The sequence below is a fragment of the Perca flavescens genome, chromosome 7 (genome assembly GCF_004354835.1).
Source record: "Perca flavescens isolate YP-PL-M2 chromosome 7, PFLA_1.0, whole genome shotgun sequence".
NCBI classification, from domain to species: domain Eukaryota; kingdom Metazoa; phylum Chordata; class Actinopteri; order Perciformes; family Percidae; genus Perca; species Perca flavescens.
In genome coordinates this window covers 18,608,272-18,735,912 of record NC_041337.1, presented here as the reverse complement: position 1 = coordinate 18,735,912, position 127,641 = coordinate 18,608,272, and the positions used below count along the sequence as shown (strand labels likewise).

General features: G+C 39.7%; 3 protein-coding genes and 1 long non-coding RNA gene across 9 annotated transcripts; 1 reads left to right on the top strand and 3 right to left on the bottom strand.

Moving 5' to 3' along the window:
* Nucleotides 1-6,056: 6,056 nt before the first annotated feature.
* znf740b (zinc finger protein 740b) lies at nucleotides 6,057-12,005 on the bottom strand. 4 transcript variants are annotated; one of them, XM_028582751.1, is made up of 8 exons: nucleotides 11,901-12,001; nucleotides 11,641-11,820; nucleotides 9,635-9,785; nucleotides 9,214-9,447; nucleotides 8,423-8,551; nucleotides 8,185-8,317; nucleotides 7,524-7,642; nucleotides 6,057-7,356 (listed from the first exon to the last, which is right to left on the bottom strand). In XM_028582751.1, exons 3-8 carry the CDS (start codon nucleotides 9,677-9,679, stop codon nucleotides 7,207-7,209), a joined length of 810 nt encoding a protein of 269 aa, XP_028438552.1. In that variant the 5' UTR covers nucleotides 9,680-9,785; nucleotides 11,641-11,820; nucleotides 11,901-12,001; the 3' UTR covers nucleotides 6,057-7,206. The 4 variants fall into 4 exon arrangements, with proteins under 4 accessions (XP_028438552.1, XP_028438550.1, XP_028438554.1 ...); XM_028582749.1 differs by lacking the exon at nucleotides 11,641-11,820 and having other exon boundaries at nucleotides 11,901-12,005; XM_028582753.1 differs by lacking the exon at nucleotides 9,635-9,785.
* A 1,045-nt stretch (nucleotides 12,006-13,050) lies between these two features.
* csad (cysteine sulfinic acid decarboxylase) lies at nucleotides 13,051-18,855 on the bottom strand. The gene is given in 15 exon segments (XM_028583043.1): nucleotides 13,051-13,422; nucleotides 13,595-13,684; nucleotides 13,774-13,825; nucleotides 14,256-14,455; nucleotides 14,544-14,625; nucleotides 14,775-14,839; nucleotides 14,947-15,063; nucleotides 15,257-15,311; nucleotides 15,648-15,727; nucleotides 15,847-16,069; nucleotides 17,067-17,146; nucleotides 17,148-17,158; nucleotides 17,241-17,367; nucleotides 17,448-17,629; nucleotides 18,297-18,855. Coding segments are annotated over 15 exon segments (1,563 nt in total). The 5' UTR covers nucleotides 18,322-18,855; the 3' UTR covers nucleotides 13,051-13,248.
* A 3,206-nt stretch (nucleotides 18,856-22,061) lies between these two features.
* zgc:174906 (uncharacterized) lies at nucleotides 22,062-24,138 on the bottom strand. Of its 2 annotated transcripts, none has more exons than XM_028583917.1 (4): nucleotides 24,007-24,138; nucleotides 22,916-23,243; nucleotides 22,742-22,816; nucleotides 22,062-22,654 (listed from the first exon to the last, which is right to left on the bottom strand). In XM_028583917.1, the coding sequence occupies exons 2-4, from the start codon at nucleotides 23,229-23,231 to the stop codon at nucleotides 22,374-22,376; spliced, it is 672 nt and encodes a 223-aa protein (XP_028439718.1). In that variant the 5' UTR covers nucleotides 23,232-23,243; nucleotides 24,007-24,138; the 3' UTR covers nucleotides 22,062-22,373. The 2 variants fall into 2 exon arrangements, with proteins under 2 accessions (XP_028439718.1, XP_028439719.1); XM_028583918.1 differs by having other exon boundaries at nucleotides 22,916-23,233.
* Nucleotides 24,139-37,215: 13,077 nt separating this feature from the next.
* Nucleotides 37,216-83,304, top strand: LOC114558097 (uncharacterized). Of its 2 annotated transcripts, none has more exons than XR_003692906.1 (3): nucleotides 37,216-37,621; nucleotides 38,000-38,081; nucleotides 82,885-83,304. It is a non-coding gene; the product is annotated as an uncharacterized LOC114558097 (long non-coding RNA). The 2 variants fall into 2 exon arrangements; XR_003692907.1 differs by having other exon boundaries at nucleotides 37,216-37,732.
* Nucleotides 83,305-127,641: the final 44,337 nt, after the last annotated feature.

Below are 127,641 nucleotides of genomic sequence, written 5' to 3'. Positions count from 1 at the left end.
TGCGGTATTGCACATTAGAAACTCAGATGTACACTCATTGGCCACTTTATTAGGTACACCTGGTACACTGCTCGTTTACGCAAATATCTAATCATCCAATCGTGGCAGCAACGCAATGCATTTAGGCATGTAGACATGGTCAAGAAGCATCAGAATGGAGAAGAAAAGTGATTTAAGTGACTTTAAACGTGGCATGGTTGTTGGTGCCAGACAGGCTGGTTTGAGTATTTTAGAAACTGCTGATCTACTGGGATTTTCACACCCAACCATCTCTAGGTTAACAGAGAATGGTCCAAAAAAGAGAAAAAATCCAGTGAGCGGCAGGAAACTAAGGCTACAATTGGCACTGGCTCTCCAACATTGGACAATGGAAGATTAGAAAAACGTCTGCTGCGACATTCAAAAGGTAGTCAGTATTTGGCATAAACAACATGAAAGTATGGATCCAACCTGCCTTGTATCAGCAGTCCAGGCAGTCCAGGCTGGTGGTGGTGTAATGGTGTGGGGAGTATTATCTTGGCACACTTTGGGCCCCTTAGTACCAATTGAGCATCGTTTCTACGCCACAGACTACCTGAGTATTGTTGCTGACCAAGTCCATCTCTCTATGACCACAGCGTACCTATCCTCTAATGGCTAATTGCAGTTCGATTACAGGTCATGTCACAAAGCTCAAATCATCTCAAACTGGTTTCTTGAACATGACAATGAGCTCACTGTACTCAACTGGCCTCCACAGTCACCAGATCTCAATCCAGTAGCAGAGTGATCTCATAAAGTGGCGTATGTATGACACGCCAATTCATATGCCATTTTGGCGTGTTATAAAGACGCATAATTGCTTTTGCGGATGGGTAAAGCACAGGACTTTCACCCAGGAGAGCCGGGATTGCGTCCCGCGTGTGGTGTTTCTCAATTTTCTTTTTTTTTAAGCCTTCCCCAATGTTTCTTTCCTAAACCCAACCGTTTCTTGTTTTCCTAAGCGTGTGACGTTGGTCACCGTCGTGTTTTTGTTACTAAAGCCTTTCCCAATGTTTTTTTCCTAATCCCAACCTTTTTTATTTTTATTTTTTACACGCGTGTGACATTCTCACAATAGCACGGCACGTTCTCGCAATAACATCATACACGTGTGTATGTTTACATCCACTGTATACAGCGTAGACATACACATGGACGCCATTTGGCTTTAGGAAAATGGCGTGTATGTTTAGGCAAAGTCATGATGCCATGTTGCCAGTAGAGCACCTTTGGGATGCCGTGGAACAGGAGATTCGTATCATGGATGTGCAGCCGACAAATCTGCAGAAACTGCTTGATGCTATCGCATCAATATGGACCAAAATCTCATTGGAATGTTTCCAGCACCTTTTTGAATCTATGCCACTAAGAATTAAGACAGTTCTGAAGGCAAAAGGGGGTCCATCCCAGTACTAGCAAAGTGTACCTAATATAGTGGCCGGTGAGTGTAAGTGCACACCCTGAAACCGAAGCAACTACATGGAATTCAGCCATCGTTCATATATTATTTACATCTGTACTTTTCCTACTGTGACACGTCAGAGGTGCCATTGGTCACAGGTTTAAAAGCTTTAAGCCTTTTTTTGAACCTCTGCTTTGCTCTTCCCTCTAACCAGTTTCTCTTCTTCTCTCCGAATGTGTGATTGAGCCAGATTGCAAAAAAATACTTTGAAGATTCAGGTTGCAAGTTCTGACTTGACTGGAGATTAATTTTCATGTATGAATATTCATGATTTAAATGTATCAAAACACACAAGTAGGCCAAACTTTCCTTTTCCCTTGTTACCAGTCACATGGCTGATGGCTTTCGCTTCTTCTCTGTGATACAGTTTGTAGTACTGGGAATGATTTGCAGAAGCTAATTAATCTTGTTGAGTTACACTAATTAGAAAAGTAGTGGCAGACATCTGAATATGGGACAGTTTGAAGCATGATATGACAGAACATTCCCCGTCAGAGACGGTTTTGTTAAGCAGGTGGCTGGCAGGCATCCAGTTGGTAATTTCCATACATTTACTAGATTGTGGTAACGCTAACAGTACTACTATGGCACTATGGACACTGTGTATACACCAACTTTGTATACACTTTGGAGGCCATTTTGGCCAACTCAGATTAGGGGGAAATGGCTGCTGCTAAAACGCCCTTCACTTAACCCAGCTTTCTTTAATTCTAGATTACTAAAGTTCTCATACTGGTGCAGGATGCCTTTTGGTTATAAGGCAGACCAGAATTCAGCTACATACATAATTTATTTCTGAATAATAGCCCCTAGTATAAGAGAATATTACAATATTTGGTAATCATTAATAAGTAATGCATTCACACTTTCACTGCTCATTGTTTGACGAGAACTTTAGATTTATGGAAAATTCTTTCATATAATATCAAATAGTTATTATTGAGCAAGTGCGATAAGTCAAATTGATGTTTTTACAGTTATGGTAACACACTTGGGTTAATATTAAAATGCATGCGTGAGTGCGCCAATAGATGTTCACAGTTAATTCATTTAATTTCAGATACAATTACATTTCTGTTTTACATTTCATTGAGAGAAAAACAGATGTTGTGTTCTCTTGTATTGTCAGGTCTTGATTGCCACTTACACTCGACCTGTTGTTTGAGGAGGTGTTCACTGAGGTGTCCAGGAAAATGGGAGTAACCCGGACAGAGGAATTGAAATTTTAATGATGAGCAGCACCACCACGCTGATGGCCATTGAGCACCTCAGACAGCTTAAATATCACTGCTAATTAACACAGAGAGGTGGGCTGTCACAGGCATGATGGATGTTCGGGGGTAGGGGGGGGGGGGGGGGCAGATTGCTGCTTTCAACCAACCAGTGATTCCTTTATTAATCAAAGCCTGAGATGAAAAGGCTCTCCCACACCTCGGGGAGAGGGAGATAGCAGGAGCCATTGTTGGGAGGGTTTCAATCATTCGCCGTGAGCCTGTGATATATTTGATCAGGGGGCATCCAAACATTTGTAGGAGACAGAACGTTTCTGCTGCTAAGCGCTTGTTTTTGTAAACCTTTGAACCATCCACATGTTTACAGAGCACAGTATGCACAGTCAACTGAGATTTACTGGTTCTTGGGAAAGTTTCTGTTTGGAGGACCTATTTTTTTTTTGTCCCCTCTGAGAGGAGAGGTGAGCATGTAGAGAGTTGGCTATCACTCTTAAACAGCTATCCTCCCTGATGGAGTGAGCCAGACTGAGCACAAGGCGGCACCCCTACACTTTACCTCTGGACTGACTCCATGAACAGTCTGTCTCGCAGAGATGATTTCAAACCTAGATGATTTCAGCACTTTGAGTATGAAGAGTGTTATCTCCCCCTCTCTGGTCTCCTCCCTATCTATCTCACTTAAGGAGGTCCATTGTTAAGTGCCAGGGGCCTGTGGGTGCTGTAAATCAGGCGGCAGTGGGAGGGGATGTCTCTCATGGGGGAAGGCGCACACTCCCAGCAGCCTTCAGGCTGATCTCATCCTGCCTATCTTAATGCTTTAATTAAGGAACTGGTCAATAGCAAAGAGGAAGGTGCTAAAGGGTATGATCTGCACTTCCTAATGTACGACTGATGTTATGTCTGTTTGACTACCCAGTTTGACAATTATACTTCTTACCATTAACATCTTTAACAAATCATATTTCTTAAAACAGGACCGACTGCTGTGTATATTTTTAGCAAGTTGTGCTAATGTGACTGTTTTGATCTAAACAACTTTTACCTGATTGTTACATTTCTTTGCCAGTTCCAAGTACTGGGATTCAATATCAGATCTGGGTCATCTATTTCCAACCAACTCCAGGCCATGATATCAGTGACTGGCTCATGAAAGAAGTGTATTGATTATCTTTAAGCCCCTGGAAACTACAGAGCACTTGGCTTTGCACAGTGCAAATACCATCATATATCCGTTTCCTTACTGTCTCAAGGAAGGTTGTGAACAGACAGTAGCTTAGGATACACCTCCCTCTTGTGGTGCAGACAAGGCTTTGTATGAAGTGTTAAAACTGTATTCCAATGTGTACTTATGCTTGTTGATTAATTGATGCTGATAAAAAGAAAGTATTCACTGACAATTTTCAGTAGTAATTAATTGTTCTGATTTTCTTATCAACCAAAAAATGTGAAGGCTTCTTAAATGTGAGGATTGTCATGTCATTGTAAATTGAATAGGTTTGGTTTTGCTGAACAATGGTCAGAAAAATAGTTACTCAGCTTTAAGAATCTGGTTCAAGGGCATTTGGCATTATTTCTGAAAATCTATTTATTTTGAGAAGTAGTTAGTAGATTAAAACAGGCTAATTTCACAGCCTTAGCTGAAACAGAATAGTAAATGCCTTCATCTCATACAGTATACAGTGATTAATTGGCTTGTAATCATTTCCCCAAATTGTGATGTTTTTGGTAGTCTCGTTGTAGATCGATGGTCTTCTGACTAAAACTTTGTATTCATGCCAAATGAATGTGAAGACAGGATTTGATTCCCCTTTGGGCCTTGACCTCACTGCAGGTGTGTTTTCTACAAACCTGCCTCACGAAACTCATTGTGTGCCATTCAATTGATTATTAAAACAACAGATAATGAACCTTTATAGAAAGTTCGTACCATCTGCTTTTATCTCATTCATGTCAATTCCTTTTTTTATCCAGAGCACTGAACACTGGCACTCATACGGTGATGGATGCCATCTGCTGACAAGGTTGGTGCATTACATGATTCTGAAATGTTTTGCAGTCTTTCTAGTCTGGAGGATTCAGTAAGTAATGTGCCATTTGAAGACAACTAATTCAATTTCTCATTTTATGTTGATTCAGTGGAAGTCCTCACATCCACTTTTGCTGTCTAGAAAACAAATAGAAAATCTGGATCCTTAAAAACATCACTTTAGAACCACTGTTGCAGAAGATTTTAAATACATGCATTTGTTTAAAAAGTGTAACAGCTTTATTGAGACAGTTGGGGCCCTAAAACTGTTTACTACAGTATGATTGACCGAGTCAAAATTAATTTCACTTTACCCCTGAAAAGACAAAAAAGGTGGGGCTCAGATTTAAAAAAAAAAAAAATATATGTATCTTTACCAAAAACAAAATGTATACAAGATCAAATACATGCAAAAGAGAAATAAAAAAAAATTAAAATATGCTGACTAATCATGGCTGCTATTCTAAAAAGGGCAAGAGTGGCAGCTTTTACTTTACTCCTAATAGCAAGTTGAAGGATGACTTTTTCTATTTTCAGCTGTAATAAGTAATGATCAGACTAAGGATTATAACTTTGTAAATACTTTGATTTTCTTTTGAAGTGTAGGTCCCATACATACTATTTTCTACCCCTAATACAATTTAAATATATATTAACTTCGTAAAAAGTAGACAAGTCGGTGATGGGCCCCAAACTCCTTTCACATAATCTAAATGTCTGACAGCAATAGAAGTACCTGTCTACAATACAATCCATTACAATTGAGCTAACATCTTCTGTCCAGTGTTTACAGTCTGATTTCATCATACAGAGGCCTTAACAGAATATAATGTAGGTTATCGTCGTACAAAAAAAAAAAACTATGTGGACCTTATATTCCCCTGTCCACTGCTCATCATCTTCATCGTAGATGCTCAAGGTTAAACTGGAGTTGAAATGACATGGCATTGTATTCAGATCACATTCAGTCAGGTCAAGATGGAGGCGAACTCTCAAAATCTGTGGATGAGTCTTTTCACCTGAGAACTGTTTGAATTCATCTGGGCACTGAATTAGACTAGTCTGTACCAAATTTCCCCTAGTACCTCAGGTGAATATAACTTCAGGTCTAGGACAAGTTTTAATCCAATTGTGTGCTAATGGACTCTCACAAACGTTAAGGTGTATCTCAGGATTTCAGAATACACGCTGACCCAGCCTCCCTTACCAAAATACTTCCGAAAGGATGGACATTTTTCAAAGTCAGAAAAATCTATCAATGCTGAGCAGGGAAAAAAGACTGACAGCAGTTTTCTAGGAACAGAGAGACAGCAGACACAATTCATTTATATTGAGGGGGTTATTACAGAAGCACCTATTAATGCAACAGACAGGTGGTTCCTACATCCAGTTATTATATTAACAAAAAAGCTCACTAACTTTGTTCAAGAGCATCAAAAAATCTTCCTACAAAACCTGTCAGCCTTCTACTGTATTTCAACAGTAACCTATAAACAGTCAGGACAAAACCCCTCTAAAACAAGGTACAACAGTGAATATGTGAGCCAACAGTCGCTACACAACTTAACTAATACCAAGATTAGTTGAAAAATGTTACATTTCAGGAGCATCTAGTTAACTTTTAGTGTTTTTCCACCCGTTTGTAGACATCGCTGTCACCAGTCATTCAGTTTTACAGCTGGACGAATAGCAGTAAAAAATTATTTTAGATCCATTTAGATTGTGTGTTTGAAAAAAGGTGAACTACCACATGAAGTGAAAATAGACTACCAGTTTGCAGTTTACTATGTAATAAGCCTCTTTCGTGTTTAGATTGGTGTTATCAAAAATGACATTAAAATTTAATTTCAGATTACGCACACAACATCTTGAGTGTTGGATAGGTGGCAGCACAGACCACAAGTCTGCTGTGACCTGTCACTCAGAAGCAATAGCTAGTACTTCGTTAGTTGCATAAGGAACGCAAAATGAGAAAAACCTGAACACTAAAAAGCTACACAGTTCTGTATGTGTGTCCTTTAGTGAACAGTCCATATGTAGTAGAGGGCAGCACTGGGGTTGATTGCAGATCAACAGGATACCTAAAAGGTGCTGCATGATACATTGACAGTCAATGCAGTCAAAAATACTGCAATCCCCTGGCAGCAATACCAAAAAAAAAAAAAAAACAACTGCAACCTGTCAGATAAAAAGAGACTTGCGTTTTCATTCAGTTATTGCCATAATAGCAAGACCTGTTGTCCAAAATTGTGAATTAGTCATTCCCATTTTGTCTGTATAGTGAATGGAACAGTAGATTAAAAAAACTACAAAAATCCACTATCAAGCTCTGTGAAAGAGCTGGCCAGAGCAAAGTAAAGTTTGGTTGTGTTTAAGCTAGGCTGTTTTTCTGGTTACAGTACTGTTGAGCTCCAACGCGAGACGTTTCTGAGCTGCTGTCTGTAGGGTCTCTGGAAAACAGTGGGTCAGACAGTCAGACGGTTGTTGGAAGGCTGTAGGGGGCTCCAGGAAGCTGGATGGGCAGATGTGTCCTGTGAGTACTGGTTCTCCTCCTTGCTCATCCCAACTGTACATAGCCGTCGGTGTCTCAGTAGCCTGTCTGTCCGTGAGAAGTTCTGGAGCGAAAGAAATACGTTTGTTTCAGTCAAAGTTAGAGGAACAATGCTACTGACACTGCTAAAACGGATGGATTTGTTGAATGCGGTAAGATCCTGAATAATATACAGAAACCTAGAAGTACATGTGAAGCATATATGCTATACTGAAACAACGGCTAACTAACCTGATGGCAGCGATCACACTGGTACGGCTTCTCTCCGCTGTGCACCCTCTTGTGTCTGTCCAGGTGGTAACGCTGAATGAACCGCATATCACACGCGTCACAAGCAAATGGCTTCTCTCCTGTGAACAACCAGAGGCCGGCCATTTAGCAGAATATATCAAGACTCATGGCACATTTCACTGGATGCAAGATACTTTTAAAATTAATTAGTAATTATAATCTCTTTTTTGATAGGCATGGCCAAAAGTGCACCACAATTATGTCACATGGACTAACACAGAACCAACATTCACAAATAGAAGAAGAGTAAGGACAGGTAGGAAGACATATAAGGCATTATAACAAATTAAAAACATGCATATACAATAAAAGGACAATTCTGGCAAAAAATGAATTTAGGGGTTAATAACAGAGGTGTACCCTCTTGTCCTTTAAACAATTGTAGCCACCCAATTTAGTTGTGAGGTTAGGTTGAGTCTTTGTTGTTGTGGTTTAATCCAAGCAGATGGATCTTCAGAAGGGTGGATGCTGACTGAGGTCCACAGGCTGAATAGTGGCCTCGCTACTCATTACATCACCCTGTTTCCCATAATCTAACCACTAAATGCAAAGGAGCGAAAACGGTCACACTGAAGTGAAGACGTGAGCTGCGAGTTCTCACCTGTATGTGTAAGTATGTGACGCTTGAGGTGGTAGCTACTCCGGAAAGCTCCATAGCAGTGGTCACAGATGAAGTTCTTCTGGACTTTCAAGGAACTGTCATCGTCGTCCAAATCCATTGGTGGAACTGAATGCTAACAACAATAACAAAAAATGAGATGAATGCGAACTGAACATTAAACAGCTGATATTTGCACTTTTGCATGTATACTTAAAAGTGTAGCTGTAACTATCCTTACCTCCACTTTAACTTTGCTGGATGACCCTGATTTTTTGTGCTTCTTCTTGGGTTGCATATTCTGGTTTGCCTGCATGTCCTTTCCATCCATCATTCTTGATGAGTGATAATCCCCGTCTTTTCGAATCAGCTTTTGGAGGAAGGAATGCTATTAGGTAAACTGACCTGAAGGCTAGCTTGCAATCAAGCAGCAAACACTTAGTCACATATACAGGGTAACACGTTAACCCCTTTTAGAATTCATATGCAGTATATAAACACTGAATAAATGTTTTTTATTACATGGCTTGGTTGAATACTTAAATCTGATTGGCCATTCTGCGGTCTGCTATTTCTGTATAACAGACTGTTGCCATGGACAAAGTCTGATCATTTTTAAATCAAAAGCATTTTTTTTTTTCAACCCGTGTGTTGACTTTGGGTCAAATTAACCCATTTTCAATTTTTGTTTTATATCAGAAAATATGTGACGTTGAAATAAGCGCTGAAAATGTGTAGAAGAAAAATGTAACAATTTAAAATGTTGGAAAAAGTAAAAATAAACAAGGTTTAAATCAATATTTGTGCTCATACCACTGATCACAAAGAGAGAGAGAGAGAGGGGGTGGTCCCACCACAGAATTAGAGCTACTCGTTTTCCACCTTAGTTTTAAGTTTAGTTAAGTCTATTTTCACTGCAATCAGTCTATTAACAACTTACACTTTCATCAGGAAAGCAAAGAAATAACAGAGTTAGAAATAACAGCTTTAACTTTCTGAGTGACCCTGCCCAGTTTTCTCTCACTATCTTACCAGGGGTGGACAGCTCCCGGCTGAAGGATGGCCCATGTGGCTGTTGTGGGGTTGTCCATGGTGAGCCTGGTGTCCATGGTGGTTGTGGCTGTGCTGTGAGTGGGTTTGGTGGCTCTCAGGACTAGCCCTGTGCCCTTGACCCAAGGGGGACATCATCCTCTTCTGGCCTGGGATGTTGTTGGCTTGCATCAGGGCCATGCTGGACAGCACCGCCTCGCAGCCCAGCAACCCAGCCTGGCAACACAAACAACATGTCAGAGCAGAAAGAGTGGGCCGCAGGACTCCTCACAGAGACAAGGAGGTCAGGGGAAGGAGAGAGAGATGAGTAATGGGAGTAACAGAGAAATGCACTGGCATCGGGATTTGGAATACAAACTAAAAACACAATGGTGAATCTGGAGATGAAGAGACTTCCACTGACCCATTTCATATGGTCTCGAACAGAGTTGTTGGAATGGTGTGTCATCGCCGTGGTTTGAATGCGTGTGTGTTTGGGGGGAACAGAGGGGGCTTCACTTAGGATGAGGGGTAACAGAAGAGACCACACCCACCCAAATCATCAGGGGCCAAGCCTGAAAGTAGAGGCATGACAACATATGGCTAACATTTTTACATGCTTGAATCAGGAGCTGGAAAACCAGACCAGACCAATCTAATAAGTTTCACAAATCGGAATATATGACCAGAAATTTAGATCCGGCATATGTGCACTTTATCAGGCAAGTATGCCCCAATGGTTTGGTGCAAGCCACATTTTCATGGGTGAGTAAAATGGTCAGATTGAGGGGAAAAAAATGACATCCAATGGGGAAAATTAAAAACAGTCAAAAAGAAAAAAATACATCTGTGTAGGTATGATACATTGATCAAACAAATGCTTCATACATGGAGCAATACTGATGTGTATATATAAAAGACAAGTATCTAAAAGACGAGCTGCTGTTTGAGAGCAGTAAAACGGTACCCATTGTGTAGGCATCTTAAAATAGAATACAGGTAACGATGGAATTTTTTCTAAACTGTAGCTGTAGTTTGACCTAATGTAACTGTGGACGCTTAAAACATAATTATGCAAATGTTAAATAAGTCTACATGCTTAAATAAGTCTACATCTAAGAAAGTTGTATTGGCTTTGTCATGTTTCTTAGCACAAACCAATTGATGAAACATTAAGGTAATGTGTAGTTCAGTAGCCAGTTAATCATTATACAGTAAACTGGATTTCAGGCAATTAAATCTGTCAATGAGGTTGCAGATGATATTAACCCAATGACCTGTGGTGAATTGTATTACAGGGCATTAAAGCATTGAATGTAAATGACTGAACACCACAAACTATTCCTTGGTATAGTGTAAAAATAATTAATAAATTGAATATACATTTGTAAGAAACATTTGTAAGGGACTTTTTGTCTTGTCATCCATGTTTGCACTATTGTGAAGAGAAAATGTAGTTCTATTACTGTGAGCTTTTATGTTGTACTTTGATTATTTTATAAACTGTTGAACATCCAGTGCACCCCGACTGATTTTAGGATTAAAATACTTCTGAAAATATCTGACTTCTTGAGCAGTTATTGCCTAATAAATTAGTGAGGGAGAAACATGAATTACTTATTTCATACATTAGTATGTGGTATAGAAATTTTAATTTTTAAACAATTTTAGTGTCAGTGCTTCAACAAAATTGTGTTACATTTAACAAACAGGAACAGCTGTTACATGTACATACTTTACAATTAATTTGGAAAATAGAACTAACTCTTGGTTAGAGTTTAGCATTTAGAATGCATCCCAAACTTTCCAAAATGTGTAATTTGTAAATTAGCCACTTAAACGATAGTAGAAAAAACAACTGCCTAACTAAGCTAAACTAAGTTTGGCCTTCGTGGAGAATTATTAAATTCTTGGCACTGGAAAGCAGATTATTTGATATAAACACATTAATTTCCTGGCAGCAAGGCAAATTAACATAAAACCACAATACAGATACCTCTTTGACTTACAGAGAATATACCATAAGTAGCATTATGATTATTGCAATTTTACAGTTACATTTTTTTTTTTTACATCAAATAGGCTATGAATACAAATATATAGCAGATATACCGACCATGCATGAAAGCTTTGATTGTAAACAAACACTGCTAGACATAATTTAACTCATTGTGAATCATTCTTATCTGTAAGCGTGTGGTTTTATGATCTTGCACACAGGCTAAGTCGCTAGCTAGCTCACTTGAGCTAGCTAGCGACTTATCCTAAAAAACGTTTCTGTAGGAAAATCGACTATGTGTAAACGGGACTAACGTTATATCTAGAGCACACTGCAAAGACAGTTTGTATTTATTAACGATATTTAGACTACAGGTTTAAAAGTGTGAAGCATGCTGAGAGTCTCTGCTGAATGAAACAGAAAAGGCTAACCTGCTAGCTAGCCAGTAGTTGGGGTTTTGGGGCAACTCTTGTATGACTGAACCCCCACCCCCCGCCAGACAACACAACAACAGCCAGCCAGCCAGCCAGGCAGGCAGGCAGGCAGGCAGGCAGGCAGGGCGTGTGGGCTCAGCGCCGACCGCTAAATTACACCTCCCTCACAGACTACAGCTGTTAGAAACAGACACGTAGCAGATTACAAAACGTTTAAAGAAAAACGAGTGAAATTCTCTGGAAAAATGACTGCTTACCTTTCGATTTTTAGAGTTTTGTAGGTTATTATTTCTTGTCGCACTTCCAATTTTTTCTCAGTTTACAAACACTGACAGGAAACGCCACCGGAAGTGCTCTCCGCAGCGAGTGGTGATTGGCCAGACGCCCTACCACGTGACTGAAGCGGAATGACCCACGTTTACGGCCATAGTTGTGAGGGAGACTTTATATACATGTTTATATACTTTATATTGAATGTATATATATATATATATATATATATATATATATATATATATATATATATATATATATATATATATATATATATATAAATACATTCAATGAGTGAGATAGAAGCGTAATCGGCAACTATTTTGATAATCTATTATACATTTAGTTCATGGACGATCTTTGAGGTTTTGGCATTTTCACTGTTTTCTGATGTTATCCAGATCAGAGGTTCTCACATCTTCTTACAATATGTACAAGATGGAGAATATACCAGGGATCCCAAATGTATGTCCCTTTGAATAATTTGACGTAACCTATATTTTTTTTTACATTTCTATAGTCTTTTTAAAAACACGAGAGAAATGTATTGGAAATACATTAAAATTATTTGCACGTTCTCAACACAGAATACCCATAAAACAATGCAATTGACATTAATTCAATTAGCTGCCTGCAACACTGTGCCTAAACAAAATATCAATGGCAAATCAAGAGAAAAGGGCTAATTTGAAGTGCATTTCTGAACATACACACACAGAGAAGTGTGAAGTGTTTTACTTTTAGTGCATACATAGTCTAAATATAACGTGGATTCTGATTACAGTATTTAAAATATACAATTTGTTAGATTAAAACATAATCCATGAACTATTTTAAATTTACAAATTTAAATAACCTTAAGCCTTCATTGTTGAACTGAAGCCTTTTGTAATAAAAAAATGTACAGTATGTGATGATCATTTAAATGAATGAAGAGTGCCACGGACCCCACTTTGAGAAAATCACGGTTTTGTAGAACAAAACAAGTCAAATATAAAAGAATACATCCCAACAAATGATAGGGTAGTAATTCTCCAATGTTGCAAAAAATGGTTTTAAAAAAAGTGTCTGACAGACTGATTTCACAAAGGTTGTTTAATTTATTGGAAATGTTTCAAAAGAATAAAGACCCTCTATTTGTTTATTTATTTATTCATGCATTCAGATTTTGTTCCATGGTTATAGAATCACAGCTGTCTAAACAAATCACATCTTTGAGTTGGTACAATCAAGTTGTTTGTTATCATTTCTGATGTTATAAATGAAGGCTTTGTACACAACCATTCATTTTAGATAGACAATATGTACATCCTATAAGTTGTTTTTCTGTGTTCACAAGTCCTTTCCTAGTCTTTCAATTTCGTCAAGAAAGAAGTCCATATCTTTCTGGGACAGCAGTGGAGAGAAAACAACCATGCGGAAAAAGTTGACCTTGTTTCCCAAAGGTTGGTAGCCCACCATCATGGTGCCTTCTTTTATCATGCGTTCCTTGATGACTGGAGCTACCTATTACCAAACACAAAAACACAAAGAGTTATCGGTTTGATTCAGATGTGTTGCACAGAAGTGGTAAATATTCAAAGACGATGGCCTCCATGTTTTTTGACAAAGCATTCACAGTACAAATAATTAAGAAGTTGGATCTAAGTCAGTCCACTGATGTAAAACAGAAACTTACTTTTGACAGTCTGTCCTGGTAATCTTTATTCTCTTCCTTCCCTCTTATACTGGGTGGTATAAACCAGAAGCATACATTCACAAACTCCGGCTGTACATGGAAACAAACACACAGGTACTCAAGATTTTGCAAGGATAAAACAACCCATTTTTCTCAGTATGCTTGGGATATTTACTTACCTCACGCAAAAGATGAAACCCTTCTCTTTTCTTCATCTGCTCCACCAGATACCTACCAGGAGAGATGTTATGTTTTCACTTTCTGTTGGCCTGGATAAGCTAAACAACTAAAACAACTGCCTCTCATGCTGTGGTATTTATTAAAAAGAAGATTTTAATAATAATAATAATGTTCCTGCTGTACTAGATAGGAATCAATGGTTAGCCAAGATGAGGAAAATAGGGGGAATTAGATGTCAAAAAGTAGCCTACAAGTATCCTTAAAAAATGTTCATTCTTCCTTGATGTTTACATTCAGGAAAAATCAACATCTAAATAGCCAACTCACTAATAAAAAGGGGTAAATTATTTTGACATGCAAAAACAGAAATAGATAAATAGCAGTGCTTTTCAATTAGGCCTCTTAAAGATTAGATCATTTTGAATGTACTTCTTGACTCAACCTATGCCAGGCTCATGTTGTGTTACAGCTGCATGCCTACCTTGCATGGATGAAAGCCTTGTCTACACGATTGGCCAAGCCACTGGAGCCAACAGCTTTCCACATCAACCATAACTTCACACAGTCAACCTTGCGGCTGCACTGTACTGACTTATCCCCAAGATCCAGATTCACATCATAGAATTTGTCTTGCTGGAAGAGGTATGTGGCGTTAGCACTGTGGCACTTCTTCAACAAGTTCTGAGGAAAAGCATAAATAATTGATTGTTAAAGATATTTCAAACATAAACCTTCAATATGTGTATCAGATAATGCTGTAGCCTCAAACCGTGGTATCCTGTAGCAGCAAGGCAGAACACTGCAGGCCAGCCGTCAGCATCTTGTGTGGATTCCAGGCTACTGAATTTGCTCTTGTCACAGACACAGAAAAAAAACACGCCATTAGCTATGTAATGTTTATATCTTTTATATGACCATATCTGTCCAACTGTGTAGCTCTACTCAAAATGTTGCCATCCTCATAATGAAAAATGTATTTTTCTGGCATGCATATTAATACCTGTCAACCCCTTTCATCAAATGTCTGTGTTGTTTGGAAAAGAGCACACTCCCTCCCCAGGCAGCCTGAAACACATGACAGATCAGACAAAACTCTGCATGTTCTTAAATTTGAACAAATACAATAGAAGCTTGTCAACACACATAGATTTGGCTTCTACAGGAGGACTCACGTCTACATGCATCCAGAGCTTGTGTTTCTCACAGACATCAGCTATGTGGTCCAGTGGGTCAAACGCACCCTGCACTGTGGTCCCTGCTGTGCAGCTGACAAGCAAAGGTACAGCACCCTGGTAGAGACAAACTAAAAGTGAACAAAGCTTTCTTGCACTTGTTGCTTTCTGCTTCGCAGGATATACAACAAGTTTTATGATTAGTTATACCTCGTGGATAATCATTGTTAAAACCAATACAAGTGACCCTAAAACCACAACATGCTATATTTGATATATCTGAGTGCTTACTACACGCCAGTGAATTTACCTGAGATTTTGCCAGCTTTATCTTTTCCTCCAGGTCCTCTGGAATCATGCGGCCTCTGAAGCACACAAGAGAGCATATAAAAAGGTATAATTTTGACTATATAGAACCCTGAGATTCATAATACGGCTGCAACTAACAATTATTTTCACGATAGATCTTTTGATAATTGTCTAGGAAAATGTGTGTGTGTGTATGTATTCTATCTGATCAACAGTCCAAAAGATGTTCATTTTACAATGATATAAAATAGAGGAAAGCTGTAAATCCTCACATTTGATGAGATGGAACCAGTTTTTGGCCTTTTTAACCTTTAAGCAATTCATTGATTATGAAAAGTGATGGGCTCATTTATTATCAATGGCTTTTGCTTTTATTATGAAAAATACATTACCCATCATCCACTTTCACCAAGATGATATTGTCTGTCCCAATGCCCAGAAAGGCAGCCCCTTTCTTCACAGAGTAATGGCTCTGGAAAAACAATCATATTTATGTAGAGACAAAACATACACTACAGTGTAATCTTCAATAAATACATTTGATACATCATCATCCCCTCAGACATGCAGTGTTTAATAGCCATTCCTGACCTCTAGCGATGTAAAGATGGTAAGTCGTGGGAGACCCCACAGCCCCTGGCTCTTGACCTCTGGGAAGAGTTGGTAGCGTGCAAGGTTTATGGCGTACATGTTAGAGATGGAACCTCCAGGACAGAAAAGACCATCCCCTTCGGTCCAGCCAACCAGCTGCCGCAGCCCTCTCAGAACCTCGAGCTCCATCAGCACAAACACTGGGGCCACTTCATAGGTGTAGCTGCAATTGACATACAAAATCTGTGATAAGATTGTATGTACAAAACATATGATCACCCAATATGAATATAACTCTATAACAGCAATATAACAATAATTAAAGCTCTCAGTGAGATCAACTGATACAGATTTTTCTGTTAAAGGTCCACTGTGTAGGAATTTCTCCCATCTAGCGTTGAGATCGTATATTGCAATCAACTCTCTCGCACCACGCAGTTCAAAGTACGTATTACATCTACGCTAGCCTTCACACTTCAAAAAGCCGGTCTCTTGCTCTTTTTAATATCCTTTTTCTTTTTCTGGGCGAAGAAGAAGACTCCGGTCCCTGAAATTTGGATTTTGACTATGTGTGGTCCTCCATGTTTCCTTCTTCAAACTTGCAGCACCTGTGAGTTTATCGTGTGACAGCAAAAACGTGAAAGGCGGAGCAGCATGTCCTGTATGTCCCTTGCTGGCTTATTAACGTATTTCAAGATGGCGCATGAATATGGAGCGTCTACCCCAGTTCATGCAAATGCAAATGTTAAATTTCAAGCCAATAGCAATACTTGGAATTGATGGTGGTGGTAAATATTCATGAAAAAGGACACGTTTGTGAACGGTTACACACTGGACCTTTAAGAACCTGCTGTTCTTTGATAAAATCTTCATAAACTAATAAGTATAACTGCATGTATATCAACTTTATTTTTTAAAAATACATTTACGCTCCTATTCTGCATTAGTCTATTGGGAAAATGTTTGTGCCAAAAAGGCATATGTCACTCTTTTTTTTTTAAATGTTGAATAAATATTTTAAAGTGTAGCAATATTGTTTTGGTAGATAGTGATGCTCAATCTGATAACAATAAAAGATAAATATTCAATCAATATTATCGCCCCTCTGGCTCCAAGCCCCTGTGTGCACATGACTAATAAAGACATTGGAGACTGATAGATCCATCCCCTATATAAGGTTGTGTATATATGCTTTAGATGAATATTATGTTGACTCTTACAGGTTTGTGTTGAGAGCCTCAGTGAGGAATCGGCCTGCCAGGGCATGATAGTCAACTCCTGCAAACAGCTGATTAAAAAAAACGTGGGTGACCTGAAAGAAACGAGATAAGTCTCATCATGAAAGAAAAAGGTTCAATCTATTAAAATGTCTCAACTGTCTTTGGCAGTCTTACTTGTCTTGATGCTGTACTTGGCAACATCTTTTACTCTCTGTAGGAGCTTGTGCTGTGGCTCTCCTGTCGCCCTCAGCTCCAGATCTAGCAGCAGAGCCAGCTGCTCCGGCTCTTTCCACTCACAAACCTGCAAGAAAAGCACATGGATAATGAGTTTTGCTGAGAACTCACTGTAATGTGACACCATTGCGACTTCAGGCTTGATACCTTTTGCTTGACATCCGTGCCCTTGCTGAGCACCTCCTCCACTATAATCTTGAAGGCTTCATTCAAGAAGAGTTGCCCCTCTGAGTTGTCAACACAAGGCTCACTCAGGTCATGGGGTTTAGCTGCTTCCTTCCCATTTGTAGCTGGTTCCAAGCCGTTTGTGACTGGTTCCAGCCCGTTTGCTGTTGTTCAGATTCATGTTTTATTGTCATAGAGGAAATTTGCTTTTACAGTCTATAATCAATCAAACACTCAAAACAAGTAAATGCCACCGCTGCGCTCTGAAACCCATTGTTTCCAATGGCTTGCGTGGCGCCACGAAGGCGTTTCGTCTGGTTTCAAACCTTTTTTGGTCGGAAGGCCTATTATTATTATTATTATTTCGCCCAGGATAATAGTCATTCCAATAGTCCTTGCCGCAGGGTTCAGCGCACATCTACAGCGCGTTGCGCCCAAACGTTGAGCCAGGTTTAACTTTGGGCAGGCTGCCGCTGTGTCGAGCAAAACCAAAACGCCGTCGTGGCGCGGCGCAGCCATTGGAAACAATGGGTTTCAGAGCGCAGCGGTGCCGTTAACACTCAGGGGGCAGACGTTTAACATTTAGAAACAAGTTATTAAAAAAAACAAGAACATCAGAACAACACAACACAAGTCTGTAACTGTGTAACTGTAAATGTGCTATTTAAAGCACTGCCTTAAATAGCCCGGCATTAATAGCCCGGCTCAATGTAACACACAGTAGGCCTACAGGCAGTAAAAGCTTACAGTTAGAGCATTTAAACGCAAACAACCACTTCCAAAAGGCAAGAGTTACAAACAACATATACATATATTGCACACTGTACTTACATGAGAATGGTAACATGTTTGCCATATCCACGGTTTTGAAAAGCCGGTGAATCTGGACCCCTCTTTAATTGGTTGCACTAACAAGGCAGACCGCGGAAAAATGGCTGCAGAGCAAAGTGAGAGTGGGGTACAGTTAAAGTGGGAGGGAGTGAACCTTTGCCCCAGTTAAGTTAATCAATGTCTTTTAGTTTGAAAACTCCGGGGTTGCGTTGTACTGGGGTTTTTCCATTTGCACTTCTGCCTACGTGATTGCAGCCTGCATGAGATGAGAGAAAATAATGGAAAAATCCATAGAGTGTCGGCAGAAGAACGGTTCCAAGTCACTCTTCTGGCAAAAAAAAGTTAAACGCCTTTAGTTGGATGGCTATTACATGTTGAAATTATAATTAGTAGGCCTACATGTTGAAATAGAGTTGCCAACCCACGCTTAGCGGTACAACAACCGCTGATTTTCTCACGAATTAAACAAGGTATTGTGCATTTCATTAAATGATTCTCAATGATCTCAACCTGTTTAGCCTACAACTTTATTTTCAAAAGTATCAGACTTATAGAATTTTACAGAGAAGAAAACTCTTAGAGGCAGCCAGCAACTGTGATGAGTTTATTCAGTGTAGTTGTGGCCAGGGCTGGGTTTGTCTGTTAATATGTTTTATAGCATATAGGCTGGTAAAAAAAATAGGTGGGCGGTTAGTAGCCCAGAGGTTAGAAGCCCAAAGGTTGACGGTTCAAAACCCTATATGGCACAAAAAATTGGCCAAATGAAAGCTGGCCTGGCAACCCAAATGCATTCAGGTTTTGGTAGGTATGGACATTTTGAGCATTAAATAGCCTACTTTATTTCCTGCATTCTGGTCAATTTTAAGCACCTATTGTATTTCTACCCTTTTCTGCATCAACTTATGATGGAAATGTCTTTATCTTCTTTAAAATATTTATTCTCCTGTAGATCAACTTTTCTCAGTTAATGTTATCTCTGCTGAGTCAACACACGTAGACATGATTTACTCTTCCCCACTTCTTTTGTATCAGTGTTTCCCGCAGATTAGAAATAAATCACTGACCCTGTCTTTATGCTTGAGCAGCACTGTTGAAGCCTGAAAATATTGTAAACAAATGAATAACATAACTAATTACAGTGGTCGGACTGTTCAGCTCTGTTTCAGACTGATACCTCCGCTTCAGGCTGGTCCTCTTCCTCAATACGTGCATTTTTCAGTGTAAGAGTAAAAAAAATGACATAACATTATTTATAATAAGTTTATTTGATTCACAACTACTGCTATAGTGTTTAGACCTTGACAACCCAGCTGCATTTTACCGCAAACTTCAATCGCTTGTTTGCTAATGAGTTGGGTCGGGACTATAGCCTTTATACTATCGGTAGCTATAGCTACAACCAAATTTGGTTGTAGCACTGCTTATCTATCCTCCTTTGCATGATGTCAAGAGTTGATATCTCAAAAGTCACATCAAGATGTAAGGTACATTTAATTTAAAAGACCAAAATATGTAGAGCAATAGCATGTCAGCATAACTGTTTTGTCTGTAATCATCTGTACACGAGAAATTAGTGTCTTTTTTCACCTGCGTAATATTGCAAAAAAATAAATCCTGTCTTTAAAAAGATGCAGAAAAACTAGCTCATGCATTTGTTACTTCGAGGCTAAACTATTCTTGTTCCTTATTATTATAAGGTTGCTCCAATAAATTCCTCAAAACTCTCCAGTTAATCTAGAATTCTGCGGCACGTGTACTGACAAGAAATTGATCATATATCTCCCGTATTAGCTTCTCTGCACTGGCTCCCTGTAAATACAGAATTTAATTTAAAATCCTTCTCTTTACCTACAAATCTATGAATGGTCAGGCAAGGTTAAAGAGCTCAAAAACTGTCACATCCAGTTCCTGCTCTTAGTTCATGTTTTGTTTGTTTCCCTGATTTCCTGTTTTATTTTGTTAACTTACTGTCTGTCTCTGTTTCAGGTCACTTGTCTTCCCGTCTTTGTCTACCTTCCTGCCTATGTGATTACCCTCCCTTCCTTAATGTGTGTCACCTGTGTGTAATCGTCTTCCCCTGTCCCAGTGCATATACATACTCACCTTGTGTCATTCATTAGCTGCCAGATTGTTGTAGTACCTTGTGTGTCTCACTCTCCAGCGTTATCCCTAGTGTTTCTTTCCCCATTTTGCAAACCTCTAGCTTGTATTTTTGACCACGTCTTTTGCCTACCGATTTTGTAACCTTCACCTGGATTGTAGCCTACTCTGTACAATAAAGCTCCATTACCTTTTACTCTCTGCTCTCAGTTGTGCTTTTGGGTCCACTGTTGTTCCGTGACAGAAAACTGTATTACTCCACTAGAACACTGCTCTCCCAGGATGCAGTTACTGGTGGTTCCTATCTCAAAAGAGGAATGAGAGCCAGAGCCTTCAGCTACCAAGCTCCTATCCTGTGAAACCAGCTCCCAGTTTTGGTTCAGGAAGCAGACCCATCACCACATTTAAGGCCACATCCTTTTGTGCCTGTCATCATCTACGGTAGTTTAAAGTCATGCACAGGGCCCTTATATCTAAATCCAAATTATCTTGATGCTATCCCGAGGTGAACCCCTGCTGTGACAAATGTAAAATAAGTGAAGCCTCCTTTATCCACATGCTCTGGACTTGCCCTAGTCTGGAAAAAATCTGTAGGGAGGTCTTTTTAAATGCTATCTAAAGTCCTTAACATTATTCTAAAGCCTAACCCTTTGGGGGCCCTCTTTTACACTAGGATGATGTGCGCCTGACTCCATCTAAATGTTGCACTCTGTCCTTTGCTTCTCTCCTGGCCAGGCGTGCGATACTGCTAAAATGGAAGGACGCTGCTCTGTCTACCCACAGTCACACAGTGGTTAAGGGACATTACGTCTTACAAATCTCAGTTTTTATATTATCCGTCATAGAAAAGTAGTATAAGTTGATCCTTGACCTTAGCCCAATATCTTAAGGGGCTTTACAATCTGTACGGCATACAACACCCTCTATCCTTAGATAGCTTATTGGAGTGAGGAGTTGCAGCGTACGCCTAGACCGGCGGGGCAGGGTGTATAGCTGCAGACACAGCACCCCTATCATATAATTAATAATATATTGAGAGTAGAGGGAAGCAGGCCAGTACAGCCCAATCCGGTTGGGGAGAGTTCTTGCCCGACCAGGCTCCACTCCTTAACATGCCTCTCTTAGTTATACTGTTATAATTCTAGACTGCCGGGGAAATTCCTTCCTTCCTATGACACAATGAGCTGCTCTCTCTTTTCATTGTTTTCTTTAGTGTGCATCCTTGTCCCAGAAATGCTTGTTACTAACCTAGCTCGGGGGAGTTTACTCCCTGGGGTCCATTTGTTTCTTTTTTTGCCCAGAATATTTCCGTGTCACCAAGATCTGGATCCTGCTACGCGCTGCGATGCCCTGCTGTGTCCGGCTGCGTCCTGCAGCATCCACCCACGCACTGCTGTGCCCTGCTATGACAACTACCGTTGTAGTCACTGTTCTATTATCTTTATTATGACTATTATTGCCACTGTTCATCTCCCACTCAACTGGCCCCGTCAGACACTGCCTACCAAGAGCCTGGGTCTGGCGAGGTTTCTTCCTAAAAGGGAGTTTTTCCTCGCCACTGTCGCAACAGCCACTGCTTGTTCTTGGGGGAATTACTGGAATTGTTGGGGCTTTGAAAATTTTAGAGTGTGGTCTAGACCTACTCTATCTGTAAAGTGTCTCGAGATAACTCGTTATGATTTGATACTATAAATAAAATTGAATTGAATTGAATAGATAGAATAGACCAACATAGTAAAATTAGAGTATGGACAATCTGGATGACAAAAATATAAATAGATTGTAAACATAGGCTATATAAAGAACCTTGAACAAAAGGCCTCAGTGGTACTAAATGGAACTGTGGGGTCATTCCATACTAAAGTCTTCAAGTATTGTTTTTTCCTGATATGGAATGACAGTCTATATGATGAGAAACACACTCATTCTGAGTAAAAACAGGGTTTCAGTCCCAGCAAGTACCAGAGAGTGACGGCCTCAGTCAGTCTCCAACAGAGAGTCGATGCTTTCAGGTGGCAGCGCCCAGTCTTCCTGACTGAGCAGCAAGTGCAGGTGAGCAGCAGTGGCTTTTTCCCTCTGGCAGGTGCTCCAGTAGCGCAGCATGGCAAACACTCGCTCTACATGGAGCGAATGGTCCTCTGCAATCTGTTCCAGCTTTACGGAGGGGATGTCCAGAGCCAGTCTGCCAATCTCCCTCCAAGATCTGCCAATGGTACGAGCCACGGTCATCAGCTGCTTCTCCTTCACTAAGCGAGAGCCTGTGCAATGATACAGAGGCAGGTACAGTAGGTGAAGGTCTCTACAATGTTTTAAAGGGAAAAAGCTTTGAGTGTAGTGTGACCCACCTTTGGTGTAGATCTTTTTGGATGGAATGGTCTCTTGCAAGTCAGGAGCTGTTTCTCTCTTTCTTGATGTTTCGCCTTTTCATTGTAAATAGAGAAAACGTTTATATTTCACATGGAAATCTAACAGTATTTCACAATGCGATTGCTGACCATACTTAAAAGACTTTGTCCTACCTGAAGACAGTGTGTTGACTGGCAGATCCTTAATGAAGCAAAGCCTTGGGAAGGTTTCCTGCAGGGCCTGGTCGTTCAGAAGTTCCAGCAGACCCCGTGCTGCTTCAGGACCTCTCTGGATGATGTGATCCAGCAGGTCTGTCACCTTCTCACTAGGAACACGGCAAGCTTTCACCTGCTGGTAGCCGTGAGCAGACAGCAAACAGCGAGAGTCTGCATGCTGCAGGACAAAATCGGCATCGGCACTGAGAATGTCTATCAGCTTGATCTTCTGGCTTCTGAGTAGCTGGATTACTGCTGCTGGTTCCACAGCCATGACTGAGTATCATTTAAATGAGAAATAAACTGATTAGGCATTCTTTTAATGGAAGCACACATGAAATCTGAAATAATTGCAAAAACAATTTTTGAATACATTGTGACAGTTCAACAAAACTCAGTTGTACTGCTGGAACATTCACTATTTGAGTTACACTTCCAAAGCCACTACAAGTCCTCTCCAGTGATTTGTTAATGACCAATAAGCAGCCAGTCTGTCAAAATATAACCTATATTAATATCTTGTTGCAAGTAGGCTAACTGTCTCTACTAGCACAATTACCGATTGTTTGTGAAAGTAGGTAGCTTTGGTCATGAAGAATTTCAAGTGTTATAAATACATAATTATCTATTTACGTTCAAGTAACGACTGATGTTGACTATCAATCTTCAGCAAATCAACAAGAGCTAAAATGGGCGTATTTATATATACAATATAATATTCTAAGGGGGAAAAACTTAATTCAAAATAATGTTTATATGTTAAAGAGCTCAAAATTTGTTTTATTTTAACACAATATTATTTACATTCTAAAACTACATTAAAACAATATGTACTGTATGTGTCAGCAGTCCAATGCTCAATATATGTATTATATGCATAGACAGTATATAAGAAGAATATAAGGTTACAATACAAGTCTGGACTTCCTGGTTTCCTGTCGGCTACCATTCAGCGTGCACAGCATCTGTTGTCGTTCAGCTCCAGATGCGCCTCACACTCTCTTAAGGCAAGTACGGCTTTTACTGTGTTACCCATAAGCCTCTCTTACCATTTATTGTAACAGCTGGAGTATTAGAAAAACACACGATCAAACAAAAACAGCTGTTTGCAGACAGACTGAAAACATTTTCTTCTGTTTACATGATCACATGCACCATGCTCCTTTTATTCCCGCTGCTTTATCTTCTTTGTCTATTTTCGACAGACTGCATCCTAATGCCATGCATTACATTGCAGTGGAAAAACTTCTTTCCAGCATTTCTTTTCTGTGTGCTTCCATCCAGTGGCTGGAGGATTTAACTGCAGTCATCTGCCAAGGCTGTGAGGATTTGGTGACACCTGGTGGAATTGATTACACATTGCACTAGTAGTGAGGGAAGCACTCAGGGGGCTTTTATTCAAGGTAAAACTGTAATAACACAATGTTTAAATAAAGATAAGACTTTATTGATTCACATGGCAGAACAGAGACAGGCTATGAGCTTAGAAAGCAGATAAAAAACTATTTGAATGAAACAAATAAGAAAAGAAAATAAGAGATTGAAGGAATTATGAGTGAGATTAAAAAAAGCTATCAAATAATATGTTGATATAAAAGTACAATAATAACAATATAGTAGCAATATAATATTGTTACATAGTGATATAAATATTATAATGCAATATAAAATGAAATTGTATTATAGATATGTTACTACTACTTGTACTACGCCTGAAAAAAAATATATATATAAATGAAGAAAAGAAGAGAATAATGCTATGTGTAATGCTGTTTTGCTGAAATGAACACATATCCAGGAGACAAACACTGACTGTTGTTGTTATTCATTTAAATTGTTAAACTGTAAACTAAATGGCTTCTTGTCTTCTGGGCCTCGAGAAGCTCAAACATTCATGTCAACACCGAGAAACGTGTTGTTGTTTAAACAGTGGAAGTGGAATGCTGTAGACATGGAAATAAGTATTTGATAGTTTTATTTGAGCAGAAAAGATTCACTGAATGAATACCAAACAGAAGATGTGTGTGTGTGTTTACAGGTACATGCACGGCCATGTGAATGATGTAGTTTAGTGAATCATTTCCTCCCCAGGCCTCTGACTGTTACCGAACAACAATTATCAGCCGCCACCGGTCACACGTCTGCTTAGCCTGTTTACTCAGTTTCTCTGGGAAATGACAAATCAATATCTTATTCCTGGACAGATATTTGCTTTGTGTGAGAGGAAAAGCCTCTCGAGCCCATTTCATCCACACACAGTATACACTCTGAATCACTGTTTGTATTAGCTGTCTGAATAAATCCAGTTTTCTCTCTGCATACAGTGGGAGGAAAGAGTGGAGAGAACCATCCTTTATTCTTATTGTTTATTCTTACCACCCAGGTGAGACTGCTGTATGAGACAATTCATCTACCGTAATGTACTTATGATGACTTTATTATGCTATAAATTTGCATTATGTTCAGACTTGATCTTGAGAAGATACATTGTGAAGACTTACACAGTGATCTACTGATCTAAGAAAATATGCACATGTTGACACACTGGTGAGCTTTCAACTCCAAATGCTGTATAATGTGCCTGTGAAATGTGCACTCAGTCATTTTGCATTAAATCACTGCAACACAAGTGGAGCATGTTCTGTATGGAATATGAAAATGAACCTACTCTGCCGCTGATCGAGCAGGATCCCACTCATACTCTTCTGCTTTTCAGGCCCCATCGCGTTCTCTATCAAGTGGTAAACTCCATTTGTATGTGCATGCTAGTGGTGGATGGTATAATAGCTTGGACACTCCACTGTGCTGATGGAGAATAATGTAGTTTCCTTATGAGTGGCTTTGACTCCATTCTACAGACCTCTGCACCTGGAAAATTGGGATTTTGTAGAAGTGTGTGTGTGTGTGTGTGTGTGTGTGTGTGTGTTTATTTATGCATGTATACAATTCAAGAGTAAGCCGGTGCAGCAGCTTATCTCCTCCACGCCTAACGATAAATTAAATTTACATGTAAAGTAACAGACGGGGGAAATCGCTCTTACCGACAGTCTTTAGCACTCTGAACCGCAACGGAGAAAATGAAGTTGGGTCTACATTTGCTTTCACAATACACAAGTATGGACTTTTGTGTGGATACAAAGAAACAATTGTGCACTAAAATGGAACTCCTTTACAAGAAAGAGGTGGTGAAATTCTTCATAAAATAGACTTTTCTCCTTTGAATAAGCATCCACTTTACAAATAGCTTCAGACACAACTCCTTTGTTATATTTCCGACATTTGCAAGGATTCTACATGAAAGCTCCTCCCTCAGAACTGGTATGGTTTTATATGATGAAAGAGGCTTCACCTTTTTGTATGAATAGACTCTCCCATGTAGAATTTTTTATTTGCTATAGCTGACTGTAGTTCAGCTGGCACACAGTGGCCTTAGAGAGGTGACCCCCCCACTCTCAGGGTGAATGGAGCAGCAGCGATGGGACAGCCATGCATTTGAGTGACTCTGACATGTCTGTTTGTTTAACATGCATTATATATGAAAGACCAGAGTGAAAGGATGAAAGAGCATGGGAGCAGGGCAGCAGAACAGAGACAGGGAGGAAGAGAGAGGGGCAAAGGGAAGCAGCTGTTTACAGTAGAGTGGAAACATACTGTAGGTGGAAAGCTTCAGTTTCTTGCAAAAAGAAGCTAAATTTAGTATTATGACAGAAGAATAAGAGCAAAGTAGTCCTACAGAAAAGTAGAAAAAGAGATTTCAGTAAGGCTCAACTCAGAGCGCCTTAATAATGCTATCTGAGATGATATTATCCTTACTTTTAGAGGAAAGAAAGTTGTAATATGGTATAAAGGCAGGATAACCATCCATTATCATTCAGCATGTCATATGCATTCTTTCAAATTAAGCATATATGAAGCTGTTATTCATTATGGGAAGGAGACAGTTTGCGGAGGACTTATAGGTTGAGCCCGTAATGTAATTGACTGGTCCATCAGCGCGGTAGAAGTGTACATAATTTAAGTGTGTGTGCTCCTCAGCACCCTTCCTTTAGAGAGGAAACTGAAAAATGGCAAATATAAAGGCATTTTCCTCCCTTTAAGTCTAATGAATGGAAAAGACAGTGAGTCTGACTGACACATTCTCAGACTGCATTAAAGCCACGGAGGAGCTGCTGGAGAAATTGGATGAATGCAGGAGAAAGTGTGTGTGTGTGTGTGTGTGTGTGTGTGTGTGTGTGTGTGTGTGTGTGTGTGTGTGTGTGTGTGTGTGTGTGTGTGTGTGTGTGTGTGTGTGTGTGTGTTTTTAAGCAGGAGACTGTGAGATCATCACAGTTGAAGTCACTGGACTTGGGGAGAGGAAATTGTCAGATGATGTCAGCACGTTATACCTGCTGTAATTCAATGAAGTCACCCGTCAGAGATGTGTCGAGACACTGTTTACAGGATTCAGCAACCATTCAAATCTGCATCATCACATCAAATGCAAAGGAACAAAGTGAGCTAAAGATGGGAGAGAGCAAATTGATGTGTGTTTACTGCAGTGTGAGTCGACCCCTAGAGGGAGCTGTTATCATTCTAAAGTATTATTTGAACCCCTCACTCCTTTTGGATAATTTCAGCCATAAAGCTCAGACCTGCCTCACCCCAAAAGCATCTCTGTTTTTAGACATGACACGACGCATGTAAATACATCCTGAGCTCCCGCAAGAAACCCAGAGGCAAAATGGACCCACACTGTGCTGGCTTTTAGGTCTGGTTAGGACTGTCCTAAATTATGTTCCCTCTGTGTGGGAACTGGAGTGACCCTAGACCTTCTGAGGTCTGAATCTAAAAGTGTAGTGCTTTCCAAGTACATCACACCTAACCTTTTGATCCAAGCGAGGGCCTCTGTTGTGACAACGACTGAACATTGACTCACATGTTCTATCTTCTAATGCATTTAGGGTCCTTGTGGATTTGCAGCAACATGAACAATAATGACAATGCCGGCCTGGTTTAAACTTACAAGGAAAAGCTGTCCAGAATGTCTTCCCACTGCTGTTGAGTTTCTAAAGAGATTTATTAAATAATTGTTACTCAAGTCAATGGGGACATCATCATTTTTACAGAATTCCCAGATAACAACCTATGTCTATATAATCCAGTCTTTCTCTGTGGTTTCCTAACAGGTTCACCACTCATTGCATCACAAACATGATCCTGTTAATCTGTATTGCATATTGTGAATGGTTGTTATGCATGCTTGATATTAGTCACAGTAAGGCAATATCAGCAGTTTCATCTGTCACAAGAAACATTTCCAAGTTGTTCCTTCTGGCGTTTAGTTAATCACTGTATTCGGCAGTCTTAGAAATGTCCATAGATTGGTAGTACGAGGTTTGCTGACACTCTTGAAGTGCAGATGCACTTGCAACTGATTTGTCATCATATTTTAAGAATTCACTGCCACCTGCCTGTGCCCCTATTCAAAGCTCAAGAGTAATGGAAATATGACAAAATACTCAAGTGTTTGAGGTTGTATTATCTATTTATGCTTGCTGGTTATTTAAAAGTGTGAACATAGATTAGTATTGTGGTATTGTGTGTGTGTGTGTGTGTGTGTGTGTGTGTGCGTGTGTGTACTTGTGGCTGAATTTACTTGCACGCTATTTAGCTTGCTTATGATTAATGATTTTCTGAGGTCGGATACAGAGAACAAAAGCAAACAAGGTTTAGTTTTTCCAGTTACGTACTGCATGCACTACACAAACAAAAGCACTCATCTACATCTACCTACTTATTTGAATTGGTAATATTTTTTGGGCTCCAATGAATAAGTTCACAGAAGTATTGGTTTTATTTGTAGACTTCATGTTCTCATAAAAACCTTTTGCAGGCAAATGGGGAAATACAGAGAATAGAAAGGAATTATTATTGAACCAACTGCTTGCATTGCCTTCAGCTATATTTTGTCTTGTTCCATCAAGTGAATATATCAGTAGTTTTCAAGGCTTATATTATCCTCAGTGTTCATCATCAACTGAAAGAATCCCTGGAACTTTATTGATCTGATCAATACAGGAAAACAGGGCTGTTTGTGACAAACTCAAACCCCAGGCAGTTACTTTCTTTTCTGTCATAAAAATTATATAACCAAGCAAATTGTCTCTCATTCTTTCCAGTCAGCTACCACCATAACCTGCACACAATCATTTCTGTTGCACTTACTACATGCTAATATCCCCATTAGTTCCGGAAAACAGCAAATTTGACTAGGTTAAAGAAGTCCACTTAACATATGCTGGGTGAGTTTTTCCCTTGTGCTTTTTAACAAATCCTGCTCTAGCAAAGCTAATTAAAGCACTAGGAAACAGGGGAGATGACTTTGAGTGATTTACATATGTGTGAGTGTGTATGCTGTAGTGTTTGTGTTGTGTGTACATCAAAAGCTTGGAGGTGGTGTTCCTGTCTCTCTGATTTTAAGTTTGTGACAGCCCTCACTCTCTCCTGCTGTGTTTTCACTGCATACTGGTGTGAATATGTGTATTTGTGCATATAATAATTGGTGGCAGTCCAGATATTGCAGTGATTCACATTTGAGTGTTGTGTCACACCCAACATCCCCAGCAGGAGGAAGTCTCCTAACTGATTCAATAGAAAAAAGCTTTGCTTGAAAACCTTGGGGGAAAAAAGAGACGGATTAAAGTTGGAAAAAATATATAATATATTTTTTATAATCAGATATTTTGGAGTATTTTATTCATCATTGTCTCCATATTTATTTTGAACGCCCTCACTTTATGGCATTATTGAATTTTGATGACAGATGCTGATGCAGATATTTTTAGACCAATTCGCTGATTGCTGGTATATTGTGACAAAATTCCATATCTGTAAATGTAAGTTTTATAAGTGTTTGTTCCAGAAATTGTTTCTCAGAATGGCTGAAAATCCTCTAAAATAACCAATGAATTTGCTTTAGTTGGGTTATACATTCTTTAAACCAGGTCCTAATCTTACCTTGGGTTGCTGGCACACCCTTGAATATATTTATATATGAATAATCAATTAATGAATAAGGAAACCAAATAAGGGAAAACAGAGTTGCACATTGATGTGTGATGTGTTGAAGATGCAAGCTCAGGGGCCAGGGCTGAAAATCAGTCCAGTGTGGTCCCCTAGTTTCTAATCAGTGCATGCGTATTTGTTCCAGAAACTCAGTAGTAAAGACAATGAATGAGTAACTAAGCAAATACATAAATGTAGAACATGTTCATGTATCACAGTGGTTCTGGCTGGTTAAATTTGAAAAAGTGAATAAAAAAGTGAAATTGTATTGGTCTTCTTTGTAGCAGTTACATTTTCCTTGGCATGTGAGTATGTGTTTACCTCTGCACCCACACATATTTACTGAAAAACTGTACCCTTGCCATTCCTATAGATCTCCATGCTATAACCAGACAATCACTTAGTGTCTGGCTGTGGCCTGCAACCCACAGATTGCACTATTCCTCCCTTGGCTACGGGAATGGAGTATTATGCAACGAATGGCCTACCTCAGGTCATTAAGATGCCCTCACTCAGCAAAACTGGCACATCTGCGTGTGCTGATCAGCCTTGCCCTGTGGTTGGTGGAGGGATGATAACTGCACGCTAATTAAAAAGCCATTCATTGGAGTGAAAGGCCAATTAAAGGCCTAATATTTGATAAGGCTCTCAGTTCACTCAGCAGCAAGCCCACCTGGGAAGTATTTATTAAATATTAATGGAGACCGTAATTAATATCCAGGGTGGATTAATGTGCAACCGAATATCATTCATATTCACAGAGAGGGGGAGGGAGAGAGAGGAAACAAGTACAAGTGAGAGACAGATATGTAACTCAGTATTTTGCTTTGGTAGGCTAAAGTGAACACAAGAGGCTGTTATACAGGATTGTCATCAATCCAGATTGTTGCTGCCGTGGAGCATGACAATTCCTTTTCCACAGACTGCAAAAAATTGTAGCAGAAATGTTCAGATTCCTTGTCCCAGTTCACATTTTCTAAATATAGCAGCCAGTTAGATCTTGGTTAGGGTGTTTGTGTCACTGTATATTCACAGTGATGAGCCACATATATAGTGCATTTGTGTTTGTATGTTTGTAAATGAGCTTTGTGTGTGTCTGTTGCTGTTTCTGTTTTGATATTACGTTCTATATTTTACTGAATACTAAGCGTACAGGAACTAGAATGCAATATGCACAATGTAATACATAGGAACATAATGTAAAGTAATGTAATGATTTGACTTTCACATCCAAGTGCAAGGGACCCTTTTAGCAACTAAGGAATTTTTTGTTTGTTTTCTTATTCAGATTTATCATGGAATGAAAATTAAATGTACATTTTCAAAACTGCTCTTCTCCTTCCACCTTGTTTTCTGTCACATTCATCAGAAAATGTCCTTTGACCAGGTTGTGCTAAGGGAACACAGAATGATAGGGCAGTTCAGATGTTTTAGGCCCCATCAGCTCCACACTTGGATTTCACTTAAATCACTGGTCATTTTGTATTATGGTGTGACTTGTAGATTGGTAAAGTCATGGCCAAAGACTCCTCACATGGCCAAAGACTCCTCACATATCTCTTCAACCTTTCCTATTGTGCACAAAATGTAAGGCAAGGCAAGGCATGTTTATCTTTATATCACATTTAATAAACAAAGTCCATTCAAAGTGTTTTATATAAAACATAAAAAGCATGAACATACAAAACCAATTAAACAGAAAATAAGACAATGTATACATAAATATATAGATACATTTAAAAAAAATTACAATAGATTTAAAATACTTAAGAAGTGCAGAATTACAAAACTATCTTTAAAAAATCTTTATATGACCTCGGCAAAAACAGTGGCAAAGTTTTAGGCCTCAGTTTAAAAGCAAAATGAAATTACACTTTAGGCCTCTATTTCACTTATTTTTTCCCTGACTGAACCGACATTGAACCAACTACAAAATACAAAATATCCATTCTATTAATATAAGTATTCGGAAACAGCCTGTGTTTAGCCCTCTTCTGTAAAGTCCCCGTCTGGTTTTGTGACTGTGTCAGTGTGTTCTATTAGAGTGACTGTCCTTGCTTCTGTCCGTCAGAAACTGCCCTCTATTTATAAGTTGTACTTTTTTTTAAACTGTGTCCTCCTGGTCACTGAACAGCACAAACCTTGGGAGAGACACTCCCTGTGTTCCTTCTCAACTGAGGACAGGCCAAGTTGAACTGTTGATAACGTACCTGGCAAAATGATTTCCCCCTGGAACCGGCCTCCTGCTCCACTTTTCTTTTTACAAATAGCTTTGTTAACTACTGCTGCTTTCAGCCGAGACCGTGATGATGGTTTTCTTTCATTTTATTTTTATTTTGATGAGCTGTTTTGGTTTACTTTTGACATTGTTTACAGCCCTTCCACAAGCCATTAGGAAATATGTAGTGTGTTTCATTACAGATGGCTGCTCTATTCGCCAAAACTAATAGATATGGTCACAGAGGAAGGATATGCCAATGCCACTAAATGTGCTAAAGCTAACAATATATTGGATTGGTGGCAGGATTAAGGTTACAGCTAAAGGTTGATGTTAAAGTTACAATCTAAAATGGTGAATAGGGATAAAATTGATAGTGTTTAGTGACTATTATCCACAGTAGACTGTGTCAGATGTTTACCAGTGGCAAAAAGGAGGAAAACAGATAATTCAGTGACCACACAAACACACCACACAAGTGATATTATCTTATCTGGTTGTTCATTTATTTCCTAGTGTGTGCGTGATCTTGACATGACTGACATATGGGCACACTTGTCTGTGTGTGATCATGATGGATGATGTTGGTAGTATACACTGTGTGGGGGGAGAACTGACAATAATACTATGAATAATACACATGCCTCCACCTGTGTTATTTAAATGCTCCATTAATAATAAAAAGACACTGATCATGAGCTCTACACCAGTGCATCTATATATTACTGTAGTTGCACACACTGGGCTTTTGGGGCATAGAATAGAGTGAGTGAATTTGTGTGTGTGTGTGTGTGTGTTTAAATGGATTGGTGTTTGTAGTTCCAGAAAGTCTGATTAAAGCTGACATTGTTTCATGTAACTAAATTAGAAGGCAATTAGCTGATTTATTGCCTTTTATCTGTCAATCCTTGAAATGTCATTCTGTTTACTGTAAGTCTGCAAACAACAGACTCAGAAGCAGCAAACCGGGCAGAGTGTTATATGCCTCAATTTGAGGAGAGTCTTAGTAAATAGTAATCGCTTCAATAATAGATGTGTGTGTTTTGCGCGTGTTTTGTGTGTGTGTGTGTGTGTGTGTGTGTGTGTGTGTGTGGCTTTATTGGTCAATAAAATGCTCAGGCCTGAGCTTGAATGTAAATGTATTTTTTCTGTGGTCACTTTGTCGTATGTGCATGAGTGTGTGTAGCAGTATTAAGGCCACCATATCCAGTAAATCAGTCGAACATAGCAGACAGAGAACTATGCTGAAACCTCACTGTAGAGCAGCTGCAGAGCTAAGAAGGATGGGTGGGGGTGGGGGCTATTAAAGGATATAAAGTAAGAAAAGGAGGGATGGCGAAAGGAAATCAGCAGGAAACTGTTGAACGGCGCTCAGATCAATACTAATAACCACACAGAGAAACTTCCTCTCATCCCTAATAACTCAAACAGAGGAGAGAGATGGAAGCACACATTGTGAAGAGAGAGGAACATCGAGGCTGTTAGAGGAGAGGTGGAAGAAAGGAAAAATGAATGTGAAGTTCAAATGTGTCTGTTTTGTGATCTCTGTTGGCCTCTTGCTTTCTCATTCTCTTTCTTTCTGTTTAATAAGAGGGCAGGGCGAACAGACGGCCATGTTTGAGGCACCACTTTATCACAGTGGAAACGCAGTGCCACCCATCTCCTCTTGCAGCCCTCACTGAGCTCACAGAGCAGATTAGAGAAATGTGTGTGTGTGTGTGTGGAGTGTTGGAGTGCCATACAATTTGTGGAGAATTAGATTTTTCTAAAAGCATCTCTCAATAAAAGGCTGCTGAATGCGTTTGCCCTAATGGCCTGCCATTTTATATTTCTTTAATGAAGTTACAGAAGAGGAGAAAATGGTCAACCCGCTGTGCTCCTCTACACACACACTTTCTAAGCTGAGGTGCAGACATTAACCTCAGCTAATTCTGTGTGCCAGAGAGAAACTGAAGCTGCATAATGCTTACCTCTTCATACTTCGGCACACAGGGAAATTCAGTTTTGGGTGTGTTTCTCTCTGTGTGTTTTTTGTGTGTCTGAACATATCTGTGCATGTGACTACGTTAGCTAAACTTACCAACACTGTATCAAAGCATAATAATGTGATCCCGGCATACTTTAGAGTGACAATTCCATTTCACCCAGGCTTTGGTGAAATTTCAACACCTTGCTCAAACTCAAACATACTCACGCTCTGTTGAGTTGAAACTTCCGTATGAGAGTGTGTCTGAGAGATAGAGGGGCAGAATAAAGTAAGGGTTTGTCTGATGTCAGATGAGAAAACAATGCACACATGCAGACATTTTAATGTTGCACATTGCCTGACAAGCGGAACAAGGAATCCAGTTTCTTCTTTTTGGTGCCAAATATGAGAACCAAAGGCAATAGATCTGTCCAAAGTACATGCCTTCCCCAGTATGTTGCGTGGTTGTTTGAAGAACCTCTTCAGATCATTTCCAACGAAGCAAGTGTGTTGGAAAGCGGACTTGTTGTGATTCCCAGATGGCAGACAGCTCATTGTCTGCTGCTACATACATAGAGCCAAATTTTAGGATAGAGCTTTCATAAGCTGGTCATTATGGTGAAACTCAAGAGCAGATGGCCCCCCTAAAGCCCTGCCTGGAATTCGCTACTACCACCACTATGACATATTGTCTGTAATATTTTTCATGCATTACTTTGCTCGGTAATGACCCTAGGGTTTGGAAAAGCAAAAGAGATGATATGAAGCTTCACTTAAAAAGCAATATGTTGCAATTAATTCAAGTAGTGTATGTGGTAGTGTTTATTATCCAGGCAATCTGCTAAAAAAGGCCCTTTGTACTTGTCAACTAAACCTGAATCTGAAAGAAAAGTTAAGTAAATATTTTGAGGTAATATGTGACAAAATTGGAAACAACTCTGGATTATATATATATATATATATATATATATATATATATATATATATATATATATATATATTTTTACAATTTGCAACTTTGAAACACTATAATTTGCAACAAAAAGAGATGTGCTCAAGCATAACATCCCAGGTGTACTTATAGGTATTGCTGTGCAACTAAACTGTTCCCCAATACAGAAACAGGAAAGCACCTGAACTATATGACTCAATATAGCTGTAATAAAGCTCACATCTGCCAGGTAAGTAATTTGATTAAACTGAATGGTGCATATGAGGATTTCCTATTGATTTAATGAACATTTCACTGACACATATTTAGTTGTCATCAGAGCAACCTTCTATAAGATATGTACTAATCAATAGTCTGCCCTTATTTAGATTTTCTCTAGCTATCTTCAGATAGTGCTATAACTTATCAAATAATAATGATACATATCACCATCAAGCCATCCTAATCACTTATTTAATCCTAAAACCTAGGCCATACCTCCATATTTTACAGCCCCTAATGTCTGGCCAACATGTTATTGATTTGGACAGTAGGTATTCACCAAAGTTCATCTCATTGGCGATAAAAGGTCACAAGAACATGCATGCTCGTGAAGAACCAATGAAGATAACGTGAGTAGAAATGACATGTTTCTGTCTGCATACATAAGTGTAGAGACTGTGTCAAAATAATTAAAATAGTGTGTTAGTTAATGTATATTTTGATGGGGTCAATGTTAAACCTGTCAATATCACAGTAAACGCAGCACTGCTACCCACATAACAAAATTGGTCACCAAAACTGGTCCACATATGGAAAATAGACACAAAAAGAGTCCCTCCGGCCCAGATGAGGCCCACACCCTGTAAAATGATTTTTTTGTTTATGTGACCCAATTCTGGCCTAGACACTGTAAAGTGACTTGTATTGTTTTATTTTGGCCCAGTTCTGGCCCAGACACTGTAAAGTGACAGTGTTTTATTTGGCCCAGTTCTGGCCCAGACACTGTAAAGTGACAGTGTTTTATTTGGCCCAGTTCTGGCCCAGACACTGTAAAGTGACAGTGTTTTATTTGGCCCAGACACTGTAAAGTGACAGTGTTATGTGGCCCAGTTCTGGCCCAGACACTGTAAGACAGATCTGGCTGAGATGTGGTCCAGAAACTACGACATGTTTGTTGCTGGTTCCAATGTTGACTCTGGAGGAAGAAATGACACACACACACACACACACACACACACACATCCATTAATGCCAAACCAAAACACTTTGAGTAAGCAAACTTTTCTGAATATTATATTAATATCTATCTATCGCCCTTAGTTGAAATATATATATATATATATATATATATATATATATATATATATATATATATATATATATATATATATATATAGGCTATGTAACAGAATTGGCTATGTAATTCAATGGGTCACAGAATGCTAGGCCTGATATAGCCCATTCATTCAACAAATGAATCAAAGCTGGCGTTGAATGATCTAACACTCAAAATAACTCCAAATCATTGGATTAGCTATAGTGCACTGGAGCAGTTATAATAATAAAACAAGATAATTAAATTTACACAATGAGATCGCACTCATCTAGCCTATTTGTGATAACATATCAGAATGTTTTCTGATAGCCTATCATCACAAACAATCTAATTGTTATAAAGATATTAAAATACAATTCTTCTTGACATTTACAACAGCTTCTAAATGTAATACAACACTGTAATGAACATTAAATTTAATTACTTGCCTTTTCTGCCATGTTCCTCCCGAAAATGAAATCTTCTGCAGACTGCAAATCTCCTAGAATTTAACCGCCGAAACTTTTTTTTTCAGGCGGCTGAGTTCCATAATTCTCGTTGTGGCCCGAAAGAGACAAAACGAACTCGGGCCGACGGTAAAAATACACAGCTACACCGAGTACGTAACTGACACTAGTACAACTGCTTCTAGCCGACACTGGTCCATTAATAAAACGCCGTATTTGAGCCAGCGCAAGTAAAACTGCTTTTTGCCAACACTGGCTCTTCATAAAAATCCGTATGTCAGCCAGAAGTGTTGTGTACACAGTCGGCACGACTCTGGCCCATTATCTTTACTCCGATGCCGACACTGAGCCGACAGTAGCGCTTTTCAGCCGGAATCGGCCCAAATGTGCTTGCTATCTGGGTAGCAGTCTAGCTACTTTTCTGTAGTCCTTGTTTGATGTTCAAAATATAAAGAGGATTAAACATATAACAAATTAACAAGACATGATAGAGTGGAAATTGGCTATCCAAAGAAGTAGCCTAACTTGGCTAAATATAGACGAAAAATAATTAAGAAGACACTTTTCCCCTCCAGTTTTAACTTGTCCACACTCCAGCACCGTAAGTGGTGGAAATGCACCTTAACGTGTGTTGCCATTAAATGGAGAAGAAGATCAAGAAGAAGAATGTGTCTCTGTTCGTGCCACGACGGCACCCGTTTGGTTGACAAAGTAGTGATGGTAATGTTGACACAGAAAACATTACACACAAGAAACACTTGAAAAGTTTTTTAACACCATATTGCCGAGGGAAAGGGAAAGTTTTGGAGACAAAGAGCTACCCCTCCCAGAGTAAGTCCGAATCAGAGGAAGGGGCGAGTGGGCGACCTTAAAATATTAGCTAGCTTGTTTGACTATGCTAACAACGTAAATATTTAAACTAACATACAACGTTAGCGTTACTGTTTCCCAGGGTGCTGAGGAAAGATAAATCCTGTTATCAATACTATTTTTCAGTTTCGACAACATTTAGCTAAAACATTGGATAAAGTTGAAGTTTGGACTTGTGAAGGATGGCTGCCACCTCTTGCCATAATTTTGGTATCTAATTAATTTAAGGTCAGATTGGTGAAGCTGAGGCCGAGATGTGGGACTTCTACAATACCATAACATAACGTGGATGAATACAACACTACAAACTGTAAGTTATTTTTTGTGATGTTTGTGTTGGCCGCCGTGCCGTTGCTGGACCTATGGCTGTGTTTGGTGTTGTCTCGCATTGCCACACCTATCTCCACAGCGCTGCATGTTTGGTGTGACCTGTGTATCTGTGGAAGTTGTATTTAATCTGCTGAGGAGTTCGTTGTAATGAGACCTTGGCCACAGTTACACGTTTACTGCTGTGTTCTCATTATTCAAAACTACAGGCCTTGTATTAATTTGCACGTCTGAGTTGGCCACCTTGTCATCCCTAAACGCTTGTGACTTTCTTTGTGTAACAGATTCATGTAATTTAACTCTGTTAAATACAATGGAGTTTATTGGTGTTTGGCTACTATGGAAGCAAATTCAAATGTGAACAGTATTTTATATTAGTTTTATTTTATTTACACATTAGACTTGCAAGGGTTTCACAGTTGTGAGTGTGACATTGTTATACTTTATTTGACCCTCACTCAGGGGCGCTACCCACTGTCAGAGGGGTATGCAGCAACAATTTTACCCCCCCACCCACCCTTCTTCTTGTCATTTATTGTGCATGCTTCCTTATATTTACCAGTTGTTATTTTACCTTTATAAAATTGATATATGTCATGCATGGGATTGGTACCATAGAGTTATTGCATTAGTTATGTTTTCCAGATTATTGTCATTTATTGTACATGCTACCCTATATTTTCCAGTTTCAGCTCAGCAACCTCAGTTTTGCATATTTTAAGCTAGCCGTAAACCCCCATTTGGCTGCTACATTCCCAGTGTTAGCAAATGCTAGCTAGTCCGTTAACATGAATATTTGCAAGCCTCCAAGCACAGACGTCACACTTTAAATCCTACCTGTTGCCTTTCACCATCCACTTATTTAACTGCTGCATCCCTTGAAATGTCATCTCCTTTTCCCTCTTACTTTTTCTATTTTCATGCTCACTACTCGTACCTGTTTGCTCGGCACTCACAGCGCCCACCTGCCCTCCACTCCCCGCTCCCCGCTCCCCGCTCCCTCTTCTATGTCAACATTCTATGATTGATGGAATCTTATGAGACACGGCGCCTACTCTAGCCTGTTAGTCCTCTAAAATGTTATATAATAACATTGAGGAAATGCAGAAATGATTTAGAAACACACAAACAGCAGCTACATATAGAAAATACCAAAAGAATAATATATATTTTTTGTAATTATTTTTTACCATCGCTTTGGTGCCCCCCATGGTGCTGTGCCCCTATGTGCTGCATATAACGCATACCCACTTTTTGCGCCACTGCCCTCACTTGGCGTCTTTTAGTCATTCTGTCACGAAATATGACTTTATACTTTCCCCCTTTACCTTAATAAATATGATGTGTACGCACGTTTTAGGCATATTATGTGTACTACTGTGGGTATTTGCTGGTCTTCAGAAAGTTGAATGCCATCACATCTTGATATTGCATGTGCACATAATACTTTTGTTATCATAAAAATGTATCATGAATAATTAAGGCTTCTCTTTTACTACAGTCTAATAGAAATACTTAGATTTATTTGTAGTACAATAAATAATGTAGCCTTAAGGTGAAGCTCTGCTCATCATTTCTATAGCCATATGATACAATATAAAAATCTCATGGAATTGGCCAAGAAGGAAAGTAATTTCATGTTTTTTTATTTAATGTTGCGTTTGTGCCATTACTTAATCTGAGGCTGTGCTTGTCGTTACCTGTTGAATGTGTGGTGCTGTGCAAACTGTAATTTCAGCTGCGGATGAGTCCGACCTTGGCAACAGTCACATGACTGCACAGTGTTGTCGTTGACAGAGAGTGGTATTCATAACAATAATTTGGTAGACTCTCAGTTTTGTATTTGCATGTTTGAGTTATTTTGGCTAATCTGTCATTAGTAGACCTAAATGCTTGGGATTTTCTCTCTGTGACAGATTTATAGAACTAATTAAAAACACATTGTTCACACAGGTGATTTGAGTAATATGGGAAGCAAAACCGGATGTATTGCCTAACATTTTGTGTTGTAATTTTTCTTAGTTAGTCTAAGTATTTCCATTTGGGGTTTGGTCATAGAAGACTTAGAAGACATAGAAGCAATTTCTTTTTCACTGTTTGGAGCTCTGTCATAGAAGCAATTTTTTTTTCACTGTTCTTTATTTGGCCTTGTTTTTTTTTTCATCCTGGTTTGACTTTCCTCAATTGATACATTTACGTGCACTATTGAGTGGGCTATGTGCTGGTCATTAGGAAATCCCATGATAATTAGTGCCTAATATAGTCCTTTTTCATGGTAGACGTTTGGACTTGTCACAGCAGAAAACGCACAGGTGTCACTAATGACATTAACGATGGCTCAGCTCCATTAATTGTCCCATCAAACCACAGCAGCAAAGCAGGGCCCTGAAACTAGCTCAACAAAATGGAATACAGTCGTTATGAATGTTTTTAATTATTACATGTGCTTTTCTTGCAAGGAATGATTTTGTTTGAATCAAGGTTTATAATAAATAACTTTGCTTCTGTTTTACTTTTAATGTGATTGCTAAAATCAATTTAATTTATATTTCAAATTATTTGTAGTACAAGAAATAATGTAAAAAGGCAACATGGATGAATTATTTTGTAATTCACTCATACAACATAATATTGTATATTTGATGGCCAGACCAAAGAGAAGATTTAGCTGAATGATTTAATAAGTGTGTGTGTGTGTGTGTGTGTGTGTGTGTGTGTGTGTGTGTGTGTGTGTGTGTGTGTGTGTGTGTGTGTGCCCGCGTGCATGCACTCTCACTCACATGTTTGAAGTGGGTGTGGACACGCGAACTAATGGTGACTTATTATCATCATAATTCAGCCAGGCAGGACAACTAATCACAGAGACCTCAGATAGACCAGCCACAGGGGTGATGGATGAAGTTTGTGTGTGTGTGTGTGTGTGTGTGTGTGTGTGTGTGTGTGTGTTTTCTGTGTGCGTTAGTGATAGATGGGTTGTGTGTGGGTCCTTTCACACTGAGATGTCTCCCAATCAGTCTTAATGATTACGCTCCATTGATGAGGTGCATTGATGAGAATGGGATTGTGGGTGTAGGGCGTGGCAACAAAACTCTCCGAAACAGGACCCAACCAATATTCTTTCTACTTCAGGATTTGAAGAAGGTAAATTTAAGACTAAACAACAAATCACTATGTGTCTGTTGCATGTGTGCTACTGATTAGTAGTTCTGTGTTTTTGTATGTGTTGGGTCTGCTGTCTGGCTTTAGCTCATGGAGGGCTGGGCTGAGACCGTTTATCACAAGTAACTCTATAGAGAGGAGTGTGTGGAAGTCCCTTCTGTCTATTCCTCCTCTGTCTGTGTCTCCATCCATCTCTCAGCCTCCTCCCTCGATGATTGCCACTCATCCGTCTCTGGCCCAGTCAGGGCTGTTTACACTCATTTAGCTCCAACAGAGGTGCAGCCAGGGCAGGCTTTGAGGTATTTATAGGCAGCAGGTGAATAAGAGAGTAAACAGGACTTAGAAATAATAAAATTAAATTGTTTGACATTATTTTGGATTTTTTTAGGGGAATGGCATATGACAGGCAAAAACAATTTTCATTCATTTATTTTGGAGTCATAAACCTTGGCAGTAGGGCTGCTCGATTATGGTAAACAATATAATCACGATCATTTTGGTCAATATTGAAATCACGATAATTTAACTCGATTACTCGTTGACTTCTGGAAAGATGTTGCGATTATTGAACTTAAAAAACAGTGGAAAAAGTTAAATCAACTGTAAAAAAAACACAACTGTGAAATTTGCCTATTTAAACTTTATTTTTTCATTCAGAACACAAGAGAAAATAAGAGTTTACTTGCAAAATGTAATGAGCTTAATAATTGTTTTTCTCGATTATTCTGTTTTTGTAATCATTGGGAGCTGAAATCTTTATCACGATTAAATTTCGATTAATTGCACAGCCCTACTTGGCAGTGACCAAGAGCTGCAGATAGGCAAAAATTAGACGATGGCTGCTGTTCTCTTAAGCTTGCAGTTATTGTAACCAATGTAAGCAATTAAATTACACTGCAGAGATGATTTAGCACATGTCTGATAGGAGTTATTCTTAATATGGATATTTCCCCACCCTTCCTCTTTCCCTCTCTCCATCTCTTAGCAAGCAGTGAGGGCCAGCGGAACAGAGGAAGAGACAAACTGAATTAGTGTTCTTTTCATCATCCGTGACCAGCGAGCCGTCTGATAACCCTAATCTCATTATGATCGCTAATTGTTAAGTTCTCCCTCCTCTCATCCTCTGTTCCTCACCATACACATTTAGAACTAAAGGCCCATCTCAGTGAGAGGAAGCTTCTCTCTCTCTTTCTGTGTGTGTCTAAGTATTTACTTCCTGCCTGCTAATGGCACCAACTTCAGGGAGAGGTCCAATATCCACTTTTAGCATAATCATTCTGAGAGATTTATCGTCTGCTGAATGCAGTCTGGCAAATCTTACAGCTTTCACATTTCAACCTCTTAGCGGTCTGTTTTCCCCAACCATCTCCATCCTGCCCCCCCGCCCGTCCCCACCTTCCTCTCTTTTCACCCATTCATGCACACTGTGTGCATGTTTGTATATATATTCCTATGTGTGTACCTGCATATGTAGCTATTTAGTAGCTATTTATTTATTGCTGTATAAATATATCTTTATTTTTTACTTTGGTTTATTTAATATCTTTGTCTCTTACTCTTTCTTAAACATGAGTAAAGCCACATTTCCTCCAGTTTTGTAATACTTTTGGATAAACAACGCATCTAGTGTCATTGGTTCATCTGGCTGAAGCCCTGAATATGGGAAAAAAGAGCATAGGCCATGTTTTGATTATTGGTTTCCTCTATGTTCCTGCTGTGAGTAATGACCACGCCTTTTAATGGAGGTCTTACCAGTGTCCTGCTATTAATTAAAGCTTGATTGGAAGAATAAATTAATCTAGCTGTGGTCTGCCCGATCAATAACCCATATGAGGGCTCCATTAAGCACCAAGGGCTGAGCGCTCTGCATGTGATATGTGTGTGTGTTGAAGGAGTTAGGGGAGTCAAATGGGCCACTTATATTGCAAGTGATTTTCACCTCCATTAATCATAACAACCTCATCAAATTATTGTGTGTGTGTGTGTGTGTGTGTGTGCGCGTGTCAGAGATGGGGAGTCGCACTTAAGTCGCACAAACAGCTGACTTCAGACTTGACTTGTGACTCGACCCAAAAGACTTCAGACTTGACTTGGACTCGAGCTTCGAGACTCGTCAACAACCTGTTTTCTAGGGGTGGTACGGTTCACAAAACCCACGGTTCGGTTCGTATCACAGTTTTAGGGTCACGGTTTTCGGTTCTGTACAGTTCTTGTTATTTTTTCTTTTAAAGGGGTGATAGAATGATTATATAGAGTATTTCACACTCTTCCTTATGGTCTCCTAATGGGGTATGTAACATTGGTTGGGCTGAAAATGGCCTGGTTGATATTTTATTGGCCCTTATGCATCCCTGTGTTTTGGCCCTATTTGTAACAAGAGCTTTTCTTCCAAATATGGTATGCTTGTGAATATTTAGATGAGCTGCGCGCTGATTGGTTGAGCGAATTGCCATACGCAGACATTAGAGATGCGCGCTGATTGGTTGAGCGAATCTCCAATACACACACATTAGAGAAGCGACAGAATCTCATATTCCAGACACTGCAATGTTTCATTACCAAATTCACTTCTGAGACTTTTTTATGTGAGAAATCAACTATATAAAGCTCAAATATGGGCCGTTTTACGAAAATTTATGGCTAATTGCAAATATGGTAAGACTGTGTGTCGGACTTCAGCGGCGGTGCTGCTGCCTCGCCGCCCGGCTTGCCTTCCTTCACAGACCCCGGCCTGCTGTGAGCTCCGTTACGGCTGGCAGACCTGACAGAGCTCCAGTACCTGTAACTCCCCTCTTCCTGCTAGCTAAATGGCCCGTTGTGTGAGAGTGAGAGCGCGGTCAGCGAGCTTGTTACACCAGAAATCTCTTTTATAAAGCTAACAACGGTGTCCGATTTCAAGTTAATGAATATTTGTGAGCTGTAAGGGTTTTGTTAGCTGCGACTGTCCCTTCAATCCTATGTGTACAGATTGTGGCTAGTTAGCTTCATTTTTGGTCGTAATTCGAGTATATTTACAGTTTGAATTTCATCACGCCACTTATACAACATCTAACTAAATGTTTTATAAAGCTAACAACGGTGTCCGATTTCAAGTTAATTAATATTTGTGAGCTGTAAGGGTTTCGTTAGCTGAGACTGTCCCTTCAATCCTATGTGTACAGATTGCGGCTAGTTAGCTTCATTTTTGGTCGTAATTCGAGTATATTTACAGTTTGAATTTCGTCACGCCACTTACACAACATCTAACTAAATGTCTTATAAAGCTAACAACGGTGTCCGATTTCAAGTTAATGAATATTTGTGAGCTGTAAGGGTTTCGTTAGCTGCGACTGTCCCTTCAATCCTATGTGTACAGATTGCGGCTAGTTAGCTTCATTTTTGGTCGTAATTCGAGTATATTTACAGTTTGAATTTCGTCACGCCACTTACACAACATCTTACTAAATGTCTTATAAAGCTAACAACGGTGTCCGATTTCAAGTTAATGAATATTTGTGAATTCCAGAGGAATTCTAAGAGGAGGCTAGCTATAGCTAGAGAGTGTGAGAGTGTGTGTGTGTGTGTGTGTGTGTGTGTTCATCCAACTCCAACTATGCATATGTTTTCCATGCAGCAGTATCTTGTAATTATTTATTTTGTGTTATTTTGTCTTGAATTGATTTTGGAGTTCTTTGTATAGACATTGAACAGAGGGTATTTCGCACACATAAGTCAGGGGAATCTGACATTTTTCACTTGAATCAGTGAAAACCTCTGCTATGAAACAAAGGCAAATGGCATTTGCACATAAAGTTCACGCAAATGAAATGCTAATCCAGAATCCAGAGTCAGTTTAATATGCAGGCCCAACTTTGGCATAATAATTTTGCTGAGCAGCTTCATAAAGTTGGCAAATATCATATTGACTAGTGCTGAATTCTCAAACACAGGTGAGAAGAGTTAGCCTATATTTAAAGCAATATCATTTGCAGGCTTTGATGTTCTGGCATCCTCTCAGATTGAAAACCTATCAGTAAATTCCTGTGAAGACTGTACGTTTTTGAAATATAATTAGGTGTCCCCATGTTTTAAAATTAATTAGACTTATGCAATGAGAGTGCATGGAATGGTTTATTGCAAGATTGGTGTATTAAAGCAAATGCATGTTTGCATTTTAATTAGGCATGTGTATTACATATTCATACATAATTAAATTGTCTATTGTCCTGTTTCGGCTTTGTCGCGCACCGTTGGAAAAAAAAGAGCCGTGCGCGATCTCGGCTCGGCTGGATATTGCATCATTTTGACGTCACGATGTCGCGCGCCACCTTGGATGCATGCGCAACCAGATGTTCATATAGTTCGAATATTCTGTGTTATTTTAGAGGGAATATTCTAACGTCATTTTTGAGCAATTTTGACAGCCCTAGTGCTTACCTAGCTACTGCGGGTGTGCGACTCCCAACAAAGATTGAACAGAAGTGAGATGCCTCACTCTGTAGCTAAAACAGAGAGCTCAACACACAGGGTGAAAAAAGGAGCTGCAGCAATGTGCAGTACAACAAAAATATAGCGTTTTCTGAAAATTAAACCACATAAACCTATTCTGGTACAACCTCTAAATACAATTATGAATATGAAAATGAGCATAATATGAGCACTTTAACATATAAAGGTCAATCAACAACGGTTCAGGCTCACTGACAAACATTACGGACAGATTTACTTTCCATTTCCATTTTGGTGTAGTGTAAGGAGGTAGGGATGGAATTCAATACTAACCTTATCTCAATTAGCATTGTTTTAGTTATTATGAAATGAACCTACTAGGGTTGTGAAATTAATCAAATTTTGGCTCGGCTAACAATCACAAAAACAACGTAATCAAGAAAAACGATTATTATAAATTATAAAGTTATAAATAAGTAAATTTATTTTGTCTTGTGTTCTGAATGACACATGCACTTTCACCCCTCCCAAAGGCTAAACTCACTCAGCCAATAGTCAGGTAGGTCCCGTTTGTGGTATCTGGTGGCATTTAAAAATCAGCGTGACTAAAGATGGCAGAGCGGGAGAAGCAGCATTTGGTGAGCAAGAAGAGGAGAGCAAATTCCGTTGTCTGGTAACAGTTCGTATTTGACGAATCTGACATGGGGCAGAAACACATCTGCAAGATTTGCTACACGGTGGTGTCTGCACCAATGAGTAATTGTGTTAAATAATCGTGATTTCAATATTGACCAAAATAATTGGGATTATGATTTTTTTTCCATAATTGAGCAGCCCTAGAACTAACCATGACTTATGTATTGAACAACTGTTCATCATGTATTTCTTCTTCAAAACTTAAAAAAATAAAGGTCTCTGGACAGTTCTAACTATCACACAATGCATGTTGGTAGGGATGCACCGACTGTTCAGCAACTGAAATTATTTGGCCGAAAATAGCAAACAAAGTACTTTCGGTGTTTGGCGGAATAAATGAAAAGTCCGAACAAATTTTACCGAACAATTACGTTTTTGATGACGCGATCAAATATCAACCAGCGTAGAGTGAAAGGTGCGCACGCTTTATAAATGCAGCAAACATGTCGGCAGTGTGGATGTTAGTGAGGGCTAGACTAGGACTGCATAAACTTCACTGTTTGGCTGAGTTTGGTTTCCAACTTCGCCCCCAAGTGTGTCTGTCAAAACACAAATGGAGACTTCTCTCTTTTGATACATTAAAGATGCAGTAGGTAAGACTTATAAAACTAACTTTCTGTCATATTTGCTGAAACTGACCCTATGTTCCAGTGGAACTACATGAAGCAGGTAATTTAAAAAAAATCCGGCTCCTCTGGCACCACCTACAGCCTGTAGTGTGATTTGCAAAAATCCACAGCTCCCTGTTCAGATGCACCAATCAGGGACAGGGGGGGGGGGGTGTCTAACTGTGTGTCAGTCACTGCTCATGCACACGCATTCATTCTCCCTTGTGGGGGGAGGGGCTTAGGAGACTGTTTTGGGCTTTAGCAGAAAGGGGGGAGGGACTGAGAAGTTGTTGATATTAAAATGTTTTGGCTAAGTCTACAGCACCTTTAATGAATTAATTATAGGACTTACAGGTCTCAAGGACGCACACACGATTCAAATTCCTCTGAACAGCGGCATAATGTTTAACATTACACACACACACACACACACACACACACACACACAAACACACACACACACACACACACACACCATGTAGGTCTCATTTGGATATGCATTGGACTTTTTCAGCATGAGAGCTCACACAGATTGGGACTAGTCAGACACACAGAAGTACAAACCCCAAGCAAACAGCAGTAAATGCTTGTGAATGAACTCTTTCTTATGGAGTTTTGCAGTGCTTGTTAGTCTGCTAAATTGTTTTTTTACTCCTCTTTTTAATGATTCATTTTGTTGTTGGAGATGTTTTCCTTGTAGCCCAAAAAGACCAATAATCAAAATCCCTGCTCTAATTTCATTCCCGCATTTTAAATATGCTTCACACTGTTTCCTGATGCAAATAGAGATTTCCCCCTCTCTCCATTCTTTTCCTTTGCTCCGCATTGAATTCCATTTCAGAACAAAGAAACCAATAAACCAGAGTCCATCTTGGGTCATGCATAAATGAATTTCTTACATAAAGATGTCTAAAAACCTATTCCTCCTCTACTGTTTACCATTTTGCTTTCCATTTTACTCTCTCTTTTTGTATTGTGCGTGAATGTGTGTGTCGGTGTGAACATCTACTCGCTATTGTGTGGCATCCCCGGTTTAATGGAAAACCTTGCTTGGTTTCCTCTACCTCATTATTTGATAGACCAGATGAGAAATAGATTTATGATTCCGATTAATAACGTTAGCCAGAGTTCATTGTTTCCGCCAGTCAGCCGAACAACTTCATATCAGTCCCACTAATGTGTTTGAAACACCAGTGCTGTGTGTTTAATAATATCGCTGTTAGAAAAGCTATTCGTTCTCATTTGAGCAGCAAGTCTCATTTGGTTCGATGTAGTAGCTCTCCACCTCACCAATCCTGAAAAGACTATGGGGAATACCAGGATAGAAATAGCAATATGTCTGCTATCGCTGTGCAGAGCTCCAAGAGCCTGTGTTGTAATATTAAAATAAAATATATTGAACGATTTAAACAGATTCAAACTAATTTTACTCCCAGTGTGCACAATTTATGTGTTCCAACTTTTTACTAATGTGTGTGCATTTGTGAGTTGAGATTAGGGTTGTGTATTAAGTTTCTCATTTGCAAGGTCAGAGTTATATATTACGTCTGACTGTAGTTAGCCCAAAGTTTTTCTTGTTGAGGTCACATGCTTTGGGAGACAGCAAGCCCCAGCTACAGCTGTGAACAGGGGTGTACTCTAACAATAAATGAATGTGGCGCAAAGGAGCTAATCGGCCAAACAGTGCTGGTCACAACGGGACACCAGCAACCCTTAATCATCAAGCTGCAGCAAATTAATTACCACAATCATCTACCTACGGCAAATTAATTATCACAATCAATCACCACAAATTAAACTGGGCCTTAAAATAGCCCCGCAGTCAACTGGCAATCAGCACCTCTGGCCTCCACCCAGGGCGGGACGAACACATGCGAGCAAATATGCCTTCACACCTCGGAAGAAAAACATGAAGAGGTATATACATAGTATATCAATATATACATGCACATACCAAATCATAAACACACCCACACCTACAGATCTAATAGGAAGAGAAGGACGTGAGACTCATTTAACAGCAAATGTCATCTAGACAGCCCACTTAATTAGAGCTGCAGAGGGGAGAGGGGACAAAGGTGTGAGGGTGGATTAACATAGGAGATTGGAAAAACAATGTTCAATTGAGAAAATGAAATAAAAAAACATGATCACCTGTAGTATACTGGCATCAGGTCAACTTGAAACTCTTCTCCTCTTAGAAGCAGTGAAACTGAGTGAAAATTGTGAAATATAAAAACAAATGAAATTGCACTTCTGATTAGGGATGGGCAATATATCGATATTATATTGATATCGTGATATGAGACCAGATATCGTCTTAGATTTTAGATAAAGTAATATTGTAATATGGTATGTGTTGTCATTTCCTGGTTTAAAGGCTACATTACAGTAAAGTGATGTAATTTTCTTAACTTACCAGACTGTTCTAGCTGTAGGCCTTTACCCACTTAGTCGTTATATCCACATTACTGATGATTATTTATCTAATTGCATTCTAATTCTTTTATCTAATATTTTGTAAAAGCACCAATTGTCAACCCTACAATATTGTTGCAATGTCGACATCGAGGTCTTTGGTCAAGAATATCGTGAAATCTGATTTTCTCCAAATTGCCCAGCACTACTTCTCATGATTAATTAGTGATACATTTTAGCAGTTGAGACATGTTGTATCAGTACAGGGCTTCAGAGCTCTAGGCTATATGTGGTGTGGGAGTGAACCCTGGAGGGAAACACTGTTTCATGGGACTTACTGTGAAGTATGTGTGATAATGACAATCTGTTTTTTTCTGCCTCCAACTGTCTCTGGTACAAGAATCCAAGTTTGTTTTCGATGTACTGTGTATTTTGAAAAATGTTTGCCTGTCAACATTGTACATTTGTCTTTGATATACCAAAACAGCTTGTTAAAATTGTTAGCATTTCTCGGTAATCAGTACTGAAAGCTGAGTGGGTTAGTTGTAAATATTGACATAGGTAATGTGCTGATTTTATTGAGTAGATTCAAATAAATTCAATTTCATTTAGTGGATAAAGATATATTGTTTTCTTAACTGAGTCATCAGGTCTATTAACATTTGCAGTGTTTAAATTGTTGAAGTTGCCATGTCTCATCTGGGTGTATATTTCATACATTAGAAGGAAGTACACATCTGTCCCATCCTCCTCTACTGTTCAGTATTACGCCGACCACATATCCTAGGTATGTCCCAGGCAGGTTTACTTCATTAACAACGCAATTTTTTTAATGTTTAGATATCAGCTACAGTATATAAAGCCAGATCCATTTCCAACCCTTGCTTTCCAGGTAGACTGTAAAAAAATAACCCATTGTGCTCTATTACATCACTGAAACCATTTTCTAATGCACAGCATTAGGAGCCAGTGAACCGCGAAGCAGCAAAAACAAGTAAATAGCAGCAAGCAGTCTCAATTAATGAGATCTACACTGACAGCTCATGCTGGCAAGTGATGCGAGCAGAGATGCTTTTGGTGAAAAAAAACTATTTCAGTATTGCAGGTTGACAACACTTCTAAAGTGCTGCTGCTGGTTAAAAACAAAATTTGAAATTTGTGTGGTTTGTTCATGGTAGGGATAAAGAGAGGCCATCCAAATTCTGTACAAACCTTCCTGCCACAGAAATCCCACATTGATATTCCTCTCTCCCTCCGTATGGATAATATTAACGGAAATCATTAAAGCAACATCGTAATGAAGGCTATATTTTCTTAATGCAGAGCTGTCTTACATATATTAAGATTGCGTTACTAACGTCGATATTATTAGTTTTTTGAATAACTGTACACTTTGCAGTCATATATTGTTGGATATAAACTAGGGCTCTCAAACGATTAATTTTTTTTATCGCGATTAATCGCTGAATTTCTATAATTTTATCACATGATTAAAATTCTATTCTTTTGCATTTCAGAACTGTTTTTAAGTACATATTAACAATGGAAAGCAATTCTTACCAGTGTATCTTGATTGGGAATCAAATGAATGTGAGGAAAGTTACTTTATGAACTTGACTTCAAGATTTGTATTTGTTTATTATTTATTTACTGTAAACAAAAGGAAAATGTGTGAATCTGTGATTATTGCACAATTCCTCCAAGTACCTAACTAAAAACTAAAAATCCCTATCCTTACCAGTAGGGTTGGGTATAATTTTTTTTTCTTCCCGATACCGGTGTTAAAGCGATACTTTTAAAACGGTTCCGGTGCCTAAACAGTGCCTGAGCCAGTACTTTTAATAAAGTTAAATAAAAGAAGAAAAAAAAGAAGGGTACTAAATAAGAGTCGGCGACTTGTTTATTGCTAAGGCCATGGTCAAAATGAAAGATTTAATAATAATGCAATAACTATAACTTATTATTAGTAAATTGCCTTTGAACGACAAAAACAACCACCAGATGGGAAAATGGTATTTTACAATAACTTTGAATTTACCACGAGGCTACCAGTGTTGTTTAATTCCAACAATGGCAGCTGCTGCACTGCAGAGCAGACTGTTACGTCCCGGTGTTGGAATCCTCTACAGTGAAATACAGTCACACTTTACACTGTTTAACGTTAGCTGTCAGCATTTTAACCGTGTTTAATCCAGCTGCGTGTTTAATCCAGCTGTTAGCTGCTAGATTAATGCTGACAGCCCTAATATTAACATAAAAAGATGATAGGGACATTCTTTCTTATTGGTCACTGAACAATGTATTTGGTCAGAATTTGTCTTTGTTTTCTATATTCAAGAGTTGAGAGAGAACTCAATAACGCTCAATTACTTTCTTATCAACTTTAATTTATTTAAGTTTTTGTATGATTTTCTTTGCAGTGCTTTATAATATAGTGTGTGCAGATTTTTATTTAAAAAAGCAGTGTTAGTCTGGGACTGAGTATTAGAAGTAACTGAGAGGGAGAGGCTTGTGGGTCTATGTTATCATCACCAATATTAGAAAAAAGATTTACTGCACCAGGGCTGAATCAATAATACAAAAGAGAGACAAACTACTGGCTATCAAATGGTAGGTGGAGATTTGGTGCATAAAGTGTTTTAATATGTTTTATATGATTCCCTTGAATTTACTGCTCTGGTGTGTTGCACCATATTGAAAGGTGAATCATTCTGTGACAAAGGAACCAAGACTCTATTATTCAGTACTCTTTACAATCCCAAGAGCTGCCCATGGATGACTGTGTACAGGAGATCCTCCTCCATCCTGTCTAACCTCCTTTCTAGTTCTCTTAATACATCCATGTTTCTAGCCCATCCCTTCATCATGTTGCCACCTGCTTTCCCTTTTCTCTGTTTCCTCTGACTCTTTCTCACTATGTTTTACAGCTTTCTCTTTTTGTGTCTGTCCCTCTTTCTTTATCTGTGTCACTCCCTTTTTGTCCCCGTCATTCTCTGCATATCTGTCAGTCCTCTTTTCTTTCTGCTCTCTGCCTGGCTCTGCTGATCTCTTGGAAACTGAGTAGACACTGTTAAGTTCCTGTGGGACCCGGGCTTAGCCATATTGCGTGACACCCTGATGGCGCCTAAAGGCAACTTAACACACACACACACACACACACACACACACACACACACACACACACACACACACACATATGAGAGTCGACTTAATGCATTCAAATTTAATATTACTGGTGGTAAATGTAAGTGCAGTTTTATTGAAGTTGACTGTGCATGTGTTTGTGTGCTATTTTGTGTTTTATGATGCATATAACTTTTGGCATGCATGCATTTTCTGTGTGTCTGTGCATGTGTGTGCCCAGGATTAAAGGGAGTACTTCATTGTGTGTGGTGATCCCTTGATGGCCTTTAACCCTCATCTGGGCATGCTCCAATACCACAGTCTGATTGGTCTCAAACTGTCCTGACAGGAAATCCATCTGAGTGTGTGTGCACGTGTGTGTGTGCAGAGAGAGGGATTCATCTGGATGACAGCTAAATTGAATGCCAGGGCCAACAAGGCCACAGGATCACAATGAGAGAGATGAGGACAACACTGCGCAGAGAGCGACTGGGAGAGAGAGATGCTGGCATTCAGCCCAGGAATGATAGAGAGACAGTTGTTGGTGTGTGTGTGTGTGTGTGGGTGTGTGTGTGTGCGTGTGTGTGTGTGTGTGTGTAATTGATTGAGTTTTAATGTGGTCCCTGATGAGGAGTCACTGACATCAGGGGGAGGAGAAAAGAGGAAGGAAGGAGAGGAGGAGATAGGAAACAATGTCTTCTTCAAAGCGAGATTAAAAAAGACCATGCACATTGCTCTGTCCATGGATCTTTTTTTAGCTTTTGTCCTGATGGCTTTTTCAATGCATCTGACAATCAGCATTTTCATTCAAGAGTGCCAAAGTGTGCTTTTTCTTTATTTGTCTTCTTCCAATTGAGGAAAGTACCTCACATCTTAATAGCATGTTATGATTGTATCTGGTCTGTATTGACTCAAGTATATTGTATATCGTAGATAAACGCACCATGTCTGCTGATCCTTAAAAATTCTTGAAATCGCATGGCCTAATTTCAGTTTTACTGCATCTTCAAAGTAATTCCAGTATCCAACATAACAACACACAAAAAGCCTATTCTGCATCTACAAATATGAGTTCAGTCAGTTTATGCCTACCATACATTAGAAGACTTTGAACAGACTTTGAAAAGACCAAAGTCTGACACCACCTCACATCTAAAGACAATCATCTCACATCTAATGTTAAAGCCTGGTGATCTTGCAGGGTCACAAATTGCAAGACTACAACTAGATTTGTTTTGAAAAATGTAACCTAGCTAGCGCATAGCGTTTATATCTATGGCGCTAGCGTTAGCTGGTAACTTCAGGGAAAGTTTGCAGATTTTCTGTTCTGCCCTACATGTAGATGAATGGCGGCAGTACCCGGAGGTCCGTGTTTATCCGCTGGTAAAACTCCCGTTGGATGACTCGCTTCAGAAGGGTTAAATATCGGCGACTTTCCCTCTTTAGCGTTTAGCTTAGTGTGATGCCATATAAACCATAAATAACCTGTTAAATAAATTCCTGTTTGGTGCTGGAGGGAGCGCACCCAGTGGTTGTTAACAATGTTCACATGATAATCTCTTAAACGTGCATATTACTGTAATGCTTACATTGACACCACCTACGATCGCCTGTTAATATTTTTGGCCAGTCAAACTCCCATTTAACTATACATACCTTTTTATTCTATCATGCAAAAAAGTGAAGAACATCGTCTCTCAGGATTTTTCAAAAAATCAAGTAAAAGAATCAGACAATGGTTTGTATTTTTTGTTGTTGTTGATGTTTGAGGTTCTCTATGAATAGGAATCATTCTTTCTTTGTACTTTTGGCTCGTTAGTGTATGTAGGTGCATTATTTATGATTCAGGATTTTTGTATGCAGTTGAGTGTGTTTTCTCTGTGTTTTCTGTGTATCTTTACATTTTGAAACTATTAACTGTAACACATCAACAACGCTGTAAAAATGAATTTTGTGTGTAGGTGTGTGTGTGTACATAAGCGTGGTTGCGGTTATGTGTATTACTTGGTAATGATGCAACACAGATGCAAGCATACACAGTTTTTTCATCACAGAGTTGTTGATGTGTCAGGTGAAATCCTTGGCTCCAACGCCACAGAGATTTGGGCATGTATGCCAACCAAACCTACACTCTTAATATTTTCAGAGGTTTGTTTGATTTTGAGATTGGACACGTTTTCTTCTGTTAAGCTTATTTTATCCACAAAATTTAAATAATAAAAAAGTAGATGTATAATGCTACAAATGCAAGTTTGTTTTCCTTTTATATATCTATTCATTTGTATTTGGCCTTTTGCCCTCTGTAGTGAATCACTCTTCATGTGAGAAGGTATATAGCTCATAATACTGCTAATGATGATCAGTTCTGGCCTTCCTTTTTTCTCATTGTAAAGTCACAGCTTCATTGTGAAGTAGATCTTTCTCCTGTGTTGACAAGGTCTTTAGGGGGGAGACAACTTCATTCTATAAGCAAAACCACTGCCTGACATTTCTTTTCCAGGCATTTGCTGCCAAATTTGCCTGTGAATGTGTCTGATTTGTGTGTTCACTGCAGTTCACCACATTTACAGTAAATAGCACTCTACACAGTTTCCTGTCTTAAGCTTAGTTAGTATTCCTGGGTGTGATCTTTCTCCTTACCCTTTCTCTTTTCGCTCTCTCTCCCTTTTTCCTGGGTTGTTAGTAAGCGTGCAAGGTCAACCACTCCACTGTTGAGCTGAGCTTTGGTACTGACACAGCCCTTTGATGCTCTGAGAGCGAGAGAGAGAGAGAGAGAGAGAGAGAGAGAGAGAGAGAGAGAGAGAGAGAGAGAGAGAAGGTTGGAAGGAAACAGAACAGAGAGGGATAGAGATATCTTGGGAATGAGAGAGGAGAGAATGGAGGAATACAAAAAGAGAAGAGAGGAATAAAATGAGAGATGGTTTGCGGCAAGAATACACGCACACAGACACACAGCAAAGGTTCATGTTTATTTGATATTGGGCTGGGTATGGTTTGAAATATTTTGATACTAGTGCCAATATTTTACCAAAGCAATACTAAAACTTTAATACCATGCTAAATATAAACACATTTTCTATTACACCCTTTTTCATTAAACAAAAAAATGACACTGTGCTTTTTGGAAGAAAAAATGGCATATTCATTATTTTACTTAGTAAAATAACTCATAATAAGCAATAGAATAAACACTGCCTTGTTCAGTTCCATAGACTCAGTTGTTTTGCTGCAACAGCCTCATTTGGACTGAAATGACCAGCAGCTGGTGGCTAATGTTAGCAAACTTTAAATAGATATTTCCATTATTAAATTAATTTGTATGACTTTATGACTTTCTGTTATCCTGTAACTGCCACTTGTTATTACATTCCAACTGTTGAGGATCACTTTAAATGTTGCAGTCATACAAGAAATGAAATTAAATAATGTAAAATTGGCAAAACTTTAAATTAAACATGGAACTATCTGATCAAAGACTATACCAACAAGATTACAAATCTGTTCAGGCATTCATTCAGTTTTAAGTACATGGCAGTTTTTGATACTATGGGCTATGGATAGGCCAGTCGCGATAGTCAATAAATCGAGTTATCGCACGATAAAAAAAATGAGCTCGATAATTTTGACGGCCGCGATAATTTCCATTTGCATGCTTGTTTGTTTTCCTCGTCTCTCTCTACCAGAGAGACTGAAGGACCACTCTTGGTTCCTTAGCGTAACGAGGAGTGAACCCTCTTGTCAGTCGTATGGTCTTTGTGTGGGCGGGACTCCAGGCCAAGAGAGAGAGACAGAAAAAACGGTAGTTGAGAGTTGGAGCAGGGTTTCCCGCAGCACTTTGCAGTTAAGGCGCCGTCAAAAAAATATATGAGCGATATCCACCGTGTTACTCGGCGTCCCGTTTTCTTCCTTTCATTCCAAACCACACAACTGACAACCTGCAGGTGGAGGCGGTGGAGACGGGCTCGGACATACACGCCGCTGGACTTGTCAGTCTCGCAAGCGGTTTCAGGAAAGTGGCTGCATGTGTCCGACAATGCACAGAATATTAACGGTACAAGCCTACAGCTATCCGCGGAATGTGGAAAAGTATGTCAGAGGTGTGTGTGCGTGTGTGCGTGTGTGTGTGTGTGTGTGTGTGTCGGCCCGCCCCCATGAAGCTCCGACCTGAAGAGGAGCAGAAGCCGTACCTTCGCCAAAATGAAGACTAAAAAACAGAACTATTTTGGTACTTACTGGCCATGTGCCATACAGATAGATTTAATTTATTAATTATATATTATTTAAATTTAATATTTAGTGTTAAATAATTGTAAAATGTAGTACAGAGTCTGTAGTCTGAGAACTTACGTGTCACAAACGGCAATCCCACAACTGTACATCAGCGTGAAAGACGACATACTAAAGGAGATCAAAGACATATTGTGGATATTTAAAATGTCTTCCAGTTCCAGTGTTAAATATTCTTTAGAAATAAAAGTATATTGATCTTTGAAAAGGTGTACCCGCATTATTATGCCATTATCATTATATTAGATGCAAATGGTCTATCAATGACAATATTATCGTTTATCGCAATAATTTCTGGAACAATTTATCGTCCAGCAAAATTTGTTATTGTGACAGGCCTAGCTATGGACACATTTTGGTCGATACCAAAAAGTATTGAAGTTTGATTCCCAAACAATTATGGAAAGGACATGGTTTGAATAGTCCTAGTGACAGAAGACCTACAGATGAGAGCACAACTCTTCCAAAGAGAGGCATCCACTAATAATTTTTCGTCCTCTGTAATGTACTATTTTAGTACAATGAAAATGACAAAACAGTGAGTGATAGAGGAACAACAATGGGAGGGTTGTGAAAAAGAGAGCAACTGGCAGTGAACTGAAGTGGTAGAGATAAGAAGTGAGCAACCAAATAAATGAAGACAAGAGGCACAAAGGCCTGTGCAAGAAGTACAAGCAGGAATAGTAAGGCTAAGGCAAACAAATGGTAGCCATTGTGAGTGAAAAAGAGAGACCGGTCATATGGTATATCTGTGGGTGAGGCCCCTGCCTATTATAGTGTATTAGCTTGTGGCTGATGTATGGAGAGTTGTCAGGGATATGAGGTTTAGATAGGCCGCAGTCTGGGTTAGATAGAGTTTGTGTAATGGAATCCAGTCGCATATCACTCGCTATGGGCCAGAGAGGGTGGGGGTAATTCAATTGCCCCCTTCCACACCTCAGAGAATAGTGTGAGACTCGGGGATAAAGGATGGACTCTTTTACAGGTGAGTGCACAAGGGAAATCTATCCGTCAATCCAAATGCTGTTTTCATTCTGATAATTTGTGGTCCAGTACAATGCGATGGCCTTCTTAAATGACACTGCAATTGATTTCCATTGTGTGAGACCTTCAAAGGACCCCACATCGACTTAATTCTGATTTAAATACAATCAGAATTCCATCCCTCTCTTAATCCAAGTGTTTAACCCCTTGTTCTTCTTGTGAACTTAAAACACAATCAACCCCAAACAAACCATTCCTAAATATCAGTAGCTATTTCACTTCACTCTGGACCTCTGCAGGTAGATCAAACACAAGACACAGATATTAAAGTTTTGTCAGATACACCCAAAGCATTTGCTCAAAGTTCCAACAGTAAGCTTATCTTCAATTCGACGTGCTTTACGAGCTTTAGAATTGCAATAATTAAGTGTTCTTAACAGATCTTTTTGCCCTCCTGTGAGCAATCAATAACACTATTTGTGTTGTTATTGTAAAACAAGATTATAATCGTTCAGTGACCTGAATTTAACAAGAGCAAAGGCTTCAACATTTTGTGGTGGATTGGAAACTTTCACACAGTGACCAGGGGGAGATATTAAATAGATTTATTAAATAGAGTGGCTTTGTATAAATTTCTGTCTGGAGCAATAATTAACAAATTAAATAGAAAAAATCTATTTGATTAACTCTGCCTGCTTCTTCACAGGATAAAAAACATGCAGGATTAATTAATTGTTGCAGTCTCTGGTTTTCCTTTTTTTTTTTTTTTTTTTTTATTCTTCAAATTGAGAGACGTTGAAATGGGGGGCTGCATCGCGGAAATTGTCAGTATGGATGATGGATAACGAGAGAACATTAGGTTTGACTGTTGACTGTTGGTTTAGATGTTGGGTGAAATTGAACCAATCATGTTGGCAACACAAATTGTAATTATATTGTTTCTCTAATTATACACAATTGTTAAAATGAATCAATTTATTAGTCAGCTTTGGCAGTCAAGGCCCAAAGCTGCCATTGTCTGGCTGGAATTGTACACTGTTGGCCAGTGGTGGTCAAACTGTTTTCTTGTTTGATGTAAAAGCTTTTGTTGAATTAAACAGTATTATGGACTAAACAGTGGATATCTGCAAGTGTGCTCCAACAGATTCCAACAGGTTTTTCTTTTCAGAACTGAGAAAAAGGTGAAAGCAATTAAAAGCTACTTTGGTCAAGGATGCTAAGCTATTTCGAGATGCACTTGTTGAGTGACAAAACAATTTGGCAGTAACACACCATTGTGACAGATGGATAGACTAACAAACAGTTGTAGCGTGGCTTCATTTGGTCAATTCACTTTCATAATCACACTTGTTTCTGAGAACTGGCACAACGCATTTCAGAGAATTATAGTCCTATTAATGTGATGCCAGATGAGGCTCTGGGAGGATTGTTTTTTAAGGTCATTAAATTTTTATTTCATAGCACAAGGTTAAATGAGATGAATGAAGGATTAACACTCCATGCATTTAATACAAAGAACACAGCAGGGAAGGGAAATGCTGTTCTTTGAAGTACACAAAAACATGCAATCTATAACTGTATCATATATTTTTACTTTAAGCCTGTTTGTCATTGCTCTGAAACACATTCACTGAGCTTGTCATGTAAAGGAATAGTTCTACATTTTGGTAAAACGCGTATTTATATTTCACCTACCGGCACTTCTAAAGCAAACTAATTAAAACGTTAGGCTATGTCTCTTAAGTTGCACTTTTAAGGGGTTTTATGTGCCAGACTATTTCTTGGAGCAGTGAATTCCTAGAGTCTCTGCTGATTGCCTGGAAACCTCAAGGTGACAACATTACTGTAGGATGTTGTTGCCTTCAGACAGAGACAGGCTGCTTCCACCTGTTTCCCATCTTTATGCTAAGCTAATTTCTTTTCATTTCAATTTTATTTATACTATCAAATCATAATAAGGGTTATCTCAAGACACTTTGCATATAGAGCAGGTCTAAACCACACTCTATAATTTACAAAGACCCAAAAATAATAATCTAGTAATTCCCCTAAGAGCAAGCATTTAGTGCGACAGTGGCGAGGAAAAACTCCCTTTTAGGAACTCAAACTCAGCAAACAAGTAAAAAAATTATTTGTTTGTCAAGAGCTTCACCATTCCACCCATATCCCACTAAAAACTTTATAGAGTCAATCAAGATTCACACAGGGCGGATTAAGTTCAGTGTGTTGTCTGTAAACACTGACAGGTTTTCTAACTGCCACCAGGCTAACAATGAGAATGTAAATTTAAATTAACTACACTGGTTGGAATATTCTCAAACTGTTGAGAAAGTTGGAGCAAATCATGTTGAGATCCTTGCTGCAAGCAGCATGAGTTGGCAAATTCACATAATAAAACATAAAGGTTGTATGTCGGGAGGCAGAAAAACATCTGCTCTCTAATAAATTTGAAATGAAAACCTCTACATTTGTCTACTGAGGTTTCTTAGGTGCACATCATGCGAGCAGTTGGGCAAGCTGTGGGGCACAGATTAAAAGCAAAACCAAGCCAGAGTCTTTGCTAGAAACTCTGCTGATTCTATTACTGTAGCAGATGGCATTTATAAGTGATGCCTTGGGGATAGGCAAACCTGGCCTAGTAGGCTTGTCACATTGAAATGTGTGACTGTTTAAGTGTGTGCATGTTTCAATCAAGAGAGACTTTGTTGCAGATATTTATTATAGATGAGCATGATATGGACATGGATAAATTAATACATGAAATGTGCATAGTCTTTGAGGATTAGACTCCATCATAGAAAATATTTAAAGGGGCAGAGAAACAGGCATATTCCCCCCCGATGGAGCCTAGACACTGGTGATGGCGGAGAGGAAACCAGAAGGTCGAACGGAGGACCCGTCCGCCAAAAGGGACTCCGGTAGCAATGGTTGACGAAGCCCGGAGGTGGAAGGGGAGGAGGAGGGTTGCACTTTTGCCTGAGAAGACAGCTGATAGCAAGATAGGGACATTTAAAGCAAAATTGTCATTCAGTGATTGGATCATGATTTCGTGGCCAATTCTGATTGGTTTACTGAGGAGTGCACACCTCTTAACAACTGAATCGAATTAAGGAGAAATAGTGGCAATTGCCGTCATAGAAGTCTTCCTGAATGAACTTACTCTGAGCTTCATTTGAGACCCGAGAGGATGACCAAAAGAGATTTCTTCAAGAATTCCTGACATGATTCCATCTTCTCTGCTGTGTTTTTCTTCTGTTCTTAAAGTCTGTTGACGTGGGTAGACCCTGGCTGTCCTCTTCTTATTGTCATATTGATCAGTGCCACTGCTATCCCTTCCTTCACCTAAATATTCCCTGGACATACCACTTTCCTGTCTTTGACCTCCACCCTCATTTTATCTTTCTACTCTGCTGCTCCAACCTCTTCTCTGCTTTCGGCCCTCATCAGCTCAGTGAAGGAGAAATCAGTTTATGATGATGGCTAGGGGACTATCTGCTTCCACAATAACTAGACTTTATTGTAACCCCATAAAACTCTGAGAAAATAGGTGGTTGGTGATATACAGTGCTGTACAGTGTAGCTTACTCTGCATTTCCCCCCTGGCTTATGTGCTTGTCCATGTGTGTTTCTGCATGTGTGAATGCTACTTTAGGTGTTTGAGGGAAACTGCTACTATTGATGTTAAAAAAGAACTGAGAAAAGTCAAAGGTGCAACAGAGGGATGGAGTGAGCTTTAGGAAAGAAGACACTGAGAAGGAAAGAAAGGGAGGAAGGGAGCCATTAAATACTAACCCTTACTGCCCGTAGCCTCCGTCTTCTCCCTCTAATCAATGATATTCTGAGAGACCATTGGATTCTTAATAGAGCTGCAGATTCAGGTCCCAAATACCCGTGATGGATCCCCTATTTAGATGGAGATACACACACACACACACACACACACACACACACACACACACACACACACACACACACACACACACACACACACACACACTATACACAACTACTTTAAATGCCATCTGTCTTTGTAGTGGCAGACTATATAGTGACAGAGCTTTCCCACAGCTTTACGGGTATCTGCTTGAACACTTGAACTCCTTTCATGGTCAAACAGTAGGCTACTGAAAAGTGATCCACTCAAACTCAGACAAGTGTCTGGTGGGTGCTCTACCGTGTATTGTGTAGTGATTCAAGAGAAAGGGCAGACGTCACAGAAAGATCTTACAGTGGGTGGCATGTGTGTGGGAGAGACAGACAGGCAGACACAATAAATGACAATACACATGAGAGAGTGAGCAAGCACAGCATTGCATCCTTGCCCAGTTTTCTAAAACATAATCTGACAGCGTGTCCACTTGAGCTACGTTTTCCTCTGCAAGAGAAAACCAAACAGACTCATAGAGGTGTGCTGTTCGCAGACAGTAAGTCTCCCTGGACCAGATCCATCAGCTCATTTACTTCAAAGAGGGAGAGAAAGATGCCTTGGCTACGTGGGCTCCTCTACCACCAAGCACACTTCTCACTGGAAAAGAGCAGGTAAAAGCTGCTGATGTTACCACAGAGAGCAGAGATACTATCTGATTGGATGTGGAGCAGAGAGATGCTAATTTGATTAGACGGCAAGACAGAGGGTTGCGTGAGAATATGGAGATTCACCTCAACAGAATGATTTTGGCAGACCATGAGTGTGCATGCATTACATGTGAATAATAAAATAACTGCAGAATAGCTGGAGTGACTCTGTAGAAATGCTAGATTTTATTTGTTTGGCTTTAATGGTTTTAAACAGAAGTCACTAATGTAGTTGTAATTGCCCTTCAACAACTTACTCTTAAATGTCCCATGACATGGTGCTCTTTGGATGCTTTTATATAGACCTTAGTGGTCCCCTAATACTGTATCTGAAGTCTCTTTCCCGAAATTCAGCCTTGGTGCAGAATTACAGCCACTAGAGCCAGTCCCACAATGAGCTTTACTTAGGATGTGCCATTTCTGTGTCTATAGCTATTGAGGAGGAGGGGGGGCAAGGTGGAGGGTGGGGGTGTAGCCTTGACCATCTGCCACTTTGCTCGTTTGAAAGCCATGATATCTCTCTCTCATGGGTGTGCCAAAATTCTCTGGGTGGGCAAAGCAGAGAAAGGGGAGGTAACCTTGCTCTTTATGACCTCTTAAGGAGCAAGATTCCAGATCGGCCCATCTGAGCTTTCATTTTCTCAAAGGTGCAGCAGGATACCCAGGGCTCGGTTTACACCTATCGCCATTTCTAGCCACTGGGGGACTATAGGCAGACTAGGGGAACACATATTAATGTTAAAAAATGTTCATGCCATGGGACCCTTTAAGACTCATTCAATTTTGTAGGGCTAAATGCAGATGATTCCAATAATCAGTTAAAATGCTTGAATCTCATTTTGTCAGTCCAATCACTGCAATTTCTTTTCAGCTATTTCATTGTACACAGAGCAAATCAGGATAACAGCATGGCACACTAAAGGTCTTGTCTACTACAAAAACAACTGTAATAGAAATAGAGAAGGGTAGCGCAACTCAGAGCAGTGCGACTTGTTTCTGTTTGCTGCTGTGACACTCTCAGGTCCAGTGCTTAAAATCTAACCAAATCAGCTAAACTACTTTTGAATCAGACTCTGATGCAACCTCCTGTACCACCGGGCAGCGTGATTGACCCGTTACAGAGCTGCCAGCAGCCTTGTAGGAAAGATGCTCTGTGGTGCACTAGGATTTAAAAATGTAACTATGAACATTACTAGGGCTGCCACCTCTTAGTCGATTAGTCGACTAATTGGTCGTTTTGGTCTTAGTCAACTAAGATTTCTTTAGTCGATTAGTCATTTTTTATGCTTATTCATGCTTAATTACTTATTTCCAAGAAACGTCTGAGCACATTTATGGTAAACACAAGATTTAAAGTGGTGCTTTTGCAGGATTAATTGTGGAGAAACTCAGTTTTACAGATGGTTAATTAACTACATTTATATTGTGCTTTTCTAGTCTTAACCACCTCTCAAAGCGCACAGCTCTGTCAATTAAATCAACTAATCGATTAGTCGACAAAATCGTATAAGTGTTAATCGACTAAGAATTTTTTTTAGTTGAGGACAGCCCTAAACATTACGCTCGATGGTGTTTTAAGCCCCCAACGTCTCCTTCCAGGCAGCGCTGCGACCGTTTACTTCAAGGCAACCTAACCCTAACCCTAACCATAACCCTAGTGCCTTCCACCGATAAACGAACATTACGCACACTATTTATTCCTTTGAATGGGTAGATTTTTTCATGTCATGCTTACTGTACATTACTGAGAAGTTACTTTCCCAATAAGTTTTGTGTGTGTGTGTGTGTCAGTGACAGTGACCTAGCAATTGACTTACAGGCCATTTATACCCCATTCCTGTCAGAAGTCATTGGTGCGGGTGTCACGCAATCAGCAAGGGGTGTGAGTGTGCCGTAAGAGTGTAAGCTGTCCTACGGTGGCAGAACTGTTTGTCACTGCTATGGAGTGTTATAGCCAGAGGGAGGGACACAAACGTACACACATAAAGGGATGAACATCTGCTGTGTAAGACCTGGGATAACCTGACAGGACACATGGGCTGCGACCAAGTACAGTGTTTATTAACGTGAAGCATTTGGGATTTGCAATCTTCTTATCCAGCTGTATCAAATATGTGCTGATTTTAAGTACCTTAAACACATATTAGCTCTGGTATGATTATGTAGCCACAACATTATGGATAAAACATCACATGAAGAGTTGTTTTGGCAATATGACTAATGTTAGATTTGTCTACCCTCATAAGTAATCACCACTAACATCAGCCATTCAGCATGACCTGTTCATCCATCTTTCATTCCAGCATTAGCAAATGAATGATGAAGAAGAGGGACAGGCTTTCAGAAAAGGAAGAGATAAACAAATACCCAGAGGTGACTCAGGGTGAATTGTAATTTGAGGCTAACAATCGGAAGCCATGCAGATAAGATAAGTCTATTCCTGTTCCTAAATGGTTTTCAGTATGGATAAGTGGAATTTACTGCTTTTTAACTCTGGAGAAATATGAAATATAGTATGATTAAAAAGGCTGAAGGTTGAGGAAGTCTCTGAGAGTTCAGCATAGGGTGACATCATTATTTTTTTGTATGTGAATTTTAAACTATATAGTGGCCTTTAAACTAAATAGGGATGTATTAAACATATAATGCTCTAATGAATTAGTGGTTCAGGGGAATCTGGCTTGAGGCAGCTGGGTCTCAATAAGACTCTGATGGGATAACTTTACAGATATAAAATAAAGTTAAACTAAGCTGTGTTAAAGGGTCATTTTATATGTAGCCTGCATGGCTGACCAGGCACAAAGCCTTATTACTTTTAATTAGCCCTAGCCCTTGTGTCATTTAGCTGCAGCGGTACTATTTCTGTCCCTCTGTCCTACTTGCAGACTAACCTTTTGCACTGCCAATAAACATTAAAGTTTACCACCTTTAAACTAGAGACCTCTAGTGTAGGATGAAGAGGAAGATGTAATGATCTTGAGCATCTGTATTGGACTTGAATGAGGCACACAGCACTGTCTGGAAGGAGACGTTAGGGCCTTAAAACACCGATAAACGAACATTACGCACACTATTTATTCCTTTTGAATGGGTAGATTTTCTTTTTAAATATAAGATGATCAACAAAGAACCCCCACTGCCTGAAAATGACAAGTCATACTTACTGTACATTACTGAGAAGTTACTTTCCCAATAAGTGTGTGTGTGTGTGTGTGTGTGTGTGTGTGTGTGTGTGTGTGTGTGTCTCTCAGTGACAGTGACCTAGCAATTGACTTACAGGCCATTTATACCCCATTCCTGTCAGAAGCCATTGGTGCGGGTGTCACGCAATCAGCAAGGGGTGTGAGTGTGCCATAAGAGTGTAAGCTGTCCTACGGTGGGACGAGGATGGCGGAACTGTTTGTCACTGCTATGGAGTGTTATAGCCAGAGGGAGGGACACAAACGTACACACATAAAGGGATGAACATCTGCTGTGTAAGACCTGGAATAACCTGACAGGACACATGGGCTGTAACCAAGTACAGTGTTTATTAACGTGAAGCATTTGGGATTTGCAATCAGACTAACCTTTTGCACTGCCAATAAACATTAAAGTTGACCACCCTTAAACTAGAGGCCTCTAGTGTAGGATGAAGAGGAAGATGTTATGATCTTGAGAATTTGTATTGGACTTGAATGAGGCCTGGAGCCAATCTAACAGGGTTGGTTTCTCATTTATAAAGGCTCTTTCTATCCTAAAGTATCAAGTTAATCTAGTTAATCTAGGGGGATTTAAATCTGGGGTGACTCCTTGCAGCTTCAAAATGTAATAAGTTTATTAGTTCAATAGTATATTTAAAATTACCTGTTTTTTCACTTTGTATGCAATGCAAACTTACATATGCAATTTGCAATACACTGAAAGAGTTTGTAAAGTTAAAATAACGCTTTAATTTGATGGAAAGTACTGTATGCCTAAAGCAAGGATTTGGTTGCTTACCACAGCCAGCTTCACTATCTGTGTTTGGTTGAGACAGACCTGGAGCGAAACTGAGATGGATGGGCTCCAGACAGCTCCAGACACACATACAGATACAGTACACACACACACACACACACACACACACACGCTAATCTGCTCTCTCAGAACCACTCTGTATTGTAGAGTGCACAATTGAGAGTGTGTGTGGGAAGAGGCAAGACTCAATTTCTTTGTTTTTCCTCTTCTAGGCCAACATGTCAATCCTTTGTTCTAAAGAGAGAGCACATATGTCTGGTGTGTGAATGTGTGAATGTTAAAACAAGGGTGGGTGTTTAAAAGTCAGATCCCTTAATTGGATCACTTGCGTACTGTCTAACTGGGCCCCAAGTAAAGCTAGCTCTGTTTCTACAGAGCCTACGCACACTAAGTGCAAACGTTCTCCCACATCTACTGTGTGCATCACAACCAGTGTGATGTTGGCAACTACAATCCCCAGGATGCAAAAAGAAAGTATTTTGGCAAATTTCTGTGTTTGTGTAATGTGTAGAGAAACAATCCAAGATCAATAGTAAACAACGGAGGCAGTAAAGAGGGAAAATGGAAGCAGAAAGAATTACCCATAATATGTAGGCCTATGTATTTCTTGTATGTTTGTACAGTATGAACAGCATGGATGCTCTCAAGGCTGCAGCACATTGGTGCCGTCTCTGTCTTACAACTCAAACTGTTATAATTTCATTGAACACTGCTGAGCATTTCTGTTATCAGTAATCAATAGCTATAGGAAAGGAAAGGAAAGGAAGAGTTGTTCAAAGTCAAAATCCACACTTCCCCTGCAACTTGGAAAGGAAGAGTTGTCTTCTCGTATTAAGCCGGTTCAGTCTTGGTACCCGGAGAACAGATGTTCAGTCTGTCAATTATCCATGTGTTAATATCAAGGGAGACATTCCTCGAGTGTGAGGATTACTGTTCTACTTGGATAGGCCCAGCATCGCTGACAAGGCCATCTGATCAATAGTAGAAGCGTAGACGCAGACGCTTAAACATTCATTAATACTCTCACTTTAATATTGATCTTTTTCCCCAGAGCTGAAAATGGCCCCGCAGCCACAGACTTGTAGTCTCTACACAGTACGTCAACCACCAAAAGATGATTATTTAAGTATGAAATATCACAGTTTGAGCACGGATGCATTATGTATAGTCCCCCTCGAAGTGAACCAGGTGTCACGGTCTGATTTGTAAGATACCCAGCACAGTTGTGATAAGAAGATTTATTGCAAACATAAACTGCTGCAGATGATTACAGTGGAGGATATGATTTATGCCTCCTTCATTAAGGCAATCAGCATATTTCCCTTGGTGTGACACACTAACACACAGATGAATATTCAAAATCACACACACACACACACACACACACACACACACACACACACACACACACACACACACACAGCCACATGCAAGCCTACATTAAATGCATGTGCATAAGCACATACACAGCATGCCGACAGAGCAGTTGTTTTAATTGTGTCGAACATTGAAAGCTGCCCACAACATATTTCTGTCCAATACTCAAACAGGTACACTACACACACACACACACACACACACACACACACACACACACACACACACACACACACACACACACACACACACTCAAAAATTCCTTTGTGAAAATAAGGAAATTATTTTTTATTGAAATATTTTAGGAATTTAAGGGAGACCTGCTTGTGCTGTTGCTGTAATGTTTCATCGAAAAAGGATTAACCAAAGTTGCAGATTGATTTGCTAAAATGTATAAGGTTTTCATCATAGAACATTCCAATTATCGTAAGATCTTTTCTTCTTTGATCTTTGATATTGGACTCAAAGCTTTTTCACAGAGTTCGGTCAGGGGACTGGAATAGTCATTATGAAAAAATATTCTCTAGCCAGTAAACCATTTCTCTGCGGATTTGGAGGAGTTCTTTTCTTTGTTGTTTTCCTGGAAGAAAACCTCAACCCAGTTTTAACCTCAAACAAGATTCCCAGTTCCCTACAATCTGAAACATCCACCACAGTGTTTCGCTGGGGATTAAACTCTTTGCTTGATGAGCGTCCTCCTTTTTTTGAACCAGCAGTGACCTCTATTTACAATATGTGTCATCTGACCGTACTAGTTCCAGTGTCGTTAAGCAAACTTTACAGGGTCATTGGAGACATGGTGACCTAACTATTCACAGCAGCTCTGCAACTTTGATCCTTGGAAAAGTGTTTTAACTCATGAACTGTCCTACTTACTGTGTACGAAAGCAGTATGCTCATATCCTCTTCCAGACAGGTTCATTACATCTCCAGTCATTTCACTTTTCTAAGCTCCTAATTTAAAAAAGGAAATTGGCATTTTCAAACATTCATTTGCACCCATTAAGCAATTCACTGGAATATGGGAGATATAACTTCTTTTTAGAAATTTGTTTTTTCTTTTCTTTTTGTTGAACATGACACTTACTTAGTCTCCTCAATACTCATTTCCTGAAACAAATAAGTTTCATTATGAAAGCAAAAAGTTAGATAGATAACCGTTCTGTTATACTTCACAATTTTGTCATGTATGTCTGTCTTTGTCTTTCACATTTACCTCTTTCCAACATTTCTTGCTAAATTCAAATACAGTGTAGCAAACACGTACTTCATTTCAGTCCCCTTGTAGACATTTTTCTCCTTTGCATTTTCAAAACGAGACCTTTTCTTAAAATTGAAAGCACCAACAAACATTTTATTGACATTTTTAGAATTGGACTTCCCATACTAACCATACTAATATAATATTTAAGCACAGAGGGACCATATTCCCGATCTGATTCGGCAGCACAATGGCCTTGTTGTTCTTTATTTCATTGACAAAATATCTGTGTTGTTTTTCAGTGCAGAACTTGATTTTTATCATACAATACAGTGTGTATCACTTTGGTTGTAAGTGAAATATATGTTCTTTCCTCATATCTCATCTTTACCAAGGGGCATAGTCCTCAGCTTGACAACATACACAAAACACATCACAGTAAAAAATAAACCCCACACAAATCTGTCGTCTGTCCAGCTCAGTTGTTTAGATTCATCCCCGTGGCCTTCAGATGTGGTGGAAAGGAATCTGTCCAGCTAAGTGCTTAGACCAGCACTATCTGGAATGAAGGTGGTGTCCTCTCCCAGGCTTTTGACTGATGCTCTTAATGAGATACCCTGGTTTGACTAAATGGTCAAAGCTTTTATTTCCCTGGTGTGCTGTTGAGCTTGTTTGTTCATGGCTACACTATTTCATGGTTTTATGTGGGTAAAATTACACTGGTATTTCATTGAGCCTGTCCACCCTCCCAATCAATCATCCCATCATCCTGTTACAGTCGTACAGTGTTTGTGTCAGGCGCGCACACACACACACACACACACACACACACACACACACACACACACACACACACACACACACACACCATAAGTCATCTCAACATGTTTATGGAAGCAGTTGGATCAATAGGCAGCCAGCCTCTAGCCATCAGGAATCAATACTGCAGCACATAGTGAGAACACAAGTCAAGAACAAAGCTGCACCACCATAACACACAAAATGCATGCACATACAGTATAGTACACACACACACACACACACACACACACACACACACACACACACACACACACACACACACACACACACACACACACTACTGCCATGACCAGTGAATGATTGCTGTGGTGCTGGGGACTGTGTGATAAGGGATCCATTTGGAGCTAAACTCAGTCCTGGCCTCCGGTGATCCAAAGGGCAGACACATGAAAGGATGAGTAAACTGCAATGCATCCCTTCCATATGTTATTTACACAGTGAACAGGCGCAACGATGTAGTTTTCATTCATATAAAAAAATTAAATTCATCCAGAAGAAATTGAAAAGTTTAATAATTATGCTATAAAATGGGATATTTGCCAGCAACTGGTGCCCACTCTAAGTGAATGTTATTTATCCATTCAGCTTTTTTAGCCACGCTAGCGACATGATTTTAGGGATGGCAATGTCGGTCTGTCAGTTAGGGATCGGTGCTGATACTGACATTATTAAGCTCATCTATATATGTGAGCGATCCATACAGTTTCTTTCTGGATGAATTGTAATAACTTTAATAATAACAACTCATAGAATGGTTAGCATGTCTGTAAATTATTTCCTTTGATTTCAAAATAGAATAATTACATCCATATGAGGATGGAATAATTTATGTTTTTGCTAAATATTTTAGGAATACATTTTTAGGCAAATACTTTTTAGGCTTTTGGAGTCAAAACCTAAGCTGTGGAGTTAGCTCACTGTGAAGTCAAGTTGAGGAAGCTGAGTTCTTTCTGAAACGACTTTATGCCACAGCTCTTTGTTGGCTTATAAATAGCACAACAAACCTCACCAAAATGTTTACCTGACTTAAAATGAGAGGCAATTCGTCTTCTAGAAACCAAGCGTGCTGCTTGTAGAAGGGGGGAGTTGGGCTTGGTGGAAAGGGAGGGAGAGCAGGAAAATATACTGTGAAAAAAAAGCAATTAGGAGATAGAGAGGCAAAAGAAAAAAAAAATCTATTTTGGACGATTTCAAACAAGCTTGTCACAACAGTGCCAGAGGACTCAAGCTGTCTGTCTCACCACGTTGATACGCGTGAACACACACACACACACACACACACACACACACACACACACACACACACACACACACACACACACGTCAGTCTGTGTGAGTTCCTGTGACAGTAGGATCAGTCTGCACCCCACAGGCTGTAACCCCACGAAAACCTTCTCAAAACACTTTAATTAAAACGTCTCCCACAATTACAGCACATCCCGATGCTTTGACCTTCACACCTCCCATGAATACTGTGTCATGCAATGTCTCTCTTTCTCTTCTCTCACTCTCTCTCTCACACACACACACACACACACACTGTTGCTGTCCAGTCAGAACGTTGCAGTTTTGTGTGCGATAAGTGACATGTTGTTTTAATAATGATTTTATGCCAGGTAATTTTAAACCAGCGCGACTTCCTGACATTTGTGTTTGAATGTGTGCACTGCCAAAAGTCTTGGAGTAAAGTGAAAAGACATGCAACTGCAGTGAAATAATTCTACTGACTGAGAAATCACTTAAATAACTTAAATGGTAAGACCAGTTTATGACAATTAGGATATTATTTTCATAGTTTTGACACCATTTGTTTGTACGAGGATCATATCACCAACTTAATAGCTTCAATGTGGGAATGCGACGGCATCGCTACAACACTGAGGCAAAACATATTTAAAAGCTATAGTGTGTGACTATTTTATAATAATTAACGTCCATTACATACAAATGAGTTGATACAAAGCTCCACAAAACTCTCTCTGTATTTGTCAGTGTGGCTATGTTTAGAAAGTAGTGTAGTCTGGCGACATTCGAGCGAAGCAGCTCGATCCTCCGTGTTCTCTTTGATTTGAGGGGATAAACGCTACTAGCGTGGAGGAGGGGTGGGGGTGGTGCATGATCACCGAAGGCTTGTGTCAGTGTCGTTGTCATTAATTAGAATTCATCATAGGGGTGAAAGAAACTACGCACTACAGCTTTAAGACGATCAGACAGATTGTTAACATGCCAACATTTTGGCCAGATTATTTAAACCTTTTTATTTGAAGGTTAAACTGGAATTAACTTGTATGTGGGTATAGGAGTATTACAATGGAGTATTAGTGTTAGTAGTTGCAAAGTGGGAGGAATTATTTTCAGTTACAGAAGTGAAAGTCCCATTTTTAGGCTCTTTAGGCTACTATCAGTTGGAGCACTTTGAAGGCTTGGATGGACATGAACTCAGACGAACAACTGTGTTAGAAAACAATCTGGTTCTTTGTTAAAAAGTCACAGATGTAACAGTCACTTAGCTTAATGAGCTAAAATTGTGCTATTCTGTACTTCCAGAACCACCGGCCTCTCCCACATCATTAATTTGTAGGAATGATGGCCACGGCCAAAACTAAGACCCAATAAAAAGTTATATATGGAAAATTACTATATATACTATATACTATATATAGTTATATATAATGAAATGATAACTTAGACCCAAATTGTAGTAGACTAGTATTGCCCTTTTAAAACTTAAGTGACATTATCTTATTCAAGATACTGCCCTCTGTTTTGTAAAAGTTCCCAAAGTTAAGCTGCCCTGACTACAGTATAAGATAAATATCTTAGCCCTTCTGGTTCGCTGTGTAGATTAAATTACTTGTTAAGATGGACAGTATTTTTTTGCAGTGTGTGCATCGAAGAACACTATCTCTTAAGGGTGCTTCAGGGCACTTGACTGAGATTGCCGTTGCATTATCCGGCACAATGCCAACTTAAGTTGAACAATCTGCTGCTGTATTTTGCTATTTTGCCTGTTCAGTGCTTCTCTGTGTAGCATTAAAAGAGCAATAGAAGAGAGCCACTGCCACACCAGGAGTCTCAAACACACACACACACACACACACACACACACACACACACATATATATATATATACTGTATATATAAAGTATATGGATATTTAAGATAAATGTATTGAAATCCAAAAACAGCCATAGGCTATAACACAAACACACATATAGAACAATATACACGCACACACACACACACACACACTAGTGCTGGGACGATTATGGTATGGATTAAGTATGGATTCCTCACAAGTTCAACAACACATTGAGAAAAAGGCTCTCACACGGTCTTCTAAAGTGTGGGAGTATTTTACTTTTAATGCCAACAACAACGTGGTAGTCTGTAGACTTTGTAAAATGCATCCCTGAGTCAGGATAACAGCAGCAAAACACTAGGGCTGCAACAACGAATCGATAAAATCGATAAAATTCGATTACTAAAAAAGTTGGCAACGAATTTAATTATCGATTTGTTGTGTCGCGCAAGTATTAGTCCACCTAGTCGCGGAGATAAAAAAAAAAATTGAGTTGAGCGCAAAGCGGAGCAGCGCGGAGCAGCACGGAGCAGCGCGGAGCGGAGCAGCGCGGAGCGAAAGAAAAGAAAAAAGAGCAGAGCGGGGGTAGAGGAAATATGGAGAGAGACCGGAGAGACCCGTAACGTTGTTCTGAAACACTCGGCGGAGGCAGAGAAATCAGTACGACCCAAGTCATCCAGGGTGTGGGAGCATTTCACACTAAATAAATCAAAAAACGTGTTAATTGCAAGATAAGCAAAAGCGACACGGCATGGCACGGGCGCACCACGGTGATGAGTCAGCACCTAAAACGTAAACCTGTTGAGTCCTTGATGAGGAGGAAGGGAGTTCAACAGCAGGGTAAAGTCACTACACTATCCTACTTCTGTTCCGTTCTGAAGTGAGGAACGTACCGTCCCTCCAGTAGCTCTTCTGGTGCTGCTGTTTACTCGTTATCCAGCTGACTAGCATGACAAGCTAGCGTTAGCTCGGTAATAACAGTAATAAAGCAGGGGTGGTATTTTTGCAAGACTAAAGACATTGTTTTATTCACTTGACTTTTTTGGCCCATTCATTTTTCAATCTGTTATGTATATATTATGTGCTTTGTCCCATATCAGTTATTGTTGACAAATATAATAGTGTGTGGTGTATAAACGAACTTAACTTGCACTTACTACAATTATGGTAATAATTTAATGAATAAGTGTGTGTGTGTGTCTGTCTGTCTGTCTGTCTGTCTTTCTGTCTGTCTGTCTGTCTGTCTGTCTTGTCTGTATCTGCTATTTGGGTTACTTACCTTTACACAACTATTAACTAAAACAATAAGTATGCATGTATAGAGTTGTTTTTTTATCCGATTCATCGATTAATGGAAAAAATAATCGACAGATTAATCGATTATTAAAATAATCGTTAGTTGCAGCCCTACAAAACACCGTAAGTTCTGCTCACCTTTTTGTCCCTTTCCCTCCCAAGTAGAGTTTAGATTCTCAGCCCGAGCCCGAACATGACCCACGGGCTGGGTCGGGCCGATATTTTCCGCCACTATCCTCGGGCCGGGCTGGGTCCTTGATCAAGCGTTTGTGTTGTTTAATCATTACTCTTTTAGCCTAATTGGGTGGGGAGAAAGCTATGCCTCTCCAGCTTCTCCCATAGCTCTGGATAGGCTAAATGTCCTGCACTGACTTGAGTGTGAGGTAAACTGTGCTAAATCGTGTCTCCCCCATCTGTAGCACGGTCTTCCATAATTGCGCAACCAGGCCAGATTGTTTCAGATATCTCACGAGTCCTTTATAACGATTCACGTATTAAAAAAGTGTCTGGTTTAAATCGGGCTCAGGCTCATATATATCATTATCAACATAGTAACACGGAATGTATTCCCAGTAGTAGCCCAACAGTATGTCAGTCCGTTGATTCGTTTTAATGCTCCGCTATGACATAACATTACGCATCATCAAACGCTGTCAGTCTGCAGTGTTATTTTTTTGGTTTACCATCATTATCACCAATCGATTACAGACTGTTATATTAGACATTCTGCAACTTGCCTTATATTGGATTTATTTGATACATCTGATTTCATATGTTGCTAAAATTGTACTTTTTTTACTGTACGATTAAAGGGAGAAGAGCTTGGATGTTAAACAAGAGGTTATTCATTATTTTACCTACTACTGTTAAAAGAAGCAAATATAAGGCTACTCTTTTTTTCACTTGCTATGTTTACTTTAAGTTTTTATTTTTGTATTCCTCCTGAAAGTGATTTTATTTGGCTTTTATTCTGGCTTCAGGTTGCACTACAAATTCATTTTACTTGAACAGTGCAGTGTTAAAATTTTTTAATTAATAGAGATTTGAACCTTATTGAAATTTGTTCTGTGTAAATTGTTAATAATTGAGCAATGGGAAAATAATCGCTAATTGAAAAATTAAACATTAGATTAATCGAAAAATTAATCGTTAGATTAGTTGACTAATCGAAAAAATTCGCTAGATTAATCGCTTAAAAAATTATCGTTTGGGATAACCCTAACACATACACGCACGCACACACACACACACGTACACACATGCACACACAGGGCAGCTTGCTGTGGGGTAAAAGATGGACATGATGTGCTGGGGACTTATCTGAAATGGGGAATGATGATGCCGGCCAAGGCCCACGATTGGTTATCCCATTTAGACCAAAGCCTGTGATTGGTTGTCTTATCGGACTGGCTCCCATCATGCATCACATAGATTCATCTGTTCCTCCGGGTTCTGCTCAAGTTGGACCAATCCGTCTCTCCCTCCATCCTGCCTTCCTCTGTCCCTCCCATTACTAATCTGTCCTTCTTCCTTCATCTTTTCCTTCATCTCATTGCCCTCACTGTATCACCCGTCTCTCCCTAGATTTATGTATCTATCTCATCACCATCCTTTCAGCTGCTTGTACTTAGAGATGTTCCGATACCGATACCAGTATCGGTATCGGCTCCGATACTGCCTTAAACGCTGGTATCGGTATCGGGAAGTACTGGACTTTATGCACCGATCCGATACCACGTAATAAAGCCCTAAAGAAAATCTACGTTAAAGTAGTTTATTTATGTTCTTTTTCCGTTATAACTCATTGTCAAACTGGAAAATAAAAGAAAGTTCTGTGTTTGTTCATGTTTCACAAAGAGTTTAACCTGAGCCAGACCGACAACAAAGATAGAAATCATATCACATCCATACAGGGATAGTAGTATACAGCTGTTAAAACATAATAAAATATATGACACACTGGTATCGGATCGGTACTCCGTATCGGCCGATACGCAAGTTCAGGTATCAGAATTGGTATCGGGAAGCAAAAAATGGTATCGGACCATCTCTACTTGTACTTATCCCTCGCTCATTCACCCTCCTCCTGTTCACCATCCTCATTTACTTATTTTTCTCCTCTTCCTTCATCCCCTGCTCTATATACCTTTACAATCATCTTTCACCCATGTCCCTCATTTCCTTCCAGTTCTCTCCTCTTCTTTTTCTCTGCCAACTCTCCTGCCGGTCCTGCGCAACTCATTTTTCCTCTGCATGCTGATAAACTGAAGGAATGATTATGTGGGGCCATTTATCAAGGGTGTGTTTTACCAGCAACGGAGACCACAGCAGGGATAAAGGGATTGGAAATACGATTTAGATAGAGATAACGGCCGAGGAAATATGGTGGTGATAGAGTAGTAGGAACAGTAAAGTGTACTTATTTTATTTCACTTTTTTCCTGTATGCAAGTGAAACTATCTCACTCTGCAATCACTGACAGATTTATATCAGTCTATAAAACATCAGTCTCTTCTTCTGCTCCTCTATATGTGCTCTAAACAATAGATTCACCTACTTTAATACAGTGCTTTCATTTCAACTAGAGAAGCATGCAGCAGGAAACTCAGTGGGTAGTGAGCTTCGCGTGTGTGTGCGTGTGTGTGCGTGTGTGTGCGCGTGTGTGCGTGAGTGTGTGTGTGTGTGTGTGTGTGTGTGTGTGTGTGTGTGTCCATTGCCTCACTCTCTGTCTAGCTGTACATTTTTCTGGCTGCCTCTGGTTGTGTGTATCTAGGGCCTATCCATCTCTCCTTCCTCGCTTTCTCTCTTCTTCCTATCTGTTTCTCTCCACATCCCTTCCTCAATCTTGTTGCTTTGCCTGTATCTCTCATCCTAGCGTTGCTTTACAGATTCATCTCTCTGTGGCACTGTCGGTCTGCACAGCTTTTTTTTCCGTTACTAAGGTTTAGCTATCTCACAGGCAGAGGCAACCCTGCTTTTCCAAACCAATGTTTTTATCCTTCTTTCTCCCTCTCTTTCTCTTTCTTTTCTTGTTTCCTTCACACTCCACCCCCCTTTTCTGTCTCTGTCTCTCTTGGGAGTGTTGTTATCAAATGCGATAGTTCACTTGCTGAAAATAATAAGCAGCTTCTTTTGAAGTCTGCAATTGCTGTTTGACGTCTCTGGTGTTTCATGCAGATATTGCCTCCATTTGTGACGGGGATAAACAAAAGATTAAACTTATTTTAAGGTCAGTGTGTGTGTGTGTGTGTGTGTGTGTTAAGTCAACCCTTTAGGGTCCACAGTGGCCTCCTGTCACCTTGCCAATCATATCAGGTGTGTTCTGATAACCTTATCTCTGCCTAAGCTTTGCATAGCCATAGGGCTGCCCCCCAACACACACACACGCGCGCGCGCGCACACACACACACGCACACACGCACGCACACACACACACACACACACACACTTTTACACATAATGCTGCTAGAGAACAGATAGGGATCGATGCTGCTAAATCAAGGACATGCACTATGCTGCTTCTGTCTGTCTCTCTGTGGCTCTTATCTATAATGGAAAAGCCATACATTTACAGCTCCGTGCCTACCTTATGGTCACGCTCAATAACAACATAAAATACTGCTGCAAAGTGTTGCTGCTGGAAAAAGCGCATATTAAAGGTTTTGGTTTGCAAAGCATTGTCCACGTTCACAATAGATGGATAGCTGAGAGAGCGGGAAAGTTAGAGAGAGACAAACAGGACAGTGCTGTGCTGTGAGATACTTGCCACTTGACTTTTTCAGAGAAATTAAAAAACAGTATACAAATCACTGTTTTATGTGAAGAACAGACAGTCTGCTAGGTAGGGGTGGGAATCACCAGACGCTCCACGATACAATTTTATCATGATAGTTATGTGACAATACGATACTTTTGTGATTTTAAACATATTGCGATATTCTGCGATATTGCAATTCATTACCCTTTTTCCAACTTAAAATTATGTCCCCAAAGGAAAACTTTGTCAACATCTTTTTTATCTAATCATTTCTCTGTTTGTTTATCTCACTTCAGTTTTATTGCTGCAAAATGGGATTGTCAAGCAAAAGTTAAATTCTCATGTGCAATTTATATAATAAAAGATCGATGCTTGGCATCCGTGTATCGATACAGTATTGCCATGGAAAATATTGCGATACTATGCTGTATCGATTTTTTTTTTAAGGATCTCCAGGTCTTGTTGGACCTAACACAAATATAGCAAGTGTGGGAATATATTTTTATATCAAAATATGAGAAGCTTTTATTAGTTGGTTATTTGTCAAAAAATGTGTTGTCATCCACACCAGAAACTAGGGACAGCACCCATAAAGTCTTTTTGTCTGTTCCCTCTCCCATTTTCTCCAAAACAGAAATGCCCAGCTCCCTTTTGTACTGCCATCTTTATTATTGCTAACTCTGATGTTGTCCAGGGGAGGGTGTAGACTGTCGTGGGCTTTGTTGGAGCAGGCTAAAATAGTGGGAAAGTAAGTGATGAGAAAGAACATTCTTGCATAAACCTCAATCTCACTATATGAGAGAACAAGCTTCTGTAAGCTGTGTAGGATAGAATTTTCCATGAGTACAAACATGCACACTACCCTATGTATTTCAGTCAGACCTATGTATTTACCCAGCAGTTGGTGCAATTGTAGTGTATTAGTTAAGGAGTTGTGAAGTCATGTAAGATAAACAGTCTGGATGGATGTCAAATGAATCTTTTTTTCCCCTTGCTTTTATCTTATTTTCTTTTCAGGGCTTCCACAGCATTTGTGGTACCAATATTGTAGTCTGTGGTTGGTCAGGTGAATCTGTCGTTTGGCCATTTCTTTTTCTCAGTGCTCTACTGCTTAAGTAAATCAGTTCAGTGGCAAATGCTGTTGCGTACATTCATTATGTGTGCTTTGGCCACTGGCAGCAATCATTTTCTTCCTCTCTACACCACTCGGCTGCTGTCCTTTCAGCTCCTCACTCTGCTTCCAGTGCAGTCCTAGAAGAATGGTAGGCAACCACGCTGATAAGAAGTGGATAGACTAATATCCATAGTACAATGGCTAATTGAGCAATTGGCTGCTGCTTTAGTTCCAGTAGCATGCCTGACACCTGTAACGATTTAGCAGTCATAGATGTAAAGAATAATGTTACATGTGCTGTTGTGTCTGAAAACAAATTCCACTTCAAAGCCCAAATAGCTGGGATAATGAAGTTATCTTAAACTCAGATTACAAGAACTCAGATAGTTAGCCCCTCTAGAGGAATGGGGATGTTCACATATAACATTTTTGTTTGTAGAAACTAAATGCCATTGCTCTGCTCTGTACAAGAGTATATTTGTCTTAGAGAGACGGTGAAGGACTGGTCTGCAGAGATTGGAGAACATTTAATTCTCACGTCTCGTTCTTACTGTAATCGCCCATTTGTTTTCTGAGAAGCCAGAAGCACTATAGTACTGTATCTGAAACATTAAAATAAGATATGTATCCTACTAACTTTTACAACTTATTTTTTTAATGAGCTTTTTTACTTGCTCTGATTAATGACAATCCAGATGCCTAACTATTAAGTGCATAAGCTTTAAAATATTGATATGATATGTATATAGGATTAATTGGGAAGCTGTCCTACATTTTAAGTGATGCAATCCGCTAGATCAGGGGTTCTCAACCTTTTGCAAGTTGGGCCCCCCCAAAGCTGGTCCATTGCAGTTGGGCCCCCCCCTCCAATTTCTTGGCGAAATGTCTGATAAACGTAACCTCAAATCATCCTCGATTTGTGCACGATTGCGGTATTTCGTTTTGATTGCAGTCATTTCTGAGAATCATGCCTCACACACATCGCCGACGCGAAAGGGAGGAGAATCTTCAAGGTGACATCACAGAGTTGAGAGTATTGCTGCATCAATGCTGCCCAGAATGACGAAAGAGGGCAGAAGGTCAGTGGCATAACTAGGCAACACCGGGCCCCTATGCAGGATTATCAAGGCGGGCCCCCCCCCTACTACAGCACGTGATGACGGCGCAATGTCCCCGAGTAGGCTACTATGAATAGGACAGGATAGGATCATAGAGACACAGCATATAAGAGATGAGATGACTGACAAAATCAGGAGTAGTCTACGTGCACCACAACAACAAAAAAACACTGGTGAATGTTGACCATAACACATGAAAAAACACACAAGGGCAGTCCCTCCAGGATTTCACAGCCTTTTTTTGAGATTGTTGCGGCCCAAAATGCCTGATTTCATGGGAGCTTTTGTTAAAAATTGCGATAAAAGTTGTGGTGTCTTTTGTATGTGTGTTGCAATGAAGTTGCAGAAGACAGTGAAAGGTGCAAAAAAAGTTAAAAATAAAAAGGAAACTTGTTTTGGGGAGAATAATAATTAGTACTATTAATTAATTACTCTGGGCTGAGATTTCCTAGGGAACCTTAAAAGGCTCAGGATGCTGCAAATGTTGGTATAATAGGAAAATGGCTGGTGGATTTAAGACAAAAAATAATAATCTATTGAATGAATCAAATATGAACATATCTGTCACTGTCAGTGGCTTGTTGGTCACATTGTTAGTTAATGTCCTATCCTGGCCACACACACAAACACACATACACACACACACACGCATTCATATGGTTTGATAAAGTACTTATTGGACATTGACGTTAAAATGTATACACGTTGGCAGTAGAGTCTGAAATGTTTTGCGCGGTCTTTCGCTGTACGTTTTGTTGGTAAATGTGAGATGTTCGAGTCACACACACGGTCATCTTCATAACAGAAACGAGGAAATTAATTTGACCCGTTCTCACTCCCGCTTGGTCAGTGGCTGTTCTCTCATTGCTGACAGGTGCTCAGACGCCGATTGAAATAAATAAAATAAAGTCTGCAAGGCTGGGGAACATGTCGCAGTTCCCTCGACTGATGCGGCCATGCTATAGGTCAAGTTTTTGTGTGAAGGAGAAAAATCTGAGTTTATATGAGGAGTGGTGTGTGTCTCCTCTCTGGTCTGACTGCAGGCTGGGACTGGTGCGCGAGGCTACTGAGAGACTGACCGCCTGGGAGGGCTTTTGGACGGGGGAGGGGCTCACGGCAACACCCGCTGCTCGTTGAGCACAGTAGCTGCAGAGTGATACGTGCTTTCGAGTCTCCAAACACTACAAAAGTCTCCAATAACATTCAGTAAAAGTCGCTAGATTAGTTTTTGACAAAAAAAGTCACCAGGAGGATGATTTGTTTGTGTGTTACAGTCCAACCACTTGCATTTCAACATGGGAGAAATTCATTTTTATTTTTTTTTCTCCCATCCTGTAGCTTACTCGCGCCCCCCCCGGGAGAGTGTCCGCGCCCCCCCAGGGGTCGGGCCCCACCGGTTGAGAACCACTGCGCTAGATAATTCAGGACTCAACATGCTTTTTGGTGTGTACATGCACCAGTGCAAGTAGAGCTGAGAATTACATGCACAGCTCAAATTGGATGTGCACTACCTTGCATATATTGTGGTATTTTTCAGCTTATGAGATGAATTTTGATGAATAAGAAACTATGTCCCTCAGTCAATTTGGTGATGCCTTTAGCTTGAAAATGAATCAATTTAAGTGTCCTCCTAATGGCTGTTCTATTTTGGGCATATCTGTCTCTCCTGATATGTCATACTTGTATAAATTTAACATCATCTCTCTCTTAAAAGCATTGCAGATGCCCCGTCTCTGAGAGGGACAAACCTTGAATTGAACCCCTTATCCTTTTTGAAGTGCCCAATTATCCTCACAATGCTGTCGCTAACTATATTATATAAAACTGTAACAATAAAAACAGTTGCCTCAATATTCGGAATATTATTGATGCTATTGTCTCGCTTACCAGACCTAGCTCCACAGCGCTGTGGAGTAAGGTCTGGCCCCTCCACACATACACTCCTTTATAGGACAAAAAAACAGCCTGGGTTGTTTGCATTTCTTTAAACCAATCACAATCGTCTTGAGCGGCGCTAGTCTCCGGTCGCAGTGACGGTGTATCTGCAAATTGGTCTCAGGGAAGGAACTTGTTTTGGTAAAACATTTGCACCCTGCAAAAGAAAATGCCACATAAAATATAAAATTAAGTTAACTGTTCACACAATACAGTAACTTGAGCTATATAAATTAGCTGGATGGTTGAACGTAATTTGCTCTCACCAGTGTATCGCCGTGTGTATTTCGTCCATAGCAAATCCCCGCCAATCGGTCCCAAAACATCCCAGTTAGAGAGTAAATGCCGTAAACATATTCTTTGTAAATCTTTACAATCATTCCCCGAACGAACCAAGCAGGCCTGCCTTGTTGCACGATCCTAATGTTTTTCTCGGAGTTTTGAAAACCGAGGGACCGAGGATCAGTGGAAGATCAGGCAGCGAAGGATGTTACAGCGATTATCCGGTAAATAAATTGTCGTCGATCCAGACTATCGATGCAATGTGAGTAGGTAAAAAATTTGAAGGTCAAAGTAAACGAGTGGGAAGAGAAAGGAAAAACAACATTTTATACTGCTTTATACAACTATTTTGTAGGAACATAATTTAAAAATAATATATTAGGACTGTCAATCGATTAAAAAAAATTAACTAATTAATTGCACAATTTGCTGTAATTAATCGCAAGCTTTTTTAAATTGAGACTGAAGCTTATAATAATGGATATTTAAATGCTAAATCACTTAACTTTGCAAATATGTTTCCAGCGAAATGTCCGGAGCTGCGATGTCCTTTTGTCGAGGCCTGCCAGGATCCTGGCGTGCCGGTGCCATTCAACTGGTTGACTCTTTTCCTGTCTGCCAATCCCACAGCCACATTCTGCTTTGTGATGAATCATGCAGATGTTGAAGGAGCTGATGGGATTACATTTCACTGGAATTTGTACCTTGTATGATTTCATGTGACAAACAAATGTATTTCTGTGATTGTGTACTGTATGTATTTTACAAAAAGTTTTATTTGACAAGGATTTGCTAGACCATTATGTCTAGATCGGTAAAGAATTTGGCTTCAATTGGTCCTCTTTCAATTGGTGCCTTTTGTGTGCGTCATCATATGTTTTGTACGTAATAATGAAGCAAACATAAACCTAAATGTCAGTTATTATGCTCTTGATGTCAGCATGGTTGAAGCGCTCACTTTAATGTAGGTAGGAAGGGAAAGAGGAATGAGGTAGCGGAGGAGTGTGGGTGGAGGATGAGTAGAGGTTAATGTGCGTAGAGCATCTCAAAGCTTTCTTGGCTTGACTCATAGGATGGCTGAGATCAGACAGAATGGTAGATTGCAGATTTTACCCTCAGCTATTAGGATTGCTCTGCTCTCTCGCTCTCATCTCTCACACCTTTTCTTTTTCTCTCCTTACGTCCTCTCCTTACCTCTCTCAGTCTTATCTATTTTGCTCTCTCTCACACATGCACACAAGGTTTCACTAACATTGTCTTGCTCTCACTAACACCCTGTCCAGTTTTCTCCCTCTTTAGTTTTTTTCTGGCTCCCTCTCTCCAGCCCATTACTTCAGCCAGTGAAAAGTCTGTGCTTCAGCAGTCCTCTCCCGCTGCTGCAGACTGTCTTTATACGGACACATCATATTTGGTGAGACAGGTAGGGGGTGGAGAGATGCAGCTAATATCTCTCTCTCATGGCTCATTCTTTCTATCCTATTTATTGTGTGTATGTGTGCGTGTGTTTGTGTGTGAGAGGGAGAATGCATGCATGTGTATGTGGGCCTGAGGCCATGATGATCCATCAGACCCATACGCACTCTCAGGACATAACCATTTCCCACTATTTCATTGCCTGTAAACTCAGGGAAACATATTTGAGAGATTCTGTCTTGCAGGTGTGCTATTCCTTACTATTTCCTGTTGGATTAAAGTGGATGAAATTGTGCAATCAGCTCCAGAGAGGAAGATGAAACTTTTGCTAGCTTGCTGACACAAACACATAACCTACATACTGTACATATACGGGCTTTTTTTTTTTAACAAGGCATCGTACGGAGTAAACTCTAATCGGAAAAGGAAAAGTTCCTTTGGTGCGTTCATGTTTACTGTATGTGGTGGATCCCCACCGCAAAGATTAGGCAAATCAGACTGACAATGCATTAAAAACCAATGGCCTAATTTGACTTTTGCTAATGACAAGATAATGCAGAGCCATTACTTTGGATTTGGAAAAAAGGCAAGGCATGTATCTTTCAAAATAGGGTCCATGTTTTTCTTTTGTTTTACAGCCTGTGTAACAGCACTGAACACATTATTTGTCTTGCTCTCACTCAGGAAGTCCATCACTTAACTTTCATGTTATTTCATGAAAATGAAATAACATGAAAATCTCTGTTCGTACAGTGTAATACAGAAATGTTAGAAATGTTCCTTATCTTTATAATAAAAACAGTTTAGCAAAGCTGCCAGTGGCAAAATGCCCCAACCAAACCATGACTTCTGTTTACCGTTACCCGTCAGTTATATTCAGTGACATGAGTAAGAAGCTTAAATATAGAGGCAGTGTGTCAGTGTCATTTGTTAGTGTGTGTGTGTTAGAAAATTGATTATTTAAAGCAAAACTTCCAGGCTTCCAAATCGGTTGGGCAGTATAAAGCAACAGTTGCCTACTTTCTTCTTCCTGGGCATTTATGTAATGCCATCTGGTGTTGATTCTGTTGAACGATATGCACTAACATGATGGCTGTATTATTACAATATGATCAGTCATCAAGCATTGATTAGCCTTGGTGGAATCCAAAATAGCATCAGAACATGTGGGAAGATTGAGAAAAGGAGCGCTTCTTTTTGGTGGTGGTTGGAAAAAAAGGTGCTCTTTGATGCAGGTGTCATCCAATAGCATCATAATAGTGTGAAAACCAAGGCACTCTTGTTGAAGACAAAGTTAAAAAGCCTTATCCATACGGCTTATTCATGTCCTGAGTACAGTCCATGTTTTTACCGTTTACAGTAAACAAAATAAGTAAATATGTTGCTTCAGTCCTGAACTTTCAGGGTGGTTTCACTAACTTTGAACACATATAAAAACAACCCAATATTCCTCACTAAAAATCTAAATCCTGGAGTCATTATATTGATGTAAATATTGCACAAAATAAAAATAGACTATTTAAGCTGATGAAATTTAAGGGCATGGCCTATTTGAAAAAGGTCTTCATTATTATAGTCCTCAAACTGCTTACTGCAGTACACCTTCGTACTCAAGGAGGGTTTGTTTGTAATACTAACCAAATTGTGACAAGTTTGTTACTGACAGAAGGCATGATGCATGATTTGGAAATGACCGACTGGGCCGGCACTCATTTTTGGTTTATTTTGGTCCATCAGACTTTGAGTTTCTCTAATTAAACATTATTTGTTACACAAGGACATCCTCTGCTTTGTCTTTAATGAACATCGACCCTATGTGAGAAACTTGCAAGCCAGCAAGCTTGCAAACACTAATAGACCTGGCTATTATCAGATATGTTGAAGTAACGTAAAATGCCTGCTGACTAGGTTTTTAGGTTTTATTAGAAATTCAAATTTTTGCTAGAACATGTCTTTTAATTCAAGTTGTAATGACCTCTTAGAATTCAAATTTGTCTTCTTTTTTTTTTTTTTAAAGTGACAGCCCTCCGGCTATGGCGGCAGAAACATTCAAATCCTTGAGTATACTATACTATACCATGAATATACTATATCTCATCAGTCATGCAGGTAACTGGCATATTGCTGATATTGTGTAGACAAGGTCATTATATAAAGGAGCAATTTCTGACTGTGTGTTCTGCCACTGTTGTACAGCAGCTATAGACACTGAGTGGGGCTCTAATGTCCCACCACAATAACAGCTGAATATGAAAATAGGTGGATGCACTGATTCCCTTATTGAGTTTACTCCTGAGACAGCACAACTAATTAGCTGTCAGACCAGGACAAAGAGATACAGACACTATAGAGTAATTTTATACACACACACACACACACACACACACACACACACACACACACACACACACACACACACACACACACACACACACACACACACACACACACACGCGCGCGCACAAGCACAAGCACTTACACTCAAAAGGCTGTATGTGTTGATGGCGACACTTGACAAGTCAATAAGCCAATAGCTTATCTCCCATCCTACTTCTCTCCCCTGCTCCACTCTTTATTGATTGCTTCCATAATTATTCACTTTATCTAAAGCTGGAATTAGCCACCATATAGCTGCCAGCAAAAACCCTGACCCAATGCATTTCATGTGTTCATACTGTAAACTTACAAACCAGATGTAGTGCAGGAGAAAATAAATAATTATGGAGCAGTCCACCCTCCGAAAGGATTAATGCGGACATGTGGTTTGTCTGTGTATAATTTCTCCCTTTTACCCTATTTATTTTAATAAGTTAAAGCACTTCACTAGTAAATTATTGAATTTCCATTCGCAAAGTTACATTTGGAATAAGATTTCTTGAAAAACTGAGACTGTCCTCCCGCAAAAAAACGACTTCATAAGTCGTTTGTACAATTTTTGTTAGGCGTCCATAGTAATTATGACGGGAGCAAAGCAGGAAGTCTTAGATTGCCAAATTCTGCATAAGGAGGTAGGTTGGGGTGTTGGATGGGTCAAACAAACAGGGTTTTCACCAAGGAGACCGTGGTTAGTGTCCTGGTTAAAAATAAAAGTAAATGGGGAGTTTTTCTTTGTTTTTTTTACTTTACAGAACAAACGGAACTACGTCACATTCTGCCTCACGTGCGTAACCGGAAGTAATATAACAAATGTTCTGATTTTAACCCAAACCATGATCTTTTTCTTAACTTTACCAAGTAGACCAAAACTGTGACCGTTTCACAACGTTAACATGTTTCAAACCGCAACCGTTACGTTTAGGTATGAGGATGGAAATTGCTCTTGTTGCTCGTATTTCCTGCCACTGCTAGGGGCGCTAATTTATGAAACGCTCCGATGGGTCGTATTAGAGGGTATACTACCTATATCGTTGTATAGTTTGGAGGACTTGTTGAAACTGACATATCCCAGTTCACCTGTGGTTCTTTGCAAACTGTGTTTTATTGTAAAGTCAAAAATATGTTGCATACAGTTGCATGACTAATTTATAATTCCTACCCACTGTTACAAAATGTTAAGAATAAAATGAACTTGCATGATTTTTGTCATCATCGATCCCCCCACCCACAGTCTCCGCCCTACCCTGTCAGACCTGTTCCCTAATTAGATTAAAATGTAATAATTAGGGTGTCTGTCTGCCACTCCGTGAAAGCATCACTTGAGGGTGGCAGTAGTCTGATCAGTTCTAATAAAAACAAAGTGTGTTCATTTAATATACCAAACTTCTGACATTGTATTTTAATTGTGTGTTTAATTATGTGTGTGTTTGCCTAAACATGCCTTTCAGTGTTTGTGTTTTGCTCGCCCCTCTTATAAGAACAGTGCTTAAACAGTCTAATCCATCAGAGTACTCAATAGGTTATGTGCCAATAAACAAGCTCTCTCAAGCTACTATCGACATGATTGATCCACCTATCAATAGCTGACACTGTGGAGTCAGTATGCTCCCATCCTGTCCATCAATGACTGATCAGTCAATTTGAAACTCTTTAAGCAAATAATCCCAGAGAGCACTCCATAATGTGCTATTAATACCAATACACTATACGTAGTAAATACACAGAGAAACACACAAACAACACACAATTATGCTTATACTGAAAGATGAATGTGACTGCTGTGTTGTTGTAGAGAGTACACTTGCCAACTCCAATCAATCAATAGCAGTTTATTGATAATCCTGGCTAAATATTCTGTGTGAGAGAGTGTCTGGTCTCTTGAAAGTGGTAACAAGAGAAATACTAGAGGCATTCCCAATGGGAGAGATACACATACAGGCCCACACACTCTCACGTTCGAAACTGCAATATGCACTCCAACAACTGTTACAACTATCAACTAGGAACTCATTATCACTCCTTTTCCATTTTTCTAGAAGTTTTTTCAGTCCATTCGATCAATTCTTCCCTCCATTTCACATCACGACACACTCATTCCTCGCTCTTTGCGTTTTACCAACCATCTGTCTCTTTTAACTGCTCGCTGCTTTGCTCTGGTGGAGGAAAACACAGAAAATGTAGTCCTTTAATGGTTGCTTCATGGGCTTTCCCCCTTTTTCTCAATCTATCATATCAATCTTGTATCTTGAAAATAAGTGAACCACTTAGATCTAAGTGTAAATGTAAAAATGACTGCAGCATGTATGCATGCAATGGGGTGTAAGTTCCTCCCTCCCAGTGCTCAAAGATGTGGTCTTCCAGTCTGGTGACTGAGGCTAGTTTGTCTCAATGCCATCATTAATATCTATCTAAACACAGACTTTAATGAGCATTCCTGTGATCTGATCACGGCAAAGTACAGCCCCTTTCATCATTTCAGTGGGAAGATATGGAGATTCAGTGATCAGTGCCTCACAAGGCAGATGACCTGGGAACCACGGGCCTCACACACTGCAGGAGGGGTTTGGTCTCATGGCTCACTTTTAGCGGAGGGATGTGTGAATTATGCAGAGAGGAGAGGTGAAGAGAGGACATTTACATAGACAAGCATAGCAATAAGTGATTGACACTAATTTCCTGCACTGAAACATCAACGTGAACCTGTCCCACTCTTTATTGGACAAACAAACTAAAATTAGTTTCTGAAGAGATCTGAGATGAGAAAAAGGACATTTGGTTGCAACAGAATGCTTTTGAGGCTGAAGAGGTGGCAAGTCACGTTATCATCTAAACATATTGTAACGGCTGACAGGATGCCATTGTGTTGACTGTTCTGCACGGCAGTGCAAAGCATCATGGGACTAGGTTATTAGTGTTGTTTAAGTGTTTAGTTTAAGTGGGTAAATTATGTTCTGTTAGTGTTTTTGTTATGCATTTACGTTACCTAGGTTTTAGTCCTGATATTGTGCTCATGTTTATTTACATTACCTTTGTTACATTTGTTACCATGACTGAAACACTGGGTTAGGTTAATGACCTCTGTGTATCGCGTATGTGTAGCGGTTGAATAAACTTCCACAGAGTTCTATATCTCTGGCTCTTCAACTTCTTCCACGTAGCTTGCTACAATATTATGGAAGAACAAGTCTCTCAGGTCCAATTCTGTGGCTGGTTCAGATGAGTTTTATTCACTGCACAGTGGATGCAGAAGGCCAAGAAGCTGTAGAATTCTCTCTTACCATGAGTTTCTGGCCGGGGTTTACAGGAAACAAAAGTTGAGCTGACATTCAACTGCAAGTAGATTTGCATAGACTCAATACCGTCTGCTCCAACTAATCAAAAATGCTTTGATTAGTTAAGGTGTGATTCTCTGTCGGAGCCAACCTGGCCTCAAAACAAAAGGTCTCACTCAGTGACCAAAGTAAAATGCTTCCTCTTAGCACTTTTAGTTAGAGAAAAGGCAGACATACTTAATTAAATCAAGATACACTGAAAGTTTGTTGATTAGGTAAAATAAATGGTAAATAGACTGCATTTATGTAGCGCCTTTCTACCTTACCGGACAAAGCATTTTACAATTTGCCTCTCATTCACCCATTCACACACCGATGGTGGCGGCTGCCATGCAAGGCGCTGGCCTACCCATGGGGAGCAACTTGGGGTTCACTGTTGTGATCGAACCGCCAACCTTTTGATTGAAGGACGACCTGCTCAACCCCCTGTCCTCTACCTTTCAGCACAGTCAAAATGTCATAGAACAGCGGGGAATTTGATCAGTGAACAGGAAAGAGAATATTAGGATAAAAAGAGACTAAAACTTTTCAGCAATTAATTTTCTACTAATGCTGACTGGCACAGTATGTGTCTTACTGGGCTGAATCAGTGCTTATGCCATGGTTTCCAGACCTAAATCTCCTAGCAAAAACTGTACCCATAAGATGTAATCTGGTTGTGTGAGCAAGTCTCAGTAACCTTAGGGATAATGTTGTTGGGGGCCCCTTTTATGTTCCTGGTAGGGACACTCAAGGCAAACCCACAAGTGAAGGGAAGACAAAGTGATTCCATAGTCATCGAAATCTCTGCTTAGAAAGGACTCACTGGGGTTAACTTAAGGAGCCTGAAACCTCTGCCATGGGCAATAAACCTAGGTTGGTATTGAGACAGAGGGGCACATATTGGATATTGTATGATGGTTTATCCATTTAAGTGTACTGCACCACATGGTATCCAGCCCGTATGTGCTTACAAGACATTCAACAACAACCAAGATGGTCATGTAACAACTTACAAATGAATTTCATGACATGACAGGATACAGGATACTCCGTTTTAGCCACCGTGCTCACTAGCTGTGACTTTTTTCCAATACGCTAACACGTATACATCGTACAATTAAATGCAAAATTAAGCCCTAACAACACCAAGATCACAAAAAACACTTTATATCGCCCTATGTCAGTTGCCAGAGGCAAGGTCCCAATTGTTACTATATATAGGCTTAGCAGTATATGGCTATGTGTAAGTAGTATCTTCCTCTCATTGACTACGTTTACATGCACATAACAGTCCATTTTTTGCCCTTATTTCGAAAAAGACGATATTCCGACTAAGCTATTTACATGGATATTAAAAGTGAATATTCCACTAATATTACTGTTTACATTTATCTCGTGCAAAATAAGACTTTTTTCTAAATTTTCCACCGGTGGCGGACTTGTTGGACCGTGCAAACACAGCATCCCTCTTTCATTCCTTCAACCAGCTTCTTGAAAAAAACATGTTGATATCCAAGTCTTTGATAATGTTTAAAAGCAGCTGTGTTTCTCCTTCTTATCGGGCCTGCAGCCTTGCAAACTGTTGGCTGATTGGTTTGTGTACAGCTGTTTACATGACTTGTATCAAATTTGGAATATTGTCATATTCAGAATAATGTTGGAATAAATTAAACAAATAAAGTAAACATACTCAGTGTTCTTATATAGTTGGATCATACTTTATGTGTTGGCTCTGGAAAATGCATCACCTTCTCACCTGAATCCTAATTGAGAGACTTCAGCTGAAATACCTGGAAAATAAGGCTGACAGTGTTTCATTTTAAATGAATACTTCCTGGGAATATATCCCTCTTTTTGCCATGTTATTTTAGTGGGTTGATGAATCAGATCAGCGTTCTTAGAAATTTTGTTGTGGTGTTTTATTGGACCAAATGGCATCCCTGATCTGACACAGGACTACATCTCCTGGGTGGACTGAGGGTGTCTGTCAAGATATCTAGACATAATTGGTGGCAGGGTACCCCCCAATAACAATGACCCAGATAAGCTGATAGAAAATGGATTGATGGGTGGGTACAGAGTATAAGGGAATATAAGAGGAAGATATAGATGAGGGAAAAAGAGAGGCAGAGAGGAGCAGAGTTAAGAAAAACTTTGATTATTTTACTCTGTTACTCTTCCCCTCTCTACCCTTTTGAGGAGATGAAAAGGAAAGCAGTTTTGAAGGATGAGAAGGGAGTAGAAGAAGACAGAGGAAAAGAGCAGTGTATGGCAAAAAGAGGTACAAAGAAACAAGACCAGGTCAAAACGTATTAAATGGCTGGACGTGTATGGTTACCGTGAACCATCACCTTATCGTGGTGGAGAGGTTTGTGTGTCTCTGTGAACCTGAGGGCTGTGTTGTCTGGAGCTTTGTGCTCCTGGTAGGGTCTCCCAAGGCAAAGTGGTCTCAGGTGAGGGGCCAGACAAAGAATGGTTCAAAAACCCCAATGAAGAAGCAAGGTAGAGATGGAGTGACCCTGCCCGGAGGAAGCCCGGGGCCCCGCCTGGAGCCAGGCCCAGACGGGCGGGCTCGTCGGGCGAGCGCCTGGTGGCGGGTTTGCCACGGAGCCCGGCCGGGCACAGCCCGAACAAGCTACGTGGCTCCCATCTCTCCAGCCCATGGGCCCACCACCTGTGGGAGGAACCGTTGGGGTCGGGTGCGATGCCACATGGGTGGCAGTGAAGGTCAGGGGCCTCGGCGGACCAGACCCGGGCGGCAGACGCTGGCTCTGGGGACGTGGAACGTCACCTCTCTGTGGGGAAGGAGCCGGAACTGGTGCGGGAGGTGGAGCGCTACCGGTTAGATCTGGTGGGGCTTACCTCTCGCACAGTCTCGGTTCTGGAACCATACTCCTGGATAGGGGTTGGACTCTTTTCTTCTCCGGAGTTGCCCAGGGTGTGAGGCGCCGGGCGGGTGTGGGGATACTCACAAGCCCCGGCTGAGCGCCGCTGTGTTGGAGTTTACCCGGTGGACGAGGGTCGCCTCCCTCGCCTGCGGGTTGTGGGGGAAAACTCTGACTGTTGTTTGTGCATATGCACCAAACAGGAGTTCGGAGTATTCGGCCTTCTTGAGACCTTGACTGGAGTCCTGCATGGGGCTCCAGTGGGGGACTCCATTGTTCTGCTGGGGGACTTCAACGCACACGTGGGCAATGATGGAGACACCTGGAGGGCGTGATTGGGAGGAACGGCCTCCCTGATCTAAACCAGAGTGGTTGTTTGTTGTTGGACTTCTGTGCTAGTCATGGATTGTCTATAACGAACACCATGTTCGAACATAGGGATGCTCATAAGTGTACCTGGTACCAGAGCACCCTAGGCCAAGGTCAATGATCGATTTCATAATCGTTTCATCTGATCTGAGGCCGTATGTTTTGACACACTCGGGTGAAGAGAGGGGCAGAGCTGTCAACCGATCACCATCTGGTGGTGAGTTGGGTCAGGGGTGGGGAAGACTCTGGACAGACCTGGTAAGCCCAAACGTGTAGTGCGGGTAAATTGGGAAACGTCTGGAGGAGGCCCCTGTCCGACAGACTTTCAACTCACACCTCCGGGCGGAGCTTTTCGTGCATCCCTGTGGAGGCTGGGGGCATTGAACCCGAGTGGACAATGTTCAGAGTTTCCATTGCTGAAGCTGCGGCGAGGAGCTGTGGTCTTAGGATCTTAGGTGCCTCAAGGGGCGGTAACCCACGAACACCGTGGTGGACACCAGTGGTCAGGGAAGCCGTCCGACTGAAGAAGGAGTCCTTCCGGGATATGTTATCTCGGAGGACTCCGGAGGCGGTTGCAGGGTACCGAGGGGCCCGAAGGGCTGCAGCCTCTGCCGTGAAAGAGGCAAAGCAGCGGGTGTGGGAGAAGTTTGGAGAAGACATGGAGAAGGACTTTCGGTCGGCACCAAAGTGTTTCTGGAAAACTGTTCGCCACCTCAGGAGGGGGAAGGGGGAACCATCCAAGCTGTGTACAGTAAGGATGGGACACTGTTGACCTCCACTGAGGAGGTAATAGGGCGGTGGAAGGAGCACTTTGAGGAACTCCTGAATCCGACTAATCGCCCTCTATGTTAGAGGCAGAGCTGGAGGATAACGGGGATTGTCGCCGATTTCCCAGGCGGAAGTCACTGATGTAGTCAAACAACTACACAGTGGCAAAGCCCGGGGATTGATGAGATCCGTCCAGAAATGCTCAAGGCTCTGGGTGTGGAGGGGCTGTCCTGGTTGACACGCCTCTTCAACATTGCGTGGAAGTCTGGGACGGTGCCAAAGGAGTGGCAGACTGGGGTGGTGGTTCCTCTTTTTAAAAAGGGGGACCAGAGGGTGTGTGCCAATTATAGGGGTATCACACTTCTCAGCCTCCCTGGTAAAGTCTACTCCAAGGTGCTGGAAAGGAGGGTTCGGCCGATAGTCGAACCTCGGGTTGAGGAGGAACAATGCGGATTCCGTCCTGGTCGTGGAACAACGGACCAGCTCTTCACTCTCGCAAGGATCCTGGAGGGAGCCTGGGAGTATGCCCAACCGGTCTACATGTGTTTTGTGGATTTGGAGAAGGCGTATGACCGGGTCCCCCGGGAGATACTGTGGGAGGTGCTGCGGGAGTATGTGGAGGGATTATATCTCCAACCTGGCCTGGGAACGCCTCGGGATCCCCCAGTCGGAGCTGGTTAATGTTGCTCGGGAAAGGGAAGTTTGGGGTCCCCTGCTGGAGCTGCTCCCCCCGCGACCCGACACCGGATAAGCGGACGAAGATGGATGGATGGATGGATGGTGTATGGTTAATATACTTAATTGTGGCCAAACTGTTACAGGGATAGTCGGTGGTGGTGTCTATAATGTTAATATCTATATTACATGTTCATCTGTAGTAGTGCTGACCGATAAATTGTATTTTCATCGCCGTCATGAAATCAACATGCGCGATAAACGTATCGCAAAACACTGCCTGAAACACGATGAATAAGGAAAATCATTTTATTTAGGGATGGGTCACTTTTATTATTGTATTTGTATCTTATTCTATTTCAGTTTGTTTTATTTTCATAACCGTGTTAATTTTAATTAAATTAATGTTTATTTAAAGCGTTTTGAATTGCCTTGTTGCAAAACTGTGCTATAGAAATAAAGTTTTCTGGCCTTACAACCTCAGCCTGTCAGTCAGTCAACAGGGTATAGAGAACACTGTGGTGCTTGTCTCAGAGGAAGTGTACACGTTAACTGCACTGTGACCGCTTTCACCTTGCCATTATATTATATCACAGCGAACACCGTCTTTTGTAAAGTTTTGAAAAGTGTAACCACACTTGTAACCTCTTTATCGGCACTCACTGTGACTTAAACAAACTGCAGAGACTATGTGGTTTGCTCCATCTGCACCACAGCTGAGCCCCGCTGTCTGTCACCATGCAGAGGACAGATAAGCTTGCGCTTATGCGCTCTCAGGTACCGAAATTTGGCACCGTTAACGTGAATTGCCTTATGTAATTCGGTGGGTACCCAAAAAAGTACAGAGTTCGGTACCCAACCCTAGTGAAGATGTGAGTACCTGATTTCCCCTCAGCAGAGGGAGAAAGACAGGATGAATGACTGATAGTGACTGATGTCTGTGACGAATAAATGTCTTGAATCTTCTTTCTTTTTAAACTTCACTCGGTATGAGTTTATAAGGTGGTGACTTTGCTGATGTAAACATTAGTGTTGCTAACATTTAGTTGTTCAGTTTACTGGCATCGTTCCCTTGGCTACTTTCAGATGGTTCTATGTTTATGTTTCTTCTTTCTTCATTATGTGTAGGCCTACTCCATTTTGTTATTTGAGTAGTTTCTTTCACTGGGTTTATACTGGCACCTGAAGACATATTACTGTATATATCATATACTGTAAATAATCAGATTCTTATAAATGATAAAATCTTTTTTAGAAAATTTATTTTGAAATAGCCTCGTGTCACTGCTGTTTGTGACTCTTTTTCTAAATTAAATAGGCCTACTTGTTTCACACATTTCATTTGTGTCTGAAGAGAGAGCGACAGAGAAGAGCAGGCAGACACACACACACACACACACACACACACACACACACACACACACACACACACACACACACACACACACACACTAGGGTGACCATATTTTGATTTCCAAAAAAGAGGACACTCGGCCTGGCCTCGAGACAAATCCAGACAGTGGTGATTCTCAGAGGTTAATGAACATGCTTTATTATGCCTCAATTGTGCAAAAATAACTTCTGTAATAACATAAAATCTGTAACAACATGTAACAAAATAATAGCTCTCTTTTAAAATAAATAAATAATATGAAATAATGTTCTAAATATGACCTCTTCTGTGTTAGAAAATCCAGCTTCAACAAAATATCTCTTAATACCTTTTCAATGTAATAACATAAATAATAAAGACATTGAAACATATGTGCCAGCTTTGCACACGGTGCACTCCGCCTCCCACTTGTCCGGTCCCGACCGGGACGGTATGTGGGACATTTTTTTTGCAGTTCAACTGTGAAGCTGCACTAGTCTTGTTTTATGGTTGTAAGTGGAGTGATGTTTATACTTGTGCGCTAGTGTGTGGGTCGAGACGGCGTGTGTGTGTGTGTGTGTGTGTGTGTGTGTGTGTGTGTGTGTGTGTGTGTGTGGGGGGAGTGGGTGATATAGAGCGGGGGAGAAGTGAGAGTGACAGCGAGCGAGTCCTACCGACTCTAGAGTCATAGTGAGAGAAACAAAGTGTCTCCCCTGTGTTTTCTGACCACGGTGGGAAATCTTTAGCAGGAAACGCTTCGGCATTTTGTGTGTAATGCTGCTCCGCTGTCTGCCCTGGTCCCTGTCTGTCTGCCCTGGTCCCTGTCTGTCTGCCCTGGTCCCTGTGTATGTGCAGAGCCGCTCACAAGGCAGCCTCTCTGGAATTACGTCACACAACAAAGTAGCCTACCGTAGTATTGTGTTGAGCAAAGTGACAGTCAATTAAAGTACACGCTTATTGGTCCCATGAAAAACAGTGAAAACCGGACATTTTAATGAATTTATAAAACCCCCCCGGACGCCCCGGGCAGCAGGTAAAAAGTGGACATGTCCGGGCAAAAGAGGACGTTTGGTCACCCTAACACACACACATACACACACACACGCATGCATACACACACACACACACACACACACACACACACACACACACACACACACACAGTGTTGTATTGAGGAAGTTAATCATCTGATTGATGGGCGATAGCGGAGGTAAAAAGCATGTGTCATGCCAATACAGTTTGAAAGGGCAATGACCAATGGGGAAACACCAACACTGACGTCATTGCACTCAATCCGACCAATGGGGGAACTTCATCACTCAGTGACACAATTTCGAGGTCCTATGGCTCGTCCCTCTAGTCCAGCCAAAAAGAGAAGGAGAGGCAGATAAGAAAGAGGCGAAACAAGAACTGAGTATAAGGAAGGGAGGGGTGTGGAGTAGAGTGGAAAGGTGACATTTGGTGACCATGGGCTATTTGTGGTGACATTTTCACACCTCTGCTCATCTCTAATGCCAGGAAAATGTGCTCTGGCTCGTTTGTCACCCGCCTTCCTAACAAGCTTGTCACAGCTTCTGCTGCCCCTAATGTGTGTGTTTGTGTGTCTGGGTGCATGGACCGTCTGATTTTCTGCCTCTCACACTCAAAATTCTGAATCTTTTCATATGAAAGAAAATACCTTAATGGCCAAAAGTGTTATTTTAGGCCTACATTTTGTACTGCATTTCCATCGTAGGCTCTGACAATACCTGCCCACATTTTTCTAAATCTCTATTACTAATTGTTTGTATTAGTATGGTTTTCAGACTAATTAAAGCACTGCAAAAAAAAGTACCCAGTACACGCAGGGAGTAAGCATCAATATGTATGCTAAAAACATATCAAAGTAAACTATAATTTTAATCATGAGCATATCCTATAAAAAAGATGTGTGTGATCCTGGATAGCTGCAACAATTAAAAACATTTTCTGAAATTGACAATTAAAGAAAATATGTGTTCTGAATACCATCCAGATGGCCTCTGGCTTTAAAAGCAGCTAGTTGTCTGCTCTCCAACACAACAACTAATACATCATTGTCCTATCTGCGCTTGACAAGGCTCATCACTCTCAGGGTGTGATTGTCCATATGTGTGTAAGCATGTACATAACAGTGTACTGGGTAAATGAATGTGTTTGCTGTACAAGCCTGAATGTAGGTTCTACCTCATCACTCGACTTTTTGATTAGACTGCTTAGTGACGATGATGGACTGTGAAAGGCAGCGAAGCTGCTGTGTAAAATGATGAAATATCCTTTTATAGTGTTTCATGTTAGGGCATAACACGGCTTATTAATGTGAATTGCTCCTGTCTAAGTTGGTCCAGGAATAACCAACTCTAAAGGACCCTCTGTTTGAGAGGGAAATGCCTGTGTTAATACCTGAATAGTCTGTATCATTGACGGCATTTTAAACTCAGATCTCTGGAGGGTAAATCCAGACAGCTAGCTAGACCATCTGTCCGATCTGAGTTTTCTGTTGCATGACTAAAACAACTTTTAAACATACACATCCGAGGCTATTTTGCAGCAGCACCGCTGCTTTTCCCGGTGCTTAGCACCGCCCAAGACGCTATGTGGAGTAGCCAAAGCAAGACTAATACCTGAATGACAATATATTAAACTATATTTGATATTTTGTGTGCCTAATAGAAAGTTTTAAGGGCCAATCAGTAATTTTCCGATCACATAAATACAAATATATTTGTATGTACAATTGAAAGCTTTATTTATCTTCTTAGTTTAAAAAGTAGGCCTGTGCAGATCATGTGAGCCGAGTGGAGCAGTGAGAATTTCCGCTCCTCGCTCACAGAGCTGTTCTTTCCCTCTGCTCACCTGTTCACAGCCGCTCCGCTCAATTTCGCTACACGCTTAACTCAAAGAAAAGAAAAAAAGCTGCGTTGTATTTATCAGATGAACTGTGCCCACCCCCCCTTCATGCCCAGAGCTCCGCCAGCAAAAAGTCCACTGGATGACAGGCAGTGTTGGCATGGAGAGGGAGGGCGGGTGGCGTTCATCTGCATGTAAGTAGTACAAGTACCTCAAATTTGTACTTAAGCACAGTACTTGAGTAAATGTACTTAGTTACATTTCACCACTGGCTGCAGTAGCACAGAGACGGGCACGGGCATGCTTTGAACTCATGGTGTTAGTGGTACTGCTGCAAAATTGGAGTCGGGGAGGTAAGGCGATGCTCCAACATTTTAAAAATCCGCTCTGCGCTACATCCAAAATCCTTACCCTCCCTGCTCATTCGCGCTCCATTCACATGCTCAGGGGCATGTGTGGAAACATAATCCAAATTGGGAGTTTACATCAGACTGACTTGTGACTTTATTATACTCGACAAATTTGTACAGATTAAATTCAACGTTGGTGTATTCAGGGCTGAGCCCAGAGTGGACATGCTTTATTGCAATTTAAGATGTGAGTAGCAATAACAGTTTAAAAATGTACTGTTAATGCTTTCGGGAGATAAATGTGTTAAAATGTGGATCTGCACGTGCCATTACAGATTTGAAACTTTAGCCAACAACAGTCAGTGGCTTAAACTTTCACTTCCTAAAAATGGTTAAGATGACAGCCCATACTATAGGAAGTCAAAATCGCATATCTTGTAATTTGGAAAATAACTTTTAAATTGCGATTTTTAATGTCAAATCAATTCATTGTTGGACACTAGATGAAGTCACAATGTAAGGCTGTGTTCAGACTGATATTAGCACAACATGAAAACCCTTCATTCATTCAAATGAGACCATTGCATTGGCACCTGACTCAACCTTTGCTACAAAGCAATATGATTTCGATCAGCAAAGCGCTGCATTCCTGGTAAATTACTTTATAACATGGAAGATGTGATTCTACTGTTTACCTGCCGATTGTTCCAATGGAGGATGAAATAATTGTTGCCGTGAACTTTCTAGAGTGGTAAAATCCTCCCTCCATAGTATTATAAACCTGTGTGTTTGATAAACCTTCAAACTCATGGATTTATTCCTTCATGGAACGTATTTTATACACACAGGTACCTGAAGCAACATGCTCTCACCAATATGCATTTATTTTTTAATGCAGGGCTGTTTTCAGAACACCCACACACACGAACGCACTCACACGAACGCACTCACACGAACGGACACGCACGCACACACACCCACGCACCCACGCACACACACACACACACACACACACACACACACACACACACACACACACACACTCCAAATGTGCCATTATTGCAGGCCCAGTATAACCACTAGCATATACTCTTATCCCCAGCATTTGAATGGAAGTTTTGCATTTGTAAAGTGCACAACCCCTTTGTCATCTGTGCTCCGTCCCTTCAGAGCATACAGTATTCCCTCTTCATTTCAGTGGAATCATACATTAATATGAGAAAACGGTCTGTATGCCTACCATGATCCCTCTGACATTCCAGCCTCAAAACTTTTATTTTTTCCTTTTCGTTTCATTCCATCACAACCTCTGCATCTAATTGTTTCAATGCTTTTTTGTCATATCGTACTATGTCACCTACATCGATTGTCATCCCATTAGTCCTCTCCCCTGCTGAAAAAAATACAACCTCACAAGATGGCTTCACAGAGCCGGCCGTCATGGGGTTGTCTGTCAGTCTGCAAAATCTGCATACACCCTCATTTTGCAAATCAAATGTGTCTCTGAATCTTTACCCACAGTCGTCAACAGTTAAAGCTTATTTACATGTTTAGGGCGATTAAACAAATCTATCTAATCCGTGGAGAACATCATTTAACATTCAGTATTTGGACATCAGTGCCAAAGCGTTTTACTAATTCATTGAAGTACATTATGCGTTATGCAACCCAATTTCATTTCAAATCCAATCTAATTCGGTATGTATTAAGTTGTCAAATGGAATAAAATGCATCGAAACTAAACATGGGAAAGAAAATCACCACATGCTGTTTTCCAAAGATTATATTATATATTGCAATAATGGTGTATGCGTTGTATGCAATATCATCATCATCATCATCAACATCATTCAGTATTTTATTTAGAAAACTTTTTTTCATTTTTTATGAGAGGGCAAATATATTTTATTTCAACAAATATAGGTTTCTTTACCCTCTTGTGGTATATTTAAACAAAATTACAGTATAATTATCAGTGTATTGGATCATTATCTAATCTCAGTTCTGTGAGCTCCTTGATCAGCAGCTTTGCATTTTTATGTGTAAATGATGGGTAACCTTCTGGTTCTGTGAATATATATATATATATATATATATATATATATATATATATATATATATATATATATGAACCACTGTTGCCTTAACTTTCCACATCTTCTCTAGCTCCTCTTTAAGCCCTTGGTATTTCCAAGCTTCTCATGTTCCTTCTTCTTGATGTTTCTGTTGCTTGGGATTGCTACATCTATCGCAACTGCCTTCTTCTGCTGTTTGTCAACCACCATGATGTCCGGTTGGTTGGCCATCTCTCTCTCTCTCTCTCTCTCTCTCTCTCTCTCTCTCTCTCTCTCTCTCTCCCTCTCTATACATATACAGTATCTCATACAGTACACCCCGCACATTTTAGTAAATATTTCATTATATCTTTTAATGGGACAACACTGAAGAAATTACATTATACAAAGTACACAAGTATTAAGTGTACAGCTTGTATAACAGTGTAAATGTGCTCTACCCTCAAAAAAATTGCTGGTTTGATTTGCATTGAGAAATGATCTTATGGAAAGTACCCCATGCCAATCTCTAGGTATGGTGAAGGGTATGTGATGATGTGGGGCTATTTTAATTCCAAAGTCCAAGGGAACTTTATCAGGATGCATAGTATCCTGGATCCATGAAATGACTGGCCTTTAAAAATAATAATCTGCCTGCCTCTATGGGAATTTAACATATGGGTGTACTCACTTTTATTGCCAGCGGTTTAGACATTAGTGGCTGTGTGTTGAGTTATTTTGAGGGGACAGCACATTTACACTGTTATACAAGCTGTACACTTAATACTTTACATTGTAGCAAAGTGTCATTTCTTCGGTGTTGTCCCATTAAAAGATATAATGAAATATTTACTAAAATGTGAGGGGTGTACTCACTTTTGTGAGATACTGTATACGTATATATATATATAAATAAATATTTGAGTTATACCCAATAATCGTATCTTTGCAGGAGATAAGAATTATTGGACAAAAAGATAAATTCTTAAAATGATACTTGATGATACATATGTGATAGAAATGATACACACACACACACACACACACACACACACACACACACACACACACACACACACACACACACACACACACACACACGGCAGACTGCTTTAATGAATCCTGTCATAACAATGGAGGGGACATGGCTAAACCCCTGTTATGCAGCATCTAATTTTCTCTCCTTTCATGGTACAGAGCGCGAGGGAAGGGGGAGCCTCGTACCCCTCCAATGAATGGTAATTAATTTTCAATTAAAGACATTAATTAAATCTATTCTGTTACGGAGCTCTTTCTTTAGTGCTTATCTCGGCTGCAGGGCTGTCAAAAACAGATATATATTTATATATACTTTGAGAGCTTTCTGTGCTTCATGGTCAGAGACTTTATGCTAATTGGTGATCATACGTACTGTATACTGTATGTCTGTATGCAGGGTCAGATATGTGTTCTGCAGCTTGAAGAGCATCAGTCACAATAAACTGAAATCATGGTATAGTGCATGAAGTGACACCTGAAAAGAGCTGACAGATTGCTCAGCCAGAAAAGAGCTGCAACACAATACAGCGAGCCACTGCTGTGGTGAACTTTTAAATTGATATTACTGTCCTCAGGGCGAAATATCCATCTCATGCGTTAGTCTCTGCTCCTCTCTGTGTTCATTCTCTATCCTTCTCTGAGTTTTCTCTCTAATTCCCTACCTACAGCTTTCGCTCTCGTAAACACAGTTAAAAAGTTGACCTGTGCAAGAGGATATCGGGGAATAAAGGAGGGTAGCAGCTTCTCTACGCTAACCCTCGTCCTTAGGGCTGATGAAGATAAGACTTGGAACACGGTGTGTGTGTGTGAGTGAGTGAGTGAGTGAGTGTCTGTCTGTGTGTGTGAGGCAGTGAGTGGGTGACTTGGGGAGAGATTTAGATGACGAATGAGTGACCTTGCCTAAAGAGCTACATGTCCCTCTAGTGCGGCTTGATTGAGAGTTTGCATTGGGTCCTGCTGTGTTTGTCTATGTGTGTGTTTTCCCTCTGATTTTGCACCTAAGAGATGCACATATTCTCGCATCTGTGAGCATTCTTTATCTGTATAGGTTGAGTGAAAGCAAATTTATCCACCAGGGAGAGAAAACACAAACATGCAGCACATTGACTTTAAAAAATAAAAATACTCACTTCCTCTCCAAATGCTTTTCCAAAACAGTAGGGGAGCTCAAGGAGACATGGGATGAAAACATTGGCTGATATCCAGCATAAGTGGGCTATCTGTGTGGCAGTGTGTAATTTTACTTGTGTGCTTGCTGCATGTGTATGGCACATGTTCACGCCTGTGCGTGCATGCATGCGTGCATACGTGTGTGTGTGCTGTGCATGTGATCTCTTCATATGATGTCCTTAACAACTGATATGAGACACCTCTCCTCCCCACTGAGTTTGCAGATGCCAGCTGGAGGAACAAGGCTTTATTGCTTCATCGAAATGTCAGTGCACAGCGTGTGTGGGACACCCAGAGATGGTGGAGGGGAACTTAATATATTGATTCATTGTCATTCTCAGGTGGACCACATTTTCACATCCAGCTCATCACAAACCAAAACCTGGCATTTTTTTCTATAGGGTTTATGATGTCTATGTTTTGGCATGAGTACTGTTGCAGAGTCCATATGTTTGTGTGTTGTGTGTGTGTTTGAGAATGTGTCCGTACGTGACACCACTTTGTTTTGTTTCTGTATTCTTCATCACTCTTTAATTCAATTCAATTCAATTTTATTTACACTGTAAATCCGAACGTTCAAAGTACTTAAATATATTAAGTAGTGTATACTCAAAGTTTTAGAAAAATGTCTACTAACTTAATTTTTTCTAGTTGGTGTAACATGTTCTTCATTAACTTAAAAACATAACTTAAGACAAATTAATAGAATTGAGTAATAACATACTAATAATGATAAAGTCCTGCACTGTTAATTTTAACAAGTTGACTTTACTTAAAAAATGTATGGAAACTCATTGCCTTGAAAAAAGTAAGTTCAATGAACTTAGTAATAGTAAATTAGTGCAACGTTATTGTTCTGAGTAAACAATACTTAATAAACTTATATTTTCTAAGTGAACACAGCTTGTTTATTCTGAGTAAGTAACACCCAATAAGCTTAAACTTATTAAGTGAAGACAACTTGTTTATTTTAAGTAAATGACACTTAATTAGCTCATGGTTTTTAAGTTAATCAAGCTTGCTTTTTCTGAGTAAGTAACACTCAATAAGCTTATACTTGTTAAGTGAAGACAACTTGTTTATTTTAAGTAAATTACACTTAATTAGCTCATAGTTTTTAAGTTAATGCAGCTTGCTTTTTCTGAGTAAATAATTAATTAGCTCACATTTTTTAAGTGAGCACTACTTAATACTACTGACTAGTTTTCTGGTTCAGACTTTATCATTATTAGTATGTTATTACTCAATTCTATTAAGTTGTCTTAAGTTATGTTTTTAAGTTAATGAAGAACATGTTACACCAACTAGAAAAAATTAAGTTAGTAGAAATTTTTTCTAAAACTTTGAGTATATACTACTTAATATATTTAAGTACTTTGAACGTTCGGATTTACAGTGTAGTATCAAATCATAACACGAGTTATCTTGAGACACTTTACAGATAGAGTAGTTCTAGACCACACTCTATAATCTTTATCCAACACGTTTTAGTTAGCGTCACATCGGCCTTGTTGCCGCACAGTGATGGGCTAGAGCATGCCAGTGGCATGCAACATGATGAATCACAATGGAAAAGATGTCAGCTGGTGGGCTGGTCACCTGCAACCCTCTGAAGTGTGATAGGTAGCCACAAACAGTGATGACAGACACACATGTTCAGGTACATATGCATAACACAGCGTACATTGTTACATGGCCGCATAGCAACCCTGTCTCCTGAAAATGACTTTATATGCTATCATTAGCAAATACACAACACATCAAGTCAATGGTTTTATACTGTACAGTATGTGCAAAGTGTTCACTGTCAATGACAAATTCAAGTCATTCTGAACTTCTCTACAAAATGTTCACTGTCATCATATTTAATTAGTTTTCTCAACTCAAGCTTGATTAATGGTTTATGGTTATGTTAAGACAACTCAAAGCAATTAATAAAGGTTATGGAAAGATTGTTGGTTAAATGTTGAACAAGACAAAGAGCCATGCTGCAGCCATGCTAACTGCTCTGTGAGGCTGTACTTTACACTAGCATGCTAATGGTCGCAATGACAATGCTAACATGCTGATGTTAAGCTGGTATAATGTTTACCCTGTTCATCATATAATTATCAAAACGCAAAGTACAGCGAGGCTGATGGGAAGGTCATTAGTTTTGCAAGCAGTTACGAGGCTCATTTATTTGTAATTTTACAACACAGGGTTGCGCAATGAAATGTAAGTTGTAGCTTCTTCACGCTACACACAGAACATATGGGTTATAAATTAAAATAGAATATAATAAATGAAATAAAATAAAAAAAATCAACATACAGTTACTTCTGTATCTAATCTGTATATATTAAGGAGAGATACCTCCTTAAAGGTGCTCTAAGTGATGTCACATGTTTTTTTGTCACATACAGCAAACATCTCCTCACTATCCGCAAGCTGCCTGTCCCCTGAACACACTGTAAAAAAATGCGGTCTCTGCAGACAGCCCAGGCTCCACAAACGCCAACAAAAACAAATGGTGCCAACCTGCACCCCACGAAACATAACAGTCTTCCAGCATTCCAGCTAATAACCGACAAGAAGGATTTGGGGGTGAGGGTTGGGGGGGTTAGTACACAGAAGCACGGAAGGGAGGGAGAGGGGACTGGATGAGGAGGAGGGAGGGGCAAGCTAGCCTCGTTTTGTTTGAAAATACTTTGAACGTCAACAAGAAGTGTGCATGCATGAATTTAAACTGTAGTTTGATATCTTGTATTTGAGTCCTGCAGATGACTCCTCTCCTCAACAGTCAGTCTGGATACATTTCTGTAATCAAAACAAGTTTTTAAATTACTTATAGTCTTTGCCACCTTGATACTGTTGACACCGTGTCAACAGCTTACACACAAATCAGAACAACACTGTCTGCATCATCTTCTCCTTTTCATCTTTATTGCATCTTGTTTGCTAGTATGAATATGCAGATTATGTCCTGACAACCTAATTTCCTTTTGATTTATGTGATCTGTTTCATTATATATTGTACACAAACGTTTTACTCTATGCATCCCTGTTATTCTACTTTCTTTCTTTCTTTCTCTCTCTCTCTTTTTATTTTGCTAGTTTGGTTTGGGTCTAGCACTCTTGCTTTCTCTCCCCACTTATTTTCTGCTTGCTCATAATAGTTTTTAAACCTTTTACATTTATAGCACATTCTGGGTGATATCTGCTGGGAGTCCTGTCAGGGGGGAGCTGTAGTAGTCTAGTAAGGAGACAGCAAGAGCTTGGACAAGGAACTGTTCTTTTATGAAAAATGGATCAATACATGTTGTACAGAGTAAATTGACAGGATGACACTTTGGCTGTGATGTTGGTCTTATAAGGCAGCTGCCTGTCTGGAGTTGTGTTATAGGTTTGGCAGTGAGTGAAGAGGAGGAAGGGCTTGATAATAAAGAGGTCTTACACAGGAAGTGCCATGAAGGAACAACAGCAAGGTTTATCAAAAGACTGAAGGGGATGGCATGTGGAGACATCATGCAGATAAAAAGAGACGTACACTTTAACCTGCATGTCAGAGCAGGTAAAAGAATGGAACGTTTGATTGTGATCGCAAAACCAGCAGAGCATAAACCATGAGAGGTAATGACAGATCTGAAATGTTTTTGCATAAAAAAGGGCAAAAAAGGGGACATAAGGCTGAGCCTAAAGAGACTCCAATGGAGAGGTCCTTTGCTGTGGAGAGACACCCTCTCTGTGTTAGCTGCAACGGCTACAGCCCTCTCAACAGGAAGCAAACCGTAAGCCTGAAGACCCTGAAACATCCTTGTTGCAGGAAATGGGAGCATACCTTGTTAGTTAACAGCCTGCAGTGTGGGAAGAATCCTAAGGAGGAGGATGAGGTAGCTCTGAGCTGCGCTCAGCAGAGTCCTTCTGTGACTTCCAGGAGTGCAGTCTTCATGGAATAAGCTGCCCTGAAGCCAGACCGCCCGGAGCTCTAGAAAGCACAGGTCTTTATTCAAATAACACTGAGTCAGAGTCAAATAAAAGCAATACTAAAATAGGGGTGAAAAAAAAAATCTATTCACATACAGTATGTATCGCAATTATTTTTGCAACGGTTTTTTAAAATCAATTCTTTTCCCTAGAATCGATATTTCTTCTTTTTTTCCCCATGATTCACCTAAATATTTTCTGTTTATACTGTACCGCCGTTTCCAGCAAAACAGACTTAAAGCAGAAAATGCAGAAAATAGATGTTATGTACTTATTTACAAATTAAATAAATTTCAGACTGATTGGCTGACTGACGATGTGATGTGATATGCATTATTTTTAGAAAACAATTACTATTTAGAAATGTCTCATGATATATTGTCTCTAGAAGTGTATTATTCATCTTTTGTTCATTCAATCGCAATACTTCTAGAATTGCATTAAAGGTGCAATATGTAATATTGTGTGTAATACTGGCAGCTAGCGGTTAAAATAGTTACTGCACTACCAATTCAAAATACTGGAGAGTCGTCTCCCCCGCCCCCTCCTGCTCAGACTCGAAGTTCACGGGGGTTGCCAGGCTAAGACCGCAGCATTCACAACAATGTAGCTGGACGCTTTTCTCACATAGCCAGACATTACTCCACAGCACAGCCGAGTAGCTAACGTTAGATGCTGGCTATATTGACAGTCATAAAAGCCCGTGCTCACACGGAGCTCTGTAACCAACTAACAGACACACTTTTTCGGCTTAAAATTACAGAATGAACCGCTAAAAACACAACAACCTCACTGTTCTCTCCAGACGCCAGTCAGGCACACTTCCTCGGCTTAGAATTACAATACGAAACGCTAAAAATACCACTACCTTGCCGACGGAACACACTTCATTGGCTTAGAATTACAATTGCTAAACACACTGCAAACTCATAGTCTCCTCTTTCCGATTTACAGCCCCCCTCTCGTGGCTTAAAATAACTCACCGTTGTCGGCTCCAGCCGCTGAACTACACATTGTAAACAGCCATGGGCTGCATGCCTGGTCCTCCCGGTAACGTTAACAGTTAGCAGGGTTAGCATGGCAGCGTTAGCCAGGACCAGTCGGGATCACTTTACTGGCTATGTCTCAATTGTTTTTGCGAGTAACCAACTGTGTGAGTACACAAATGTTGAAATGACAAAAAATGCCCATCCCTAGTAGCTGTGATAAATTAGCGTGGAGCTAATGCTTACCGGTTCAGGAGAAAATAAGCCAACTCTGCGTCCTTTTGGGCTCTAAGCTGTCTCCATCTTTCAAATACATCTCCAATATTTACCAGGGGGTTGTTACGTCTCTGGTCACGCAACTGTTAGAAACATGCTGTTTTCATTTTTTTATGTCATGTAGAATCTATCTCCGTTGATCCTGTTCGTTTGTTTGCTGCTTTCATGGCTGTACTAACGTTACAGCTGTAGCGCGCTGGGTTTACGTTTTTACAGGTATATCTGGCAACCCGGCCTGCTTGTCAAACTGGGCCGTTGATAACAACACACAGATCAAAACATAAACATAAATTCCGTCACGGAATGTAAATTTCAAAAAGAAAAAATACTGAAATTAGCATTGTTGTCAGAAAAGATAGTATTTCAGTTTAACATGTTTCCTTAATATCTGATGAGGCATTGGTGTCATTTTTGGATTTATTACAGTACAAATATTACATATTGGACCTTTAAGTGCAAATCGCAATACAAATCGAATCGGCACCCATGTATCGGGACAGAAACATATCATCCCAGCCCCAAAGATGGTGAATACAGTACATCCATCCTCTTTCCTTGTGTTTTAACATACCTATACTCCTCAAAGCTTTGAATTTAATACCACCACTCTGTCTTAGTCGATTAGGCAACTAATCTGCCGTAAGGGTATTAGTTGGTCTGTTAATCTTTTTTATTGGTCTTTTTATGGGGAATGAGCTATTAGTCATTAGTGGAAAATGATAGTCACAGCTAGTGTCACAATTATATGCCCTGGTCTTTAATAACTTCTAGTTTTTACAGTAATAAAGACAGAAAGTAGTTTTAAGTAGTAATTTTAGAGGTTTCTACAATTAAATCAAGAAATCAATAAGTCAAAGTAATCCAATGAATATGCATCGTCTAAAAGCTTATTTTGTTGACGACAGGTGTAGAATTTAAGCAATTCACCACAGCATCTCTCTTTTATTGTTCTGTGGACTACAAACTAATTTTTGCTGTGATGACTCATTACTTGGATTTGGGCATGACATGTTTTTTATATGAAGAATGATAAGGAGTTTGGATCTGTGCTATGCAGGCTGTTTGTGTGTATGGTTGTGTGTATGTTTGTGATTGCATTTGAGGCATGGATTTCTAAATGTGTAACGTGAAAGTGAGCGAGTGTCTATGCCTGTGTGCGTGCCCATGTGTGTGTTAAAGACCTAATAACGAAGTATTCATTGATTGGTCTGCTAGCTGAGGGCTGCCCTTATGGCTGCCTGAGCTGGAGATAAGCCATTAATAGGCCTGTTACTGGAGGTCAGTGATGTTCTCCACACACCATATTACATGCACATTTCCCACAGCTTACAGAGGTCCACAGGTTAATAGCATGAAATAGAGAGTCAAATATAGAGGCAACTCACTGCTATACACACTAATGTGTTAACCCTTGCAGAGTGTGGTAATGTGCCTAATGTAATGTACCAGTTATGGTCATTGTGTCAAGATAGAAGGTACTGTTGGTAATGGGTTGGAAATCAGTAAGAACAATGTCTCTTCTAGTTTGATGATGATATATTGTTACTGATATTTGCCGATAACCATAGTACTATGTTTTCACTATTATTTATTTATTTATTTACATTGCAACAAACTTTAATAAAAGTAATTAAAATAGCATTTTTAAAACCGCGACAAACAAGTGTCACAAGCCTTCCAAATTTGGGGTGCCATAGTTAAGTGTTTTATTTTGACCCCTTTGTGTTTTTCTTCATATTCAACTTGTGCTGTCAGCACACACCATTAGCTCTTGGTGCAACAGTGTATCATATCCGTGGACTTGTTTGCTGTTTCATAACTTAACTTGAGTTCTTAATAGTTCAGTAATTGTTGGAAACATAAAAGATATAAATCCACTGCCGAGTAGCTACAACAAACATACTGTTACTTTATAATGTAAAGAGAAAAGATAAGAAACAAACAACTGGTTTAAAGTTACTTGGTATAAACACAATATCTAGATGGTTGTCTTTTAATTCTTAATATTAAAATGGTCCAATATCCTATATCAAAAAGGGACAGAATCACTGTTTACTGCATGCTCACTTATAAGCAATTCATACAAACAGTCCTTGCAACAACTAAGCCAAATTATTTATTGATTTTAGGTCTATTGTCACTTTTAAAACTCATGGGCAACAACCATTTTATGGCTGTGGAAACATTTCTCCTGGGAGAGCAGCACTCAGAGCTTCCTAGCAGAGGCTTAGCCCCTTAAATCTATATCTTAGATGACGCCCCTGGTTGAAATTATTACCTGTCTAAAGCAACAGCATGCTGCCAGTTGGTCCCCTGTATCAAATTGAGTGTGTGGGTTTGTGTGTGCGTCAGGTAGCCTTACTGTATCCCCTCACAGTGATTCACCAGCAATAGCAAGTGGGATAGCTCACTTGTGTCTAAGGTTTTTAATTAACTTCAAGGTTGAACGTGTGAAATTTAATATGGGAAATTAAAAGATGTTAATTTCCTGCTTTGGAGCCAGTGTGCTGGCATGAATGAATACATTAAATCACAGTGCTGGTCTCAGAGCTTAACGCTCCTGAGAATAGAATTCTCATGTTCTCATGAAACGGTGAGGGTGGGAGGTAAAAGAATGGAATATACAATCTGCAATTAGTACCACTTGTCTTGTGATTGGCTCTACTAGCAGCTTTGTATCTTCATGAAACCACGAGTTGGGCAGGTATAATAATGTAGTTATGAAAGAAGAAAGGCAAGCAAATCAGGGAAATTAAAATTACCTGTTACAAAACGGCTCTGTCGTCTTTTATGACTGTGTGTTTGATTCTGTACAATGTGTTGGCGCAAAATTAAATGTTCATGTTCACTGTTATGCGTTCAAGAAATTACAAGATATACAGTTCAGTAACACATTCTCAAATCACATTTGTTTTTCTTATAGCCTACCTTTTATGGAATTTCCGTGTGTTTGTGTGTGTGCGCAGTGGAAACACTCGCACAAAAGACACATGATGAATGCAATTTCTAATTTCTAATGAAAAGCTAAAAACAGTGGCAGTTCAATCTGTGAGACATGTTCTGCACGATGGCTTCTTACTGAATTGGCTATGCTTGAGAAATTATATAACTTCCACCTACAGAACATTGCTGTAGATATTGCATTATGTGTGAAATATTAAATACGGGCAATAACATTTTCCATATTACACTACTATTAGGAACGTCTCCATGGTTGACTTTACAGTGTTGTTATCTGATAAGCCAGCCATAGCATTGTCCTAATTTCTCTAATTGGATGCCAGTAAAGTAACAATCAAGAGAAATGGTTTGTAATATACACTCACCAAGCCCAGTGCATATTATGGACTGTACTCCTCTGAGACTGTATTAGGGATCCAATATAAGCCGTCACTGTGAGAGTTGGCTTCAGATAGTAAAGAATGGTTTCTAATCAGCCAATAGTCATCTATAAGGGACTGGTCTGGCACAGGATTACACAATCTGGTGTGATTACACTACGAATCTCTGTCAAGGTAATGCACATACTTTATCAGCCCCAGGAAATGATCCAAACACCGGTAGATGGAGCATATATTGTGTCTGTGTGCTTGTGTGTATTTCAGCATGTACTGTACATGTGTGTTTTTCTAGGGCGCCATTCAATATGCGTATGTGTATGCGTATGACATGGCACTGGTGTTGCAGTCTATGCCTACATGTGTTTGAGTGTATATGAGCATGGCATGTAATTGATTGCTAAAGGGACAAAAGACAACCTAATGAGGCAAAACGTCAACGGTAGGCCCTGGTATGTGGAAGGTTTAGTGTTACGTTAGTTACTGCTATTCCAAAGGATGTAAGCGCTGTGTCCATCCATCTCCTACATTATGATGACAGGATATAGCTCATACACAGGACAGCTGTCTGCAGACTCTGTTACCTGATAGATAGGAGCAACCAAAGAGTGACAGTGACAGAGAAAATTACAGATTATTCATGTAAGAATGATGTAGCACTGCAAAGACAAATAGATGTAAACAAATGTATCTAATATATGATTTTCATGTAGCCCCCAGTTTGTGTGCGTGTGTGTGTGTGTGTGTTTGTGTGTGTGTTAGGGCTGTTGGAACGAATTCCGAAAGTCAAATATAATTCAAATAGTAAAAAAAATCTATATTATTCGAATTCTGAATTGACTATTCAAATGTGATTTTTTTTTTTTTAATAAATAGGTTCACTAACGTTAGCTAGTCTCCCTCTTCTCATATCACGTCTGAGGAACAATAACTTATGGGAGTGAGAAACACGAGGCATTGTGAGCTACGTTACATACCAAGGAACGTTAGTACAGAGGTAGTGGAAATCAGAAGAAGGATGGGAAATAGTTTTAATGACTTTAAAATCGACATCCACCGAGCCAAAATGCTTATGCTATCAATAGTATTGAGTTATAGGAGCTTAGCTGGGAGCTTCATGGAGAAAGGTAAAGTAAACGTTAGCTGCCCTACAGCTTTACTCTTTACACGTTTATTTCACACATCATCAATGTATCATTAAACACAATTTCATAAGGTACAATGATCATATCTTACTTAGTTTATGACTTTACGTCTTTAAAGACTTTACTTTACTACGTTTTGGCTGTGCTTTCTAAAATGATTTAATTTAATTGTGCTAACCGAGCAACGTTAGCCTTTACAACATAGCCGCTTCACTACACTTGTTAGATAATGTTTCATTACAGAGTTCTCTGATGATTTGTGTTTGTCGCTGTGTGCGTGTGCGTGGTGGAATATAATCTAAACAGAGAGCGGCGTGCCAGAAATACAATGCGCCATGACGTAGATCCCCTTCAAGGCCAGGCTGATGTTGGAAGTCCCTCTAGTGGACAGAACGTGTAACAACAACCACATGCTTATAGTGGCATTGACAATGCATAAGCACTGTAGTATATATTTATAACAGGCTGCATTTGAGCATAAAATATTTGAATATTATTTGAATATTTAAAAAAAGAAAGACATTTGAATGGTATAATAGAGGACGGCTGACAGCTTGTGTGTGTGTGTGTGTTCCCCAGTGGGGAGTTTGCCCTGCTTTTGTGCCCACTGGTGGAGGCCCTTCCCTGGGGAGGGTTGCATTCACACTGTTGGTCCATGTTGATGGATGACTTCCAGGAAAGGGAAAAAGGACCACAAGGGAAGAGAGTAGAAACACACATTTTGTTTTTCGGCTGTCATAACTATCATTTAGTCTACATTAGGGCTAAATTGATAAATCAGCCAAGCTGATATATCGGCCAATATCAGCTTATTGCAGATAAGTCACAAGACCTTGCAGTAAAGAAATGCCAAACTAGGTGTGAAGTTTTGTAGAAACTGTCATGTTTGCATAATTTCAGAGAGCACTGACAAGTTGATTTTACATTGTAAAATGACCAGCTTAGTATCTTGGTCACAATTTTTTTTTTGAATCTGAGGGGGATGTTTTTTTAATAAAAAAATTAAAAAACACTTTTCGCCCATATGTTGTTATCAGATTTCTTCAACACCCAAATCATGATAAAGGTATCAACCTCAAAAAGCAGTAATGGGCAGGCTGTATTCTATTGTTGTTCATGGCAGACATGCTTGTTATTTCAACCATGTACCTGTTTGTGTACCCGTAAAGATTAAGTATGTAAATGTGTATGTACTATATACTGTAAATATAAACATCTCTACATAAATCCCAGTGTGAAAATGTGTGTCTGCATATGTGTGTTCACATATGTTGTATGCCTACTAGGGCTGCCACCGACCAATTAGTCGATTAGTCGATTAGTCGATTAATCGATTAATCGGTCGTTTTGGTCTTAGTCGACTAAGATTTCTTTAGTCGATTAGTCATTTTTTATGCTTATTCATGCTTAATTACTTATTTCCAAGAAACTTCTGAGCACATTTATGGTAAACACAAGTTTTAAAGTGGTGCTTTTGCAGGATTAATTGTGGAGAAACTAAGTTTTACAGATGGTTAATTAACTACATTTATATTGTGCTTTTCTAGTCTTAACCACCTCTCAAAGCGCACAGCTCTGTCAATTAAATCAACTAATCGATTAGTCGACAAAATCGTATTAGTGTTAGTCGACTAAGAATTTCTTTAGTCGAGGACAGCCCTAATGCCTACACAATTAATTTGAGGTCAAGTGCCAGTGGTTTTTTTGAGAACCATTGCTTTGTAATTTAACATTCATTAGGAAATAACCTCAAACCATTTCTGCAAGAAGATTGTACCATAAATTAATGAATTGCCCTGCAAGCAGACTTGGTAAAATGCATATATTCCCCCATTACCTGCTCTGTGCTGTGCATTTACCAGCCTTAATTCATGAGCTATGAAACATGCTTCAAGTGTAGTCTGTGAAGTAACTCAAGGTGTTATGCACTCCACTCAATTGTGCCTGAATATATCCCTTAAAACATCCGGAAAACCAATCAAATTTCTTCTGCTCTTGTTCTTCTGTGCCCAAACCCATCCCAGTGCACCGCTGGACATTTTAATACACTCTAATTACTATATATTTCTTTTTCCCTTCATTTACCACACACCCACAGGGCTTGCTACCTCTGTGTTATGTTGAGCTTGCCTTGGCCTAACCTACCATATTTCACGCTGTATACCTAGGAAGTTTGTTTACATCAAACTCTCATTTACACCAGCGACTGGAAGGCATAGTGGCTGGGGAGAAGATGTGTGCTGAATGAGGCTATCTAAATGATTTAGCAGACAAGGTGTAAGCCATGATGGTGTGAAGGTTAAAGCAGTGGTTTAAGTAGAACATCGATTGTTATACACTCTCTTGCTGAAATGAAAAGGACATGGTTCAATAGGGTTTTGTCTCAAGTGGTTTTCCAAGGTTCAGTTCAGTTTTTTTTTATTTTGGCCTTCAACAGGTGCCTGGTCCATGTATTCACCTGCCATGTCCTTGTTTAGATTCAGGGTCTAGCCCTTGACAAGTAGACTGGGGTTGTTGCAATTGCTAGAGAGTTTGAAATTAATTCTAGAGTATTTGTTTGGTTTTCACTGAAAGTTAAACTGGGTTTGAAATTGAGTATTAGGAAAGCATTTTTGGAATAGTTTGAGATTAATTAGCATAACATGCACATCTTATTAGATACATTTTCAAATGGTTGGGATTAGGACTGCAACTAACGGAATTTTCATTGTTGATTATTTTTATTATTATTAATTTAGTCTATGAAATGTAGAAAAAAACATTTAAGTAAAATGCCCATAAAAAATATCATGTCATCAGATGTCAATGTTTTGTCCAAAACCCAAATATATCTCAATAATAATAATAATAATAATAATAAAATAGAAAAGCAGCAAATGTAATCAGAGAATATTTGCCAGTTTTGCTCAATTAAAGAACTGTAACGATTAATCAATTATCAAAATGGTTGGTGATTAATTTTCGTTGAGTTGAAAAATAGATCAATCAACTAATTGTTTGCGCTGTATTTGGGATACCTGTGCTATGCCAAATCATACGCATCACTTACCAGAGTTTTTCCACATTACTGCATGGCTAAAAGTCTAGCTTAATTTTATGATGAGTTGGAGGTTCCATGTATCCAGTTCACTGTATCAGCATCTTTTGCATCTTTACTCCCTGGCAATAAGCTGATTGATTGAGAGAAACACCAACAATGTCCATATATTGATGACAATGAGTTTGCACAGTTGCAAACCTTGGTGACTGACACTACACTTCCTTTAGCTGTTTCACTGCCAGTATAAGTTACAAAGCAGTCCTCCAGGGGCTCGCTGCTGAAGGATTTTTAGTTTAAAGCAGCAGCAACAAGTGTTTGGTTTGCATTAGATAATAGCGGCAGATGTAATTAAGCTCCAATATCAAAGCAAATGCACAAGTCATGTTCCATGATAGTTTGTAGGGATTGTTGGGGAAACACTGGACTTGGTGAAATATTTGAATGGGACTTTAATTTTCTCTCTCTGCTGTTTTACACCTTTCATCCTCACGGTTGAGTGAGCATATCTTACATTCAAATGTTTACTGTTCACAACTTGAATTGACCATACACTGACTGACTCTGCTAGACATTTCACAACTGCATATGTTCTTACTTTCATTGCTGCAGAAAAATGCTCATAGTAATGCCTGCCAACTTCATCCTAATAAACCTGCACATGAAGGCATTCAAAACAGAATGACTAGATTTGACCTCTTTGTGACTTGTTGTAGAGTTGATATGTTGATAATTAAGTAGACTCATTTCTACTCAGGTGGCCATTAGTGAGGTTCTCTGTTGCTTCAATATCCTGTTAAATATGTTATTGTGCTATTTTATTTATTCCGTGGTGGATAGCTGTGTCTTTTATTAATCAATTAATCTATCAGTCAGTACAAAACAATATAGGCCCTTTTGGGAGCCTGTTAATTAGGAAAGAAACATTCCTTATTCGTTATCTATTTTGTATTCAGCAGCATTTGACTTTTACTAACAGGAATCACTGTCAAGGGCAGCCATTCAATAATGTAATACAAGCTGTTCTAATGAAAGTCATACAGAGAGTGTTTGGTGGTAATGCGTGTAAAAGGGAGAGGTAGAAAGAGGCTGAATATAGTGAAAGTGCATTATAGTGAAAATGCATTAGAAAGCTCTTCAAAGAGGTCAGGGCTTTTGGTGATTCTTCTGAGAGGAACTAAGCAAGAAGCGAGAGAAGGCATGTGTGGGTTTGTGTTCATATTTTGGTGAATGCAAAAGCAAGCTTGAATGGATTTTTGTATGTTACGGTATGTGTTTTAGGGAGGTGATTTTAAAAATATGTAAGAGAAAGAAGAGGTAAGAAATGTAGAAAAGAGAGACAGTGCAGTGAGAAAAAAGAAAGGCTTGTCAAGTCAATATCCAGTCTCCCCTATGGCTAAAGTACTTCTCTAAGCCTCTCACCCTGGTTTGGCCTCTCTCCTGCTTTCTTTCTTTATCTTTCTCTGCCTCTTCTTCCTTTTTCCCATTCACAGTACAAATAAAACAATGATACTGCTGTGAGATATACTGACAAAAATGACAGGAAAAGCCTTCATAGAAGATAGAACAATGGACTGTTTTGTGGCTGCAAATAACAATTATTTTATGACCAATTAATCTGCCAGTCATTTTAGTAGTTAATCACTTAATCATTTCAGTCCAACTATTTTGTTTTTTTATGACCAACAGTCCAAAACCTAAAGATATTCAGTTTAAAAAAAAAAAAAAAAATACTAATACAATTAATTATTTATGAAAATAGTTACTAGATACATTTTTTGTTGATCGATTAATTGATTAATGTAATGCTTCACAGGGGCATTATAACACAATTTCGAACTGTGATCAATGGGGATCCTTTATACACCTTAAAGCACCTCTAAAAGAACAGTTTATATCTATGAAGGTAGCTCTGCTACTTGTCGATGGTAATTATTTACTTCTAAAAGTCTCATAGATCTGGTATCATCCCCATTGTCTAAAGGCCATTTATACGGTTTAATGTCTCACAAATTTTCTCTGGCCAGTCTGAAAGTGGTTAAAAAGCTCCTTCAGGTGATGGGATCATTCGCCTTATTTTTTACAAGTTCTAAAACCAACAATCCAACAGTTACAACCCCTTTTACAGTGATTGGCCAGATGCACATACAGTAGGTGTGAAAAATGAGCAGAGCTCCAAGTCCTTCATAAGTCTACTTCTGTTTGTGTTTACTTCTGGACTGCACGGGTCACTAATGTGTTGGCAGTGGCGTCAAGCGGTGTGCACTCAGAGAACAGATGGGCAGAGAGCAAAGACAAGTGGCATCACGTTCTGAACAACAGCAAAGACAGAAATGCAGGTGCAAGTGCTCAATACACACCAGGAAATGAAGCTACATGGGTGTTACCTGTTAACACATTATTCTATTTCTCCTTTGTAATTTCCTCAAGATGACAACCATACTGTAGTTGAAAATGCAGTATGTGCAACTTTGGATGAGGCTGACAACGCATTGTCTGAACTTGACCTGAGAGTATATTTGGGCCTTCAGCTTCAGTTACATATACCAACAGAAAGCGCACAGATAAAAGGACGTTGATGCACCAAGACAAGTTGTCACTTCAACTGTTCTGTTTGTTTACTCCTTTCTCTGCCTCTCACTCTCTCATATTTAGATTTATACACACCCACGCACACACACACACACACACACACACACACACACACACACACACACACACACACACACACACACACACACACACACACACAACATACATACATACATACATACATACATACAGTATCTCACACTCATCTCACCTCACATTTTAGTAAATATTTCATTATATCTTTTAATGGGACAATTTTGAAGAAATTACACTTTGCTACAATGTAAAGTATTAAGTGTACAGCTTGTATAACAGTGTAAATGTGCTGTCCCCTCAAAATAACTCAACACACAGCCACTAATGTCTAAACCGCTGGCAACAAAAGTGAGTACACCCATATGTTAAATTCCCATAGAGGCAGGCAGATTATTATTTTTAAAGGCCAGTCATTTCATGGATCCAGGATACTATGCATCCTGATAAAGTTCCCTTGGCCTTTGGAATTAAAATAGCCCCCCATCATCACATACCCTTCACCATACCTAGAGATTGGCATGGGGTACTTTCCATAAGATCATCTCTCAATGCAAATCAAACCAGCTATTAGGCTAACCGACATAAAACCAATTTCTTCAGTGTTGTCCCATTAAAAGATATAAGGAAATATTTATTAAAATGTGAGGGGTGTACTCACTTTTGTGAGATAATGTATGAATAAAACTCAATTAAGTATTGATGTTTAGACATGACATTTACTTGAAATCATTCAATGAAATATAACATTTTTTTCATATAAAGTATGTGCACAAAACAACAAATATTACACTTTCACAGTTTTTCCTTTTAATTTATGTGTTGTCATTAACCAAGTACTTTGGCAAAAAAAAAAAAAAAACACAAATGCAATAAAACAACACAAACTCAGTAAGGAATGACTTAATGAATAAATCAATTCATTGACAATGTTTATAGTTGTATATGTCCTTTCATTAATAACAGTCATGTTGGTTGTAAAAGAAAATAATGAAAGTGCAGCTCCTACAAAGAAACTGTACTAGTTTTCACTCACTTCACATTGGATCTTACCTGTGAATGGATAGAACCGGAAGAGCAGAGTCCTTTTTTAAGCTTCTGTCCCAGTTTATTGTAATTAATAAGAATGTATAGTTTTAAAGAGAAAGATGAACAATAAATAAAGTGAGTGTGGATTTACCTTTTCAAAAGTCTCATGATTAATTTCCTGACACTATGTACGTACGTCATGCGCTATAGGCAAGAGTAAGTTCATCTTCATGAATTAATTGAATAATGAATATATATATATATATATATATATATATATATATATATATACATATACACACACAATATCGTCTCTTCAGTGCATCAGTGTCTTTATGGGGACAGCTGTGTCATCCGTATAAAGATTATGTTGCCGATTCTGTTCAATTAGCCAATGAGAAATTACAACTCTCTTTTAATGCACTCCAAATGCTCCCATTAACCCTAAATTGGTAGTTAATATAAATAAAATAAACTGAATGCTGTTATTAAGGACCAGAGAGTGTAGATTATAGCAATTTACATATATCCACTGTAACTGCTCTTGATATTGCGAGGGCCACAGAATATAAATATATCGGTAAAAGATGAACTTTTAAATAGAAATAACTGGATGTACTTTATATCTCACAGGGGAGGCCACTGCTTAACGATACATCGATCTGGATCAATATGTCGATTCAATCCTCAACTATACAATATTATCGATACAAAGTGAAAATATCGATACATATTGTCATTTATAAAATGAAAAAAAAAAAATTTTTATTCCCATTTTATATTTATTCTTTTTATTAAAAAGAGTGGTTTGTTTTTAGAGAGCTCAGTAATGAACCTTTCAAATCATATTTTAGTTGCTTTTTGTGAACAAAATGTTAATTGGGCTTGTGTATCGTCTTATATCGGTCACAGGCTCCTGAATTGAATTAAATCGAATCAAAATCGTATTGTGCCAGACTTTGTGATATCAGTTAATATTGTATCATTGTTCAAAGAATCAATATAATATCGTATCGTGATTAAACGCAGGATTTACACCCCTACTGCTTATGTGCAGTGGGTGCCTTGCAGCTTTACAGGAGCACCTCAAGTTGAAAACATTCAACACTCAGGACAAATGGTCACCATCACAGCAACCTTTTCTCTTCTGTCCAACGGGCAGACTGATCTCATGAAGTGGCGTATGTAATATATATGCCATTATTGGTGTGTTATCAGAAGCATTCTCGTTTTTTAGCGTGTTTATCAACGCCGTTTGGCCTCCATTGACTTATTATTGTTATTGCGTGTGAATTGACGTCGTAGCGAGTAGTATGAAAGGGCGAAAATCCACGTAGGCAGGATGGGTAAAACGCAGGACCTTCACCCAGGAGAGCGGGGATTGCGTCCCGCATGTGACTTTGTGCCCCACGTGTGATGTTTCCTTTCCATGTTTTCCTAAACCCAAACAGTTCTTCTTTTTCTAAACCCAACCCGCGTGTGACGTTCCTAAACCCCACCTGGCTTTAGAAAGTGCCACGTGGCGTGTATGTTTACGCTGTGACATTGCAGACTGCCGTCCGCTGTATAGAGCGTAGACATACACGCGTATAGCTCAAAGTGCGTACAGATAACACGCCACTTGGCTTTAGGAAAGTGGTGTGTATGTTTACGCGAAGTCATGATATCACGTTTGAACGGGAGTCAACAACAAAAATGGAGGACAGGGAGCTGCAGGGGCAAACAAAATCATTGTGCTCTGCCTCACTTTAAGTCATCCATTATATTTTTATATCATTGACTTATCAGTTCTGTTTATAATTGATTTCTTACGTTTAATTACTTTGTATGATTACAATACTCACCACTGCGTCCTATATGTTAAGGTTAATTGATTGTACCTGATTGTATCCTAATAATAATCCCCTTCTGTATTATCATCGAACATCACATCTTTGCTTTTCTGGAACACTGGTCCAAACTTAACTGCACTCTGCCTTAGATCATTTCTTTTTGTTTCTGTTCTCGTGACAGTCTTCATTGTCAATGTAAATGCTAACGTTTCTGTACGTGAACATTTACACTTAATCAACCTATCCTATATGAATACATTTTCATCTCTCATGGGGAATGTGTTATATGCAATACCCCTGTATGATATCATTAGTTGCCTTTGCAATGATGAATGTCTTTTAAAATGGGACTCGGGTGGATGTTCAACATAATCAGTATGGCTTTGCTAAATTCTCATCATAGACCAAAAAAAAGGGGAAGAAAACAACAAAAATGAAAAATACTGTCAAGTGATCAGAAAAACGTCTCTATTATGCAATAAAACACCATTGTGCTGGGGTAAAGTCGACTATACTCTGTTAGAGGGAGCAAGTGTTCTCTCTGCCCTCAGGAGAAAATTACACAACTCCTTTGTTCTGACTTGATTAAATACATTTCTTCCAGCAGCACCCAGTTCTTGCTTGCTTGTGTAATGTCTTCAACACAGTCTTTCACACACACACACACACACACACACACACACACACACACACACACACACACACACACACACACACACACACACACACACACACACACACACACACACACAGACACACTGCTCTGCCAGAAGAGCTGAACAGTTAAAGTAAAACTCAAGGCTTAACCACCGATCCAGCTTGCTGAACTTTCTGCTCTATCGACACTTCTGCTGAGATTAAATAAAGCCTGGCTCCTTCCTCTACCTCTCACTCCATCTCTACTTTCTCCCTTCCTCTCTTTTTTTCCCATTCCCTCTTCTCTACCCTGGTACCTATTTTCCATTTTACTGCTTGCGTGCCCTTTCATATGCATTCAGGATTATCATCAAACTATGATTCTGTTTGTGTGTATGCATGAGATTGTGTGTGTGTGTATATACTTATTCATGTGCTTGCATGTGTGGGAATGCCTACTGAGATTACCATTTATCTCTCTACTGATCACATCCGTGCCGAGGAATTCAGTAGAGGCATAAGATACTGTAGGTGGTACAAAAAATTATGCCAGTGGTCATTACATGAGCTCGCTCACTTCTCACTTTATTGCGACTCCTTTCTCCATCACAAACCTCTCCTCATTCTGAACTGCTGGGGCTTCTCATGAGAAGATGATTTGCTGTGTTACGGGGTTAAGGATTGCTGACTTCCCATCTTGGTTTTTAGTTGGCTTCTTAAACAAACCAGGGTACTCTGCTGGATTACTGACATGGGTATATGTGTGTGCTTGAGATGTCTGAAGATTTGTCACACAAACGAGGCATTTATTAGATTGGATGAGATGATTGCTGTTAGGAAATTAAGTAATTACACCAGGAGGCAATGGCAGTGCAAAACAAAAGTGTATAGGCAATAAAAATAACATGTTTGGTGTTAATGAAATACACATGGCTCGGTAGACATTTTAAAATCAAAGCATATTTGTTCAAATTGGTTTCCATGAATTATATACTTATATTTTACATAAACTGCTTCTATTTTTCATAACTTAAAAAAATAAAATATATATATAATATTTAATTTATATATACATTTAATATAGTTAATCTTCTACTAACTAAATTGATTATCAGGATGGAAGGGGCTTCCACAGCTAAACCATTACATGGGGAAAAACCTGATGGTGCATTGTTCACTATCAGTAAAAAACACACAGAGTATCTGCCAATACAATAACAATCTAATACTATTTTTCTTTTGTAGCATCTACCGAGCTTTCAACCAGCCATTCAAATACATTTTTAAAGATGTCAAACAAAAAATGTGGTGCATATTCCTCCTCCACTGTACCAAAAATAAATTCCCTAGTGTGTGAGCCACAAGAGTGTACCTCTTATTAACTTATTAACTATGTTAATGGGTATGTGTTGCCTTTATTAGATAGGATAGAGTTGAGAACTGACTAAAAAATAATGCGAGAGGGTGACACAGGACCCCTTGACCTGAACTGTGAACTTTATGATTATGGTATTATATGGTCAGCATCTTAATCTTTTAGACTTCCCTGTATTGCTACTTTTTTGCACATACACAACATTTGGCAGTAGGGGTTGTGGGACTTATTATCAGTCCTGTTTAAAGCACTGCTTTCCCTTCTCTTCTCTCCATATACAGTATACTGATAATATGTTCCCTTGTTTTAAATTAGCTTTGTAAAACACTCCTGCTTATCCTGTTGCTCTGGTCCTTAGAGTGCCTAGTGTTAAAGATGGTTCCCGGATATTAGACAAAGAGCAAACCAGAAACTGTCGCTTTATCACTGCTGAGAAACCACTTATCTCTCTTTGCGCCTTAGTGCAGTCACTTTGCAGTGATTTACTGAAACTCCAAACTGCCTGAGATTGAAAACAAAATGCAATTTAAAAAGAAAAAGAAGGAAAGAAACCATCTGCTGGATGAAAAAACAAAGCCTCGATATGCACTTTTGTGAGAAAGGAACCTTATGAGGTGATCACATACAGCGTCTATCTGCAACAGAGAACATTTAAAGGTGCTGTAGGTAGGACTGGGAAGATCCAGGACTTAGCCCAAAAATTTTAACATCAACAACTTCTCAGTTCCTCCCCCCATTCTGCTAAAGCCCAAAACATTCTCCTAAGCCCCTCCCCCCACAAGGGAGAATGAATGCGTGTGGATGAGCAGTGATTGACATTCAGTTAGACAACCCCCCTGGCCCTGATTGGTGCATCTGAATAGGAAGCTGTGGATTTTTGCAAATCGCACTGCAGGCTACAGGTGGTGCCAGATGAGCCAGATTTTATTTTTTGTATTACCTGCTTCATGTAGTTCTGCTCGAACATTGGGTCAGTTTCAGCAAATATGACAGAAAGTTAATTTTATAAGTCTTACCTACTGCACCTTTAACTTCATTAGGTTTCAGTTTAGTGCTTTGGCTAGTGTGGTTGGCATGTTGTTAATTGACACAGCATAGGTTCTTAAAACCTGTACAATCAGCTCAGGTCAAAAAGATGTCACCTCCACCTCTTCATTCATTCTTCTCCTCTTTTCAGAGCCCACTCCTCCTCCGTGATAAAGACCTCTGTCTGAGCCGGTTTAGGGAAGGGTGAAAGTCTGTGGGCTCAGGGTAAGCACAGGCAGGATTTCCTGCTCTCTCTCTGTCAAGCTGCAGGGTTATGTAGGGTTATGGGAGTATTAGGGAGGGGAGAAAAGGACTTAGCAGTGGCGGCTGCCGACAATTCTCATCATAGAATATTGAAGGGAAAGAAGGAAGAAATTAACAGGCAAATAAACAAATGAAGGCAGAAGAAGAAACCAAATGAGAGAAGGGTGGCTGGGTGAGTGAAGAAGACGTATCAACAACAAGTCTTCCAAATGAAACAACTAAATACATCAATACATCAGGTTAAGTAGTGATTGTGGTCATTGTAGAAGACTGTTGTTGACTGTTGGTAGGAAACAGAAAACAAACGGTAGTCTCCTGTATCAAAGTTCGACCCATCCAACCACCCCAACCTCTTGTGGACTTTGTGGCTCTATAACAGCGCCACTTCTGAATAACATGATTCTGTTGTTTTCTTTTCTATCACATAATATATATGATATAGCCATATGTTATAAGATGTTATTACTGTACGTAAATGGTAATATGTCACTATATAGCATATGTTGCCTTTGCTGTGTTCAAATCATTATTAATGTCCACATGTCGTGATAGCATCACATCGGGAGTTACCCTGTGATTCACAGCCTTAGTTTATGCATTCTCTCATTGTGCTAACCTTAAGCATGTGAAAAAAGCGTGAAATTAAACAATTCCCCTGTGACGCAGACCCCTGAAGGGCCTCTGCATCTGACTTTGGAAACCACTGGTCGAGTGAACAGCATGCTTTCACTCCGGGGAAGGCTGTGTCTTCAAACAGGCCTTTTGCAAAAGCAAGTAAAGCGGAGCATGCCTTCCCACCCTCCCTGACAGCCTGAGCAGCCATGTGGAAAAAGAGCTGTGTTTGCTACAGACTTCCGCTGCTTCGTTTCAGTGCTGCATAGTAATCTTAGTGCTTGGCCTTGCTGTGACCTACAGTTCCACCCTGAGACCCTGGAAAACCTTGTTTAAACTAATGTTACGCTGCAAGGCTCTTTAACCCTTCCATGTCTTCTATCTATTGCCACTCCAGATTCTAAAACGAACAGACAAGCCGACAAAGTCATCTCCTTGCTAGGCAAAAAGCGCAGAGCCATAATGCTACTGCTCTATTTCCACAGCTCGAGAGAAGATTCCCACCGAACCCCACTGGCCTAGCCTAGAAATCTAGACGCACCCTAGCGGCAGCAAATTCATTTTGCAGCCAGGGGGGTCTAGGTACTCTCTGCTGGCTTGCGAGCTGGAAAAACCAAACTCTAGTCAGGCCAATCACATCGTGTATAGAGTCGGTGGGCGGGCTTATGGCTGCTGCTGCTGGGAACAGCAGTCTTCTGGAAGACTTGGAATTAAACTTTTCTTTGAGAAAAGAAGAAAAAACAGCACTGAAAACATTCTTAAAAAAGGAAGATGTATTCAGAGTTTTGCCGACCAGACACGGCAAAAGTTGATTCTATCGACTAGCTTCGCTACCTTCTTCGTTGCTCTGCCTGGTTGTAGCGCTATCCTATTGCGGGCAGAGGAAATTTGAAAGACAACTGTTTATCCCGCCCCTCGGATTGAGCACTGTCAATGGTGAGTTCCCAGACCCTACATCTTGATGTGGGTCTGGCTTGTCAGGCTATCACTGGCCATGTTTACACCTCAAATACTACATAACAGTATTCTTTTTTCCACATATGCTTATCTTCCTAAAGTCTCTGAGGAAGCCATGCACTCAGTATACTGGTGTTTTATTCAGTAAAAGTACAGTGTGCGTACATTGTAATATCCTCATTCTGTGTTAAAAGCAGTTTCATTCTTTCCCCTTTCAGTTTGACTTTTGCTGCAAGACACAGCAAACTTTCGGTCTCTGATTTACCTTTGCAGAAAGGTTCTCCAGGTCACAGCTAATGTTTAGTAACACCTGCACCTGGGTCAAATAAGGATTTAAAAATTGTGTGTCAAAAAAATATATTTTTATTATTATTTATTATTCCTGGGTAACGGGAATGGATTTAAAAATTATTTCAATGTCTGCCTTTTTAGCATATAAATGTTTATGCATATACAGCTAACCAAACATGCACTGCTCAAAAAAACTAAATTTTTAACACAGTTAATATGATATATTTGGGTATTTATAATTCAATGAGCTCATCGTTTGATTTTGGTTTTGGTCACACAATATTCCATGCCAAAAACAGAAAAATTATGAAAGATGTCTTAAAATGCTTTACAGTAAAGGTAATCAGTTTTTTTTTTGTGTATACTCTACTCAGGAAAACATGATTGTGTAATATACCATGAAAATCTGAGTTAAATTACTTGACTGTGTCATTGTTACTCGGGATGACATCCCGTTAGCCAGGAATGACATACTGCAAGTATTTCGCTAAAGGCTCGCTTTTTTCAACAGTCATACATACAATAAAAAGCAAGCAACACTTGCAGGGTCACCTAAGGAATCCGAGAAACTACTTAAACATCTCAAAAAGGCCAATAAAACAAAATTTGTCAGTAAAAACCACTGTGTCAATCTTTGTTGTGCCTCTCTTTATAAGCGTCATCTGGAAGGACAGATGTGACCATGAAACTTGAAAACTTTTGAAAATAGTAGGTAGGCACTCATGCACACACACACACACACACACACACACACACACACACACACACACACACACACACACACACACACACACACACACACACACACACACACACAGACAGACAGACAGACAGACAGACAGACAGACACACACATTATTATTATTATATGATCAACTAACAATTAAATATTAGATTATATCTATAATATTAGATTATTCTTTATCTGGACAATGATCATGACCTGTGTTGCTATAATGAAATCAAAATATAGAACAAAAATGCCATAAAAGATTAAAGAAATGCATACTATATTATTAATATAATCTAACAATAGCAACCCAATGCTTGAAAAGTGACAAATACTAATAAAAACTATAACTATTTTCATTAACATGTCCTGGGTAACCAAAGATCTTCATTATTCAGGAAGGACAAACCCCACCAAAACTCTGTCAAACATGGCATTCTCAGCTAAAATATATCTTAGCCTTTAAAACATGAATGCAATATTTCATGTGAAATAGGCAGTTTT

Excerpts from the sequence above, each read along its gene's own strand:
- znf740b (XM_028582749.1), bottom strand. The coding sequence starts at position 9,679 with ATGACACACCATTCCAACAACTCTGTTCGAGACCATATGAAATGG. Across the intron at positions 8,552-9,213 it reads CCGGGAGCTGTCCACCCCTG|CTGATTCGAAAAGACGGGGA; the intron begins GTAAGATAGTGA and ends TTCCTCCAAAAG. Across the intron at positions 7,643-8,184 it reads TCACATACTTACACATACAG|GAGAGAAGCCATTTGCTTGT; the intron begins GTGAGAACTCGC and ends GGTTGTTCACAG.
- zgc:174906 (XM_028583917.1), bottom strand. The coding sequence starts at position 23,231 with ATGGCTGTGGAACCAGCAGCAGTAATCCAGCTACTCAGAAGCCAGAAG. Across the intron at positions 22,817-22,915 it reads AGTCAACACACTGTCTTCAG|GCGAAACATCAAGAAAGAGA; the intron begins GTAGGACAAAGT and ends TACAATGAAAAG. Across the intron at positions 22,655-22,741 it reads CAAAAAGATCTACACCAAAG|GCTCTCGCTTAGTGAAGGAG; the intron begins GTGGGTCACACT and ends ATCATTGCACAG.